The sequence below is a fragment of the Mesoplodon densirostris genome, chromosome 4, assembly GCF_025265405.1.
Source record: "Mesoplodon densirostris isolate mMesDen1 chromosome 4, mMesDen1 primary haplotype, whole genome shotgun sequence".
In the NCBI taxonomy this organism is placed as follows: Eukaryota; Metazoa; Chordata; class Mammalia; order Artiodactyla; family Ziphiidae; genus Mesoplodon; species Mesoplodon densirostris.
In genome coordinates, this window is record NC_082664.1 from 42,890,131 (window position 1) to 43,034,309 (window position 144,179).

Here is a 144,179-nt window from a genome sequence, read left to right on the forward strand (position 1 = left end):
TTGAGAATCCGCCTGCCAATGCAGGGGACACGGGTTCAATCCCTGGTCTGGGAAGATCCCATATGCCGCGGAGCAACTAAGCCTGTGCACCACAACTACTGAACCTTCACTCTAGAGCCCATGAGCCACAACTACTGAAGCCCACGTGCCTAGAGCCCATGCTCCGCAACAAGAGAAGCCAACGCAGTGAGAAGCCCACGCACCATGACGAAGAGTAGCCCCTGCTCACCGCAACTAGAGAAAGCCCACGCACAGCAACGAAGACCCAACACAGCCAAAAATAAATAAATAAGTAAATTTATTAAAAAAAAAAAAAGTTTGGCTTTTATTATCTTTAATAGCTGTTCATGATGATTTCTCTTCTAAATATTGAAGTGACTGAAATACTCATGTGGTAAATACATACATTTCTACTCTTATCTTCTTACAATGTATTGGAAAAAAGTCTGGAAATAGCACTATATTAAAACAGTTCCATGGTAATAGGAAATCTTCACTCTTTCTGAAGTCTGTTGTAGCTGTTTAAATTCTTGATAATGTCAATATTAGTTAAAAGTAAGTCTTAAAAAGAATAGGTATTTAAAACTTTCAATAATGAACTATTAAAGGATGACATTATATGGCTGATGTTTTCATATTCTTTTTGAGAGTTAACAATGGCCCAACTTGTTAACATTGACAGATATTTGGGCTTTAGTTTTATTTAGTTTCTATCTACAGAGGTTTTAGATCTATTTCCATAAATATAATTAATACCTTCATACAAAATTTAATAATATAGTAATGCTTAAGTTTACTATACATGAAAAATATTAGAACTTTCACCTAACTTGAAAAATTATTTAAGCATCTTAGTCATTGAAGGAACACACACAAAATGCAAGCCAGAAGACAAAAGCAAAAATCATGAATCTTGGTCTTAAGCAACTTCCAAGGTTATATTGTCAATTCATTGTCACATTCTACACAGTTTTCTTAGCAACATTTTCTTTAAAATTGTAAATCATGCACAACTATCACCTGAGACACTATAAATCATTGAAAATAAAATTTTATTTCATTTATTCTGCTTACTAAAACAGGAAAGTATGTCAATACATTTAATAAAAGTTTTCCCAAAATGTAGAAAACAAATGTTCTGATTGACTTCCAGCTAATTAAAAAACTTAAGCCATCTGATTATTCCAAAGTATCCTATTCTGTGAGTTGCATGTGTTATCTAGATGAGCTTTCTTTTTCAAGTTTTTGTAATAGTACACTTGCACCTTTGCCATTAACTCTAAATTAGCCTTTTTTGTTTTTGATTTTGGAGGATAGGAAGTTTGATATAAATAGTGTACTGGTTGCTATAGACCATAATATTAAATTGTTACAATTATATGAGACCTATATGTTGTATTTTTACTTGTATGTATCTGTGTATGTTTATGTGGTGTTAGGACCCCCCCAAAATATGCCTCAATGGCATATTGATTATTTTGAATTAAAGTTACTTAAAACACGACTGATGCAAGAGGGACATATTGACCCCTCCTCTCTGTCTCTCTGAAGGTAGGAAATAAATCTCCCATGTGAAATGTTCCCTCGCTGTACCTGGAGGCAAAAAGACATAGGGAATTCAGGGCCTAGAAGCTTGTATTAACAAACCTTGTTACTTCTTTACTAATTTACTACCCAAGCCTAAACTTTGCATAAATTCCTTACTAACTAAGAACCCAAACCTGAGTTTATTTATCCTGTCAAATCCTCACAAATTTATTTTTCTTCATGTAAAAAGATATAAAAGCTGCCTGCTTTTGGTCAGTCTCTGAACATCATTTTATGATCTTCTGTGTGCACAAAATTCAGCTGTTTTTTCTGCTGTTATCTGTCGTGTGTAAATTTTATTATTATTCCAGCTATAAGAACTCAAGAGGGGTAGAGGGGGAAATTTCGCCCCCTGTCCCGACTGATAGTTGCATGTATTCAGTAAATTCACGGATGTACACTATGTTGTTGCTTAAAAACTCCAATGGTGGCAATTTAAAGACTATTTTGTTGCTAATAATGGCTTAATACCTAAAACTGAACAGAGTTGGTCACAAGGTAAATTAACCAGGGAAATATGCCAATTTTGACTTCATTTCAGTCCTATTGAATGACTGCATTCATTCTCTTTAGATTTAAAGCTCCTCATTCTACTGTTCCTCAACACTCTTTACAGAATTCCATCTTGCTTTTCACCTATATTTTAACAGTTTAACATAGATGGCTGGATCAAGTCCATTGTTCCAATTGTATGTAGCTTAAAAAGCTCTGCAGTATTTTCCTCTTTCCATTGTATCTGGCTTCTCTGAGTGCTCTGCTCACTGCATTTTACTCCTGTTCTCTCTGTTTTCTAAACCCATTTATGCCTATTCTTTCTGAAGACACTTGTTCATCTGAGGGCTCAAATTGACTTCTCCTCATTCTATTTTCTTAACTAAAAATGCACCATTAAGGTTGACTGAAATCATTTAAAGAACTGCATTAAAAAATGAAAGGCTATAAGAAAGTAGGCTACAGTGTTTGTAAATACCTGTTTTCAGCCAAATTGGTAGGATGAAATAAGAAATAATTGAAAACTTAAAAATGTTATTGATATATTTTTTACAGATTAGTCTTTTTTGGTTGTTCTTTAAGAAACATACTTGTAAAACATTTGGGGGCAGGGAGGGAAGGGAAGGTGTTATGTTGTAATTAAAGATGAAACAAACAGTCAAAGAGTAGACCCAAACTACTAAAATTATTTAAAACATTTTAATGTTTTACAGTAAGCAATATGTAAAACATGCAGGTCCATGATTAAAATCTACAGCTTTTAAACCACATGGTCTTAATTTTTTTCTGTTTAAAATACAGATATTGTTGTTTAAAAATAAATGTAATCATAATGGTTTACAAAACTATAAACTGTAAATGATTTATTTAATGCCATCACTAACCTTTTTTCCTATTTGTAATGTTTAAAAATGGAACTCTCGGGGCTTCCCTGGTGGCGCAGTGGTTGAGAGTCCGCCTGCCGATGCAGGGGATACGGGTTCGTGCCCCGGTCTGGGAGGATCCCACATGCCGCGGAGAGGCTGGGCCCGTGAGCCATGGCCGCTGAGCCTGCGCGTCCGGAGCCTGTGCTCCGCAACGGGAGGGGGCCACGGCAGTGGGAGGCCCGCGTACCATAAAAAATAAAATAAAAAAATATAAATGGAACTCTGTTGGTATGAAATACTTTTAAGCATTTGGAAGTTCATTAGAATTATAAAATTAAAAACTAGAAGAAAATGTAGAATACTATTTGTGAAAAATACTTCACATCCATTTTCATTTTATTGTTTGATCAAAATGAAATGATTTTTTTTTTTTTTTTTTTTGCGGTACGCGGGCCTCTCACTGTTGTGGCCTCTTCCGTTGCGGAGCACAGGCTCCGGACGCGCAGGCTCAGCGGCCATGGCTCACGGGCCCAGCCGCTCCACGGCATGTGGGATCTTCCCGGAGCAGGGCACGAACGTGTGTCCCCTGCATCGGCAGCCGGACTCTCAACCACTGCACCACCAGGGAAGCCCCTGAAGTGAATTTTTAAAAGGTACTGAAATATGTTATCCCAATGGATTTTTATTCAGAGCATATGGAAATACTCTTATTTTTAATGATACAATATAAGGAAAAATATTCTAATTTTAAAATTAGCATTTCAGAATCACAGGGACAGGTGATTACAAGACTTAGAGTGGCGATCATGTCAAATCACTATGTAGTACATCTAAAATGAACAATATTGTACATCAACTATATTTCAAATTAAAAAAAGAAAAAAAATTCAGTAATAGAGGAAAGTACAGAGAGATGAACAAGAGAAGTAGTTAAGCACTTGCAGGTTGTTCAAAAGTTCTAAGTTTTATAGCAGAGGAATTTTTTAAAAACAGCCAGTTTCTATACCAAAGCAAACTGATAATAGATTCATTGAATAACCAACAGAACTCAAGACGTAAGTGCTTGCTTCTACTCTTATAGAACTATAAATAATTTACTTCTTTTTATGTAACATTTAATCAAAGCTAAGCACCTATAGCATGACTAACAGTAAGATCTAATGTTTTAAAACATTAAACACTTCTCATAATATAGGATAGCTTATGAATAAATAATGAAATGACACGTTACTTAAACATAAGGACTATTTTAAAACTAGTCATGAGTGCCTGCAAACACACACACACAGATCCACACTAAATATTCTATGCAAAAATATGTTCACAACCATAGTTAATTTTGTGTCAGTAGTAGAGAAATCAAGCAAATAATAAAGTTCTAATAAACAGTTATAGTCAATCTTCATAAATAGAAATCAGAAGATCACTTTGACATCATCTATATGCAGTTCAGCAAGGTAGGCTCCTTGTCTATAGTTAAAGTGCCCTAAATTTTAGCTTTCCAGGTTGTTTGTGGAATTGTCCTTTAATTTAAAACAAGTCATACAATTACGCATATGACTGCATGCAAAATAAATTTATCATGACATTTGCTGGGGGGCAAAGAACTAATTTTACTGCAGAAATTATGCATTTTCCCTAAGTTAAATACACTGAAAGAGAATGAATATATAGTTTACAGTTTTTACACACATTAGGGCACAACAACAGCTGATTAAACAGCACATTAGGAATAATTAAATGTCAGTTCATTTGTAGTAATCAAAAAAGCAATGAATTTAGAGTTGAAAACTTATCTAGGATTTGGTGTGATATCTTTTCCTTTTAAGGCCAGTTTTTTTTTTTTTTTTTTTTTTTTTTTTTTTGTGGTACGCGGGCCTCACTGCTGTGGCCTCTCCCGTTGCGGAGCACAGGCTCCGGATGCGCAGGCTCAGCAGCCATGGCTCGCGGGCTTAGCCGCTTCGCGGCATGTGGGATCTTTCCGGACCGGGGCACGAACCCACGTCCCCTGCATCGGCAGGCGGACTCTCAACCACTGCGCCACCAGGGAAGCCCAAGGCCAGTTCTTTTAAATCTATAAATGTCACATCTACTTCATAAGTTTGTTATTAGGATAAACCATGTAAAATATGGACTAGTGGTTTATAGTAATAAGCACTACCTGCTTGTTTTGTTACAATCGGTTGTGAAATGTATTATGAATAATTTAAAATTTCACACTTGGTGAATGATCTACTTAAAAAAAATTTTAGAGTAGATCTAAAGCAGACCCGTAAAAACATCTCTCATATTAAATTACATTTTCATTTGTTTTGTTGAATAGGAAGGGGATGAAGTTATAGCTACTGCTTTAAGAACTGCAGATAACCAACAGCTTAACCTGTCCAGGAGAGTATGTATCATCATCTGCTTTCATGGCAGAAAAACTTCAGAACTACTGTGCCAAATTATCTTAGTAATCATCCCCCTCATTGCTTTTATATGGAATTATTGATTGTATATTTATATTTTAAATGTTCTTAAGGTTGAGTCAGTGTCTGTTTCTGTACAGCACCTAGCAATGCCTGTATACGTTTCGTATTTATTTATTTATTTATTTGCGGTACGCGGGCCTCCCACTGTTGTGGCCTCTCCCGTTGCGGAGCACAACTTCCGGACGCGCAGGCCCAGTGGCCATGGCTCACGGGCCTAGCCACTCCGCGGCATGTGGGATCTTCCCGGACCGGGGCTGAACCCGTGTCCCCTGCATCGGCAGGTGGACTCTCAACCACTGCACCACCAGGGAAGCCCTATACGTTTATTCTTCTTCTTAGTGTTTGTTGCTATTAAATTACGTATCACAAATTTACTTTCTAGAACAAATTCGAATTAAATTAAAATTTTATTAAAAAAATATCTCAAAATTGAACAATGTGTTCAAAAAAATCAAGTGATATCAAATATATTAGAAATGCATAGAAGAAAATAGAATAGAAGAAAATACATAGAAGAAATGGCTACAAGAAAAAAATGTCAAATGTTAAGTGGATGCTGGATAATAAGTTATGGTTTTCGTGCTTTATACTTTTCTGCTCTTGTAAATTTTTCTCCAGTGAAAACCTGTTACTTTATTTTTCCCATCCAGTTTATTATTTACAAAGACACTTTTTACTATAAAAGTAGCATATATTGAGCATTTCATTTATACATAATCATAAGAGAAAGAAAAGGCAAATGATGTCAAGTTAGTAACAAATAGTGAAGAGCAGCTGCTTATCACAACACTGTAATGAAAACAGTTGTCAGAACTAAAGGGCAACAAAGACATCTTCTGGACATCTTAAGAACTGCATGGTTCCTTTTTAAACAAAGGATCTTATTTCTACCTTAGAGTAATAGTTGTTTAAAAACCACACATTAAGAAGGGTAAAATCAATCTATTAGGTTTGAAATTTTAAATATTACATCATTAAATTACAAACATACAGTATTTAAAGAAGACACAAAATTGTTGCATACATATTGGCATTAGTTTCCAAAATATCCTTAAAACTATTTCCAGATTATAAAATACAAATATTTTAGTAAAAATAATTTATTCTCATGTAAGGAACACATAAAATAATATGAAAATTACATGTAGCTTTGAACCACTACTTGAAAAATTTAAACAGAATACTTCATGAATCTTGGAGCCCATTGATAAAAAAATATGATTGGCAATTTAATCATTAATTTAAAGAACTGTGTTTAATAAATAATCAAATTCAAAGCCACATTTGATTTGTGATTTGTCCTAGTACTATACAATGTAATTATCAATATTTTAGAAAACTTATTTCCAGTAAAATATAATTGAGTCCAAATTTTAAATGTGTCCACTTATTTTGAACATGGGTTTATTTAGCCTAAAACTCATTTGTAAAATTATATCACTATGGGCACATTCAATGAATTGTGTATATGAAATACTATTCTTTTATTCTTAGAGCATGAATGGCTGGTTGCACTCATAGCCACCTTCAGGAAGTACTATTGATGCCTGTGATTTCCATCTCTAAACAATTCTTAAGGTGGACTCAGTTTGAGGCTATTTTTTTGAAATATAGTCCTAAAAAACTAATCTGTATTTCAACTAGCAAAACTCAACTTGCTTTAGTAATAGTTGTGTTTGGTAAGAAATGTGTGCTTTAGCTTTAGGTAAGCCTAAATGAACAGATACTCTACAAATGAAAGTATGCTTATTTCCTAAAATTACCTTTTCTTAGTATCTTTATATGAGAAGCCAAAATGAGATTTTACAACTAAATGCTTCCAGTACCCCAGGACTAAACATTTGATTCTTTGAACTTTGTTTTATGTCACTTGTATCTTTTCAAATTGTTGTATGATATATTTCATGATTTTTCTAACATAGAAAATCAAATGAATAATTAAGATAACCATAAAGAAAGTTTAAGAAAGATGATATTAAATAAAATTCACCAAGGGTGATAGAGATTATCTTCATATGGAACTGAAGTGCTTCAGTAACATAAGTAACGTGATTATCTTATATTTTTTATTACCAACACTGTCTGCTAGTTTTTGCACAACTACTAAACAGAAATAGGTTTCTTGGTATATATTCATTTCTCTTTAGGCAGTTACATTCGATTTGATCTTGGAAGGTGTCTGCCAGGAATTCTGTCAGAAACAAAATATTTATGAGTCAAGTAATGGTGACAATTTCTTAATGGATCAGCTCACTTAAGGTAATTCTGCAGTAAATAATTTTTGTCTTTCATATGTGTACAATTTCAAAAAGACAACACAAGAGAGAATAATATCCTATTTTTGGCTGTCTATAAATCAGGTTATCATGAGGATAAACCATTGATATCAAAATATGGTATCAATATATTACACTCACTAAATATATTCTCAGTGGGACACGACTGATTATAGCAGGGAAGTCAGTACAGCAAGAACCAGGCTTAAGCTAGATCTGCTGCTAGGTCACTCTAATACATGCTCCCGAGATTGGCTACAAAGAAGCTAGAGGACAGGTATTAACTGGAAATCTGGGTGGACAGGTGTTGAGCAGCAGAGTGAATTCTTAATGAGAAGTAGCATGTTCTTAGGCCTTCAGCTGGCCTCTAGGGCTAGGATCCAAACTAGAGGAAGGGCAACTGGGAATTACAAGAAGCTTGAATAATTTACATAATTCTCAGCCTTTGTGATTTCAGAGTTGAACTTATCTGTTGTTCAAAATATAAGTGAACTGCTTTGCATATTCAGTGATTAGAAGTGACTTGGGAGAGAATACAATTAAAAGTAGTTCCCATAATAGTAGTTCCCAATTAATAGTTTCCTATTTCTATAGATGACAAGCAAATTTGGGAAGTTTTTTTTTTAATGATGACAAGTGATATTAAAACACAGAATAGCTTTACCTTCCCTCATCTTGGTTGCTCTGGTATATTTGTGCACTTGGAGATGCCATATTCTGATGTGATAAAAGAGATGGACAGAGATTTATCCCTCTGAGTTGCCGAAAAGCTATTTCTGCATGGATGCTCCGAGGATTACTTGTTAGAATCCCTGCATTCTTGTCTTTTTTGTCTGAAATTAGGAATTATGAAACAATGAAAAGCATTAATAATTAATAAGGTTTGGTTGTCCTTCAGTTGACTGTGTGCTATACATATTTCATAACATGAATTAAAAATTTTAAATAAAAATAAAAATTGGACTATATTTCTAGCACTTAATGCTGCTTAAATTTTTCTGAGCTAGTGGATCAATTTGATACCTTCTTGGTAATTTTTAAAAATATAAATATCCAGAGCTGTGTGCTATAATAAATGTATCGATAAAACGACCATACTTCTCAAAACAAAAATTGGGGCAACACAGTCAGAAAATAGGAAAGAAATAGGACTTTTCCAGAAAATCCTAAAAAAGTAGTTGCATAATGAATCTTAAAGAAAGATATCTGAGGGCCTCCCTGGTGGCGCAAGTGGTTGAGAGTCCGCCTGCCGATGCAGGGGATACGGGTTCGTGCCCCGGTCTGGGAGGATCCCATATGCCGCGGAGCGGCTGGGCCCGTGAGCCATGGCCGCTGAGCCTGCGCGTCCGGAGCCTGTGCTCCGCAACGGGGGAGGCCACGGCAGTGAGAGGCCCGCATACTGCAAAAAAAAAAAAAAAAAAAAAAAAAAGAAAGATATCTGAGAAGAATGTTATGGAAATGAATCCAGGGTTGAACTAATGCCCTCCCCCAGAGATATTGAAGACATTCCTGAGGATGACAGTGATGACACTGTACTATTAAGGAGGCTAATAACAATTTGGTTTGTCTAGTTTTACTGATAGTTCTATCTACTGGACAGAAGCATTAAATTTCTCACTATGATTAAAATCTTGAAGCCCTAAGTATGTAGAAGTATGAAAAATAAGTTAAACAAAAAATAACATCTTAGAGTAAATCATGTTGGATTTCTTTTAACTGAGTTTCCTTTAAAAATAATTGCATATTCTTAGTAGGCTTTTAGATCATTTTATTATTATTGTGATGTTCAGTTTTATTGTCTAACAGTAGTCTGAGGCAAAGTGGGATGTTAAAAAGAATGGAAGAGGTGAGCCCTCAGGGAAAGAGTAGCTACCCCCAATTTCACCAAAATGGTAGCCAGTGAAGATCTGGAATTAGAGAAAAGTCACGATCTAAGTCTGAATGAAAATGTATATAATAGAATGAAACATTTCCATGCCTTGTCCTTTTAATATACTCCCTTCCTTTAGAGAGCTACCTCTTGAAACACTTCCCTACTAATAGCTTCATGAATATATAAAATAATATTGTGGTTTGAAGGATGAAGTTTGATCTTCTTTCTGTAAGATACCCTTTGAACCCCAAGAGTCTGTTGTTACCAATATTTTTAAACCTCTGATTTCTACTTTTAGCAGGATGTACTACAGGTTTTAGTAGTCATTTGCTATGAAATACACAAAATGTAATAAAAGCTTTGAAAAGAAATGTCAAGAACAATTGTGCAAGTATCACAAAGTTCAAATTGCAAGCAAATGTGTAGTTACAACATATTAGTAGTTGAGTAGAACCAAAAAATACTATATAGGGCTTCCCTGGTGGCACAGTGGTTGAGAGTCTGCCTGCCGATGCAGGGCACACAGGTTGGTGCCCCGGTCCGGGAAGATCCCACATGCCGCGGAGCGGCTGGGCCCGTGAGCCATGGCCGCTGAGCCTGCGCATCCGGAGCCTGTGCTCCGCTACGGGAGAGGCCACAATAGTGAGAGGCCCGCGTACCGCAAAAAAAAAAAAAAAAAAAAAAAAAAAATACTATAGATTCTTTGAACTCAGAATGGTCACATGAAACTTGAACAAACATTCAATTTTAGGAAATGTAAATGTAAAATATGCAATTTTAAGTAGTATTAGAAATCAAAGTGAGATTTTGTTTCAAATGAAGTGTTTTTGTTTTTTTACATTCACTCAGAAACTGTCAAAATACCTTCAACTTCAGGAGTTAAAGTGAAGTCAGATCCCAAGTAATGGCTAAATCCACCAGGCAGAATTACATTTGTTATCTTTATGGGAGGAGCTTTCACTTGGCCAAACGATCCACCATCCACAGGAGAGTTGGTAACAGGAATAAACTACATAATAAAAGAAAAGTTAAGAACGCCTTATCTCTAAAACTCAGATCAGTCGCCTTAGCCTTACCACAAGCCCCACCTGATAATCACCTTAAAATTTTTTAGGTCAGAAATTATATGCTTCCCTAAACTCAGAGTTTGTATGAGGCAAAAACTGTGAAACAGACAGATTTTTGGGCCCTTAACCCCCCTCATAACCTTATGTTCTGTTTTTTTCAGGCTGCATTGTACTCATTACAACAGTCTAGGGTGATGGCACCTCCCCATTCCAAAGAGTCTTAACAAGGTAAGTGTAGAATTAAGAAAATGAGAATTAAGCCTTTACCCCTTTGTGATATGTTTTCTTTTTTTCGGAACAGGAATTTCTAGGTGGTAAGAGTTGTATCTTCTACATCTCTGTGTTCCTCACATTACCTCACCAGGTGTCTTGCAGTTAATTAGTTTTTCAAAAACAAGTAAATAAAATGAGGACTAAGAAAAGCATCTTATAACAATCACTTTTAATGAGTGTGCTAACTCTCTAAACAGTGTTTACATTTTATGTTAGTTGAGAATTATGTTAGTTGAGGCTTTTAAAAGATTTTCAGGAATCAGCAAATGGAGGAGAGAAGTATTTTAGGCTGGAGACTCTTGGTCTAGAAATTTATGCCTGCTCTGTCTTCAGTAAGACTGACCTTGTTTATACTTTAAAAAATATGAATTCTGAATATATGATTCAATTTATTTAGAGACACAGGCTTTTGCCATTTGTGTAAAATTACCCATTTCACTCATATTTCAGTAAATGTAACCAAAATGCAGCTTCGTAATGAGCACTAAGGTATCAGGCCTTTTACTAAAGCTGATCCCAAATTCCCTAATTCCTTCATGGGAGTTTCTTCCCATCATTAAACTAGAATATTGACAAATTTTCTTCTGAAACCAGAACACCAAAATGTTCTGGTTTAAAGGACAACTTTAGATTTCATTTATTTCCTCTTTATTTGCTGTTAAAAAGAAAAAACAGCAGCAACTAAAACAAAGAAAAATACATTAGACTGAACTGATAAAACTTGAAAAGTATTCTGTTCTTGTGTCTTCTGAACAGCTAAATGAATAGCTCAATTTTTTTCTAGCCAGGAAAATAAAAATTATTATTGCATCTTAAAATGATTTCTCTGAAATACAGACTGCAAATACCCCCTTTATTTTACTAACCATATATAGATGAATTCTTTAAAACCCAATTTTTAAATAAAATATTTACATATAGACTAAATGGAAAGATAATTAAATTCTTATGTACGGCACCGATTTGAATGGCAAGAATAGGTATCTAGAATCACTGAAGACAACATGGTAGTATAGAAGGGGAAAAAATCTTAGTTCACTATATGAGAAATAGAAAAGAATAACCAACAAGCAAAACCTTTAGTGAAATAATCATCCATCACTGACTACAATTTGAGTTTATGTATTTTTTTTGCTATATGAAACTAATTAAAAAAAATATGGAAATTGGGATCTTTAAAGTTGCTCTAAGTGATTTCTTTATATGGAATTTAGTGAGTATTTATGAAGTTACATGGAATTTTTAAAATGTAGCCAACATTACCTTAAAATAGAATTTATAAAATATAATGTTACAATTTGTATAGGTCTCTCACTGGAGGCCTCACATATGTGGTATGATAGACAGAATAATGCCGCCCCCACAGGATGTCCACATCCTAATCTCTAAAACCTGTGAATGCTTTACGTGGCAAAAAAAAGGACTTTACGGGCATAATTAAATTAAGGATTTTGAGATGGGGAGAATATCCTGGATTATCTAGGTGGGCCCAATACAATCACAAGGGTCCTTATAAGAGGGAGGCAGGGAGGGTCAGTGTGAGAGAAGATGTGATGATGGAAGCAGAGGTCAAAGTGATGCCATTGCTGGAAAAGGGCCATGAGCCAAGGAACGCAGATAGCCTCTAGAAGTTTGAAAGGCAAAGAACAAATTCTCTCCTAGAGCTTCCAGAAGGTATGCAGCCCTGCCGATACTTGTGATTTTAGCTCTGTAAGACTGATTTTTTGGACTTACGACCTCCAGAATTGTAAGATAATAAATTTGTGTTGTTTCAAGACACCAAATTTGAGGTAATTTGTTACAACAGCAATAAGAGACTAAAGTTTCCTTTAGTTTTCCACTTCTGGAAGCAAGAAGTGACTTGCACATGGAATATAAGAGAGAAAGGGAAAGGAGGTGTAAATCATTGAACTAAATTTTAATTATTCTCTTTTTAAAGACTAGAGACGGTGACAATAATTCGGTAGATGACATTAGATGGTGCTGTCTCTTAGTTATACAGATTAGTAGTTAAGGTTTTTTTCACAAAGCATAGTTTTTAGAAAAACATTTGTAAATATAACCCATAAATGAACCAATTTCCTCTGCCTAATCTAGATAATCTTTATTAACATTGTACAGCTCTAAGTTTCACAGGTCTCTATAGCTATTTTGACCCATAATAGAATCCCCTTGGTTAATTTTTAAAAGTCAGGGAATAATAAGAATTAGATCTATAATTCTTAAAAAAAATTTTAAAACATAAAAGTACATGTGCCCACACATCTTTTGATGAAGGGTCAAGGCCTTTTCTTTAAGAAAGAGTCCATTGACTGGTATTTTATCTGATTGATAAATCCACCCTGAAGGGTTTTTTTGTGTGTGTGTGTGTGGTACGCAGGCCTCTCACCGTTGTGGCCTCTCCCGCTGTGGAGCACAGGCTCCAGACGCGCAGGCTCAGCGGCCATGGCTCACGGGCCCAGCCGCTCCACGGCATGTGGGATCTTCCCAGACCGGGGCACGAACCCGTGTCCCCTGCATCATCGGCAGGCAGACTCTCAACCACTGCGCCACCAGGGAAGCCCCGACCCTTAAGGGTTTTACCTACAATTTCCAGTTTTGGTTTCATTAAAGTAGCAAGATTTCAACCACATGTGGAGAAAATTTGAACACAAGAAACTGTCTAGATTTAAAGAAATTTTCCCACATATTTGTCTGAATTTTTATAATTTTCTTCCTTATTTTGCAGGGTTTTTTCCTCCCAACCTAATTTGATATTATTTGCGTATGTGTAATCAATTACTTGTGATTTGTGTAATTGATCTTTTTCCAGACTTTACAGAGAATCCCATTTGGCTTTCATAGAAACATAGAAATAATAATTTAAAATTTGTACTTGTGTACCTGTTTATTTAAAATAAAAGTTACAAGTTTTTGAAAAAACACAGCCGACTCAATAAATATTTGAATCTATTGCTGAAGGCAAAGGTGAGCTTAGAGAGTAGCCTACTAGTATCAAACGTTCCGTGTGCTCTGGGAACTCGTTAGTTTGTTTTACAAAGGGAGTGGAGAGTGTTGGGTAAGCCAGTGAGATAAATGAAAGCATCTACAGTAGTCTTATCTCTTTCCTCTTCAATTTAAATTATAAAAGTTCACTGACTAATGCCCTTGCTCTCTGGCTTTCACTGACAGTAGAGGTTCACTTACATTCTCACTGCCCCACCTTAGTCCAGGTCTTCATAATCTCTCTCTTGGATTATTCTAAAAGCCTCTTAGCTGGTTTCTCTGCCTCCAGCTCCTTCTTCCTTAAACCTTGCAAAGGCACAGCTCTAATAGTATTACTTCTTTGTTCAAAAACCATGGCTTTTCTGTGTTAAATTTAGTCTTTTAAGATAGTTATGAAAAATCCTGGTGGTCAATGATAGAATTTCCAAATGATATGCTTTTGTGGCTTCTCTCTCTAACCTCTTCCCTGTCATGCTCAGATACCCTACTAGGGTTCATAAGCAAAAGGCCCAATTATTCTGCCAATATACAAGAAAAGAGGCACACACCTCCCTTGTTAGATGAACTACAGTCCAGAGAGTTTGAGGTCATTATTCCTTCCTTCCCTTTCTATCTCGTAAGTGGAGAGAGTTTTATTGTTAGTCACTGTTTATAAGAGTGATACGTTACAGTTTCTTACCTTCTAGCATTATCTGACATATGGAGCAAGAGGCACACAGTTTAAAATAATTTGCTTTATGTCAAAGTATGTTTTTTGAATAAGGAGCTTTCCTAGCTTCTATGTGTATGTGCTCTATTCACCAGATCAAGCTGCTTTTGACAGTAATCACCAAATACATACTAAAATTATCTAGAAAAACATCATACATCAGGTTTAAACATTTAAGTAAAAACTCAAGACAGAATGTTCATCTACTAATAATTTATGTATTTAAAAAGAAAAAGTGTAAATAATAGAATTATTACCGAATTTTTCTTTGCTTGTGGTTCAGAGAAGTGAAATTCAGCTTTTGCCCTATCGTCTGAATTCACAGGGATTCCATCTAACATCTGTAAGTTAGGCAGTCGAAATATAAGCACGTGGCGATGTAGCATTTTTCTACAAATCTGAATAAAGTTAAAAATAACAATTCATTCCTTAAAAAAACTCTTTATTTCAAAGATTAACCTTTATAGAGAAGCATAGACAGCAGAGATGACAGGTAACAGCTAATTTGTAGTATTAAATGATATAAATACAAACTCCCTTTTTGAAAGATTTCTCAATTCCCTGTTATGCCAAATGAAGATGAGAAGTTTTGGTTTTTTTTTTTAAACAAGGCTACCACTTGGAGATTTAGTCTCTTTTTAGAGTATATGATATTGTTCATTAACTACAGGCAATCCCAACTCATGAATAGGATTATATTATAAAAGTTCACTTATAAGTAATTAGTTTGAAACTTGTATGATAATTTCCCATAGGCACTATGCAGTTTAATTCAATACACATCTATTGAACTGTATGATCCATCACTTCATAGTATTAACCTACTGTAAAAATACTTGCATATGTACGTAAGAAAGTGTGTAGAAAGTGTTAACGTAGTAGGCTTGAGGCTGTTATCTTTAGAAGGATCTGTTTGCAAGGAGCTCTTGACAAGTGTTTGGTACTTGGATTTTGGAAGCTCTCCCACCATTCCTTAACTGATAAGGGTAGTTCACTATGCCTGGACTGCTTATACAAACAATAGGATTCATGTTCAACCTGCTCTCCCTCTGGGAGTCTGGAATTTTGGTATGTGATTGGCACAGGGTACCTACATGACCAGCTTCCAAAAAAACCCTTGAATATTAAGTCTAATGGGATTTCCTGGGCAGAAATATAACACATTTGTTGCTACATTTTTGTTGGTGTGTGAAGAGTGCACGCTGTGTGATCCCCTCATGTGAGGGAAAGAGCGTAAGGAAGCCTGCACATGGATTCCTCCAGACTCTGCCCATGTGTTTTTCCTTCATCACCTGGCTGTGTATCCTCATTACATCACAGTAATAAATCTTAGCCATGAGTATAGCTATATGCTAAGTCCCTTGACTTTTAGCAAATCTTCTAGCAAATCTCTGAATATAGGGATGATCTGGGGTACTGACAACACAGAAGAAATATGCAGCACTGTTTGTGATAACAAAAGAAAGAAAGAAAGATTATCATCAGAAGGGAATAAACTATTTTTTTAAAATGTAGTAGATACATATACATTAATAGAGAGAGATCTCTAAGCTGTAAATTGAGCTAAAAAAATGAGCACATTCAAGGCCACAAAGCCAGTTTCATAAAACCAAAGAATGTATAAATAGACTGTCTCTTCTGATTAAAATGTAATAACACTAGAAATAAATAATAAGATAACTAAAAATACCTAATAGGTTTGAAATTAACACACATACTCCTCAATAATTCACAGATTAAAGAAGAAATCTTTTGTAAAGTAGATTCTAAGATTTTTTTTTGATGTGGACCATTTTTTAAAAAGTCTATTGAATTTGTTATAATATTGCTTCTGTTTCATGTTTTGGTTTTTTGGCTGCAAGGCATGTGGGATCCTAGCTCCTTGACCAGGGATCAAATCCACACCCGCTGCATTGGAGGGCAAAATCTTAACCACTGGACCACCAGGGAAGTCCCTGTAAAGTAGATTCTAAGATATAGCAGGAAAAACACGACATATCAAAACTTTTAGGCTGTTGCTAAAGCAGTATTTTGTAACCTAAAATTTATTCATTTAGAAGAAATATTAAAAATTAATGAGCTAGGCATTCTACTCCAGAATATTTTTAAAAAGTAAATTCCAAGAAACTAAAGATAAAGGGTAGAAATTAATGAACAAAAAAGAAAAATTACACTTGATAAAACCAAAATATGGTTATTTGAAGATTAATATGATAGACAAACCTTTAGTAAGACTCATCAAGAATAAAAGAGAAAAAACAAAAACCAACAAATTTAGATATAAAAAAGGTGACAAAACACAGATATAGTAGAGATTTTTAAAATTCATGAAAGTATTATGATGGAAGTACATTTAAAATTTAGATAAAAGAACAATTTTATTGAAAAATATAAGATCTCAATATTGACTTTTGAATAAATAGAAATTCCTTCTTGCCTTTTTGTTAAGAACAAGTGTAGTATCTGTTCTTATCAGTTTAATAGAAAATGGCTAGATAATATATATCAATTAAAGAGTTTGAATAAGTAGTTTAAAATCTAACTTCAAAAAATATTAAGTTCACATGGTTTTAGAGACAGGATCTAATTATCCTTCAAGGAACACACAAGTCTTCTTTTATATAAATTAATTCATAGACTAGAAAAAGAGGGAGAACTCCCCAATTAATTTTATGAGGCAAGAACAGCCTTGATGAACTTGAGTAGTATAATAAAGTAAAATTACAGAATAATTTTACTTATTTCCATAGAGATATGCTACATGAAATTTTAGCAAATTGAATCCAATAAAGTATAAAAGATGATGAAGTAGTATTCATCCCAGGAATTTAAGGATGGTTTAGCACCAGAATCTATTAATGTAATTTGCATATTAACAGATTAAAGAGAAATACTATATTACCAATTAGTTAAAATCCAGTGTCCATTCCTGATAAAAACGAGTAGTAAACTGGAATTAGAAAGGAACTGCCTTAAAATGTTGAAGGTTATCTACCCATAACCTACAGCAAACATATTTAATAGTGACAATTTAGAAGCATTCTTTTGAGGTCAGTAACTATCAGTGTGTTTATTCAGCACTGTACTAGAAGTCCTAGTCAGCATACTGACAGAAGTAAAGGAAATAAAACCATAAGGATTGGAAAGAAAGAGTCATTATTTGTAGATACTATGATTGTCTACAGAGAAAATCCAACAAAATTTACAATCCATTAGAATTTAAAAGAGAGTTCAGCAAGCTTCCTGGATAAAGAGTAATATGCAAAAATCAGAATTTCTATACTTTAGCAACAAACAACTAGAAAAATATAAAAAGATATTGTTTAAAACAGCTATTAAAACAACAGAATAAATCTTACCAAAGATGATTAAAACCTTTAGGAGAAAATTACAGACCTTTGTTGAAGGACATAAAATAAACACAGGGATATTTGTGTTTGTGAGAGAGAAGGCTGAATGCTATAAATATTAGGGGAGACTGCTTATTGTATTGCTTTCTTGGTGGAAATAGCTCTATGATGTGGCACTACCGGCTCTCTCAGTCCCTTCACTCCTTCACTCGGGGAAGTAGAGCGACTTAACTGATAAATCTGGGAAGATTTTTTTTTAAATAAATTTATTTATTTTATTTATTTATTTTTGACTGCATTGGGTTTTTGCTGCTGCACACGGGCTTTCTCTAGTTGTGGCGAGCGGGGGCTTCTCATTGCAGTGGCTTCTCTTGTGGAGCACAGGCTCTAGGTGCGTGGGCTTCAGTAGTTGTGGCGCATGGGCTTACTTGCTCTGCGGCATGTAGGATCTTCCTGGACCAGGGCTCGAACCTGTGTCCCCTGCATTGGCAGGTGGATTCTTAACCACTGCGCCACCAGGGACGTCCCAATGTGGGAAGATTAAACTGGGTATGTTTAGCTCCTGTCTTTCCTCTTGAGAAGGAGCTTATTGCTGGGAGAATGCCTCTGCTCCTCCAGGAGAAGCTCTCCTCCCATGTGGAAAGGCCTCAGTGAAGTATTTCCTGCTACTTGGTCATCATGACTTACTTTTGGCATCTGTTAGCAGGCCCCTTTGGCTTTCTCACTAAGCTAAGCAAAATATTCTCAGCTCTCTATCTGCCACTGTCATATTTCTCAATTCGTTCAAATGTTAGGTGAGTAAGGATGCTACTTATTTGATCCCTTCAAAGACTCCGACGGGAAAGGTGGCAAATTTTTCCCAAAATTAATGTATAAATTCAGTGCAATTCCAATTAAAATATCAACAAGATTCTCATATAACTTGAGAAGCTGTTTACTGAAACTCATAGGAAGTGTAAAGGGCCAAGGATAGCCAAGACAGTGAAGAAAAAAAAAGAGAAGGTGGAAGACAAGGAAAATTAGAGGTGCTTACTCTACTCGACATCAAGACTTAATGTAAAACTTTAGTGATTAACACAGTGTAATGTTATAGGGATTGACAAATAGGCCAATGAATACAAAGTAGAACCAAGAAGTAGACCCTCTTGTATATGACAATGACAGTTTATTTTGTAATCAGTTGGAAGAAGACACTAGTCAATAAATTGTGCTTGGATAACTGTTTATGCATATGGAAACAGATAAAATTAAATCTTTTCTCACATTATATAAAAATAAATTATATATAACTATAAATTATATTTAAAATAAATTAATAATTTAGAAAAATAACACACTCACTGGATTGCCATAAACTGTAAGCTCTCTGAGGGAAGAGATACCATCAAGTTTTTCCAGTTCTGCCATATCCTATTAAAAAATTAAGCAGTAAGTTATTATTTGGTTAGACCCAACATCTTTAAATATATGCTGATTTGAAGTAATTATATGTAAATGTTGGATTGCAACGAGTTCATGATTGAATCTTCTGAAGTGAGCTTGATTGACAATATTCTGTATTGTTGATTAAAGACAGATCTGTGTACTATTGACTCCAAATACATGACTGGGTAAAGATGACATGCTAACATGGGAAATACGCCATACAGCAGCCCTTACTAAGAAAGACCATATTTTTTTCAGAAGACTTATGATCTATTCTAAAACTCTGATTATATTTGGTTAATTCCCAAGAGGATTGACCTAGATGTGTAGAAAAGGAGGTGAATCTAGTCTAAACAATTTCAAAGGTGCATATCAAACACAACCTTAACCATGAAGGAGCATGTCGTATTGAATGGACTTAATACTGATATGTCTGATGGTAATGTATATAGTTGAAAAACTTTCTCTAGTTGAATGACTTGCCTTTGATACTGGATGGGATTATTTATTATTATCTATTTAACATTGGTGAAAGTTTGCAAATATATTTAGTTTCTGCAAAGTTATTTCTAAAATGCTATTGCTGACAAAATTTAGGCAACAAGATCAGCTTCAGGTCGTTGCTAGTTCATAGTAATAAAACAAAGTTATTGATATGCTCCTCTTCTTATTTGGGATGACTAGTGGGTTTAGCCAATTCATCTAGTAACTATAAAAATTTTTAGACCTATTTTAGATCACTTGGAAGTGGAATTTGAGAAGCCACAGGAATGCCCCAGACCCTGTGTATCCTTGAAATTATTAGTAAAGCTTGATACTGGGTAAGGTCTCAGATTCATATAAGTTGATTTGACATATTCTTTGTGTTAGCTCAGTTGCTATCACTGGAAAGAGTTCCTATAGGATAGCAATTATTCTAATTTAGATTTCTTCTGGATAAAGCTTTGGAAGAACCATTGCCAGTTTTGGCAGGCTTTTTCTCAGATGAATGTTGTTTGACCCTTGATGTGTGAGTTGTATGTAATTTTCTCTGTATATATATTTCCTAGTTGCTGTGTAGAAAGGGGCACTGCTCATGATTTCCTTGTAGCCTTGAACAGGATTTTATATCACTCCAGAAAAGACTTCCTGAACTCCAGCAAGAAGAGCCACTAACAAATATTGATCATGTATCTACTATGTACCAGACGCTTTGCTATATACTAATACAAATGTGGGCAAGAAAGACTGGTCCCTGCCCTTGCAGGGCAGTATACAGTTCAGTTTGTCTTCAAGATTGTCTTAGAGGTATGGGCAGAAATATCAAAATTGGTAAAAGGAGGGCTAACCGATCATCAGCAAAACACTGAGAGAAATGTTAGGAGAAATACCTTCAACCCTCTTATCTGCATACTACCTCAGAAGAGAGTTTGGGCAGGCTCAGTTGGGGCAGTGGCCTAATGGAAATTGGCTGAATTATGAGCAGGTGAAACAAATGCAGGATGCTAGCTTAGGAAGCCTTGAGTGGGGAAAGATGGATTATTAAAGCCAAGTCGAAGTCCATTATCAGGAGTTGATTCAAATGTCAGGTAGACCAAGTACATATGTTAAGTTTAAAGGGGAAGAGGGCATCTGAGATTGAGATGCACAAATAGCTTGGACCAAGAGAAGTCAGGAACAAAAAATATCTCTTAGAGGATCTGCAGGTAGATGCATGTGGGTTGGTTGGGTTTTTAAGTCTAGCAGCAGGGTGAGCATTTCTGCATCCCATATAAATGATAAATAACACACTAGCACAATTTTCATTGGTGTGCTTGGAAGCTTTATATTCAAAGGAGTTAAGTCTTGTAAATCTCATAAATAATGTTACCTGGATTTTATTATATCCTAGGAAGAGTTTCTCTAGTTTTACCAAAGGTTGTAATTTGCTCAGCTCTCGTAGTCTGTTTTCCTCTAGGTGAAGTGCCAACAGAGAGCTTGGTTTGGCAAAGGCACTATCATTAAAGGCTCTGATGCGGTTATGGTCCACTACCAATTCCTGAAGGACTTCTAAGTTGTCAAGCCCTTCAACTTGACTGATTTCATTACCTGAAAAAGATAACTCATGATATGTCAAGTGAGCCCAAACTGAATAAAAGTTATCTATCTTCATTTAAATATTTTTTTATCAAATGATTCTTTAAGAAGTGAAGTATTAAAAAGAACATATTTCCAAGGAGAAACAGAAATGTAATTTACAGGAAGGTACCATCATCATCAAATAATATTTGGCAAAATTTCTCCTTTAAGATATGATGTACAAAATGTACTGAATTGACCCAATCTGTCTGTTCAACAGTTAAGTGCTAAAATAGTTGATACTGATAAAAGTAGATGTATAAAAGTGCTGCAGAAGATATGCTTCCTATCTCATACAGCTCAATAACAAAAAAACAACCCAATCAAAAAATGGGCAGAGGACCTAAATAGACATTTCTCCAAAGAAGACATACAGATGGCTGAAGCATATGAAAAGATGCTCAACATTGCTAATTATTAGAGAAATGCAAATCAAAACTACAATGAGGTACCACCTCACACTGGTCAGAATGGCCGTCATTAAAAAGCCTATAGACACTTAGGTTGCTTCTATGTCCTGGCTATTATAAATAGTGCTGCAATGAACATTGTGGTACATGACTCTTTTTGAGTTATGGTTTTCTCAGGGTATATGCCCAGTAGTGGGATTGCTGGGTCGTATGGTAGTTCTATTTGTAGTTTTTCAAGGAACCTCCATAGTGGCTGTATCAATTTACATTCCCATCAGATGAATGGATAAAGAAGATATGGCACATATATACAATGGAATATTACTCAGCCATAAAAAGAAACGAAATTGAGTTATTTGTAGTGAGGTGGATGGACCTAGAATCTTTCATACAGAGTGAAGTAAGTCAGAAAGAGAAAAACAATTACAGTATGCTCACACATATATATGGAATCTAAAAAAAATGGTTCTGAAGAACCTAGGGGCAGGACAGGAATAAAGATGCAGAAGTAGAGAGTGGACTTAACGACTTGGGGAGGGGGAAGCGAAAGCTGGGATGAAGTGAGAGAGTGGTATGGACATATATACACTACCAACTGTAAAATAGATAGCTCGTGGGAAGCAGCCGCATAGCACAGGGAGATCAGCTCGGTGCTTTGTGACCACCTAGGGGGTGGATAGGAAGGGTGGGAGGGAGACGCAAGAGGGAGGAGATATGGGGATATATGTATACATATAGCTGATTCACTTTGTTATACAGCAGCAACTAACACAACAATGTAAAGCAATTATACTCCAATAAAGATGTTTAAAAAAAGTCTATAAATAATAGATGCTAGAAAGGTTGCAGAGAAAAGGGAACCCTCCTACACTGTTGGTGGGAATGTAAATTGGTGCAGCCACTATGCAAAACAATATGGAGGTGCCTGAAAAAGCTAAAAATAGAGATGCCATATGATCCAGCAATCCCACTCCTGGGCATATATCTGGAGAAAACCATACTTCAAAAAGATGCATGCACCCCAATGTTCATTGCAGCACTATTTACAATATCCAAGACATGGAAGCAACCTAAATGTCCATCAACAGATGAATGGATAAAGAAGATATGGTACATAGATACAATGGAATGTTACTCAGCCATAAAAAAGAATGAGATAATGCCATTTCAGCTACACGGATGGACCTAGAGATTATCATACTAACTGAAGTAAGTCAGAAAGAGAAAGACAAATACCATATGATATCACTTAAATGTGGAATCTAAAATATGACACAAATGAACCCATCCACAAAACAGAAACAGACTCACAGACATAGAGAACAGACTGTGGTTGCCAAGAGGGAGAGGGGGTGGGGGAAATATGTACTGGAGTTTGGGACTAGCAGATGCAAACTATTATATATAGAATGGATAAACAACAAGAGCCTACTGTGTAGCACAGGGAACTATATTCAATATCCTGTAATAAGTCATAATGGAAAAGAATATGAAAAAGACTATATATATATATATATGTATAACTGAATCACTTTGATGTACACCAGGAACTAACACAGCATTGTAAATCAACTATAATTTAATTTTAAAAACAAACAAACAAAAACAACTTTAAAAAAAAGACCAAAATGCACCAGGAAGTAGTTAGAAAAGCAAAAAAAAAAAAAAAGATACACTTCCTGAGTATACTGGGTTATTCTAATAGGTATTCAAATAGGTATATCTAATTATTTATTATAATAAACTAATTTGTTGTCATGTTAGGTTGGAAGAATATACCTTAATTATGCTGTTATTTCTTTCTCAACATATTTTTGCCCTGCAACTACATTAAAAAATTAAGAATTTATTACATTCATTAAAACCTCAATCCTTTCATTATAACCTATGATTTCTCTCAGCTGTAGCAATCAATAGTTTTATACGTATGAATGATAACTTATATAAGAAGAGAACCCTTGTGTTGACCAAATGCTTTTATGTGTGTTTTCTATTAGATTCTTAAAATAGGACAGGGAAAATTTTATCCTTTTTTTTTTTTTTTTTTTTTTTTTTTTTTTTTTTTTTTTTTTTTTTCTTTTTGCGGTATGTGGGCCTCTCACTGCTGTGGCCTCTCCCGTTGCGGAGCACAGGCTCCGGATGCGCAGGCCCAGCGGCCATGGCTCACGGGCCCAGCCGCTCCGCGGCATATGGGATCCTCCCAGACCGGGGCACGAACCCGCATCCCCTGCATCGGCAGGCGGACTCTCAACCACTTGCGCCACCAGGGAGGCCCTATCCTTTTTTAATGATCAGAAACCTGAGGGTCAGAGAAACTGTCTTGCTCGATGACATAAAAGTGGCAATACCAGGCCTACCCTAGACCTTTTACAATGCTGCTTCTGTGCCATTCTATCTTTCATCCATTATTTATCCTCTTTGTTACTGGACTGAATTGTGTCCCCCCCCAATTAATATGTGGAAGTCTTAACCCCTAGCCCCTCAGAACATTGCTGTATTTCGGTCTTTAAAGAGGTAACTAACGTTAAATGAGGTCATTGGGTGATCACTAATCCAATATCACTGGTGTCCTTATGTGAAGAGGAGATTAGGACACAGAGGGAAGGCCATGTGAAGATACAGAGTACAATTATAAGCCAAGAAGAGAGGCCCTCAGAAGTGACCAACCCTGCTGATATCTTGATCTTGGACTTCTGGCCTCCAGAACTGTGAGGAAATAAATTTTTGTTTAAGCCACCCAGGCTGTGGTACTTTGTTATTGCAGTCCTAGCAAACTAATATATTACTGAACATGTGATCCCACTTTCTTGGAGTTCTTCTCTTTGTAATTTAACATATTTAATTGAACTTAAGACGCCAACAATTGTTAAGATATGTCAATATTTTATGTATACTAAGAAAGGAAAAAAACATGGCTAGATAAACTATGTTATGCCATCAATTAAGATACAACCTGATTTCAAGACATGTTAAAATATAAAAAGTAGGTGTCTCAGAATTGATGAAATATGAGAAAGTTACCTTATTTTGTTTTATTCCTTAGAGAAATTGATAACATCATGACCTTCAATAAAATTGCTCACAGAATTAAATCACAGACTTTGAAACATTACCAGTGCCTTACTTAAGAATGAAAAAAAGACTGTTCAAGTCAGACTGAGAAAAATGACTCAGTTGTGTTAATATATTACTTTCATGAAATTATGTATTTGGACGGTCACTTTTAATAAAGTCCAGTGGTATAAAAATCACGTGAAATAGCTTTAAGTGCTGAATAATGTCTACAGTAGCATATTTTTGGCTATTTTTCATTTTAGAATGCTCACTAAACATATTTAAGAGAGAAAACTCCAAAACAAGAGTGCTAAATGTGATTTCAGGGATCTTATATTTAACTAGCAGAATTTGCCATTGTTAGAAAACTCCCACTTATTTATTTACTTTTAAATCTTTAAAAATTTTACTTCTGAGATATTATTTATTTCCTTCTTAACAGTTCATTTTTCTTTAATATCTTTATTGGAGTATAATTGCTTTACAATATTGTGTTAGTTGCAGCTGTATAACAAAGTGAATCAGATATATGTATACATATATCCCCATATCCCCTCCCTCTTGCAACTCCCTCCCACCCTCCTTATCCCACCCCTCTAAGTGGTCACAAAGCACCAAGCTGATCACCCTGTGTGATGCAGCTGCTTCCCACTAGCTAGCTATTTTACATTTGGTAGTGTATATATGTCAGTGCTACTCTCTAACTTGGTCCCAGCTTACCCTTCCCCCTCCCCACATCCTCAAGTCCATTCTCTACATCTGCGTCATCTACATCTTTATTGCTGTCCTGCCCCTATGTTCATCAGAACCATTTTTTCTTTTTTTTTTTTAGATTCCATATTTATGTGTTAGCATACGGTATTAGCTTTTCTCTTTCTGACTTACTACACTCTGTATGACAGAGTCTAGGTCCACCCACCTCACTACAAATAGCCCAATTTTGTTTCCTTTTATGGCTGAGTAATAGTCCATTGTATATATGTGCCACATCTTCTTTATCCATTCATCTGTTGATGGATACTTAGGTTACTTCCATATTCTGGCTATTGTAAATGTGTTGCAATGAACATTCTGGTATATGACTCTTTCTGAATTATGGTTTTCTAGGGTATATGCCCATAGTGGGATTGCTGGGTCATATGGTAGCTCTATTTTTAGTTTTTTAAGGAACCTCCATACTGTTCTCCATAGTGGCTGTATCAATTTACATTCCCACGAACAGTGCAAAAGGGTTCCCTTTTCTCCACACGCTCTCCAGCATTTATTGTTTGTAGATTTTTTGATGATGGCCATTCTGAACGGTGTGAGGTGATACCTCATTGTAGTTTTTGTTTGTTTGTTTGTTTGTTTGCGGTATGCAGGCCTCTCATCTCTGTGGCCTCTCCCATTGTGGAGCACAGGCTCCGGACATGCAGGCTCAGCGGCCAAGGCTCACGGGCCCAGCCGCTCCGTGGCATGTGGGATCCTCCCACACCGGGGCACGAACCCGTGCCCCCTGCATCAGCAGGCGGACTCGCAACCACTGCGCCACCAGGGGAGCCCCTCATTGTACTTTTGATTTGTATTTCTCTAATGATTAGTGATGGTGAGCATCCTTTCATGTGTTTGTTGGCAATCTGTATATCTTCTTTGGAGAAACGTCTATTTAGATCTTCTGCCCATTTTTGGATTGGGTTGTTTGTTCTTTTGATATTGAGCTGCATGAGCTGTTTATATATTTTGGAGATTAATCCTTTGTCCCTTGATTCGTTTGCAGATATTTTCTCCCATTCTGAGGGTTGTCTTTTCGTCTTGTTTATGGTTTCCTTTGCTGTGCAAAAGCTTTGAAGTTTCATTAGGTCCCATTTGTTTATTTTTGTTTTTATTTCAAAACAAAAAGGGTGGGTCAAAAAGGATCTTGCTGTGGTTTATGTCAAAGAGTGTTCTTCCTATGATTTCCTCTAAGAGTTTTATAGTGTCTAGCCTTACATTTAGGTCTCTAATCCATTTTGATTTTACTTTTGTGTATGGTGTTAGGAAGTGTTCTAATTTCATTCTTTTACTTATAGCTGTCCAGTTTTCCCAGCACCACTTATTGAACAGGCTGTCTTTTCTGCATTGTATATTCTTGCCTCCTTTATCAAAGATAAGGTGACCATATGTGCATGGGTTTATCTCTGGGCTTTCTATCCTGTTCCATTGATCTATATTTCTGTTTTTGTGCCAGTACCATACTGTCTTGATTACTGTAGCTTTGTAGTATAGGCTGAAGTCAAGGAGCCTGATTCCTCCAGATCCATTTTTCTTTTTCAAGATTGCTTTGGTTATTTGGGGTCTTTCCACACAAATTGTGAAATTTTTTGTTCTAGTACTATGAAAAATGCCCTTGGTAGTTTGATAGGGATTGCAATGAATCTGTAAATAGCTTTGGGTACTATAGTCATTTTCACAATGTTGATTCTTCCAATCCAAAACATGGTATATCTCTCCATCTGTTGGTATCATCTTTAATATCTTTCATCAGTGTCTTATACTGTTCTGCATACAGGTCTTTTGTCTCCTTAGGTAGGTTTATTCCTAGGCATTTTATTCTTTTTGTTGCAGTGGTAAATGGGAGTGTTTCCTTAATTTCTCTTTCAGATTTTTCAACATTAGTGTATAGGAATGCAAGAGATTTCTGTGCATTAATTTTGTATGCTGCTACTGGTAGCATCTTTAGGATTCTCTATGTAAAGTATCATGCCATCTGCAAACAGTGCCAGCTTTACTTCTTCTTTTCTGATTTGTATTCCTTTTATTTCTTTTTCTTCTCTAATTGCTGTGGCTAAAACTTCCAAAGCTACGTTGAATAATAGTGGTGAGAGTGGGATCCTTGTCTTGTTCCTGATTTTAGAGGAAATGGTTTCAGTTTTTCACCATTGATAATGATGTTGGTTGTGGGTTTGTCATATATGGCCTTTATTATGTTGAGGTAAGTTCCCTCTATGCCTACTTTCTGGAGAGTTTTTTATCATAAATGCATGTTGAATTTTGTTGAAAGCTTTTTCTACAGCTATAGAGATGATCATATGGTTTTTATCCTTCAGTTTGTTAATATGGGGTATCACATTGATTGATTTGCATATATTGAAGAATCCTTGCATCCCTGGGATACACCCCCACTTGATCATGGTGTATGGTCCTTTTAATGTGCTGTTGGATTCTGTTTGCTAGTATTTTGTTGAGGATTTTTGCATCTATGTTCATGAGTAACATTGGTCTTTAGTTTTCTTTTTTGTGACATCTTTGGTTTTGGCATCAGGGTGATGGTGGCCTTGTAGAATGAGTTCGGGAGTGTTCCTCCCTCTGCTATATTTTGGAAGAGTTTGAGAAGGATAGGTGTTAGCTTTTCTCCAAAAGTTTGATAGAATTCGCCTGTGAAGCAATCTGGTCCTGAACTTTATGTTTGTTGGAAGATTTTTAATCACACTTTCAACTTCAGGGCTTGTGGTTGGTCTGCTTATATTTTCTATTTCTTCCTGGTTCAGTCTCAGAAGGTTGTGCTTTTCTAAGAATTTGTCCCTTTCTTCCAGGTTGTCCATTTTTTTGGCATACAGTTGCATGTAGTAATCCCTCATGATTCTTTGTATTTCTGTAGTGTCAGTTGTTACTTCTCCTTTTTCATTTCTAATTCTGTTGATTTGAGTCTTCTCCCTTTTTTTCTTGAAAAGTCTGGCTAATGGTTGGTCAATTCAGTTTATCTTCTCAAAGAACCAGCTTTTAGTTTTATTGTTCTTTGCTATTGTGTCCTTCACTTCTTTTTCATTCATTTCTGACCTTATCTTTATGATTTCTTTCCTTCTGCTAACTTTGGGGCTTTTCTGTTCTTCTTCCTCTAATTGCTTTAGGTGTAAGGTTAGGTTGTTTATTTGAGATTTTTCTTGTTTCTTGATGTAGGGTTGTATTGCTATAAACTTCCCTCTTAGACCTGCTTTTGATGCATCCCATAGGTTTTGGGTTGTTGTGTTTTCATTGCCGTTTGTTTCTAGGTATTTTTTGATTTCCTCTTTGATTTCTTCCGTGATCTCTTCGTTATTTGGTAGCATATTGTTTAGCCTCCATGTGTTTGTATTTTTTACATTTTCTTTCCTGTAATTGATATCTAGTCTCATAGCATTGTGGTTGGAAAAGATACTTGATACAATTTCAATTTTCTTAAATTTACCAAGGCTTGATTTGTGACCCAAGATATGATCTATCCTGGAGAATGTTCCATGAGCACTTGAGAAGAAAGTGTATTCAGTCATTTTTGGATGGAATGTCCTATAAATATCAATTAAGTCCATCTTGTTTAATGTATCATTTAAAGCTTGTGTTTCCTTATTTATTTTCATTTTGAATGATCTGTCCATTGGTGAAAGTGGGGTGTTAAAGTCCCCTACTATGATTTTGTTACTGTCGATTTCCCCTTTTATGGCTGTTAGCATTTGCCTTATGTATTGAGGTGCTCCTATGTTGGGTGCATAAATATTTACAATTGTTATATCTTCTTCTTGGATTGATCCTTAGCTCATTATGTAGTGTCCTTGTCTCTTGTAATAGTCTTTATTTTAAAGTCTATTTTATCTGATATGAGAATTGCTACTCCAGCTTTCTTTTGATTTCCATTTGCGTGGAATATCTTTTTCCATCACCTCACTTTCAGTCTGTATGTGTCTCTAGGTCTGAAGTGGTTCTCTTGTAGACAGCATATATATGGGTCTTGTTTTTGTATCCATTCAGCCAGTCTATGTCTTTTGGTTGGAGCATTCAATCCATTTACATTTAAGATAATTATCAATATGTATGTTCCTATTACCATTTGCTTAATTGTTTTGGGTTTGTTATTGTAGGTCTTTTCCTTCTCTTGTGTCTCCTGGCTATAGAAGTTCCTTAGGCATTTGTTGTAAAGCTGGTTTGGTAGTGTTGTATTCTCTTCACTTTTGCTTGTCTGTAAAGATTTTAATTTCTCCATCGAATCTGAATGAGATCCTTGCTGGGTAGAGTAATCTTGGTTGTAGGTTTTTCCCTTTCATCACTTTAAACATGTCCCTTCTGGCTTGCATAGTTTCTGCTGAAAGATCAGCTGTTAACCTTATGGGGATTCCCTTGTATGTTATTTGTTGTTTTTCCCTTGCTGCTTTTAATATTTTTTCTTTGTATTTAATTTTTGATAGTTTGATTAATATGTGTCTTGGTGTGTTTCCCCTTGGATTTATCCTGTATGGGACTCTCTGCACTTCCTGGACTTGATTGACTATTTCCTTTCCCATGTTAGGGAAGTTTTCAACTATAATCTCTTCAAATATTTTCTCAGATCCTTTTTTCTCTTCTTCTTCTGGGACCCCTATAATTCGAATGTTGGTGTGTTTAATGTTGTCCCTGAGGTCTCTGAGGCTGTCCTCAATTCTTCTCATTCTTTTTTGTTTATTCTGCTCTTTGGTAGTTTTTTCCACTATTTTATCTTCCAGGTCACTTATCCGTTCTTCTGCCTCAGTTATTCTGCTATTGATCCCTTCTAGAGAATATTAAATTTCATTTCTTGTGTTCTTCATCATTGTTTGTTTGCTCTTTAATTTTTCTAGGTCCTTGTTAAACGTTTCTTGTATTTTCTCCATTCTGTTTCCAAGATTTTGGAGCATCTTTACTGTCATTTCTCTGAGTTCTGTTTTATGTAGCTGCCTATTTCCCCTTCATTTGTTTGGTCTGGTGGGTTTTTACCATACTCCTTCATCTGCTGCATATTTCTGTCTTCCCATTTAGCTTAACTTACTGTGTTTGGGGTCTCTTTTTCACAGCATGCAGGTTCGTAATTCCTGTTGTTTTTGGTGTCTGCCCCCTGTGAGTAAGGTTGGTTCAATGGCTTGTGTAGGCTTCCTGGTGGAGGGCACTGGTGCCTGTGTTCTGGTGGGTTGGGCTGGCTGTTGTCTTTCTGGTGAGCAGGGCTGCATCCGGTGGTGTGTTTTGGGGGTGTCTGTGCATTTAGTATGATTTTAGGTAGCCTCTCTGCTAATCCGTGGGATTGTGTTCCTGTCTTGCTAGTTGTTTGGCATGGGGTGTCCAGTACTGGAGCTTGCTAGCCATTGAGTGGAGCTGGGTCTTAGTGTTGAGACAGAGATCTCTGGGAGAGCTCTTGCCAATTGTTATTACTTGGGGCTGGGAGGTCTCTGGTGGTCCAATGTCCTTAACTTGGCTCTCCCACCCCAGACACTCAGGCCTGCTATCAGGCCAGAGCATCAAGACCCTGTCAGCCACATGGCTCAGAAGAAAAGGGAGAAAAAAAGAAAGAAAAAATAAATTAATTAAATTAAATTAAAATTTAAAAAATTAATTATTAAAATAAAAAAATTAAAACGTAATTAAAAAAAGAAGAGAGCAACCAAACCAATAAACAAATCCACCAATGATAACAAGCGCTAAAAACTATACTAAGATAAACATAAAAATCAGAAACAAGTCAGTCTCAGACAGCAAACCTGAAGTCTACAATTTACCGTCTCCACCAGTGAAGGGGCTTCCTATTGTGTAGAAACTTTTCCTCCTTCACAGCTCCCTCCCAGAGGTGGAAGTCCCGTCCCTATTCTTTTGTCTCTGTTTTTCCTTTTTTTTGTTGTTCCACCCAGGTACGTAGGGATTTCTTGCCCTTGGGAAGTCTGAGGTCTTCTGCCAACGTTTAGTAGGTGTTCTGTAGGAGTGTTCCACATGCAGATGTATTTTTGATGTATTTGTGAGGAGGAAGGTGATCTCCACGTCCTACTCCTCCACCATCTTGATGGTCTCCCAACTCCCACTTATTTAACTAGATAGTTACATTTTAGATAAATTTGACTCTTAACCCTTAAGATTCTAACTTGCTTCCCTACAGCCCCACCCTGCCCTTTCCCTAAAGACTGTACCTTTCCCACCATCTTGCAAACTTAACACAACATGTGAAATGTAATTTCATTAACTCTATGGTAGACCATGGCATGGCCTCATCTTATCACTGCCTACATTTGTGTACTCCTCTACAACTTTTGCCCTCTTCCCTCTTTAGACTGACCTTAGAATTATCTCCTCCTGTTCAGTATCTTTAACCTAACTCACCTCTTTACAAACCTTTAAAATATGCTTTTAATTTCACTAGCTACCATCTGATCTCTTACCTTCTTTTCAGGGACAAGTTCCTTGAGCATGCAACCTCTGTTTGTTGTCTTTACTGCCTATCCAACCACTTCCCTCTATATTGCTTTCACTTTGGTTTTTGCTCTTCCCACACTTCCAAATCTGATACTCTGAAGGTTACTAGTGGTCTCCTTTTTTGTTGAATCCAATTGTGTACATCCAGTATTTTTTTCATAGGCCTCATTCTTTTTGTCATTTGACTTTAGGTCAATCACCCTCATTTCTCCTGACATTTAGTGTTTGTATTTCTTGGTTTTCTTTCAAAATTTTGTGAATGTCTCCTTTACTGGTGGTTATTCCACCCTTCTTAATACTGGGTGTGGGATGTGGAAGGGAATTGCTGAGAGGTAGTGGGTTTGTCTCCACATCTCTTTTTGGCTTTTCATTCTTCCTCTATACTTATTTCCTAAGTAAGCACATATGCTATGACTTTACCTGTTACCTCCACTGGGATAATTCTAAAATATACATCTCCAGTTCTGACCTGTGGTGCAGTACTACAACTTGAAAAAGTTTCCATTTTAATGTCTCAAATTTGTCACAACACTAACTAATCTTTCCCTAGCTTTAGTACCTCATTTTGCCCAATCTCTTAATGAAAGCATGCAAACATCTTGAACTATTTTTCTTTCCTTGTATATCTAGTCATTAAGTACTAATATTTACTTCTTTTAAACTGCATTTTGGACTCACCCTTTCCACTGACACCACTCTAGCCCCATTATATCATTTATGCTGCATAGAAAATGCCATGTGTTTTGGTGTCAGAGCTAGAATGCAATATTCTATAGCTCTAGAATATCACATTTACATTATTTATATAAATAACCCAAGATAAACCCATTAGTGATTACTAAAATATTTTTGTCAATGAATCTGTTTTAATGTTGATGCTTATATTTTCTTTCAAAACAGGATGATAATCAAATCAGTTTTTAATAATAAAGACTTACACATGAACAGGTTGCTACTCACCCTGAAGAAAGAGGAATTTTAAATTTCTTAGTCTGTTAAGTTGTAGCTGAATCAGATTACAAATTCCATTGTAGCCCAAATGAAGAACTTCTAAACTGTGCATTATTGGAGGCAAATTTTCACTGCTCATTGTATCTCTGAAACACACATGTAAGTTTGAGCCCATAAACTTAATTTCAAACCAGCTGTTTGTATAAACATGAAAAGACAGTTTAGTATGTACTTACTATAAATTGAAGTTTAAAAAGAAAAAGAATGTATTTACTAATAAATCAAACTATAATATTCTGTCTTCATAATTTATATAATAATCATGTTTTCTTCTTTAAAAACAGTTTTATATGCTAAAGAACAAAGAAATACAGAAAGAGTTACTTGAAATAAAAAAGCAAGAGCCAGTGCAATCAGGCAAGGAAAAGAAAAATACAAATGTATTCAGATTGGAAAGGAATTAGTAAAACTGTCTTTACTCTCAGATGACAGGATCTTATATTTAGAAAATCCTTAGGAATCCACCAAAAAACTATTATTGCACCAATAAATGAGTTCAGCAAGATTACAGGGTAAAAGATTAATATACAGAAATTAACTGAATTTCTATACATCTTCAATAAACTGAGAATGAAATTAAGACTTCTATTCACAATAGTATAAAAAAGGATAAAATACTTCACAAAAAATTAACAAAAGGAGTACAAAATGTCTACACAGAAGACTACAAAATATTGCTGAGATAAATTAAATATCTAAATAAATGGAGAAATATTCCGTGTTCACAGATTAGAAGACTTACTATTACTACTAAGATGGTAGTTGTTCCAAAATTGATCAGTAGTTTCAATGCAATCTCTATCAAAATTCCAGCAGGTTTTCGTTCTTTCTCCAGAAAATAACCATCTCATCGTAACAGTTATAAGGAAATGCAAATAACCCAGAATATCCAAAACAATCTTTAAAAGGAACAAAGTTGGAGGGCTTACATGTCCTGATTTCAAAACTTATAAAGCTGCAGTAATCAAACCAGTCTGGAACTGGCAAAAGGACAGACACCTAGATCAATGGAATAGAATTAAGAGTCCAGAAACAAACTTTTATATTTGTGGTCAATTGATTTTCAACAAAGGTGCCAAGGAAACTCAGTGGGGGAAAGGATAGTATATTAAACAAATGGTGCTGGAACAAATGAATATACACGTGCAAAAAGATGAATTTAGCCCTCACATTTTACCTCACAACATGTACAAAAATAAACTCAAAATGGATCATAGTCCTAAATGTAAGAGGAAAAAAGTTTTTTTTGAAGAAAACATGTGAGAAAATCTTTGTGAACTTAGGTTAGGCAAAGAGTTCTTAGGTACAACAACAAAATCATAATCTGTAAGAGAAAAAGTTAATAAATTGGACTTTATCAAAATTAAAATTCTTTTAAAAGACACCGTTTAAGAAAATTAAAAGACAAGCCACACATTGAGAGAAAATACTTGTAAATCATTTATTTGATAAAGGGCTTGTATCCAGAATATTTAAAGAACTCAATAATAAAAATCCAAACAACATAATTGAAAAATAAGCAAAAGATTTAAACAGTCACAAATAAGATATAATAATGACTGATAAGCATATGAAAAACTGCTCAACATTAGTCATGAGGGAAATGCAAGTTAATACCACAGGGCTTCCCTGGTGGCGCAGTGGTTGAGAGTTCACCTCCCAATACAGGGGACACGGGTTCGTGCCCCGGCCCAGAAAGCTCCCACGTGCCACGGAGCGGCTGGGCTCCGTGAGTCATGGCTACTGAGCCTGCGTGTCCGGAACCTGTGCTCCGCAACGGGAGAGGCCACAGCAGTGAAAGCAAAAAGCCAGCGAATTAAAACCACAATAAAATACTTCTTCTTTTTTTTTTTTTTTTTACGGTACGCAGACCTCTCACTGACGTGGCCCCTCCCGCCGCAGAGCACAGGCTCCGGACGCGCAAGCTCAGCAGCCATGGCCCACGGGCCCAGCCGCTCCACGGCACGTGGGGTCCTCCTGGACAGTGGCACAAACCCGCGTCCCCTGCATCGGCAGGCGGACTCTCAACCATTGCACCACCAGGGAAGCCCAAGATACTTCTTTAACTCCACTAGAATGGCTGTAATCAAAAACACAGACAACAAGTGTTGGTGTGGATGTGGGGAAGTTAGAACCTTCAAAAATTTTTGGTAATGTAAAGTGGTGCAACCACTTTGGAAAACAGTGTGGCAGTTTCTTAAAAAGTTAAACATTAAATTACCATACGACTCAGGAATTTCACTCTTATTTGTCTACTCAAGAGAAATGTGAACATGAGCACATACAAATACTTATACACAAATCTTTATAGCATCATTATTCATACCAACCCCAAAGTGGGAACAATCCAAATGTCTATCAACTGGTGAATAGATAAACATGATGTGGCATATATCCAGACAATGGAATGCCCAACATATTCAGCAATAAAAAAAGAATGAACTACTAATAGATGCTATAACATGGATGAATCTCAAAAACATTATTCTAAGTGTAAGAAGTCAAATGCAAAAGACCACATATTATATGATTCCATTTATATAAAATGTCTAGAAAACATAACTCTATAGAAAGTAGATTAGTGGTTTCTTGGACCTAGAGGTGCAAAAGGGAATTGACTCCAAATAGACACAAGGCATCTCTCTTGTGTGATGGAAATGTTCTAAAAATGTACTGCAGTAGGTAGTAGTTGCACAACTCTATAAATTTAGTAAAAATTATACACCTAAAATGAGTGAATATGGTAAGTAAGCTGTACTTCAGTAAAGCTGTTAAAAAACAAATCTGAGTAGTCTCCAATATAAAGGATGTGTATAAATTTTCATAGCATCTTTAATCAAAATAGCTTCAAACTAGAAATAACCCAAATGTTCATCAATGATAAATAGATAAACAACTTGTCATATAATGGAATACTACTCAGCAATAAAATGAAATTTATTTATCATACAATATAAGTATGAAATGGAGATGGCTGGGAAAAAACAATAACAAAGGAGTATTTTGGTATCTTTTATTTGTGAAGTTTATTTTTGGCATGTAGCTATTAAATTAAGTATTAAAATAAGCTAAATGTATGTACTGCTGTCATTAATGTGACTAACTGCTTTTTAAATTCCCAACCAAAATTATTTATAGTTGTAAAAAAAAAGAATAATACCTGTTTATTTTTGAAGTTCCTTGCTGCCCATAGCCACTTGAAGGCACTTTCTGGTAGAGTAGTTGTCTCTTGGTCAAGTGAGTCTGAGGCTTTAGTTGGGGCATGATTGATTCAATATGATTATGGTTGAGGCATAAGACCTACAGAAGGAATCCATTATTAATCAGATATTAACATATGAATGATGCTGTAAATATATCTTTGACTATACAACATAATTTAATATATTAGTGTTAAAAATGACAAATTTTTATGTCCCAAATTGTTTGGATTTGGCTTTGAATGTGTTTTTTATTATCTGACATGCTGAAAAATACACCATTTCAAACAAAATAATGGAGACCCTAGAAAGCTGCTCAACTTTCTCAATCTGTACTCCTGACTTCTCCAAGCCTTATTTAGATGAAATAACTCTAGGTGGAGAGACCATTATTTCCCTAAGTTTAAAAGGCATTAGTAGATGGCTCAAAGCTATAGGACAGGAGGCAATGAGGCTGCTTTGAGAACCACAGTGTCCTCCAACTTCACTCACTACAAAAATGCAGCCTTCCATCCCATCTCCTACTAGAGAGGAAGATTCACTGCTTATAAGACAATCACATAAAATTGAGATCAACCGAAATAACTCTGGGAAGTAATGCTTTTTTTTCTTGGTGAAAAAATACTTTCGGAAAATTAATTTCTCTTCTTTAATGACATGAATATACATTTTAGCCCAAAGTAAAGAAGATTACAACTTGCACTGAAAACCTTGAAAGAAAAAAAAATTTGTGAGTGACTCACCTTCACGTTAGGCAGATAGATTAATCCACTGAATGAGGTAAGATTATTGTTCTGTAGATTCACATTACACACATTTCTAAATTGGTCAACTGGAATCAAATCCACAGTTCTGAATTTAGACAGAGTAAATGCAGTTATAATTTTAACAGGCAAATTATATTGGTGAATCTCTCATGTGTAACCCCAAAGGCATTTTTAAAAAAATCTCATCTCGGGCTTCCCTGGTGGCGCAGTGGTTGGGAGTCCGCCTGCCGATGAAGGGGACACAGGTTCGTGCCCCGGTCCAGGAAGATCCCACATGCCACGGAGCGGCTGGGCCCGTGAGCCATGGCCACTGAGCCTGTGCGTCCGTAGCCTGTGCTCCACAGTGGGAGAGGCCACAATGGTGAGAGGCCCGCGCACCACAAAAAAAAAAAAAAAAAAAAATCTCATCTGACAAATTCTATGGAAAAGAATTGCCTTAATATAAAATATATGCGTCAGGGCTTCCCTGGTGGCGCAGTGGTTGAGAATCCACCTGCCAATGCTGGGGACACAGGTTCGAGCCCTGGTCCAGGAAGATCCCACATGCTACAGAGCAACTAAGCCTGTACACCACAACTACTGAGCCCCGAGCCCGCAAGCCACAACTACTGAGCCCGCGAGCCACACCTGCTGAGCCCACATGCCACAACTACTGAAGCCCACGCACCTAAAGCCCTTGCCCCACAGCAAGAGAAGCCACCGCAATGAGAAGCCCGCGCACTGCAACCAAGAGTAGCCCCTGCTCGCCGCAAATAGAGAAAGCCACGCACAGCAACGAAGAACCAAAGCAGCCAAAAATAAATAAATAAATAAATAAATAAATTTATTTTAAAAAATAAACAAAACGTAAAGTTAGTTTAAAAAAATAAAATATATGGGCCAAATGATCAGATAAATACATTTTTGTCGGATACCTGTGTAAGAAAATGACATACGATTTCACTGACTTAAAAAAACATGTCTAGGGCCTCCCTGGTGGCGCAGTGGTTGGGAGTCCGCCTGCCGATGCAGGGGATGCGGGTTCGTGCCCCGGTCTGGGAGGATCCCATGTGCCGCGGAGCGGCTGGGCCCGTGAGCCATGGCCGCTGGGCCTGCGCGTCCGGAGCCTGTGCTCCGCAACGGGAGAGGCCACAGCAGTGAGAGGCCCGCATACCACAAAAAAAAAAAAAAAAAAAAAAAACATGTCTATTATCACATAAATATAGAACTGTCATAAAAGAAATGTTAAAAATAAACATTTCCAATTTCTTTATAATTCCATACATGTTCATGAAGTCATAGTGAAGTTGATATGGTAAACCATAAGATTTTCAGGTTGTAAACTGCAGAGGATATATGTGCAATAGGTTATTTCTGAAATGCCAGGAAGGGGTTTGGGATAGGAAAGAAAAGGAGAAAGTAGGTAATTTCTTTGAAAACAGAGTTTTCTGTGGAATCTCCTGAAAACTTTTATGGCATTCCACCTTGTAAGGATGTTTTGTTAATTGGTCAGAATGCTTGATTCCTAGTCCACAGCTTTAAAAGTGTTTTACCTTCCTTTGAGCTATGAGGGAGAATAGCATAAAGCTAAATCACCTTCTTCTAAACACTTCTTTTTTTCATATATCCCAATTTATTTCATTTATATATTCTTTTAATTGAGGTATAGTTGATATACAATATTATGTAAGTTTCAGGTGTACAACATACTGATTCACAATTTTTAAAGATTATATTCCATTTATATTTATTATAAAATATTGGCTATATTCCCTGTGTTGTACAGTATATCCTTGTAGCTTATTTATTTTATACATAGTAGTTTGTACCTCTTAATCTCCTACCCTTATCTTGTCCCACCCCCTTCCTTCTCCCTACTGGTAACCACTAGTTTGTTCTCTATATCTGTGTCTTTTTTGTTATATTCATAGTTTATTTTTTACATATAAGTAATATCATACAGTATTTGTCTATCTCTGTCTGATGTATTTCACTTAGCATGATACCCTCCACGTCCATCCATGTTGTTGCAAATAGCAGAAACAAAATGTCATGTTTTTTTGTGGCTGAGTACTATTCCATTTTATATGTATATACCACATCTTCTTTATTCATCTGTTTATGGTCACTTAGGTTTCTTCCATGTCTTGGCAATTGTAAATAATGTTGCTATGAACATTGGGGGTGCATGTATCTTTTTTGAATTAGTGTTTTCATTTTTTCCCAGGAGTGGAATTGCTGGGTCACATGGTAGTTCTATTTTTAGTTTTTTTGAGAAACCATACTGTTTTTCATAGTGGCTGTACCAATTTACATTCCTACCAACAGTATATGAGAGTTCCTTTTTCTCCACATCCTCGCCAACATTTGTTATTTGTGCTCTTTTCGATGATAGCCATTCTGACAAGTGTGAGATGATATGTCATTGTGGGTTTTGTTTGTTTGTTTGTTTGTTTTTTGCTGTACGCGGGCCTCTCACTTTTGTGGCCTCTCCCGTTGCAGAGCACAGGCTCCGGACGCACAGGCTCAGCAGCCGTGGCTCACGGGCCCAGCCGCTCCGTGGCATGTGGGATTTTCCCAGACCGGGGCACGAACCCATGTCCCCTGCATTGACAGGCAGACTCTCAACCACTGCACCACCAGGGAAGCCCTCATTGTGGTTTTAATTTGCATTTGTCTGATGATAAACGATGTTGAGCATCTTTTCATGTGCCTGTTGGCTATCTGTATGTCTTCTTTGGAAAATGTCAATTCAGCTCTCTTCTGCCAATTTTTAATCAGGTTGGTTTTTGTTTTGTCTTGTTTTTGATGTTGAATTGTATGGTCTGTTTATATATTTTGGATATTAACCTCTTGTTGGTCATATATTTAATTTGCAAATACTTTTTCACATTCAGTAGGTTGTCTTTTCATTTTGTTGATGGTTTCCTTGGCTGTGCAAAAGCCTACCACACCTTTAAACAAATCCTCAACCTTGAAGTTATAATTATGACACACTTTATACATTAAAAGTCATTTATTCTTTTGATATGTTTTCATTAGTTATTTCCTAAGTGCAGACAATATGTTTGGAAAGGCTACAACAAATATGAAAGTCACTGTCTGTGTCCTCAAGAAATGGGATTCAGAAAAACTATAATAAAAAAGAGAGGGCCTTCTATGTCGTACAAAGAGATTTAAAATTTTATTCTGTAGACAGTGGAAAGACACTGAACAATGTTGAGAAGGGAAGTGATCTGATAAAACTTGCATCTTAGAAGGTGGTATGGATAATAGATGGATTTGCAGGTAAGGTTGTATAAGACAAAAAACACAATAGTTTCTAAATTAGTTAATTCCCCAACCTAGGACAAGGGCAATGACTATGGAAAGAAGGGGGGAACTATGACACATACTTAAGACACAGACTCTATAGAATGTAGTGATTAATTAAAAATGGAGGACAAAGGAGAGAGAGAGTGGACTCTAGATTTTTGGCTTGGGTGACAACAGGTGAATGTTGTTTCTGAGATGCTATCTAGAGAGCAATCCAATATTCAAATTAGGAGCCTAGGTTTGGGGTAAATTAGGGGGTCATCGTCATAAATTAAAACTATGGCTAAAGATGTCTGCCTGTGAAGAGTGCAGAATAGAAAAAGAAAGAAGAGAAATGGATTTATAAACAGGAGGACAATGATAACATTCATGAGAACAGCATCAGAGGAATGGTGGCAGTGGTAGCCAGAGAGCATTGGATTAGAGTGATACAATGTGAGGAGCAAACCTAGTATGTTCTAATTTTAAAAGCTTGGTTGTAAAAGAAAAGGGAAATATAAGGTCTTAGAAAGAGATTGATGACATTTTTAATCATAGTGTGTGATAATAAAAGTTATTAATGCAATTCAAAGATGGTAAAGTTAGTATGAGATTGTGAAGTAGTGTAGATGATTCTCAGAATTACTGGTTATATTTGGATAAGATGTATAAATTATAAACCTTAGAAAAATAATAATAACTATATATTATAATATCAAATAGCATAGAATAAAATGATTGTACCTGATAGATGATGAAGTCCAATTTAGTTCTTGCATTTGGGTGAAGTTTGAATGTCCTTGTCGTTCAGCAATCGTGTCAGAAGTAAGTCTGCCACCAAACAAATCTTTTGCACACTCAGTCTCTGGTGGTTCCTGTATATGAGGATATTTAGAAAGTGAGGCTCTCTCTTACAGATGACTAAATGACATTAATTCTTTGGTTCCAGGTCAAAATGGAATAGCCTCATTTCTCCCTATTTCCTACTAAGTACAGCTAAACCCCTGGATATTATATATAAAACAAATATAGGAGACTGAAAGGTGCAGAGAAGAAGGCAGACCACCTAGGGACCTTGGGACCTGAGGAATGACACTGTGGTGAGTCCTCTGGTGTGTTACTGAGATAATAATAAGAAATCTTCATCTACTGTTCCTGGCCTGGCCATATGGTCAGGCAGAAGGGCAATGGAAACCTGACCTATTAAAAGGATGCCCATATGGGGCACAGCCCTATGGAAATTTGAGGTGTACATTAAAGTAGGACACATTGATGCCCATCTGAACTCTCTTCCCATTTTAGAAGGTGATTGGAATCGACAAGCAGATATGCCCATATGCTCACTTAAGGTGGCCACCTGGGTCTATAAAATAGGTGGACATTAGGGGTCTACAGCAGTGCAGAAATGGGCCGAATCTAGACATATTCCTCTTGCACCCTCTGAGGCACTAAATGCCAATAAGAACTGTTCTGTCTGCCAGCAAAAGAGACAGAGACTGCAGATGGCTATGTGGCAGATTTCCCTGTGGGAAGGCCCTGAATATAGCTGGCAAGTCAGACTGAGGCTGGTAGCCCTGGGGGACTACAAATGGGTCTTGACAGGAATAGATACTGACTCTGGACTGGGATTTGCTTACCCAGTGTAAATGCAAATGCACATAATGCTATAAAAGAACTGAAACAGAAGATATTGCACCAATCTGGACAGTTGACTTATTTCTTCAGACCAAGGAACACACTTAACAGTCCATAATGTCTAACAGTGGGCAGAAAGATATCCTCCTCAGAGTAGTAGTTCGATAGAGAACTAGAATGGGCAATTAAAACATTGGTTGTCTAAAATGGGGGGGGGGAGATAAAAGCATGATGGGCTGGCTTACACACCTTCCTAAGAGTGCTCATACTCAGTGTGAACATGAATGGGGCTAAAGGAGGGTCCCCGCTCGATAGACTTATGTTTTTCTGGTGCATCTGGGGGATGGGGCAAGGATGCTGAAACGACTATGCAATTCTTGCAAAAAAGGATGATGCTGGTATAACCATTATATTTTTTCTTTCCTTCTTCCTCACATCACCTCAAATTTTTTTCTACCTGATGCAGTGGCCACAGGACCACAGCTACAACTACAAATACTGGAAACAGGGATAATTCCTAAGCGAGAAACTATGTTTTTAAGCCTTTTGTCAGGATTCCTAAAGGCCTGATGGGGGTAGGTTTTACCTTCACCCCATCCGGCAAAACTGGGGTTAACAGTGAATGTATCTGTATTTCCTGGTGGCAAAAATAGCCCACTAGTTTTTCACCTATATAACCTTGTCCTATCTGAAGGGGGGTGGACTGAGGGGAGGTATATGCTAGACTAGACCAGCACAGTAGCCGAACCTAATATCCCTTCCAAAGGTGGAAAAGTATGGGTGTAAATGGAGAGAACAGGAAAGGGCACTTATGGGTAAAGGAATTAATAAATAGGTTATGTAATGAGGAAATCCAATATTATATTACCTCAAAAGAGGTTCAGAGCAAGAGATGATATTGTCTCAGTTCAATTATATCAGATGCCTGAAGAAAGGATTAAGCTATGTGTTTTGAGACCACTCCTGCTTTTGGAACCTGACAAAGTCTCCAATGGAAACCTGCAAATCTGAGTGGCCTCACTGTGAGAGACATTTCTATATGATTATGGACTGGATAATTACTGAATGGGATTACAGTAATATTCCAATATATTTTGAATTTTCTTATCATTTTGCTGTAAAGGATCTGTGTTCAAAGGCCAGAGCATGAGCTGTGATATTGTGATTTATAATAAGAAACCTATATTTGGTCTTTGTCTACTGTTCCTGGCACATAGCTCCTCAAACCCTCATAATTTCCTATATAAGAGCCGTAGGGGCATCTTTTATTATAATATTTGGTTTTTTGTTTCTGGTTCCTGAAATAGGTCCAGAGCCATAAAGGTGAAAGGACTGTGTTGCTATTTATGACAAGCTCCTTTCAACCAACCTGAGTTTATCTTAACAAGATGACTTTTGGAAAGTCCTTAAGAATGGAGGCTGGTTGCCAGGGGAATCAACCATGATTAGAGGGTTGGAACTTCCAGTACCACTCCCTTACTTCCCAGTATGATTATATATCCATGGAGCCTTGGGCACAGAGTGAGGCTCAGCTGTCCATGCTTTACCATTAAAAAGTCATGTCACTTGGAATGTCATTTAAATTCTCTGGAGTTCTTTGTGCTCATTCATAAAATAAAGGATTTGGACTATGTCACTTCTAAAGTCCAGGTCCATTTACCTCTCAAACACTCTAGGATTATATTGCTCTTCTACTTCCCTCTGTGTCTACTTTTGGTGGCTTCTTTTCCTCTTTACATTTCCTAAATGGAAGTATTAAAGCCTCACTTGGATTTATTTACTCACTTTCCTTAGTCAATGTTATATGCTTTTGGTTTTAATCATCAGCTTTCTTCATGTGTCTAACACTAATCATCTTATTCCTGAAACTGCTTTTCTTCCTCTAATCATACTTCTGTTATGATATCTCTTAGTGGAATAGACTCAAGTCTTGTAGACATCTTTTATTCTTCCATTTCCTTGTCCTTCAAATTTAATTGGTTGCCAAGTTCTGTCAATTCTTCCCAGTATTTCTCCTACCTTTTGGCTCTCCATTTTTAAAAGCACTTCCCCTTGGTTTATTTCAGTTTCTCATTACCTCACATGTAGACTACACTAATAGCCTCCTATTGGTTTTTCATCGATCACTCTAAACACTGCTGTTAAATTTCCTAATATATAGTTTTCAATATTTTATTCCCCAACTCAAAAATCTTCAATGCCTTCCCATTACCTCTCAATTAAAGTCTAAATTATTCAATCTAGTCTTCATGTCCATTATTAATTCATATATTTATATTCTACCTCATTCCACAAAGAATTTGTGGCAGCTTACAGGAGGAACATATAATCAAATAGTAAAATGCAAATAATAAATAGTGAAGATCAAGACTGAGAATGATGTAAGTTAGAATAGATCAAAACTGGGGATAGGGACAGATAGACCATAAGTCCTACAGGGTTTCTGTCATTGAACCATAAATGTGGCCCTGAGCTTTTAGGTAGTCAAAGTGAAAAGGAAAATAGTTAAAAAATACTCATTGTCAGTGAGGAGAGCATAACTTTTCCTCAGGGGGAAAAGTTTTTCCTACACTGACTTCTAAAAGCACTTTCTCAGGTGGCCCTTCAAATGAGGGCACAGAGAGATAGGAAGGATACTCAACACCACCATTGGAGCACATATAGTACTAGTTTCATGAGACTGTTTTTAAAATGTCCCTCAATGAAAGCCAACACCTAAATAAAACCCAGTATACAAGATTCTAGAGAATTGTTTGTGTTTGGGGGACAATGTTTTTGATTCTTCATTCTGAGGAGAGCCCTGAAAAAATCAGGGTTAGAATTAGTAATCTCAGAGCACCTCAAAGTCCCAAATAATCATGAACTATCTCTCAATTTCCTAGAAATTTGATGAGTTTTATTGTCTGACAGGGGCTAGGCAATGTTACACAGGGAACCTTTTTATTCTTCACCCATTTGTTGTGCACTTATCCTATTACATGGAAATCAGGGGCCCTGTATGAACTTACTAGTTATAGAATCCAAGTTTCCAAATATTGCTTTCATATTCAGTCGTATGTTCTGTGTTATTTTTTACACAGTATAAAAAGTTATTTTTTACTAGTATACTTTACTAGTAATGTTGACATATCATTTTTTGGTTCAAATATGTTTTTCTTAAATCTTAACAACTGTATTTTTCCAGGTAACAGGAAGCTATTTTTAGGCCCAAGAGGACGGTAGGGGTCCAGGGCAGTTTCTCCTATCCTGTCTCATAAATTTGTTAGGCACTGAATTCAGTGGGTGCAAATGTAAGCAGCATCTTCCCTCCCCGACTACCTCAATTTAAACAATTAAAAACTGGCCAGAGGAGAAACATTTAAAACCCAGATCTAAAATGTGCTTTGGAGACCTAGATTTTAATAAGCATAATAAGTTTGGGTAACATACTAGTGATAAAGCAACATTCAAAATGATTATGGCCTACGGATATATTAATATGAAGCCTGGACCAAATGCTATGAGTCAATAAAACAACTTACAATTGAGATTCCATCCAGAGCTTTCAGTTCTGGAAGATGAAATATTACAAACAACCGGTAGTTTTCTTGATTCCATACAATAATGTTTCCATACATGTCTAGAATGACCAGGTTGCATAAACCCTGGTAATAAAAATACATACATTTAAAGTGATATACATATATATCTCGCTCTAACAAGTTTTTTTCCCCTTAAGAGTTTAATCATCCTTGAATTTTAATATTAAATTACTCTATCATTTCATAGTGATTTGAGTGTTTTTAAGTATGCTGCTGTTTAGTGCAAGCATTATACTTTCATACTATTAAGGTCTAGTTTTGTGCAGTATTTCAGTGGTCTATATTATATGATCAGAATCCCTTTTTGGATGCTGGTGCTAAATGTATTACCCATGATAAAGACTTGTAAAGAAATTTAGCAAAGTTTAAAACATATACTTTGTTTATGGAATAACGATCTGTTAAATAGTATGTGTGTATACAGATACAACAGTGAAATGAAACAATGAAAAACACAGTCTTCTGATGAGGGATAAAACTGAAGTGCTTCTGCCTTGTAAGAGAGTAGCAGAATTCACCTTAAGGGAAAATGTGCTTCCTTATTAGATAAGACCTTTGTTGTGAAGAAAGGGCCCTGAGTAGATATGGATGGGAGAGGTTAAGACAAGAGGAAGTAAAACTAATCCGCATCTATAATGTATAATGGTTTGTTTTGTTGCTGTTGTTGATTAGGTTGACTCTGAAGCTCTAGAAGTAGTTGTATTGGGGGAATACAATGAGGATAAGGCTGCAAGTAAGGAAAGATGGGAAATGGACATAAGTTTTTGGTAGGAGATAAAGCCCTAGCAATACGGTATCAGCAAAAGGAAAGAGGCCACTGCAAGTCCCAATGGTAGGAAATGGCCATCAAATACATTTTTCTTGATTTTTATTTTCTTCCTTACATTTTTCTATATTTTCCAAATTCTGTACAGTGAACATGCATTACTTTCATAGTATAAAGAAATAAGAAAATATTTAGAAAACCAAAAACATTAGTACCCCAGATAGTCACCTTTAAATTGTAGATCTCCTGATTGAGAGCAATATAGTTATTGCCTATGTATAATTCAATTAGTGTAAAAGCTTTTTGTAAACCACTCAATGAAGTGATTTTGTTGTTTTCAAGAGAAAGGGAATGAAGATGAAGCATGTTATCAAAAGTATGCTTTTCCAAACCAGTGAGGAGATTATTATTTATGCTGAGGCGGGTTAATTTAGTCAGCTTGGAAATGCCTAGAAAAATAAGCAAATTCAAGAAAAGATTCAGACAGCACTGAAAAAGTTAATTTAAAAAATAACTGGCTGGTTGTTTTACTGTTTCTCTTTTTCTAAGTTCAAATGGCTTTACAGATTTTATAGTATTAACCATCATTGTTTTTCCTTTTGTTAAAGAAGAATAGAATGTGTACTAAGTCCTAGATAATATATTAAATTCCAATTTTGGATTTCCAAGTAGACTCATTTTTTTTAGGTGTTAAGGGAAGGTATTGTATAGGAAATACTGAATTAAGCTTTCAAATAACCTTTAAATTATGTAATTAATTAAGGTTTTCACCATCACAATAATATAAAGCTCTACTTTACAAAGCTCAAAATAATCACCAACCCCCATTGTAAAACATTAAGGGTAAGGAACTAGAATACAACACTCTGGAAAGTATTCCTTACTGTGCCATCACTTGTATTAAAAAGAACCTAATTCTACCTTTGTATGCTTGAAAGTACTCTAAGACAGAACTTTAGAAAATGCTTCCTTTCACCACAATCTAGCCCCCTATGTACATTACGTGCTGTAGACACTTTATAATTGTAGGTAGGACGGTACAGTTGACAGATAAGAACTCTGGAGTCAGAGCTGGTTTCAAATGTTGGTTTCACACTAGATTTGGGACCATAGGTAAATTATGTAAAATTATGTAACCTCTGAGACTAATTTTCTTCATCCATGAAATGGATATACTGAAGTCTGCTTCTAATGGTTATGGAATTAAATGGAGTGGCATTTGAAAAGTATCAGTTATAGCTTTTGGCAAATAAATAATCAGTCCTCAATAAATTTTATTCATGCACCCCTTTCACACCAGCCTTTATCATGGGACTATGAAATGCTGAAAGCAAATCAATCTAGGGCAAGTTAGGATGTACTATCAAAGCAAAAATCCTTAAATGCATATTAAGCCTATCTATGTTTGGAAAAAAGATATCTGTTAAAGTTTAGTGGGGTAGCTATGTTTGAAAAGTGGGTATAGGGAAAATGCAGGTTGAAGGAGTCTCCCCTTCAGTGGGCTTATGGAGGGGAATAAAAAGGAAATAGGTTCTCAATTGTTATATACATAGCAAAATTAACACCCTATTGTATGGGAATGGAGACTAGTGATAGTTGTAAACACAGATGCCTGACCTACACCCCCCAACACTGTTTACTTAGCTGAAATCTACAGAGGAGAGGCCTGGGGATCTATATACTCAATAAGTATCCTAAGTGATTCTTATGATCAAGCAATTTTTAGAAACTATTGTTAACACCCATTAAAATGAAGTATAACAAATGTTATACATACTGTTTTTAATACTTGCTTTTGCATAGTAATTCTTTAAAGTAAAATTTTCTATTTTATGAAAAAGGTAGTACACACATGCTAAAAACAATTCAAAAGCTAATAAAGTATAAATTAAGTCTCTTTCCCAGGCATGATTTTCAATTCCTACCTTCTCTCCTTGACAAGGACAGACTTGTTACCAAAATGCACATCCAGAAATGTATTATACCTAGATAAGCATGCATAATATGTGTGTGTGTACACTTAGGCAGGCATTAATAAAGCTGCTTAATTTGTACTTGTATGTGGATCCCAGTAAAAGGTTACATAGTACATCTGATTTTCAACCTCTAGTGAATAAAATGTTCATTTTGTTGAAAGTCTTCAAATTTCCAAATGTAACCTTAATTCCATATTTTGAAAAATGAACTGAGCTCCTTTATCTTTTTCAAAAGCACACCTCATTCTTTCATTTATTTACTCAATGGTACAGATTTTGAATACTGACTAGTTTGTCATGTGCTAAGTTTGGTAATAGATGGTAAACACTGGTTAAGAGAGGGGAGGGAAGGCAGCTAGTTGGGCTCATTGTATATAGCAGCCAGTCACAGATCCCACTGAAGAGGTGTTTAGAATACTCTACTCCAAACCTTCTTGGAAGTTCTCTGGAGACCTTCCTCTTCAGAAATTCTATCCTCAGTGTTATTCACTGTTTGCTCTTGTTAATTAGACATTCATATTTTAAGAATTTAGAATTCTCTAATACCTTACCTTCTATCTTTGAGATGCAGTTTCCATCTAATGTGAGCTCTTCCAGGTTAACACAAGATTCCAAGCCTTCCATTTTAGTGAGATTATTGTTGCTGAATGATGCCCACTTCAAATTTTCCAATTTTTCTAAATTTATGATTTCAAAAAGATGTTGCCCATCTAAATTTAAGGCAGTTATCTGTAGAATAATTCACATTATATGTTGCTTCTGGATGACATCAATAACTTCAACGTTATAAGATAAAAAGGCTAATGAAATAATTCAAATGTGGTAAGTAACATAAAAAAGTCCTCTGGGAACTAAAGATATTGCAAAGCTTTTAGTTTACAGAAAAGTAAAATTTGACAAGATTATAACTCAGAGAGGGACTTATATGGTATTATAGACACTGAGCTGTGCCAGTCAGATTCCCAGCAGTGAAGGACTTGTCCCAGTTGCTGCAAGTGCTGTTGGCAGAAAGCCTTCTACTGTCAGTCCCTTCAGGGACAGCATCAGCAGCAGAGAGCTGCCTTGCCCAAGGTCATGCTCCTTCCCAGGTTGGCCCACATCCAATGATGAAAGGAAAGAAAGGCCTGGCCATCTCAGCCCAACTTGGGACAGATTTAAAGGGCCATTCTAATTTCACAACTCCCTGTGGGGTCAGCTAAGACTATCACGGAGCCGGCATCACAACTAAATATCTATGTATATTCTGTAATAAAAAGAATGCCACTAATATCTTCCATTTTCAAGGGTCAGATTCTCTTCGCCCAGTTTCTATCTTTGGCAAGAGGTAAAAGGGTGCTTCTTGAGCAAGAAGCTGCTAGCGCTCCATAACTTTTCCCTTAGCCTTGGCTGAATTCTGACCAGTTCCCCCATTCTCTTGCCAGGATTCTTGATCCCTTTTACCTTGCCACCCAAACTTTTGGCTTGGTCTCTGGCTCTGAGCTTTAAAGTTTTCTTGCTTATTTTGATATATTATCAGAATCTACCCTTTGGTTTTGTAGTGTACCTTTATCCTAAATTTCCTGTTCTGTAGTGACCACTGCTGAGTTCTAGCCCCTGTGACATAACTACTCATGACTTGACTTCTCTTTTACTTTTAATTTGGCTCTTCCAGTTTTCTGCCCGTTACCTATCTATGCCCTCGTTATGATACAAAGGCCAAAGCTGACTAAAATATCAATTGAAATTAAATTTTTATATTAGGTTTAATAGATTGTCTTTACCTTCAAGTACCAGTTTCCACTCAGATGTGAATGTGGTCCTAACTTTGAAATCTGTGTCAGAATTTTGGCAGAAGGCCATATACTAAGAATCCGTGATCTCTCCTCTTTAGTACTAGAATGCCGTAAGAGAGATAACTAATAAAACAAAAAACACATAAAGGAAAGAGCACAGAGAGGTCCATATACATATAGTTAAAAGAATTGTTTCCTAGATGAGTGGCCCAATGAATACTTTTAAAATATGACATTTTCTTTGCCTTAAAATGTTTTCAGTATCTGGATATACTTTATATATCTCACTCATTTTTTTGTTTTAGCAGACATTTAACCACAAAATAATATTTATAAAACTGTGAAAGGATTATTATAAAACAAACACCATATAATCCATCATGAAACCAGTTTAAGAACCAGGATATTCCTACCACCCTAGAAGCTCCCTGGGTGCCCCATCCTAATCTTTTTTTCTCTCCTTCTCCTTGGAAGCCATCACTCATCTCAAGTGAATCAATCCCCTAAGAAGCAATCAAATGATCTCAAATTTTGTATCTACCATACTTGCTTTCTTAATAGACTTATGTTTATATCCATAAATAAAATATTAGTCTTATACATATTCAAACTTTATGTAAATTGAATAATATGTTTATATTCTTCTATGACTTGCTTTTTTGCTCAGCATTATATCCATGAGATTCTTCTATGCTTCTTCCTGTAGCTGTAGTTTATTCACATGTCATTGCTATATAATATTTCCTTATCAATTCTCTAATCAATGAACATTGAGCTGATTTCAGTTTTTTGCTATTATAAGCATTGCTGTCATAAATATTCTTGTGCATGATGCTTGGTATATATATGCAAGAGTTTCTTTAGAGTATATAACTTGCTAGGTTTAGGGTATGTATATATTCAGCTTTACTAGATAGGGCCAATTTGTTATCCAAAATGGTTGTACCAATTGTAACCTTTACTTCAAACCTTTGCTAAAACTTGATATTGTCAAGGGTTTTTTTCCCCCCCAATAGTGGCCATAAATTGGTAGATCATTTAAGTTTTAATGTTTATTTTCTTGAGTATTAATATGGTAGAGCATCTTTTCCTAAGTTGTTTGGCTGTTCTGATTTCCTCTCCAGTGAAGTGTCTGTTTAAATCTTTTGCTCAGTTTTCTGTTTGATTGGTTGTCTTTTTCCTGATATATTTTGGATATATAAAGAATATTTTTTGTCAGATGTGTTTCAAATTTCTTTTCCCAGTATATAGCTTGTCTTTTCACTTTCTGCCCTTTGAGGAATAGATGTATTAATTTTAACATAGACAAATCCAATCTTTTATAGTATATGCTCTTTGTTTCTTGTATAATAAATTCTTCCCTCATTCAAGGTTATAATGATAATCTCTGATCTTTCCTTCTAAAACATTTTTGGTTTTGCTTTTTGTAGTGAAAGCCTTAATGCACTTGTTCCAGTGCCTTTTATTGACTAGCTCCCTGATCTGTACAGGCAGCTCTGTTATTTATCAAGTTTCCAGGTATGTGTGGGTCTACACTGGGTCTTTATACTCTGTTGTATTGGTCTATTTGTCTAACTCTGCCAATTCCACATTGTCTTACAGGATTTTAGTAAGTTTTGATTTCTGGTAGGATAAATCCCCAACTCTTCTTCAGGAGTTAATTATATTTTTATCAACAAAGGAGTTTCTTTCCTTCACTTTGAACAGATACAAAATTAAATGTTACATTAAGGAATTAATATTCAAATATTCCACAAAAAGTAAATAGCTAGATAACTAGAATGGAGATATTTAGGATGTTGAAGCTACTTTGGCCAAAGTAGCATTCTTAATCTGGATAATATAGGTATTTCCCCTTCCCCAAGTTAATAGGTGTTGTTTTCTTTCAGCCAGACACATATAATATCAATACTAGGTAAATAATTTACTAAATGCTTTCTCAAGGCCTCGAAGCTTACCTTATCCACAGAAAGTTGCTTATTTTCATATAGGTTCTAAAGGACTCTGGTGAGTTCAGGTTGACTAGGAAAAAAACAGTTACCCTAGAGGTATTTTTGGGGTAGTGTGCAGGATGAGAATCCATACAACCAGTTGGTATTTAAATGGAATACATTTAAACAGAAAAAAAAATTCAAGTGATATGATTGTTATAGACTGATTTTTTTATTAGCATGCTAAGAGAGAATATAAAATCTCAATAACAAAATAAGAGTATGGGAAATATTATTTGTATATTCTAAACAGAACAAGAAATATTAAACAGTAAAATCCAACCTGAGTAATCTTTGTCCCAGAAATAAATTTCATAGCCGCTGTTGCTTCTTCTTCAGAAATAAGGACTCCATCTAACTGAGTAAGAGTCTTTAATCTGCCAATAACACTCAGCCTTAATGTGGCTGGCTTGGGAAAAATACCAAAAGTTAATATTTACAAAATATTACATGTGCTATGACATGGAAAGGAGTTCTTTGTTCCTTCCCACATAATTCAAATTATGCATCTCCTACTTTATTATATTTGTCTAAAAATAAAGGCTTAACTTAATTCTTTAAATAATAGTTGAAATTAAATTATATTGAAGAATCAATCTTTTTTGTTTGAAGGTGGATAGTTCTACTCTTGTGAAGAGAGGAAATCCCACAAGCTGTTGAAAAGTGACTGCAGTGAAAAGTGTTCACAGAACAACTGCAGTGCCTCCTGTTTATCTAGATAAGCATTTAGCTAGTCAGCTCCATGGGTGATCCAATACAGATCTTCAGCTCTTGACATTTAATTTGGCAACAGGGCTATAGCTGTACTGTGATCATTCAGGAAGTCTGATTTGGCAAAAGAAAAATATCCTTCAATTTTACTGAGCTAAAAATGAGAAATACAATAGTATAAACATAGTAATATGGCCAATTTAATAGAACCAATCATGCTTTAGTCCCTTTTAAAAATGTTGAACACAGTCTATATACATTTTTGAAAAACAAGGAAAGGAATAGTCTTGAAATTATAAACTTGGGGCTTATTTTAAATACTTGGAGATACTCTTCAGTATAATCATTGAATATTGAAATTTCTTAGCATGAATCTACATATTTTTGTGATGAGAAAGAATAGCATTCAATCAAATTTCCTTTTATAACAGAACATAAATAAGACTTTATAATTCAGGTTTATCAGGGAATTTGAGGCATAGGAACCAAGAATAATAGAATACAGTGAGAGAAACACACTATTGTTAATTTAAAAGTAAACATGCTTTTGTTAATTTTCCCCCTTTAATAATATGTTTCTCTCACTGTATTCTATTATTCTTGGTTCCTATGCCTCATTACAGTAGGGTTCTAGCATGCTGAGCTATACTGCACTATGAAAATTCTCTGAAGGTGTGCAAATGGCAGTGACATCTAACACTTTTAAAACCACAATACTCTTAAACTATTAAAGGTTGCAAAAAAAGTCTGATGTGAAATTAAAGACTTTTCTTATACTAACATTTTATTCACTTGATCACTACACTAAATTCAACTTATGAATAACTTAAGGGAATTCTAGCGAGACAAAGATAGTTTGCCTGTTTCTGGCTATTCTTGAATAGTAGTGAGAAAACAGCTTTGAAATAAAAATGATTGTTTGCTTTTTTATAAACATTTCTGTTTCATACCTTTTGCCATGGATTATGTCGAATATCCAGAGTGAGAAGGCTTGTGGTGTGTTTGCATAACATATTTATTTCATCGCCAGATTTTTTCAGTTGATTCCAGCTCAAGTCTAAGTGCTTAAGTTTCATCAGACCTCTAAATCCCTCAAGAGTTATCACATGGTTATGGCTTGCATCCAAATATTCAAGGTTATACTGCAACACATACAAAAAGAAGTGATGCTAGAAGGATCACAGTTTGTATTTACATAGTTCTTTTCTCTCTGATTCTCTAAGTATTTTACGTGCTTTTTTGGTAATCCTCACAGAAAACCTAAACAGTAGTTATACTGCAGCAGTGGTATCAATGTATATATTTTCCTAGTCATTTGCTCTTAATTCTCACTTCATCCTTTTAACATAGAGTGGCAATGTTTGTTTTCATGGAGGAGAAGGCAAAGAGAAACTGGCAAGATAATTGTCTCCAACAAACAAAGAATTACATTTCTTATATCTAGGCTTCTAGTTTATACCATTGAACTCATGGCCTGGTTAAAAAAGGTTCATCTTCAGAGGCAGAAACTAAAACTATTCCATTCTATAATTTCCTTTTTTAGAAGTACATGATTTTTAATAATAATTTTTAAAAATTATTAAAGTAACACATGTTCTTGTTGGAGATCTGAGAAATACAGTAAATAAATAAAAAGAAAAGATAGAAAGCATATATAATTCTATTGTTCAGAAAGAACCATTGAAAACATTTTTTATTATATGCCAATTTTTTTATATAAAACATATTATTCTGTTATATAGAATTTTGTACCCTTCTAACATGTTCACACACCGTTAAATATTCTTCAAAATGAATTTTCATGGGGCTTCCCTGGTGGCACAGTGGTTTAGAGTCCGCCTGCCAATGTGGGGGACATGGGTTCCAGCCCTGATCTGGGAAGATCCCACATGCCGAGGAACAACTAAGCCCGTGTGTCACAACTACTGAGCCTTCACTCTAGAGCCCACGAGCCACAACTACTGAGCCCACGTGCCACAACTACGGAAGCCCATGCACCTAGAGCCCATGCTCCACGACAAGAGAGGCCACTGCAGTGAGAAGCCCATGCACTGCAATGAAGAGTAGGCCCTGCTCGCCGCAACTAGAGAAAGCCCGCGCGCAGCAACGAAGGCCCAATGCCACCAAAACTAAATAAATAAAATAAATAAATTTATTTTTAAAAATGATTTTTCATGATTGCATAGTATTCTAATATGTGAATTATTAGTATTGTTTTAAACATTTCATTATGGACATTTATGTGGCTTCTAATTGTTGTCAACACTGCAACAAATGTCCATGGTCATAATACTTTAACCGAGACGCCAATATTTTTTCAGAAAAGGTTTTTAGGAATAAGATTACTGGTTTTAAGGATTTCTGTATTGTTAAGACTCTTGATAAACGTTGCCAAATAGTTTTAAGGAAGTTTGTGCCATTTTTTTCTTCCAGCAATGGAATTTGAGAATGCTCATTTCCTTAAATACCCACCAACCCACCCCCCTTATTTTAATTTACATTATTATCAGTGAAGTTGCACATCTTTTCCATGTGTTTTTTTTTTTTTTTTTTTTTTGCGGTATGCAGGCCTCTCACCATTGTGGCCTCTCCCGTTGTGGAGCACAGGCTCAGCTGCCATGGCTCATGGGCCCAGCCGCTCCGCGGCATGTGGGATCTTCCCGGACCGGGGCACGAACCTGTGTCCCCTGCATCGGCAGGTGGACTCTCAACCACTGCGCCACCAGGGAAGCCCTTCCATGTGTTTATATTAGACATTTAAAAATGTTTTTTGCTTGTTTGTTGTGTTTCTCATCTTTGGCCATTTATATATTCAGATCTTTATTTTACATATTTGTAAGAAGTCTTTAAGACTTTAATTTGTTACTTCTATTTGTTGCAAACAAAATTTTCTTTTAAAGTATATACGAACTAAGGGCTTCCCTGGTGGTGCAGTGGTTGAGAGTCTGCCTGCTGATGCAGGGGACGTGGGTTCGTCCCCCGGTCCAGGAGGATCCCACAGGCCGCGGAGCGGCTGGGCCCATGAGCCATGGCCGCTGAGCCTGTGTGTCCAGAGCCTGTGCTCCACAACAGGAGAGGCCACAACAGTGAGAGGCCCGTGTACCACACACACACACACAAAAAAGTATATACGAACTCAGACCAAGAACAAGAAAGAGATAAAGAGTACTTGAAGAAAATATTTTGCAACATATTTTTTAAAATAAAAATAATATTACTATAAATTAAAAATAAACTTGATTTCTTTACAGGTTAAAACAAACAATTGTTTGAATTCACCATAGAATTAGTCACTGCTATATAATGCATAGTTCGTATTGTTGGAATAGCGTCTATTATAGTGACTTAGGTTTCAAGAGTTGAGTGTTCAGATCATTAAAATCTAAAAAATTTCTGGAAATCAAATAGTGTTACTGACTTTTTAATCTCATTAGTAAGCATAGTAAAAAAAATCCTATAATTTACTATGATTATAATTTCTTGAACAAAAGGATATTTGGCAGTAAAAAAGTATTAAGGATATAATCTTAGAACAGTCTTTTAAATTAATTTAGATTTATAAAAATTTACTATATGGCCCATGTTCTCCCATTTTTCATCAAAAAGTGGTTAAAAACTTGTCCCAAATTCCAGCACTTGCATGCAGACTAGCATTTGTGAATCATGCATCATATAAAGAGAACTGCCTTCTTTCCTTGAAAGCAGGGGTGGGATCTTCACTTTTTTATGTTCCCAGAATATAAAACAGACTCCATACACTCCATAAATATTCAAGGAATAATATTTTCAGTTTTGTAGCAGAGTTTTGTGTTTTAACATTTCTTGTGCTTCAGTTTAAATCTTTTGTAAGTTACAGTACAATGTAGCCCAACTTACAAATATTAAAACCCACAAGACCTCTTTAAAATATTTTAGGGGTAATAGTTCAATCTCTAAATGTAGATTAGCTGTCTCAAGCCATTAGAAGCACTTTAACAATAAATTTCTCATTGGAAAAGATAAGACAGAAGTACTATTTCCATAAATTATACTATTTCCATAAAAAATAATCTATTAAAGTTGCAAATAGCCATACATATTTGTCTTTCCTTGGCCAATTCTGACTATGGTGTAACTATTTTCAGAGAAAAAAAAATCTGTTCCTATTCCTTTTGCTTGGACACTCTCCTTTTCTGATAGTTCAGGTGAGTGAATGACAGGCATACAGCTTATGCCATTTCAATTTACCTTATGTGGATGTCTTATTTAGATTTTTTAAAACTCTACAAAAACTATATAGTATATTTCCACCATTTATGAAGCCCAGGTCTTCCATTATGTAAGCAGTCACAGATTGGGTATTTTGACTCACAAGGCAAGGCCAGGGTGATGAACACATAGTAACAATATGTTTACTTTCTGCAACTTAGTAGAACTAATGCCTAGCATGCAAGATGGGTATGGAAACTCTCCATGTTAGAGACACACTTAAGGAAAATGATAGTAAAAATGAGAGGCAAATTAAAAAACTTAGAAGACAATAGGAATAACAGGTGAGTGATTAAATTAGATCATAGCCTTTTATGATGCTGAGGTAAATATAATTAATATTAAACACACATACAAAGTTGATTACTGTAGAATATAGAGGCTAGGCAGCATAGGTGTTCAATCTCTCTGAATCCCCACATAAAAAGAGAGTTAAAAATAAAACCAAAATTCTATGGACAACATTTATAACAAAGCTACATAACAAGGTAGCCCCATAAGTCTCAAAGAAGTTGGTGGGGATAAACCACCAACAACCACAAGACCTACATGGTGTCCAGGTCTATGTGAGAGGAAGAAGGAAGCATCATGGCAGCATCTGATGGACCTGAGAATAAGAGAGCCCCAAAATAGCCAACCAATATTCAATGGAAGGTATGAGGGCCAACTAATACAGCAGTTGAAAGTGGGAGGAGTTTTACCCTCTTTGATACCAGGTGAGTGTATGGGACCTACAGTAAAAAGGTCTGAAGGGGATGGAGCAGTCTAGCCCCTATGAATCTTCAAACTGCCCCACCAGGGCTCCCTTACAGAACTGAATCTTTCTTGGAGAAGAAACTGCTGGGCTAAATAAAAATTAAACAGGATAAGGACAAAAAAGGCAAATAAAAGAGAAAGTTCAAACTGAAGTGGAGGAAGGGAATAGAGCCAGGAAATTCCAGAAAGTAAGTGCTACAGTTTTTAAACAGTACATATAAACAGCAGAAGAGGGAGATCTGTGAAATTAGAAAAGCTTTCCCAAACCCCACTTTTGTTTTAAAAGTTAAGAACTAATTTCACTGGAAAATGAGCAGCAAAAAAGTATTAAGGTCAAATCCCAGATAAAGCTGTGTGTGTGTGTGTGTGTGTGTGTGTGTGTGTGTGTGTGTGTGTAAGACAGAGAGAGAGAGAGAGAGAAATATTGTTATACTGCTGCAGGCAATAAAAGTATACCAGAAATATATGCCCAAGAAACATATCATAACCATAAACCTATTATTTCAGAACAAGCAAAAAGATTTAAGAATGATACAAGATACAAAATAACAACATAAATCTGGATTAGAAAAACTCAGCAATGAGATGAAAGAACCCAGAAAAGAATTCAAAATAAAATAATAAAAGCATTTCAGAAATGAAGATTAAACTAGTCAAAGACAAAAGAAGTAAACACAACAAATAATGCCTTAAGATAAATAGAAGGTGAAAAAGATGAAAATTTAAAAAATCATATCAATTTAAAATCTAAATGGAGAGATAAAAAGGACTCAAGAGAAAGTGACAAATAGTGAAGATAGGTAAAGATTCAACATATGGATAATGGGAGTTCCTAAAGAAGAGAACCAAAGAAAGGAAATAGAAAAATTGCTAAAAACCTCCAGTTCAAAAAAATAAAAGAAAAAATGATTTTAATCTACATTTTGGAAAAGCATACTGTGAATCCGAAATATTGACCCAGAACAACCAAGCCTGTGACTTACAAGGGAAAAAATTATACATTCTCATCAGACTTTTCTTTATGCCAGAAGAAAATGAAATAACGTTTAAGATGCCCAAGAAAAGAAATTGTGAGCCAAGGATTTTATATCTAACAAAACTGCCTTTCAAGTATAAAGGACATAGATAAATTATTATCAACATTCAGTAACTGAAGGGATACTGTTTCCGTAAGCCCTTCCTGAGGAATCTATAATAGAATATTTTTCAGACAATCAAAATGTTTGATACCACCCTAAGAACTGGTGATAAGAATTAAATACACAATTACCAATGAACTAAAAGGGAGAGTGTACAGAATGTAAGGGCTACATGCTCTAACAACGTAGACATAGTATGATAATTTTAATTATTTTTTAAAATAGAGAAGAATGAAAAGAACATACACAAAATTTTAAAAAAATCTTTCCCGGGGCTTCCCTAGTGGCGCAGTGGTTGAGAGTCCGCCTGCCGATGCAGGGGACGTGGGTTCATGCCCCGGTCCGGGGGGATCCCACATGCTGCGGAGCGGCTGGACCCGTGAGCCATGGCCACTGGGCCTGCGCGTCCGGGGCCTGTGCTCTGCAGAGGGAGAGGCCACGGCAGTGAGAGGCCCACGTACTGCAAAAAAAAAAAAAATCTTTCCAGTAACGTGATGAGAGTATTAGTGCTATCATTCTGAGACTGTTGTGTGTGTAATAGGGGATAAAACAAATGAGTGATTATTAAATATCCTAATTCTATCACCTTGTATCCTTGAGAATCAGGATTATTGGTGTGGGAAAAAAGATATAGATGTAAGTAACAGAGAAAGGTTAAGTTAAATGATTTGCAGTCTTAAATTCGAATTGGAAGTATCAATATAAATTCATGAGGTTAGTTTTAGTTGCACATACACTCCCCCCACACACACACCTCCCCCACAACAAATTCTGTCCAATGGAAAGACCTAGAAACAATGACCAACCCAGATTGTGGCCCTTAAATACCACTTCTCTAAAAGAAACCAGGGCTCCTTGAAGAAATAGTTGATCCCCTGTCTGCAACAGAAAAATACATAAAATGTGTATGGAACATCTTTCATACCAGGTGGCAAAGAAGCTATCACAGACTACTAGGGTCATGGCAAAAGGAGCTAACCTTATGATGCTTCCACTGGCTAAGGATGAGAAAATTTGAGCTTCAATCATGATAGTAATTGCAGTAAATTGAATATCATCAAATATGTTTAAGTCCTTGCATTCCTAATGATATTAAAACTAAAAAAGTATGCTTGTCTTTGGGAATTCATAAGGAACTAATTCATTATCTTCAAAGTTGGTAAATAAAGGCAAATAATCAAACATCTATTCTGCATTTTCTATATGAATGGTCCTACTGGGTATACAAATAATAGATAAGGGGAAACGTCTTTATGTAAAAGTATTCCAATTAATAAATGAAAAAGAAATTCTAGAATAAGAATGTTGCTATTTTGTAATCTCCAATGAATTAATAGATACAGGCATTAATAATGGCTCCTAGAGTCAGAAAAGTGAGACAACTAGACATTATGTGTCCCTTGTAGTCTCGCCAGAGGAATGGAACCTGAGTCTGATCCAATCTCTGGATCCAGTTGCCAATTTGTAGAAAATCTGGAGGGTGGAGGGCATGTAGGGTGTATCATAGGTAAGCAAATTGGCAGGGTCGGGACTGTGAGAAACTCTGGTTTTGAAGGTCCAAATATTTCTACAGATAAACAGTGGGGAGCAGAAGGGGATAGAAGGGAAACTTAAAAGAGACTTAAAAAATACAGTACATTAAAAAAAAAAGGGAAAACCAAATTTCTGTGCTAGGGATACACATTTGTGTGATGGAACTATAGGGGAAAAAGAGCAGGAAGAGGATAACTATTAGCAGTCAGGATAATGATTTCTTTTTTTTTTTTTTTTTTTTTTTTTTTTTTTGCGGTATGCGGACCTCTCACTGTTGTGGCCTCCCCCGTTGCGGAGCACAGGCTCCGGACACGCAGGCTCAGCGGCTATGGCTCACGGGCCTAGCCACTCCGCGGCATATGGGATCCTCCCAGACCGGGGCACGAACCCGTATCCCCTGCATCGGCAGGCGGACTCTCAACCACTTGCGCCACCAGGGAGGCCCAGGATAATGATTTCTTGAAGGAATGGGGCATATAGAAGGGGTTTATGCTGTAGGTGGCAAAGTTTTATTTCTTGACCTGGACGCTAGTTAACAAGCATGTTCACCTTATAATAATTTACTAAACCACTTGTTTGTAGTATGTAGTTTTCAGTATCTGTGTTTTATTTTACATGTACAGTATCTCCTCTCTCTGAACATCCGAAGATCCTTACAATCATTTTTTTTTTTTTTTTTTTTTTTTCTTTTTGCGGTATGCGGGCCTCTCACTGTTGTGGCCTCTCCCGTTGCGGAGCACAGGCTCCGGATGCGCAGGCCCAGCGGCCATGGCTCACGGGCCCAGCCGCTCCGCGGCATATGGGATCCTCCCAGACCGGGGCACGAACCCGTATCCCCTGCATCGGCAGGCGGACTCTTAACCACTGCGCCACCAGGGAGGCCCTACAATCATTTTTAGAGACATGTTTATACACTGGATTCTTAATGTCTGAGGGGTCTATATCTAGCTACCTTTACTAGTTCTAAAATTTGAAAATACCACTTGGGCATAAAATGTGTCCAGTCCCCTTACCTGTAAAATAACTGTGGTAATAGTCATCCAATAAGCAGGCTGTGAGGCTATGATGATGAAAGAAATTCTTGTATTAAAGAACAACAAAGCTACATTGCAAATACATGCTGGGCAGCTGGCTAAGCTCACTCATCTTGCATGACTTAAGAGTTTAGTCTTTAAATCTGCACCTAAGCAAAATTATAATGCCTGTTATAACCTTTGGAACTGCAAGCAAATCATTAGAAGAAAATTAAACAAAAATGCCCCAAATTTATATATAGTCCTGGGACCTCTATTAAACTACCTTCTTTCCTCAGTTGCATACCAAACCCAAGGGGAATTCTATTAAAAAGGACTTTGGCCTTGCTGTTAAGTCTTTAATCCATTTTGCATGTGGCCGTCCAGTTTCCCAACACCATTAAAATTCCTAGAAGAAATATAGGCAGTATGCTCTTTTACGTTGGTCTTAGCAATGTCTTTCTAGATATGTCTCCTAAACAAAAGCAAAAATAAACAAATGGGACTACACCAAACTATAAAGCTTCTGTACAGCAAAGGAAACCATCAACAAAATGAAAAGGCAACCTACTGAATTGGAGAAGATATTTGCAAATCATATATCTGATAAGGGGCTGATATCAAAAATATATTAAAAAACTCATTCAACTCAACAACAACAAAAAAACCAAACAACCCAATTTTAAAAATGGGCACAGGAGCTTTTTCCAAAGAAGACATACAGATGGCCAACAGGTGCATGTTCATCACTAATTATTAGGGGAACACAAATCAAAACCACAATGAGATATCACCTCATGCCTATTAGAATAGCTATTATCAAAAAGGCAAGAATTAAAAAGAGGATGTGGAGAAAAGTAAACCCTCATACACTGTTGGTGAGAATGTAAATTGGTGCAGCCACTATGAAAAACAGTAAGGAGATGCCTCAAAAATTAGGAATAGAACCACCATTTGATCCAGCTTTTCTATTTCTATTTATCTGAAGAGTACAAAAACACTAATTCAAAATATGCACTCCTATGTTCATAGCATCATTATTTACAATTGCCAAGATATGGAAGCAACCCAATTGTCCATCAACAGATGAATGGATAAAGAAGATGTGGTACATATATACAATGGAATATTACTCAGACATAAAAAAGATGAAATCTTGCCATTTGAAACAACATAGATGGACTTGGAGGGTATTATGCTAAGTGAAATAAGTCAGACAAAGACAAATACTGTATGATATCACTTGTATGTGGAGTAAAAAAAACTGAAATGAACAAACCAAATAAAAATAAACATATAGATAAAAGGAACACAGTAGTGATTACCAGGGGGGAAGTAGAGTGGAGGGAGGGCAAAATGGGTAAAGGTGGTCAACTGTAGGTGATGCATAGAAACTAAACTTTTGGTGGTGAGTGCACTGTAGTGTATACAGAAGTAGAAATATAATATTGTACACACTTTTATAAACTTATATAATGTCATAAACCAATGTTACCTCAATTAAAAAGAAAGGACTTTGGCTTGGTAAAAGAAAAAAGGAAGAGGGTTTAATACTAAAATCTAAGGCCAATAAGCAAAGCAGCAACTCTCACCACAGTCGCAGAAGTAGCAGTACAAGAGCCTTGACATGGTTGCAAGGAGATAGAGTAGAGAATGAGGAAGAGGTGAGAATGATGATATATTCTGAAAAGGTATGTCAGTGACTTGGGACCTATGGAAACAGGGGATGCTGGGTTGGAGTTCTGGAACCCATATGTAATTATTTTTGTTATATGACATTGACAGGGAAAACAAAAGCCAGATAAGATCCATACCTGGTGTACATGTGTATTACTGTATTTGTCCTTGATTTATAAGAAGGCAAACACAAATCAAACAAGATCTATGTGTGTAATGCGGGTAGAAAGGACAAGGCAGAGAGAAAGAGAACTAACCATATGGATAATGAACAGATGGGAAGACTTGACAAAATTAGCTGTGAAGTGGTAAACTAGCAAGTGAAGAAGTAAAAACTCACAATAAGGAGAAAAAAAAGTGAGAAAGAGCAGAAGAAATTGGAAATGACACTTTATAAATGACATTTTAAAAACAGGTCTGGAGTAGTTTTACATTTATTTTCAAGTAGCTAGAAATAAGATATGACCACAGGTGTATATTTGGTTTGTAAACAGAATCTAAATCTAAGGCCTATTTTAGAGAAAGTAACATACTATATATATAGTTTATGTATGTTTTGATCCTGAATTGGGCTGTTAATATGGTATATATGAGGTCTAAATTACAAAAATAATTTATTCATTAAATTAATAATTTTGGGCCTCCCTGGTGGCGCAAATGGTTGAGAGTCCGCCTGCCGATGCAGGGGATACGGGTTCGTGCCCCGGTCTGGGAGGATCCCATATGCCGCGGAGCGGCTGGGCCCGTGAGCCATGGCCGCTGAGCCTGCGCGTCCGGAGCCTGCGCGTCCGGAGCCTGTGCTCCGCAACGGGGGAGGCCACAACAGTGAGAGGCCCGCATACCGCAAAAAAAAAAAAAAAAAAAAAAAAAAAAATTAATAATTTTATTTTACTTAAATAATTTCAAAAAGACAGTTCTTACCAGGTGGTATACATCATCTAAACAAGTAAATTCATTAAAGCTGATATTAAGTTTTCGAAGTCCTGTTAACTTGGAGAGATCTCTCAATTTACTCAGGCTGTTTCCATGTAGATTCAGACTCTGAAGTAAAATAAAATGTAAATAAAAAATAAGACAGATTATATCCTAATTATAGCTATTTAAATAACATTAAGAGAGAGCCAATGAGAAAAAATATAATTTTGAAAGTATAGTCTGATTTTATAATCTGATTTTAAAAGGTATAGTTTCTAATAGCAGCATTACATCTGGTTCTTGATTAATTTGATCTTCCACTTGCTCTAAGTTTATCAATAATCGGCATGAAATTTTAGAAAATTGTTAAATATTTTGTTGTGATATTCATTAGGGCAGACCTATCTCTCAGGCTAGTGAACAGTGTAGGCCCTAAAGATTTTGGATATTAGCTAGGTTGCCTTGCAAGAGAAAGGATGGCAAGGATACACCCTGATTACAGGAAACCATATGAGGGCACTGGACTAAGGAAGAAAGGCTGAGGGTGTTAAAGTGGGAGACACAACATCAAAGAAGGAATTGGGAGAGTGTCTAAGACAGTTTCTACATCAGAATCTGGCCCAGATTTTCCCTGCCCATTTGCTCCTGGGCTGTATAAAAATGAATGTTATTATATTTTTATATTTAGAGGAGACCCTGATGTCCACATAATTTTTCTCTTTAAACTATACCATTGTGAATGGTATCAAATGAAGATTTATGTATAGTCTACAAAATAAATAGTGGCACAAGAAAATGTCAATATAATTGACCACACTATTCACAACAAATGGGTATCATGATAAAATCAGGTATCTACCTCCCAACCCTCTTCACTTACCACCACCATCTTATCTTATACCCTATTATACTGTGGACATAACTAAATTCCTGGAAGGGAGAAACAATTGAATGTCAAATAGTTATCAAAACTTTGCTAAAATGAAGAAGGGCCAATTTATGCAGACTAGTTTACAGGTCACATATGACAAGATTCTACAGATACCTTACCTTTAACATGTTCACAATTGAATTCATCATCTTCTCTTATCTGCTTAGCAGTCCATATTTTCAATTCTGATTAAGAGTTTCACTAACAGATATTGTTGATCATCCGTTTCCCCTCTTTTCTATATACATTTGATTCTAGAAATGTTTCTTAAACCAACTGCTCCATACCATCACCACTACAGTGCCTTAGTTCAGACTATTATTTGTCCTTTGGACTACTATAATAGTTTCTACTGGATTTCTATACCACCAGTCTGACCACAGTTAAATCTAAACACAAGCTATCAAAGTTAGGGTCTTTAAAAACAGTGAGCCTATTCCCTAAACAAAAGAATGTAAACTTATAAATTTGCCTTCTGAAATCCATCCTGATGTGGCTATAACCTCTTACTCTTCCAGCCACAGCCTCATGTATCTTCTTTGTATTCCAACCTACACCTATACTTCCACTGTCACACACCCTATGTTCTAGTCACACTGAATTCCTCAGTGTTCCCTGAAGACACCAGGATCTTTCAAAACCATGTGCTTACAGATAAAGTATTTCCTCTGCTTGGAAGACAAAAACAATGAAATCTCTCATATCCTTCAAAAATCCACAAAAAACCCACCTCTTTCTGTGGACCTCTCCCAGCAACTCCAAATTTCCTGTATTTGTTTCCATATCTGTCTCCTCCACTGAAATAATATCCTTGGGGCAGGGAAAATAACTTATTCATTGAACCCCCAATACTTACTTCATTGCCTAAAATACAGCAAATCTCAGTAAATGCTAAATGAATAAATCAGTGCAAAAGCCAGACATAACTGACAACTCTAATTTTCAGTATTTAATTGTGCTGTAAGAGAATATAAAATTATGTTACTCTGGATTTTTTATTTCTACATATGTTATTTTTTTTATAGATGTCCTCATAAAACTCGACCTAGTGGGGATAACTGAAAAGAAAATAAGAGGTATGTACCCTCCCCTCAGTTTCTCTTACAGTAACGGCACAAAGAAGGGAGAACAAAGGGTGTGATATCTAAATATCCTTCTTCTAATATCTAGTATTCTTACTGGAAACCCTAGAAAACTTGCTGGCTTTTAAGCAATATAGGCAAATCTAATATGAAAAAGCCCCTCCATTCTTATGTTATGCGTGTTGACCAAATTAATACAGTGAGGTGGAGGTCACAAGCTGGCCAAGGTATTCTGAGGTCTTAACTCTCCTCTCTGTTTCTTATCACAAACCAAAGATAATAAAAAAGACCTACCTTCTGGTGCTGTTTTTTTTTTAACTTTTTTTATTTAATCCCTTTAAATCTATAGGAATACAAGTTCTAGAAGCTCAGTCCAATCAGAGCACATTCATTTATTAAACCTTTCATTACTGAAGCTTTATTATCAAGAATTCATTACTCAAATATGAAATCTTGACAATATAGTTCAGAAACAATTTTTCCATGCTGTCAGCTGGAAGATTGCTCCTGTAATAAGTATACTGCACACTTATGATAAAGGTGGTGATATTGCCATCATGTTATGAAGTTTTCCTTCCTCTCTAATAATAATCCTCTAAGATAATGACAATTTCCTAGACTTGAAGATTTGTTGGCTGATGCTAACACAGTTTTACTAAAGCAATCCCATAAACTTTCTTAAAAAAGTGTTTCAAATATTATTAGAAGCAGGCTGAAAACTGTTGACCTCACTTATTATTTTAAAAAATATTTTTTACTTTCTGTTTCACACAATTACTTGAGAAAAAACTGTCATCATAAACAATGGATTTAGAAATGTAACGATGGAGCAAAGTAATTGACTTTCAAGATAAAAATCATTTCTGAATTTTTATCTGTACCTTAGCTTTCAGTGCATGCATAGAAAGATAGCGTCATGTAAGAATAATTTGTCTTCTTAAGTATTCTATCAATTTATCAGTTAATATCAATTTGTTTACTACTTCTGCCGGTTCAAACAAACAACCCACTTTCTTTGTTAAGAACCACTCAAGACATTCTGTTTTAAAACAAGTAACTAATGAGTATCTCATGTGTGCTAGGTATTGTGCTAGATAATGGCAGAGTTGATGCTAGTCCACTCAGTGTATATGAGTAAATTAGAAAAAGGCATCCTTACCTCAAGACACCTTTATTTTCCAGCTTTTAGAAAATTGTTGCAATAGGCTGATTTTGTTAGTAAAAGAAATTTTACCAACAGTCATCAAAAAATTGTTGTAGTAAATATACTACTCTTATTTGAAAGTTGCCCCTTAGGTGTGGCCCTTTTGTTCAATGTACACTGTACAATCTTATATTGTTGCCCTCATGCTGGGAATATAAATGACTAAGAACAGCCTAATCTCTGCCCTTGTGGAATTTATAGTTTAGGAAGGATACAAAGCATATGACAAAGGAGTCTTACTTAGATTCTTATCTAGACCTAGAGGTAAGAGAAGGATTTAATGCTTAAGTATAGATCAAAAATATGTGTGGGAGTTAACTAGGAGAAACGGGGTCAGGGGAGAACATTCCATGCAGGAGTACAGTGCAGGAGTACAGTACAAGTGCAGAGGCTCTGTGTGGCTGCAAACAGGGTACATTAAAGAAACAAGAAGGAGGCTGAGCACAGATTGCTAAAGGGAGGGTAATATGAGAAGAGTGTGGAAAGACAGGCCAGGGACCAGGTCATGCAAAACCCTATAGGCCATTTTAAGGACTCTGGTTTTATTTTTAAAACAATGGAAAATCATTTGAGCATTTCAAATAGGAGTAGTGAGGGGTGACAAATCAGACTTGCATTTTGAAAAGACTCCTCTCGCTTCAACATGGAGAATGGGTTGTGGCCTTAAAGCGGAAGCAGGACAATGCCTCTTTTGCATAGCTCTAGTAGGCATGTACCTCCCCACCCCCCAACACACAGACACACACACCTTGTATTGAGTTATAGTCAAGTTATATAGTGAATGGCATCCAAAGAGCACATTAACAGAATACAATGTGCATGGTGCCTCCTGGAGTTGTGTAGTAGCCCTATGGAAGTAGTCTAGGTCGGAGATAAGGGGAGTTTGGACAGAATGGTAGCAGATTTGAAATGGACAGATTGAGAGTCAAGATATCGAGGGAGGCTTAATATCTCAATAGAATTTCCTCAGTGTAAAGTAAGTTGCTTCAATAAGTTATTCAAATTCTGTTGATTAATTTTGTAAAGATAAAACTCCTGTATTCTATGTTGATTGGTCCTGGAAACTGTTTTGAAACTTACTATCTTAATCAGTTAAAGAGAGTTTATTTGTTATTCAGGAATGAAATTCCTTGCAAATTACAAGGCTACCTCTAGACCTCCACTGTCCTCTATGATAGCCCCTAGTCACATGGGGCTATTGAGCACTTGAACTGTGAACTGAGATGTACTGTGAGTGTAAAATATACTCCAGGTTTCAGAGACTTAGCATGAAACTATCTGTTAATGAATCTTCATATTGCCTGTATGTTGAAATGATAATATTTGGGATATATTGAGTTAACTATAATATATTATTAAAATTAATCTTACCTTTTAATTTTAAAAATCTTTAAAAATGTGGCTAATAGAAAATTCAAAATTACATATGTGGTTCATATTATATTACTACTGGACAACACTGATCTGTAGAAGAAAAGGGCTGGGCACTTTTAAGCATGCCCAGCATGGACAGCATGCTGCCTGGCATCATCAGATAGGTGGTTTAATATGTTTAGATTTCATGCGATAGATTCTGACCAAATTCAAGGTTCGTGTCCCCAAATTTTATTCCTCATAATACTCACCACAATATGACTGTAAATGCTAGTCTTGGCAAGGGAAAGTATTGTTTTATCATCCAAGCTAATAAGTTTTGGTCTGGGCTTGATCCTGGGATCCATTTTTATAACTTCATCATCAAATTTCAAATCCTGGGACAATACTGATCCTTCTGAATTTGTTTTGCTTTCTTCTAGGATAACATTGTTGAATGCAGAAAATAAAGAGTGAGGCTTGACCTAAAAAATTTATTAAAAATGTTGAAAATTTGGTTGCTGTATTTATCATTTTGAAAAAGAAATAGGCTATGTAGGAAAGATGAATTAACTTTTTTTCCTGTTATATAGTAATATCTATGATGAGTATCACATTAGGAAATCTGTGAGAGTAGATTAAAATTGTGGGCTAAGAATGGGTGTGTCCTCCTGCTGAAAATTCCGTAAAACTAGCAAAAGACAATTTAAAAATATTTTATAACAGTGGAGAGGGTACCAACAAAAGACTAAAAATTGTGAGATATAAATCAGAAGGGACTGAACTGACAGACAAATAGGAGCAGAAATGTAACCTGCAGCCAAAATATGTGCAGGAGATAACCACTTCAAAGAGCAGATTCCAAGAAACTTGATGTTCAGAGTGAACAAGTAAAATAGCAGGAGGATGCTCTAGGTAATTATCAGGCAACTGAGTAATTATCATAAGAACTGTGGATGAGTGGGCAAAAACAACATGAACAAACAGAAATGGGTCTAGAAAAAACCAAAATGGTCCCTAAGAGAATTTTTTTTTTACTTTTTCATTTTATATTTATTTATTTATTTTGGCTGCATCGGTCCTAGTTGCAGCATGCGGGATCTTCGTTGCAGCATGAGGGATCTTTAGTTGCGGCACATGAACTCTCAGTTGCAGCATGCGTGGGGGATCTAGTTACCCAACCAGGGATCAAACCCGGGCTTCCTGCATTGGGAGCATGGAGTCTTACTCACTGGATCACCAGGGAAGTCCCCATAAGATAATTTTTTAAAATTTGGGAGAACAAAGCATCTATAAAAGAATAGGCTGCTATAGAAAAGAATAGGGTAAATGCTTTGAAGTCAAAATAAAAACAATTAGTGAAATAGAAAATATTCAATAAACGTTCTGAGAAACCAAATGGATATGACAGCAAATCAAATTAGCAAGTGGAAGCTAATATTGAGGACATCTTCCAGAACACAGAATTTAAAAATGGAAATGTAAATACAAGAGAAAAAAATTAAAATACATGCAGGATCAGTTCAGGATGTCCAATGTTTAACAAACAGAGGTTCCAGAGGGCTTAACAGAGAATGGAAGAGAAGAAATGATCAAGGAATTAAGAGAAAGAAACTTCCCAGAGGTGACGAAAGAACTGAATATTCCGATTAAAAGAGCTCATGAAGTGGCAAGCAGAAGGATGATGGAGCTCTTTGCCGACATCACTGAAGTCAGTCACAACAGCCAGGGACTTGGCCTCACTACTTCTTGTTATTTCAGTTATTCTGTTTTCTGTTTGTTTGGATTTCTGTGTCTTTTGCTGAAAGCATATTTGACCGATTCAATCCGCTTCATAACAATATAAAATATAAATGCCCAGAACTATACTTAACAAGAAATGTTTAAGACGTATATAAAGGAAAATGTTGGAGAACACTTGAGTAAATGGAATAACTTATCATGTTCCTGGATGAGAGGCCCAATACTACAAAGTAGTCAGTTTGCCCCAAATTAAATTTAAATTCAATACAATCACAATCAAATCCTAGTAGGACTTTTAAATAGAACTTAACAGACTGTTTCTAAATTTTATTTGGAAAGGAAAATGTTCAAGAATAGCCAAGAATTTTAAAAAATATATAAGTGGGGACAGGGGAAGAGAATTTGCCCTATCACATATCAAAACATATCATCAGGTTGTAATAACCAAAATAATGTGGTAGGTGTCCAAGATTAGACAGAGAGATCAATGGAACAGAAATAGAAGGATCTATAAATAGACCACTTATATATGAAAATAATTTTAATGATAGCTAATATTTCAAAATAGAGTAAAAAAGATGATGCTTGGTCCATTTTTAAGGATAAACTTATTTGACCTCCCCTACCTCACACAGAATAAAACAATTTCTAGATAGAATTAAAAAACTAAAGGTTTTAGGTACTTCCCTGGTGGTCCAGTGGTAAAGAATCCGCCTTCCAATGCAGGGGACGTGGATTTGATCCCTGGTCGGGGAACTAAGATCCCACATGCCACGGGGCCAGCTAAGTCCATGTGCCACAACTACTGAGCCTGGGCACCTCAACTAGAGAGCCACCTGCCACAACTACAGAGCCCATGAGCCCTGGAGCCCACGTACCACAACTAGAGAAGAGAAAACCCACGTGCCACAACTAGAGAAGAGAAAACCTGCACACCACAACTAGAGAAGAGAAAACCCACACGCCACAACTAGTGAGAAGCCCGCACACCGCAACGAAAGAAGAGCCTGTGCGCCGCGACAAAAGATCCCACATGCCTCAACGAAGATCCCGTGTACTGCAACTAAGACCCGACACAGCCAAAAAAAAAAAGCTAAAAATTTTAGAACAACCTATATTAGAATTGGAAGAAAATAAAGGAGAATATTTATATAAGCCTTATGAAATGAGACATAAAATTCAGAATCCATAATGTAAAAGATGGAGAGATCTGATCTCTTAAAAATTAACTTGTAAATTACAAATGAAAATGACAAATACTTTTTTCGCTACAAATAAAATGAAAATACAAGTGACAGAAAACATTTGCAGTATATATAAAAGATAAAGGATTAACATCTAGAATGCATATAAAGATTTTTCCAATCAATATGAAAAAGATAGAGTCCAACAGAAAATGGTCAAAGGATATAACAGGTGATTCATAAAACTGTAAATAATCTATAAGCACATGAAAGGATAAAATATCCTTTCTTTGGCCATCAGATATAAACAAAAAGATTGATAATACCTGTGTTGGTAAAGATGTAAAGAAACAAGCACTGTCGCACACTGTTGGAAATTTATAAAATGGTTCAACTTCTGTAAAGAGTACTGGCAAAATCTATCAAAATTAAAACACATATATCCATATATCCTTTGACTAGCCAATTCTTATACAAATATGTGCTGCAGAAAAACTTCCATACTTGTATGGAAGATGCATCTGCAATGATACTCACTGAAATATTGTTTTAAATAGTAATAAAATTGGAGACAACCTGTGTTTCATCACCAGGGGAACAGTCAAATAAGTCAGATTATTACTGAATAGTATGAAGTCACCAAAAGACTGAAGTATAGACCTATGTGTACTGAAGTGAAATTTGTCCAAACCATATTGTTAAAGGCAAAAAATTTACAGAACACTTAGAACTTGACTCTACTACGTAAAATGGTATAAGTTGTTATATGTGTAAATGCACAGAAAAAAAGATTGAAAGCAAACCCACAAAGCTATTAATGGTGGATGCCTTCAGGAAAGGGAGTGGTGGTGAGATTGAGGTGAAAGCAGATTTTCATGTTTATTCTATATTCTTCAATACAGTTTGAATCTTTTCCAGTGAGACTACAGTTATATATTACTCATGTAATATATTTGCATGATAAAATATTTAGGTGTCATAATGATTTGTTTTGAAACTTAAGTCCTTTAAAGAATAATCATTTTATATTTATATATAGGCATACCTTGTTTTATTGTGTTTTGGTTTATTGCCATTTTTTACAAATTGAAGACATCAAGCAAGTCTATCGGTGCTATTTTTCCAACAGCCTTTGCTCACTTCATGTCTCTGTGTCACATTTGGTAATTCTCATAATATTTCAAACTTTTTCATTATTATTATGTTTGTTATGGTGATCTGTGATCTGTGATGTTACTATTGTAATTATTTTGGGGTGCCACAAACCATGCTCATATATGATGGTGAACTTAATAAATGTTGTGTGTGTTCTGACTACTCCACTGACCAGCCATTTCCCTGTCTCTCTCCCTCTCTTTGGGCCTCTCTATTACCTGAGACAAGACAGTCTTAAAATAAGCCCAGTTAGGGGCTTCCCTGGTGGTGCAGTGGTTGAGAGTCCTCCTGCTGATGCAGGGGACACGGGTTCCTGCCCCGTTCCGGGAAGATCCTACATGCCATGGAGTGGCTGGGCCCGTGAGCCATGGCCGCTGAGCCTGCACGTCCGGAGCCTGTGCTCAGCAACGGGAGAGGCCACAACAGCGAGAGGCCCGTGTACCGCAAATATAAATAAATAAATAAATAAATAAATAAATAAATAAGGCCAGTTAGTAAGCTTACAATGGCCTCTAAGTGTTCAAGTGAAAGGACGAGTCACATACCTCTCATTTTAAATCAAAAGCTAGAAATGACTAAGTCTAGTGAGGAAGGCATGCTGAACGCTGAGATAGGCTGAGAGCTAGGCTTCCTGCTCCAAATAGTTAGCCAAGCTGTGGATACAAAGGAAAAGTTCTTGAAGAAAATTAAAAGTACTATCCAGTGAACACATGAATGATAAGAAAGTGAAACAGCCTTATTACTAATATGGAAAAAGATTTAGTGCTCTGGATAGAAGATCAGACCAGCCACAACATCCCCTTAAGTCAAAGCCTAATCCAGAGCAAGGCCCTAACTCTCTTCAATTCTATGAAGGCTGAGAGAGGTGAGGAAACTGCAGAAGAAAAGTCTGAAACTAGCAGAGGTTGGTTCAATGCGGTTCAAGGAAAGAAGCCGTCTCCATAACATAGAAGTGCAAGGTGAAGTAGCAAGTGCTCATGTAGAAGCTGCAGCAAGTTATCCAGAAGATCCAGCTAAGATCATTAATGAAGGTCACTACACTAAAAAGTAGATTTTCAATGTAGATGAAAACAGCTTTATATTAGAAGATGCCATCTAGGACTTCCATAGCCAAAAAGGAGAAGTCAGTGTCTGGCTTCAGAGCTTCAAAGGACAGGCTGAGTCACTTGTTAGGGGCTCTTTTAGTTGAAGCCAATGCTCATTTACCATTTTGAAAATCTTGGGGCCCTTAAATGCTAAATCTACTCTGCCTGTGCTCTATAAATGGGACAACAAAACCTGGATGACAGCACATTTGTTTACAACATGGTTTGCTGAATATTTTAAGCCTACTGTCTAGACCTACTGCTCAGAAAAAAAAGATTTCTTTAAAAATACTACTTACTGCTCATTGACAATGCACCTGGTCACCCAAGAGCTCTGATGGAGACGTACAATGAGATTTATGTTGTTTTTGTGCTTGCTAACATAACGTCCTTTCTGCAGCCCATGGATTAAGGACTAATTTCAAATTTCAAGTCTTATTATTTAAGAAATACATTTCATAACGCTATAGCTGCCATAGATAGAGATTCTTCTGACGGATCTGGGAAAAGGAAATTGAAAACTGTTTGGAAAGGATTTACCATTCTAGATCTCATTAAGAACATTCTTGATTCAGAAAGAGGTCAAAATATCAATGTTAACAGGAGTTTGGAAGAAGTTGATTCCAACCCTCATGGATGACTTTGAGGGGTTCAAGACTTCAGTAGAGGAAGTATTGGCAGATATGGTGGAAATAGCAAGAGAACTAGATGTAAAGCCTGAAGATATGACTGAATTACTGCAATCTCATGAGAAAACCTTACAGATGAGGAGTTGCTTCTTATGGATGAGCAAAGAAAGTGGTTTCTTGAGATGGAATCCACTCCTGGTGAAGATGCTGTGAAGACTGTTGAAGTGACAGCAAAGGATTTAGAATATTACATAAACTTAGTTGATAAAGCAGTGGCAGGATTTGAGAGGACTAACTTCAATTCTGAAATAAGTTCTGTGGGTAAAATGCTATCAAACAGCACTGCAATGCTACAGAGAAGTCAATCATGAAAGAAAAAGTCAATTGATGCGGCAAACTTCATTGTTGTCTTATTTTAAGGAATTGTCATGGCCACCCGTTACCTTCAGCAACCACCACCCTCATCAGTCAGCAGCCATCCCTGTGGAGGTAAGATCCTCCACCAGCAGAAAGATTATGACTCACTGAAGGCTCAGATGACGAGTAACATTTTTTAGCAATGAAGTATACTTTTTTTTAATTAAGGTATGTATATATTTTTTAGACATAACGCTGTTTCACACTTAATAGACTACAGTATAGTGTAAAAATAATTTTATATGCACTGGGAAACCAAATAATTAGTGTGACTAACCTTACTGCAATATTCACTTTATTGTAGTGGTCTGGAACTGAACCCACAATATTTCCGAGGTATGCCTGTATATATATATTATAAACATAACATTATGAGGCTTCAAATTACTGTTCTGTTCTCATTAAAGGAATTCCAGTTTTTAAAATGCATTCATGGGATTTCCCTGGTGGTCCAGTGGTAAAGAATCCGCCTTCCAATGCAGGGGATGTGGGTTCGATCCCTGGTCGGGGAACTGAGATCCCACATGCCTAGGGCAACTAAGCCCATGCGCCACAGCTACAGAGCCCTCGCGCCCTGGAGCCCATGTGCCACACAGAGAGAAGCCTGTGTGTCACAACGAAAGATCCTGCATGCCTCAACGAAGATCCCGCGTGCCGCAACTAAGACCCGCCACAGCCAAAAAAATAAAGAAAATTTTTAAAAAATGCATTCATACCACTGTAATATACTCAAATTCTACGATGTATTCAGGCAAAACAAGGTCATGATCAAAGACAAACCACTTGTACTGCCGAATGCTGCAATCACAGTTTCTTTGTCCCATGATAGAATCTAGGGTAAAATAAAAAACAAAAACAAGCAAAACAAACAAACACTCTTCAAAATGATATTTAATATACTTTTTTCACCCTTACATAGATTAATAAACAACAAACTCAGTAAGTTCCAAATATTATGTCATTGAGGTATTTTCTCTTATATCTTCCCACCACTGTAGACAATTTCTTAATTCTATAAATACTAGTCACCCTTTCACTACACAGACTAGTAGGGTTTAGTTTTATTCATCTCCTTTTCCTTTTCATACTTTTTCACTTTTCAATGTTTAGCCATATAGTTTTTAACAAATATATTACTTTTTTGTTGTTAAAAGTTGGGTGGGTTCTATTTTTTGAAATACATATAATATATTATACATATATATATCTGTGTATATAAAACATAAAACAAACTTTTACAAAATAAAATATCTACATGCATACATATATAAATGTCACTGAAGTAGGAAATAGAAATATAGAAGTTCATTAGTAGCTAGGAACAGGTTTTTATTAAGTTTATAAGTTTTGTTAGGTAGAGGTTAAGCTGTAAGCATCTGTATTAAATGGAAACATTTTGTATTCAGAAAGATGAAAAAAGGTTTATCTCATGGCAGACATACTTAGTAAATATTTTTGAGGAATGAACACTGAATTAATCATTGGGTAGTTGGCTTGACTGATGGAGTCCTGATCACGAGCCTGAACACTCTGGCCAAGGAAAACCTTTGTAATCAGGAGGATACCTAGTGTGAAAAAACAAAATGTTTTAACACTAATTCATTTGAATAATTTTCCAATATCATCTTCCTTATTGGCCCCAGACTTGACTATATATTTTGTAAAGGTAGAGATCCTGGCTATCTTGTCTGCCACCGTAAAGCACACAGCACACTGCTTGATCCAAAATAGAAGCTCAATAAATATTTGTTGCATAAATAAAATGTTTATAAAAGAGAATTCCTGTGATTATAGCAAGCAAAGCTTTACAGAGAAGGAAGAAGGAAAGAAGACAATATTTATCAATATTTTTATGAATTAATTTAAGGAATTTTTTGTTCTTGTTAACTAGGTAAAAATTCATCTCTGTATCATCAGCACATAGCTTAGATCATAAGAGGCACTCAATATATGTCTACTGAATGGATGAACATTTCTTTTCCCTTTAGATATTAAGGAACCTTGAAATTCACTAAATCCTAAGGATCTCTAGGAGTCACTGAATCCTATGAAACAACTTCTAATTACTATGCATAAAGTATTCAGATGATTTTTAAAACTATGTACAAGTTATGAAATGTAAATTGGGAGAATCTAATTGTTTTAGAAAGTATATTCCAGAAGGATCAAGAAAAACATCATGGATATTTCTTTTAATTTTAAAGATTTTTTTTGATGTGGACTATTGTTAAAGTCTTTATTGAATTTGTTACAATATTGTTTCTATTTTATGCTTTGGTTTTTTGGCCACAAGGCATGTGGGATCTCAGCTCCCTGACCAGGGATCGAACCAGCACCCCCTGCAATGGAAGGTGAAGTATTAACAACTGGACTGCCAGGGAAGTCCCTATCATGGATATTTCTTAAATGAGAATGGAGAAGGATGAGGAAAAAAGCAAATGGTTTTTTCAAATAGTAGTTCTTTCTAGATTCAGTAATCTGCTTAATTTTCTGACTATTATTAACTGAATGAAAGACTGCAAAACACACATAATTCAGTTCAGCATGCATCATCTTAACAGAGCTAGAGTCTGGAACCTAGAATATTACTTTTATAGAATTCAGTTAACCAAATTTCTGACTACCCAGTCTTCAGAAGGTTGGATAGTTGAAACCAAAGAATAGATGTCCCTTACTCCCTGACCTGATCGGTTCTCTTTATTTTACATTCTTTGGTACTATGCATTAGTACTTCATCTTTGTAGCTCTTATTATAATTGTAATTTTACATTTATTTGGATATTATTGTTTGTAAGCACCATAAAGGAGAAACTGTCTAGTCTGTATTGACTAAATCCCTATCACCAACCAAGTGCCTAATACCCAGTAAGCATTCAATAAATACTGGTGGAACTGAAGAATGAAAAGTGGAAGAGGGTGGGGCAAGAGAGGACATGATGAGCTGGTCTTTGTCTTCAGTCTGTGGGTACCTGAGAACCTCTCCCAGAAGTGTCCTACAAACTGACTCATGTACTTTTATTTACATATATTCAAGGTGCACATAAAGTACTAATAACTGTGACTAAATTAAGATACCAAATATTTATCTTCTATAAGGCAACTTTAAAGCAATCCACACACTTCACAATTTGTCTTTAGCCAACTTTAGATTAATAACCAGGTTTTCTTATCATCTTATATTTTGATAATTAAGGACAAATAAGGCCTGCCTTCCCAAGTGCTTTATATAATGATTATCATATAAATAGGCCAAGTTCTCTTTTCTCTTTCCTATGAATTTGGGGTTTGTATGGTGATTGTGTGTGTGTGTGTGTGTGTATAACATGTACATAAATATGGTAAGTTTATTTTTAGGACACAACTTAATGAACAGAAGCAGATTATGAAAAGTGTTTATTTCATATAAGATGGATTAAATATGATTAACGAATTAGTCTCACCCTATTGATGTTGCTGATAATAATCACTCAGTAAATATTTGTTGACAACCTGACTAAAGTAATAGATCAGAAAGTCATGTATCACTACACTGGTAAACACTAACTAAAATGGGTTTCAGAAAACCACCCAGGTTGATAAAACCAAGTATCAAAAATATTATGCAAATAATTAATGAATTTGAATACTTAGAACTTAAAAGTTCAGAAACACCGCATACTTGTATTACCATGTCTGCAGAGCTCATGCTCAAGAGAGTTTTTCTTCTCCTCCTTGTACTTTTGCTGTAGAAATTCAATTCTGGGACACTCACATATACTTAGGCTGTTAGCAAGAATAACAGCTTCTTTTCTGAGAGGGAACTGTAAAGAAAAAACAAAGTATGAGTATTTTTACAAGATTGACAATACTTCAACTTTAGTAAGATGGTTTATCATTTTATGTTTATGTGTCTGTGCAAGGAAACTGCAGGTCAGACTCACTGAAAAGAAGTAGATAACCTTCAGGTGCAACTTCATTCTATAAAACCATTTATATATTTTAACTTTATATGCAAATAGATTTATGAAAAGTAATACAGAACAACATTTATTCCTGTAAAACCAGCCAGAGTCAAAACTGACCACTCAGCTCCTGGTGCAGGAGCTATAGTTTTGCATGTTTTCAAGGATACTCCACTAGCAACTGTGCAAATTCCAAAAAGAACATTCTGTGAGAAATTACACTGAAGATTCTTATTTAAATAAATAAATAGTCTAATAATTGGTCTAATAATCTACATTATTTTCCAGATACATCTCATTGTGCTAATGCATGGAAATTTTAGTTTGTCTTGTGATTAGAGTTATTTCTTTAAAAGTGTTTTATCAGAAATATTCATATTACTTGCTGTGAAAGCAGCTCTAAAAAACAAACAAAAATCTCTATTTTTAGCAGTAAAAAAAAAAAAAAAAAACTAGACCTAAGAGAGATTATATGATCTATCCAAGGACTGAAGCAGAAATTGCCAAAGTCATGACTTGGACTCAGGTCTACTCCTCCTTGTCACTATCTTGGAGTTTTGAAATTATTACTAGCTTAATATTAGTAGCCAAATTATCTAAAATATATCTTTTATATAAATGCTGAATTGCCTGTTTTCTTATTGAAACCTGTTATTCAAAGAGATTTAGAAAAAAAATACTAAAATGTGGCTCATCTGATCACAAATTCCACATTCTAGTAATTATAATCTCAGATTTCCCATGAACATCACTAAATATCCATGAGATAGAGGCTATGTGCATGGCTCTCTGCCTGGACCAGACACTGCCACACTAAGCCAAATCCTCCTTCTCAGCTGCTTACACAGCATATCTTTTTAATCAGATCCCATCTCTTAAATGATGCAGAACATAAATATCAATCTTTACTCATTGTGTGCACAACATAACATAGAAATTTAGCTTATCTGATCTTTGTGCTACCCAGTGATTTTTCTAGCCAATTATGTTCCCCCATTTCTAAGATCTTAACAATGAGAGTAATTGATGGTGTGTGGAGAAAGAAGGGCAGAATAGTAAACTTTAACCTTCTGGTATTTTCTTGTTTAGAGGCAAGACGGGGAAAGACAATAGTGTATGGATGCTAAAGGAGAGTTTCAAAATGGAAAGAGCAATCAAAAGTATCAAATGTTTCAGCAATAACCTGCCTCCTTAGCACAGAAGGCTGCGTGTCAGTCTCATAATCAAATGTTTCAGCAATAATGGTGAATTTAATAAAAAATTTTCTGTGTGCCAGGAACTGGTCTAAGAACTTTTTTGGTAAATTTTAATAATATATTTTATTTAATCTAATATTTCACAAATATTATCATTTTAATATGTAATCAATATAAGAAATTATAGTCTTTTTTTCTGTACTAAGTCTTCAAAAACTGGTATTATATGTCTTAAACTTTTAGCACACCTTAATTCTGACCAGTCACATTTCAAATGCTCAGTAGCCACATGTGGGTGGTGGCTACCATATTGGACAGAGCAGTGTAGAACACTACTGGAAGGATTAGAGATATTGTATCTCCTTTAGGAGATGCAGGGGATAAAGTGCTAGCACAGTGTCTGGCAGGCAGAAAACACACAGAAATAGCCCCATCCTTCCTCTACCCTTTGTGCCATGATGGTTCAGAGTTCTCTGATCTGACCCTGAGCACTTCACTCGCCTTCCTCAATTCTTCACCTACTTCCTACTTCTCTTCCAGAAAGTACATTGAGGGCACTCTTACTATACCACCCTGCTGAAGCCACCATCATCTCTGGCCTGAGCTGCTGTAGGACCTCCCCCGTATAGTGCCCCTGTCCTTGCTTCTACTCCCTCCAATTTATTCTCCACCAAGAGGTTGGAAAGCTTTATTGGTGATTTTTTTTATTGTGGTAAAAAAAAACACATAAGATTAAAAGCTACCATTTTTTAGCCATTTTAAAGTGTACAATTCATTGGCATTAAGTACATTCACGATGTTGTACAACCATCACCGCTATCCATTTCCAGAACGTCATCCCAAATTGAACCTGTATACTCATTAAACAATAACTCTCTGTCCCTCTATCCTCCCCATCCCCTGGTAACCTCTTTTCTACTTTCTGTCTCTACCAATTTGCCTATTCTAGATATCTTATGTAAGTGGAATCATACAGTATTTGTCCCTTTGTGTCTGGCTTCTTTTACTTAACATAATGTTTTCAAGGTTCATCCATGTTGTAGCATGTATCAGAATTTGATTTCTTCTTATGACTGAATAATATTCTCTTGTATGTATATACCACATTTTATTTATCCATTCATTTGTAAATGGACATTTGGGTTGCTTCTACTTTTTGGCTATTGTGAATAATGATGCTATGAACAAGTATCCAAGAACCTTTTTGCACATATCTCACTAAATCCTAACCATTCTGTTAAGAAGATACTATTATTAACTTCACTTTACAGAATGGATGAAACAGGCAGAGAGGTGAAGTCACCCAGCTGGTGAGTAGGAAAGCCAGGATTCAAATGCAGCAATACTTTGATTTTATGCGTGCCATGATGAGAAAAGGATTAGGAAACACTGCTCTATACCAGTGTGCTACAGCTGCCTCGTCAAATGGGTGGAGGACCGAGAAAGGTTGATTGGATATTTTGGAGCTCAGGAGTGACCAAGGATATAGCAATATCAGTATCAAGGTGGGGAAAATGAAGTAGAGAATAAAGAAATGGTGGCAGTAAAAGTAAAGAGAAAAATAGGATGATAGAAAGCACAGCAGTGTTAACTGAATGCATTTTTTCAAGATGGAGAAGACCTTGGAGAGTTTAAAACAGATTAAAGAAGTGGATTTCAAAATCATCCACAAAAGGATCACAATATAAAATATAAGATGCCTAGAAAGATTAAATAGATAATCATGAAGATAAAGTAATTCATGATTCAACCAACTGTAGATTGAAAATATTTTAAAAAAAGAATTCTGGAAAGTTCCCAAAAGCAAAACTTTAATTTGCCCTGCTTCCACAAATATTTACATAGAATTTACATTGTACTTACAACTATTTACACAGCATTTACATTGTATTAGGTATTACAAGTAATCTAGAGATGATTTAAAGTATACAGAAGGATATGCATAGGTTATATGCCAATAGTATGCCATTTAATATAAAGGACTTGAGCATCCTTGGATTTCGGTATTTGTGGGAGGTCCTGGAACCAATCCCCCTCGGATACTGAGGGATTGTACTTTCCATGATGGCACTAAGCTTTTTGTGAAACAGTATAAGTTTGCTCTAACATGAATGAAAGCACTGAGAATCAAACCACGCTTAATCAGTGGCAAAGTTTTATTCATTAGGAAGAAAGCATTATTCTGAATGATATTTTATGCTACCTTGCTCGTTTCACTGTCTTTGAATCCTTTTTCAAGTATTTGTAGCAGATGCTTTTTCTTCACTGTAACTTCAGGATCAAAAACATAAAAAAGGCATTCCAGCATCTGTCGATAGCTCCTTAAGAATAATTAAGACAAAAAAAGTTTTAGAATTGATTTCAGAAAAGCCTAGCTGTAGATAAGTGACCATATGCCTTGCCCAGGATATTTCCCATTTACGCTGGATGTTCCAGTGTCATTATTAAACTTCCACTCCTCCTCAGTCTCAAAAAGAGCTCCAATGTGGATAAACTATGAGGTCATCCTAGTCAAGGAAGATGCATGAAAAGGAACTATTTACTGACAAGGATATTTTCAATATTGTAAACTTTTAAAACAGAAAGACTTTCTTTTACAAAATAAAATCAGACTTGTAAAAATGTTCCTTATGGAAGTTAACTTCTTACTCTGAATCATGCATATCTTCATTGTCCAAAAACTTTTGGAATTTCTCCTCAAATTTTAGTCTCAAAATACGATTGTTAACCTTGATGACACGTTTTACTTTCACTCCTGTAATACCATATGTTCTGAAGTCCCATGTACAAAAACGTGATAGAATTAATTCATAGCAGGAATTAAACCTATATGGGAATACAAAATATATGCAAAGAAAAGAGATTTTCCTTAAAAGGTTGAGAGCACAAAGTTACATATGAAGAAAGTAATAGCTAATATTTTCTTTTTGGGCTAAAGATAAATGGTCATACAGTATAGTTCTGATTTGGTTCTTATTCAATCAGTAAAAGAGGCACTAAACTTTGAAACATAAAATAAGAGCTCTTTTATTAATTATTATATATTTGTTCTGACTAAAAGATATGGAGCAATCCTCCTTTATTGAAACACTTCCTTTTTTGGCTTCAGTGAAACTACATGCTTCTGGCTTTCATCTTACTGGCTGCTCTTTCATGTTTTTCTTTACTGCTTCTCTTTCCTCTGACAGACTTCTAAATGTTGGATTGCCCCAGGAATCAGTCTTTGGCTCTCCTCTTGTTTCCATAAACTCTATCCCTAGGTCATTTCACCTGGTCCTTTGGGAATACATATTTTAAATATATTATTTATATATATATAAATACATATATATTTATTATACTAGTAAATTCCAACATTTTATTTTCAGGCTTTACCCTTACCCCACTTAGCTGGATATACCCACACTTGAACATCCAACTACCTGCTTGCTATGTTCACTTGTATATGTAATAGGCCTCTCAAATTTAACACACCTGCCTTTAAACCTGCTCCTCCTGAGTGTTTTCCACCTCAGTATATGGCAACATCACCTAACTGGTAGCTTAGGTTAAAATCCTGGAATAAACCTTGCCTCCTCTCTTCCTCACCAATATCCAAGTCTTCAGCAAGTCTGTTTGACTCTACATCTAAAATACATCCTGAATATGACCCTATTTAATCATTACCACTGCTATTTTCCTAGTTAAAATCACCATCATCTCTTAGTTGGGCTATTGCAATAACTTCATAACTAGGGATATAGAAGTGAAAGAGGCAGGGTCCCTGCTCTCATGGATCCTATCTTCCAAGAGAGTTGGACAAAAAAATAAACAAGACATTAAAAAAATCTAAACTGGTAAGTGCTCTGAAGAAAGAGGCTTGGGGTAAGGCTTGGGGTAAGAGAGGCTTGGAGAGGCAGGGGATACTTAAGACAGGTCTTGGGTAAGACGTTCAGAGAAGATATTTGAGCTAAGAATTGAAGGAGAAGTAGGGGCCTGCTGTGTGAAGATCTCAGGAAAATGTACACAATGCTCATTGGCTCTCTGCTGCCCTTGCCTGGCCATGCTCACAGTAATAATTCTGGCACTGTCTTAAAGTAGCACAGAATTTAGATTAATTTGAAATTTAAGGGAGGGGGTCAACTGTATGGTGACAGATGGAAACTAAATATTTGGTGGTGAGCACACTGTAATGTATACAAAAGTAGAAGTATAATGTTGTACACATGAAACATATAACGTTATAAACCAATGTTACCTTAAAAATAAAAAATAAATTTGAAAAAAATGGATCAGTTTGAAAAGGAAGTTAAGTGCTCCTATATGGGGTACATCTGCCTTTGAATGAGATGACTGGTCCTCACTGGGATAATCAACCAGGGCCTGAGCATGGGTGTGGGCTAAGATCACAAAGGTAAGCTTCCTGATGGGTTGTCTCTTCCTAAGACTAACATCTGAGCTCCTAATTTAGAGCATTCGCCTTTCTCACTAGCAAAGACTGAACCAGTGCAGCTAGGAACTGCCCAGTTACTCTTCCCCGAGAGTTGAAAAGTGAGCTGCCCAAACCAAACTAATCCCAGAGGAGCTTGCAGTCTGGTACAGGAGACAGATAGAAATAGTGCTGCAATCCAGCATAATGCTGCTAACTAGTTCAGAGGGAAATAGGGATTTCAGAGGGAATGCAGTGGGAAACCTACAGTATCATATACAGGGGGATCATTTCCTGGGTGGGCCTAAATTAGTCCAAGTCACCCCTAAACAACATGTCCTGGAACCACTGAAACTCATTATTACTTGCACTCTAATTGTTATTATTATCATTATTATTGTGCTCTGATAGAAACTAGTGCTATAGGCGTTTTATGTAGATAAGGTTTTTGTTATAAAGTAACAAAAGGGTAATCGAGAATTGCCCTTGAGAGTAATCAAGAATAGATGGAAGTGATGAATGGACAGTTCCCTGCTTCTAGCCTGGTCTCCCAGGAATGCAAGAACCAGGAATGGCACAGGAAACTCCAAGTAGTATGATCCTTTCATAGAGCTTTTCTTTGGGAATTAAGCAGCTGATCCCTTCCTCATATGGAATTCCTAGAGCCCTGGAGATAGGGAACCCTGGTGCTGAGAGGACAAGGGCTCTGTGCTACCTGGGGTCACAGAAGTAAAGCAATTAATTCAATCACCTGGCCACACCGTAGATGAGAAAACATCATTCAGAGGCTGCAGTACTGCTGGAGGAGGGAGAACAGACCTATGCTGATAGAGAAGTACTGAGACTTACAATATTATCAGTATGTCACGGAGGATGATAACTTCTCACAGCATTGCTGAATATGTGCTACATGCAACTGGGTAGCATGTCGTTACTGGTCTGATGTATACACATTTTAGTCTGAACCTGAAATAATGACTCTCTAGGACTTTGTATAAAATAATATTGAAATCTGCTACACCTTTCTTTCAAAGAGTCTGATAGATTTAAGGGCAAAATTCAAACTACCCAACCCAGCCTGCAAGACCCTTAATGATCAGGCCCTTGTCATGTGGAACTACTGAGTTCTCCGAACATATTATACTATTTCCACACCCTTTCACATGCTGTTTCCTCTGCCTGCAAAGTCCTTCCTCTAATTCTTCGTATAGTTAACTTCTATCGGTCCTTCAAAACTCAGATCAAAGCATCTCCCTCAAGTGCCCCCACTTCCAGAATACTTTCTCTAACTCACCACTCTGCTTTGATCTTCACACAGTTGCCCCCTCCTACATTCTCCATGTGTACAGTCATCCCAGAACTTATTACTATTTCATTACCATAGTCTTCTACAGCAGATTGTAGGCTTGATTAGAGAGGGAACTATATCTTATTTGACTTTTATCACTACCACCTAGCATAGAATGTGACTTATGGTAGAAGCTCAGTGGATGAATGCTGAGCAAGTGAACAAAGTAGAAAAGACTCAAAGATTAAAAAGATGCAGTCTCTATCTTCACCGAGTTTATAAACCAATAAAGTGAAGAAGTAATAGGACAAGTACAAGCAAAATTATAATAGAGTATAAGATAGGAGAGATAAAACTCAGTGCTATGAAGATTCAAAAAGAAGAAGAAGAAATGACTATAGCTCATGGAGATGACAAGAAAATTCCTCACAAAGGAATGGCTTTTGATGTCATCCTTGAAGATAAAGTAAGTTTTGACAGGCAATGATAGAGCCAGGGCCTGGGATGCGAGGCATTCTAGGTGAAGGACGTAGAACAAAGAAAACCACTTATGTGATGGTGTACCAGGTATATTCTAAGAGCAGTGAGGCATGCACAGTTCAGCTGACTCTGAAAGGGTTTGAAAAGGGGTTAGGGTAGTTTGGAGACTATACAGTGAAGGACATTGAATGTCAGGGTGAAGAGTTAGAATGTAATTTGGAAGATAACAGGTTGCTACAGGAGGCTTTTGTTTTGTTTTTAACAGAGTGCTCTTGGCATAGGAAGGGACTGGCTGTATGTAGCAATAGTCTAAGAGGAAGGTTATGACGGCCCATGTGCGGGAGATTTTGGTTACAAAGAAGGAGAGAACGAATGCAAGAGACATTATGGAGAGAACCTGTGGGTCTTAGGCTGATTGGATATGGAGACTGAGGAAGAGAATGGAGTCAAGTATGGCTTCAGTGTTTGTTGTGCCTCTATGACTAAGAGGGTGGTAGTGCTACAAACAGGAATGGAGGAGTCAGAAGGAAGGGGTGGTTTGTGGGCAGGAAGAGGAAAACAAAAGCAAAAAGATTAATAACTAAATATTTCTACATCACCTTGTCTAATCCTAACAGTAACCTTTTGTGATAGTTTTTTATTTTCTCATTTTACAGATGACATTCAGATGAGTTAAATAACTGTTTTAAGACTATGCAGATAGAGTTTGAACCTAGGCTTTCTGACTCTAACCCCACTGTCTACTTTTTGCTTTACAGCTGAGTTCCCTTTTAAATGTGTTGAGTTTGCCTTGCCAGTTGGACATTTGGCTAGAAATGTCTAATAGGTAGAAATTCAGGACTGTAGTAAAGGAGAGAGATTGTAACTTGAAGTAATTTTTGAAGGTGCAGGAGTAGAAGAGACTGTCAAGGGAGAGTGTAAAAAGAAAATAGGAAATGTCTAATTACAGGAAAAAAAAGAGAGAGAGGTGAAGTCACACAGAAGGAATGGCTAACAGCAACAAGATCTGCAGAGGTTAGGAGAGTGAGGGCCCCTCATGTCACTGGGTGCCCTCACTCATTCAGTAAGACCTGAATGTGTGAGCATCCACAGTGGTGATATACACATTGACTAAGATATTCAGTTACACAGAGAGATGCCTACAAACATTCATAAATAACCAAATGATGCACCCACTTAGCAAATGTAGAATGTACATGGTTTTAAATGGCTGGAGCTTAATAAAATCTATTAAAATCACTTCAAAATCCTAAACAAGCATTTAATAAATACTGTTAACTGACTTGCTGACTTAAACCATATCAAAAACAAATATAAAACAGTATAAAACAAAAAGTCTGAGTTTCTGTAGCTCCCTAAAACAGTACAGCATGAAATGTTTATATATAAAAAGCTAGATAAATTACTGAAAGTTATTTTATAGACAAAAGTGAACCTACTGAGTATCTATATATTGATAGGGAGACTTCAATTAGTTATCTATTGAGTTATGAATCCAGCCAGCCCTATGCTAGATGTAATGACTTATAAGGCACATCCTATCTGTCCCCAAGGAGCCCACAGAGCCACTTATGTATTGTTTTGTGGTACTTTGAAGTTATTTCTTTAAATTGTAAATGCCATGTATCTATAAGCAGGTTAAAAAAGCTTCTCAAGCACAAGGACAGCATCTTTGATGCATTGGAGTCCCCATCTGATAAATGTTGATAAATGTTGTCTGATGTCAATAGATAACTCAGTTGGCAATACAGAGGTAAATAATATGATCTATAATGAAAATGCTGTAGTGGCAACAATCTACTCAACAGGCAAGTCTCTGTAAAATCAGGACTTTTTTAAACTGAAAAATAAATCTCTTCAATTTCGTAAAAGAAATGAAGCTAAGAAATATACAACGATATACAATTAGAAATCTGCAATGCTCTTTTACTATAAACATAGGCTTTTCTGGTAGAAAACCTTTATGTTTTAGTTCTAGCTCTACTCCAGTACTTTTTATTTAAATGCTAAATATTGGCCTTAAAAATATTAAAGAAAAGTCAGTGTTTAAATTATAAAATGACCAGATATGTACCACACAGAGCAATTTAAAACACTTTAATAGTTATTTCTTAATATACATAAATGATCAGAGCTAAGGTAGCCAAGCTTGTAGTATGCTAAAAGTAACAAACAGTCCTTGAAATTCTGCCAACATGTATTTGATTTTCTCCTTAAAATGGATCAAGGTTATTTTTATTAAAACCAAGTAAACAATTATTAATGCTTATTAAAATCCACCAAAGCTATCTAAATTACTATCAGGCTGACACGGTTACCTAAATGGCTTTTCAGTTATTTTGCTTTTACATTTTTTTCCCACTAATGTACTTGTTTTATAAAGAGCTTACTTTGCGATAAGTTAAAAAGAAACAAATAGTAAAAAACAATTCTGCTTAGGTTGAGTGAATACAAATGAAAGACTGAAGAATTATGCATACATCCTGCAGAGAGACACCATTCAATTCTTAACACTTGAAAAATCAAGGCCTCTACTTGTTTACATGGGAACTGGGATGAATACCTTTTATATCTTTGTACATAAAAATCAAATATTGTGGTTAAGCAACAGTGATAACTGTTGGGCAAATGGATCTACTGATACAAAAGAAAGTATTGTAAAAGATCCTTTTGTCCCTTGGGCAGAGTGTCTTAGACTTTTCCACCAAGGGTACACCCAAGGCCCTTCAGAAGCTTTTACTCACAGAGGTGAGTTAGAGCCACATCTAATAGAATCAGGGGGCTTGGCTTAAAGTAATGGATAATAGTCACACATTTTTCTGTCTAAAAGGTTATTGTAAGTTTTGTATTTTACTTCACAAAAATCAGTGTTTGTTTCAACACTGACTGTGAGTAAAACCATCCTCTGGGGTGATATATCAAGTCCATTCTATAGCTTTACATGTTTCCTTGTTCACGGGCTTCTCAATTTTGAGAAAGTAACTGCAGAAATATGAAAGTTATGATATTTTTGTGCCAAGGCTCTCTTTTTTTAGGATCATTTTTTGGGTTGTACCCTCTAGTTGAAGCAACACAACCACTTCCTTGTGTCTACCAGTAGGCCTTGATTCTGAAGTGTGGATGCCTTTTTCCTGTTTCCATTTTGGGTGGCTTTGCCATTTTTGTCCAAATGGGCTTTTCTCCCGAATTCCTGGTTTTTAAGTGTCTGCCTTATTTTAACTCATAAAGTCTATGTGCACCCTGGCTCTATCTAGCTCTAGACAACTGGTTTCACTTTGATCATGGACCCCCAGGAAATTTACTAGGCAGCCTCCTCCAGTGTTTGCAACTTGCTGTTGCCAATCCTGCTTTGCCACGCCTTCCCTTTTCTAGCCTCTCACCCAGTATTCAGAATCCAGGGCTATATTCAGTCCAGAAATAAACCGTATAAACATACATAAAATTTATTCTTGACCATAAGCTTTTCTAAATTATATTCTGCTCTTGGGCTAAGGAAAATTAAGTAAAGAGCAAAGAAATACTATTAGGATGTTTTCAAGTTAGCTCATGGCAATAGTATAAACAGAGAAATGTATATATGGTAAAGTAGGTAACTGCCAGTTTTCAGTGGATGAATACTCTATATGGAAAGTGTTTTGAAATGGGACATTTTAAGATTTTTCTAAGTTGATATTTTGGTTGATGATCCTAAGCACTTAAAATTAGTTTTAAAGCTATAACTAAATATCAAAAGATTTACCAGTCATCAGATCGAGTGCCTTCTTCAAAGTGGATGTTTCCCACAGTCTCCAACTCAATTAACAAAAATGGGATTAATAAACTATGACTTTTCTTCTTTTGTTTTACTTCAGTACGATAAATTCCTTCAATTCTATTTAAGAAAAAAATAAAGTTATTAAAATGATCTAAAAATCACAACATTAAAATTCATGATAGTTTCTTCTAAGCTGATGTTAAAATATAAGGCTTTCATCAATGAATAAAGAAAGCTTGGTGCTAACAGTTAAACCAAGTAAAAGACATTCTGTTTTTGGCAATTAAAATCACCTCAAATTTTGTTAACCTCAGAGTAAGTGAAGGTTAGAAGACTCTCCTGGCTCCACCATTTATGATTCTCAGATCTTAGACAAGTCACAACATTTTTCTGCTGCAACTTCTTAGAAAATGACAAGATTGATAGTACCTACACCTGAATAGGCTTTTTTGAGGATTATACGCAAAATATATGCAAATATGCATATATGCAAATATACGCAAAATATATGTAAAGCTCTTAGCCAAGAGCTTGGCACAGAGTAAGAACTCAATAAATATTTGTTATTATTTTGTTACTATTTATTATTACAGGGCAAACTAACTTATCCACTTAGCGCCTTAGTAAATTTTAAAAAAATTCACAGTACTTACTAAGTCTTCTTGCTTTATGTTTATGCTTTATCAACCTGAGTTTCTTTCTACATGATTCCAGACAACTTTTGTATGTGCTTTCTGCACCAGTAGCAGCTAACATTAAAAAAAGTAATGTTTTTAATTTGCAGACACTAAAGTCATGATGTGACAAGAAGCCACTCAGGGGAAGTCCAGTGTTCCTAGTAAAGTATTGCTTCTGTAAAAAACTATATGCTAACTTTGAACCAATGATGCCTACCTCTACTAAGAACTGGACTGGAAAAACACGTCATGTTTTACTTCATACTTCATACTCTCCTGAAGGAGAGAATTGAGCTCGACCAGTGGCCCAGAACATTCTTTTCCCTCATGTTTCAAATTTGAACAACTAGATAATTCATTCAACATACTCATCTAGTTTTTTGTTCCAGAATGTTACCCTTCCATTCAAGGCATTTAGTTTGGTCACTATCTTCTGCTGAAGACTTGGTTCTTCTGTGACAGTTTCACAGTTTTTTGATTTTTCAAGCTCAGTTACTTTATTGTTACTGGATCTATCATTGTGCCCTTTGCCAGATCCTCTGAGTTCAGTCAGTTCCTGTTCCAACTGTTGAAATCAATGTGCCGGAGAGCAAAATCGTTCAGTGGAATCTATTAAATATTTAGTTAACTTAAATTAACAAAGTAGCAATCTAGATAATAAATAAGCCAAACTTCATAAAAACATGGCAAGCATGTGATTATAACTTTAGTACAAGTTTGGTCAACCAATTTCTCTTGACCAAGTGAAAGCCAATATTAAATACTTCAGACATGGCAGTTCTCTCAATTGAAAATAAGAAAAGCAAAGAAATAAATTTTAAAATATTATTGATGAGTTAGCTTCTAATAAAGCCAAAGTAAAATGATAAGAAATGCTGGTTTTGGAACAAAGAGAATAAACTTGAAATAATGTGACTTTTATCACTCCTACTTTTCAATTTTTCAACTACTTCGGTATTCTGGGAAACAACATAAAAATACACACAAGCATGGATATAGGGGTGCACATTTTTCTCTTTGCCTCAGTCTCCTGTACGGCTCAGCACAGCAATGTCTTTATTTAAAATTTTGATATTTGTGATTTTTTCTTGTTGTTCATAATGGACTTTTTTTGCATTCATTTGTATTTTAAAGAAATATTATAATAGGGACTTCCCTGGTGGTGCATTGGTTAAGACTCCATGCTCCCAATGCAGGGGGCCTGGGTTTAATCCCTGGTCAGGGAACTAGATCCCACATGCATGCCGCAACTAAGAGTTCACATGCCACAAATAAGGAGCCCACATGCCACAACGAAGACCGGTGCAACCAAATAAATTTAAATAAATAAATAAATATTTTAAAAATATATATTATAATAAAGTGTATGATTTATCTTTTTTTTTTTTTTTTTTTTTTTTTTTTGCGGTATGCGGGCCTCTCACTGTTGTGGCCTCCCCCGTTGCGGAGCACAGGCTCCGGACGCGCAGGCTCCGGACGCGCAGGCTCAGCGGCCATGGCTCACGGGCCCAGCCGCTCCGCGGCATATGGGATCCTCCCAGACCGGGGCACGAACCCGTATCCCCTGCATCGGCAGGCGGACTCCCAACCACTTGCGCCACCAGGGAGGCCCTGATTTATCTTAATTATGGAGGTTTTAGACCTTCCCTTAAACTTTGGGCTCAGGGTGAGTGCCTCATTTGCCTTACCCTAACCCCAGCACCATAAAATGGATTTCAAGATAAATTGTACTGTACACAGAGAAGTGCATACAAACAGAAATTTGCTAAGTATCTGTACTCCTTTCTCTATAATGGCTACATACAGCTGTTAAAAAAAATGAAGTAAGCGTATTTTATAAAAATACCTATAGTTTATATAATCTATAACTATTATTTTTCACATATTAATACATCCATTTGCACATAAAAATGGCAGATATAAAATGATTTCCATATACTGGTTCTCCTGTGATTTTTTAATTCAAATAAATAAATTATGTTAATGTTTTAAGAATACCTTTCTGATTATAATATGAATTTAAACCTGTTCATTTCAGAAAGAGTACTAAATATATTTTTAAAACTTGATTTTTAATGGCTACATACCATTCAATCTTAAGCATGAGTAATTCTGCCTTTCTTTTTAAACATTTAGTTAGTTTCCAATTTTTTGTTGTTATTAATAGTACAGTGATGAATATTCTCATATAAATATTTATCCAAATCTTCAAATAGAGTGCTAGAAGTAGATTTACTGGGTCAAAGGCTATGAGCATTTTTAGGCTGTTAGTAATATACATGACCCAATTACACTCTCATCAGTGGTGTAATAGTGTCACACCTATCTTCACCAGGCAGGCTATGACAAAGTTATAGGTGAAAATGGTTGCTTGTTGTCTTATTTCATATTAGGAAATTAATAATCAGATTGAGGTCCTCTTTCAAATGTTTTATTAGTTTTTATTTCTTCTTTTGTAAAATCATAGTTTATGGAATTTGCTTAATTTTTCTACTTGGATATATACTTCTTTGTCTTCTTTAAAATTTTTTAATTAATTAATTTATTTTTGGCGGCATTGGGTCTTCGTTGGTGCACATGGGCTTTCTCTAGTTGCGGTGAGTGGGGGCTACTGTTTGTTGTGGTGCACAGGCTTCTCATTACAGTGGCTTCTCTTGTTGCGGAGCACAGGCTCTAGGCACGCGGGCTTCATGAGCTTAGTTGCTCCGTGGCATGTGGGATCTTCCCAGACCAGGGATTGAACCCGTGTTCCCTGCATTGGCAGGTGGATTCTTAACCACTGTGCCACCAAGGAAGTCCCTACCTTTTTGTCTTGTTTTATTTATGAGTACTTTTATACTAAGGATATTATGTTTGTCCTTCATGTTTGTTGAAAACAATTTTTCAGACTGTCGTTTATTGTTTATTTTCATTAATGTGCTTTTTAGTACAAAAGGGTTTTACTTTTTTTTTTTTTCAATCAAATCTAAATTCTGTTCCCTGTGATTTCTAGTATTTTTCTTATTTGGCAGGCTGAGATCAGTTAAATATATTAATCCATACATTCTTCTGCTTTTTTATGTTTTCATTTTTACATTTAATTCTATTTTCCCCACTGTATTTACTTCTAGTAAAGTATAAACTAAGGATCCAAGTCCCCTATTCCCAAGTAGTTTGACTATTTTTGTAACACCATTTTTTGAATAAATCATTATTTTCTTATACCTTTTTTTTTTAATACAATAAGCTCTTATATATACAAAGTTCTGCTTTGAGGTAAGTAATCCTTCTTCTTCTTTTTTTTTTTTTTTTGTGATACGCGGGCCTCTCACTGTTGTGGCCTCTCCCATTGTGGAGCACAGGCTCCGGATGCACAGGCTCAGCGGCCATGGCTCACGGGCCCAGCCGCTCCGCGGCATGTGGGATCTTCCCGGACCAGGGCACGAACCCATGTCCCCTGCATTGGCAGGCGGACTCTCAACCACTGCGCCACCAGGGAAGCCCAGTAATCCTTCATTTTTCAGAGTCTACTTTTAGTAAAGGAAATCCAATTTATTCTAAATAAAAAAAGCACATATAACTACTAAAGCACAAACTATTAAAGTATACAACATTATGGGAACTTTATAACAAGCTATACTTTAATAGTATACAACATACAATAGTAAAGTAGTACTTTAGCATTTTAGATAAGGAAATGAATTTTGAGCACAGCCTGCTGGTATCTAATAAAAATGTAGTGAAATAAGTCTAACAGATCTCTATAACTCACTGAATCATATTGAATTACACAGCATTTTAAAAATTTTATAAATTAATATGCCTATACCTTTTTAAAATTGCAGATTTCTAAGCACAGAATGAAGCTCAGTTAAGTACCTAGAATCAAAACATTTTCAGGGCAAACTTACTTGAAACTTAGTATTAATTTTAAAAGGTATGCATATTTATAAATGTATACATACATATAAAATTTAAAAGATAATCGTATCTTATCTGCCAGTTTTCTTAAGACAAGGCTATTGAAATTTTACAATATTAAATCTCACATTTTTTTTCAAAAAGCTGAATAATTTTATTCGTTCTTCTGGCACCTTCTGTAATTTACATTTTTGATCATTCAGTTTTTTAAGGTCTTCATTAAGATGCCTCTGAACAGTTTTTATACGCATATTGTAATACATTATTTTTTTCATTGCTGTGGTCTAAAAGTGAGAAAAAAGGTTAGCTGAAACAAAAAACATTATAGGTAATTATTAGTGGTATTATATGAGTGTGGTATGTTCTATATAATTATTTTTAAGTTTTACATGCTCAGTTACTAATAATGATATTAGTTGAAATGATAATGGCTACAGAGAATTCTCTATTTAAATTTAATAAGCAAAATATAAAACTTCAAAGATGTTCTTTGTGTATAATATTTTAAGTATGAGGCATATTTACATTTACTTTCAGTGACAACATAGAGACTATAGAAAGAACTCAATTTACAAAATAGTGTCATTTAGCTAGTGTGGCAGTACTACTGAAGCTAACATATTATTCCTATTTGATTAATTTAGAGAAAAATAAATTTAAAAGAATAAAAGCAAATGTAACATTATTCAATTCATTTTTTAAATGCATGGCTAAGAAACAGGATTTCATGGGGTTTTTTTTCCCAAATCTATAAAAGAATGCTCTAAATGAACTTGTTTTAGATTGAGCAAATTACTAAATTGTCAATCTAATCTAGTTATCTTGAATTCCTTAATATCAATGGATCATGCAGTTACTAAAGTTTATCATGATAAATTGATTAAATCCACCATTAAGAAATATACCAGGTAAATGGTGCTCAAGAGTTATATTAGTCAAAAAGAACTAGCTGAGAAGAAAATAAACAAATCAGGTGCATATTATAATGTGACCTAGTTTTAACTGTTTACCTGAAATAATGAAGGCATTTCTTTTTATCAGGAAATCTGTACCTCAAGGAAGTTGGAAGGCTTGTACACTGTTGTGTGATTTATTTAGTAGAGAGTGGATAGTCAAGATCCCAACAGAATTATGGATAGTCAAGATCCCAACAGAATTATTTGGCATAACAGATAAAATGGAAACAAATATAAGGCTTGATGAACAGACAAAAGAATTCCCTCTCCACACATAATATGAAATTCTGAAACTGAAATCACTAAATTCTTCTGCAAAAAAATCAGGCATTCATAACATAGAAGAGTTAAGGGAATAAAGGCTGTTTTAGGGTGATGATTAGCAGATAAAAATTCCTGATCAAGAAGAGCTTGTTTCTCAGGTGCAACTGAGTAGAAAAAACTGTAACTAAGGAAATGGCAGATGGTGTTTCTTGATTTTTTTTTTTTTTTTTTTTTTTTTTTGCCTACAAGTGGCAAGTAAAGTCAGAACTTACCTACCCAAGTGACACACTTCCCCATCCACAACATTCCCTTGGTGATTCATCCAGTCCTCGGCTTGGTATCATCCTTCTGCTTTCAATTCCCATATCTTTATCTCCAATCCAGGCAACTCTCTTAAATAACAGTCTCATATATCCATCTTGGATATTCAAAAGATTGTTCAAACTTTATATGCTTAACATTAAGCTGTGATTCTTCCTTCTAAATGTACTCCTCCCATACTCTTCCTCATCTCATCAAATAGCAACTCCTTCCCTCCTTCAGTTGCTTGGGTTAGTTGCTTGGAATTATTCTCTACCCTTTCCTCTACACTTCAGATTCAATCTATCAGCAAATCCAGATGGGTTCTACTTCTAACTACTGCTACAATTACTTTTTATTTATTTATTTATTTATTTATTTATTTATTTTTGCTGTATGCGGTCCTCTCACTGCTGTGGCCTCTCCCGCTGCGGACCACAGGCTCTGGACGCGCAGGCCCAGCGGCCATGGCTCACGGGCCCAGCCGCTCCGCGGCACGTGGGATCCTCCCGGACCGGGGCACGAACCCGCATCCCCTGCATCGGCAGGCGGACTCTCAACCACTGTGCCACCAGGGAAGCCCCTACAATTACTTTTGATTACTTTTTACTCATCCAAATGAGAGGAGGTTACTTGTTTCATTTCTACTTTATTTAGGCTTTATTAATTTTCGTATATATAGCATTAGTTTAATTATTCTTAACACTGATAATTTTTCAGATTTTCTTCAAGTTATACATACGTTTAAACGTTTTTCTATTATTTTACCTTCAATACTGTCATCAAAATTGAGATTCTAGTACTAATGTTGTTATCTGTATGCATCTATGTGAAATATCCAGCTCACTGGGCAAAAGTAGAATTGGTGACAACACTGAGAAGATAATACTACCTACCACATGTTGACACAGCCAGAAAGAAGTAGTTAATTAAACTTAAGACACAGACACCTGATTAGGTATGCACTTACATCTGCCAGTTCCTTGATTTGCTTTGCTGACACATCAAACGTGTCAAGTCTTTGAAGGCAAGGCAAATGATATAACACATGTGTGGAATAATTACACAGCAGACAAACTGGATTGGTTTTATACTGAGGATCATTGAGACATAAATCCTTTAAGTGACGCAGCCTGGTTAAATTAGTGAGGTCCTAAAACAACAGCAACAATAATGGTCAATTGATTAATTGCAACTCTCCATTTCTAAAGGAGGCATTTTAGCTCTTAAGATCACCCATAATTTAATGTAATGCATTCTAATTATGTGCTTTAATATGTTAAAGTTATTTAGATGCATAAAGTGTTATTCTCTATTGAAAAATATGTTAAATACATGAAAAATGGATCCACAATAATTAAGCAGCAGACTCTATATAACTATACTTTTTTTTTTTTTTTTTTTGCGGTATGTGGGCCTCTCACTGTTGTGGCCTCTCCCATTGCGGAGCACAGGCTCCGGATGCGCAGGCTCATTGGCCATGGCTCACGGGCCCAGCTGCTCCGTGGCATGTGGGATCTTCCCGGACCGGGGCACAAACCCGTGTCCCCTGCATAGGCAGGCGGACTCTCAACCACTGCGCCACCAGGGAAGCCCATAACTATACATTTTAAATGTAAAATGACAAAGAGTATTTACTAAATCATGTATTCCACATGAAACCTTGAAGCCCATTTATTCCTTAAGACACCATTCCCTCTCTGCACAGCCCCTTTGCTAACACATGCCCCAGGAGAAACAAGGATGTAGGTCTCCTACGTCCTTCACCATACTCCCCACAACGACCACCCAGGAACACAGCTCACTGTTTTCCTCAGCCTCCAGGCCTGCTCTTCTCACCAAAGGCTATGGCACCTATGTTTTAGTATAATTAACACTGAACTCCTGATTTTTAGGGTTTTTTGGTTTGAGGTTTTTGTTGTTGTTGTTTGTTTCTATAAATGCCCTTTCTGCCTATTAAGGACAACTGAAAGCTAGCTTTCTCCTGAGGGCCTCATTTTCCTCACAGCCTCTGGAGGGGTAGGGGTTGACCATGCACTTCCAGACCAATGTGATTCTTTAACATCTTTTATCTTGAAGTTCAAGTCACTGTTTACACCTTCCTTTATTTGGCATCTGGCCCTTGCTTAACTCTTCAGTTTTGTCTCTTCTATTTAAACCCTGACATTTTAGGTTTTAGCCATACTGAACAACTTTCAGAATGTCCCAGACCCTTTAGACATTCACTCATGCTTCTGCCTTTGAATGGACTGAACTTCACCCCAATTTTACCTTTTAATCTGTCAAGACTCAACCTAGGTATCATCTTCTTTGAGAGCCTTGTTTCATCCCCCAGGCTTGGGGTAGATGCTCCTCCTACGAACTCTCTTAGCCACTGGGCTTACCTTTGTTATAGAATTTATCACACCCTATTGTCAATTATCCACAAGTCTATAAGCCAAGGGTCTGTATGTGCTTTGGCCCTCAGTCCACAAGCTAAGAATGGTGATTGCATTTTTAAAGTGTTGGGAAAAAATAAAGAAGAATGTGTGACAGAGGCCATATATGGTCCACAAAGCCTGAAATATTTTCTTTCTGGCCTTTTATAGAAAAAGTTTGCCAATTCCTGAGATAAACTCTTTGAGAACAGGGTTTGTTTCCTGTTAACACTGCATTCCCAGCACTCAGCATTTAGAACACAGCAGGCACTAAATAATGTGAATTGAATTGAATGCTTATTACTTTCTATCAACCTCTAAGACACCCTCACATTTTTCTCAATAATAGTATTACTAGGGTGGTGCCTGGGATAAGAAGGTACTATGGTAGAGTTGGACTTAAATGAATGCAATGCTAGTTAAGAGAGTCAATCAGAATTAAAGGAAATCCAAAGCAAGGACCAGGAGGCACTAATTTAGAAGATAAAGTATCAATACAAATGGAATTGGGAAGCAAGTAGTGAAATCAGGCTGCTAGAATTAAGAGTAAGACAGGGTGAGGTGGATAATGTGTGTCCAAACTCTCTCTGGACAAGTGAGAACTTGGCTTACTGGCTGGACCTAAGGCTATGGCTAGGCCCATGGCATGAGTGGGACTAACTAATCAGGGTGACTCTAAAAAGGAGATTTCTGAATAGAGTTGTGCAGAGAATTATTTGGTCAAATTCTGCAGGGCAAGGAAGGTAAACCATTGACTATGCTGAAGAGTAAAGATACTGTTTGATTTCTGGGTGGCTGTGTTGCATTTGACCATCAGTCTGGGCTATGGCGGGTGTGAACTTTGAAGTCTTACGCAGGAATCCTCCACCTACACTCAGAAGTTAGATGATGCTGGAGTCTATGAAAGCGCATCTCACTTTCATCAGGATAGTATCTTTTTAGGGTGACTGGAAAGGTTAGACATAAAAATTCAGAATAATAATATTTCAGGAATATTCCTAATATGTGGATAATAAAGGTTGCTCTGAGTCATGTTCAATGTTTTTATGAGAAGAAGCCATAATTATTATAGAGAGCTTTTTTAATTTTATGCCATACAATGAATCTTCACAGTAATCCTATTTTTATCCCCATTCTTTTGATGAGGAGATTGAAATAGGTTAACATAATTAAAGTGATAGTAATAATAATAAAATAGCATATCTACTGAGTGCTTACTGTGTTTAGTCATTATTCTAGGAGCTTTATATTATTATTTCACTTCAACTTCATGTTACCATTGTATTATGCTGCCTTTAGTTTGTGGTAGGGCTAGAAGTGACAGATTTTTCTGCCTGTGCAGCCTCTGCTCTTTACCACAAGGCTGCCATGGCTGGCCAGGGTGAGATAAACTTCCATATGGCTTCTTGGCAGGGTGATACCTTATCCTCCCAGCCTTCTGCACTTACCTTCTTCAGCCTCAACTCATGATTCTCTCCCTCATTCCGTTCCAGGCACAGAGGATTTCTAGTTTTCTATATTTGCCACACTCTTTCCACCACTTAGGTCCTTCACACCTTTGCTTGGATTGCTCTTTCCCTAGGTAACTCCTGCTTATGTCTCATTTGTTAGCTTAAACATTACCTGCCACAGCATTCTGAATTTATCTTTCACAGCTCCCTCTGATCTCTGCTGCTGATGTTACTCAAATAACATTGATTTCTTACCTCCACACCTTTTTGCATATTGTTCTTCTCATCCTTGGAATGCCTACTTCCCACTGCGTTGTAGAAAATCCTCCCTACAATGCTTGTTGAAATTCTGTCAACCCTTCAATGTTCACATCAGATATTTCCTCTTGAATTTGACCAATAAAATTAAATTTTATTGAAATTTCTTTTAAAGGTGTTTATAACATTCTGCCTCATTCTATAGATTTTTGGTGTCTTATATTCTTCTCTGAGTAAAAGAATGTCTACTTTAATATTGATCAATTCAAAATTATTTCTATGGCTAATTTGCTCACTTATTGTCTAGAGGAAGTGTTTGAAAATGTACCTTCAGTCTGACACTGTCAAAATTATGAATGCCATATGCTTTCACCCACGTTATATACCATAAACATTGTCTTCTTATTTGTTTTTTCTCTCTCATGTATGTGCTTGACAAATGGTTATTGAGATTCATTACAAGTCAAGTACTGTTTTAAGTATTGTGGATATAGCAGCGAACAAAACAAGCCAAATTCCTGTACTCATGGAGCTTGTATTCTAGTAAGGGTTGTGGGTAAGTGCCAATAGGAAAAATAAAACAGGGAAAAAGTAATGGAATGCTTCCAGTTGAGGAAGGTAGTAGGGGTCATTGCTATTTTACTTAAATTAGGCAGGAAAGGTGTCACTAAGAACATAACATTTGAATAACATCCAGAAAGAAATGAGATGAGCCATGAAGATATATGGGGGAAGAATACTCCAGCAAGTGCAAAGGCCCTAAGGTGAATGTGTCCTAGATATATTTAAGGAACAGTGAGGAGACCAGAGTGGCTAGAATGATGAAAACAAAGGGGAGAGTGGTAGAAGCTGCGGTCAGAGAGACAGTGGGGAGACTAGATTATATAGAGTCTGGTGGGCCATTGTAAGAACTGACTTTTACTCTGAAAGAGATGAGAAGCCAAGGGAGGGTTTTGAGCAGAAATGATTTGATCTGACATATTTTTTAAAGGAGTGGGCTTCTATGTGGAGAACAGACTGAGTGCAGTGAAAGGGTAAACACAGGGAGAACTGTTAGGAGGCTTTTTTTTTTTTCCAATGATGCAGGAAAGAGATGATGGTGTCTTCAACCAGGTTGATAGTGATGCAGGTGGTACAAAATGGTCAGACTTTGGATATATTCTGAAGGTAGATAGAGCCAACAGAATTTGCTGAGGGACTGGATATGATGTATGAATGAATAAGAGGAGTCAAAAATGACTCAAGGACTTTGGCTTAAGTTATTAGAAGAATTGAGATGACATTTAGAGAAATGGAGAAGCCTGCAGGAGACGAAGGTTCGGTAGAGGGGAAATCGGTTTGAGTTAGGATAGGAGATGTCTATCATTTGGAGTAGTTGTTAGGGAAAGTAGAGATACCAATTTAGGAGTAATAAGTGGATAAAGGTATTTAAAGTTATAAGATGATTAGATTAGAGAATGAATGCAGATAGAAATGAGAAAAGATCTTGGACTAACTTGGGGCAACCCATTTTTTAGATGCTAGGAGAGGATGAAAAACCAGAAAACCAAAGAGGTGTAGCCAGAAAGGTGGGAGAAAAACTAAGAGAAAGTGGTATCCTAAGAGCCAAGTAAATAGTTATTTGTTTGGTTTTAATAGTGTCAGATCATTAGGGCCAATTTAATCAGGTGACTCTCAAATTTCTGGGAGTATTGGGTAGTCCAAAACAAATTACTCTTTAAGTGGGGACTATTTAGTCCATTTTCTGCAAAAAGATGGTTCATGATACAGGTTGATGAATAAAATAAATTATTCCACTTAAACATACCTTGAAAGAACATATTTGGTTACCAGAAAGGTTTAATCTTTCTAGTTGTTCATTGGGATCAAGACATCGACCTTTAATTAAGAAAAACAAGATGAGAAAAAAGTTAAATTTCTCATTTTACCTCCTGTTCATATCTTGTCATATTTCTGAGTTGTATGTGACCATCTTTTCTTGCATATAAATGAGACTAACAGTAACGTTGTATAATTAATAACCACTGACCAATGGGTAGTATTTTCACATCCTGTAATTATAGATTTAGAAATGCTTTTCAAAGATATTATAAGACTGTACTTTTCATATTGACAAAAAATTATTGTAACATTATCTCATATTCCAAATGAAACTGTACATACCAATGCTGCTTATTAGATTTCCAGCAAGGTTGAGATCACTTAAACTCTTCAAAGTTTGCAAGCCCTAAAATTTTAGACAATATATAATTTAGAAGAAATCATTAAAATCTATGTTTGTAAATCATCTAAGCAATCTGGTTAGTTCTCCAGGTGTTCCAAGCACCAGGTGCTGTTTACTTTACAAGCTTAGAAGTAAGTCGGTGCCTCAGTGAAGTCTACTTTGCTCTCTGGAACCTGGAAAGAATTTTTGAAGGAGAAGGGAACAGGGAGGGAAGTAGAGAGGAAAAGAGGAGGAGTAGCAAAAAGAACACATCACACAGAGTGTGTTTAAAATCTTAGGCAAGTTATATACAAAACTTCTCTAAACCTCCTTTTTTTTTTTAAATCTTCAGAGAAGAAATAACACCTTACCTCCCAGACATGGTGGGAGGAGTAAAGAAAATGATGCATACGAACTTCTCTATATGTTACAATATGCTACATACACATTAGTTCTTCTTAACTAAGTAAGCTAGTCATGAATATTTCTTGGACATTGTGGTTATACTCTACAGGAGTTGACTTTAAATATAAATCACTGAAATTATCTTACCTCAATATTTTTAATTGCATTGTGGTTCAGCCAAAGAACCTCCAATCTGGATAATTTCTCTAAATTTTCTATTTTAGAAATTTTATTAAAATATAAGTACAGTTTTTCTAAATTTCTACATTCTTGAATACCTTCAATTTTCTGTTAAAAAAAAAAAGAGGAGCCTGAATAGTGTTAACTTGCGTTTTTCTATTAATCCTTCAATAAAGTAGATTTTAAGTACATTTTCCTTAAAAATCACATTTTCAGAATAGATTGCAAAATCAACACCCAGCAAAATGAACTAAAATATAAAAAATCATACAATCCCTCTGCCTAAATACTATTTTCAATTTTCATATTCTTTTTAGATCAACTTGATACCTATTTTTATATGGTTATAATCATAACCACATACATTTTGCAATATTGCTTTTCAATATAGATGTTATAATTTTCACACAACCAATAGGGTCAAAGTAAACCAATTTCACTACAAAGCAGTACTGGGTATTATTTGATCTGATTTGATTACTAAAAAGTAGAATGTGTCTATGTTTTGGCTCTTTATTTCTATTTTCTCCTTTGTATAAATCTATTTTTATATTTTGTCCATTTATCTGTTTTTGTTTTGTTTTGTTTTACTGGGCAAAGGGTTTAATTGCAATTCATCATGTATGAATATATCTGTTTTGATCCATGCCTCAAAAATATACTTCAATGAATTATTTTTCCAAAGCCAAAGAACTCAGCATAACCTCATGTAAGGTTATGTTTAGACTTACCTCTATGCAGCATTCGGCAATCCAAAGTTCTTTAAGCCATAAACAAGTTTCTAGTCCTGAAATTTCTTTTATATCTTGAGCAACAATTGTGAGACTTGTTAAATTAGGAAATAATGATAATCCAACTATACGAGGATACCCTGAGAAAAACATTTCCAGTTTTGAAGTATCTGATCCTTCTTGTCCAATCATTTCATAAGATAAACCATTGCATAAACACTGTTTTCAAAAAAGAAATTGGATTATTACCTGTTTAAGATAATAAAAAATTATTTTTGCTATTAGAAATTATAAACTGTCAGTTTCACTGATGTCATTTTTCACTCACAAGAAGAAAAGTTGTGTCATATATATGATTTTTCTCTACTTCCAAAGATCATGGTGTAGAAGAAACCTCTAGATAAGCTCCAGAAAGCAGTGTAGAAATGTTCCATTTAATATTCTTACAAATGTAGTTGAAAAGAAACCTGGCTTTGACTCACCAGTTCTTTAATTATGTCTTCTTGGTTTAGGTTTTCACATTCAATCATCTTCCATTAAAAATAAAGGTTATAATAATGTATCTGTTAAGGAAAAGAAAAAGTTGAAATAAGTACTAGAGTCATGCCGTATCATTTAAAGGAACCTTAAAGTTACTTAGGTGGAATTACTCACCCGTGGCTTGACATTTTCCAACAGTACATTACCAAGTATGTCTGGACCCCAAGAAAGTCCATTCCATCTCTGAAGTTTTCTCTTAGACAGTTATTTTTTATTCTGAATTTAATTCTCTCTCTCCATAACTCCTCCCCATTCACTGTCATTTTACCTCCTGGGTTCAAATAAAACAAGCATAATTTTTCTTTCACACTATGACCCTTTAATACTTGAAGAGCATAGATAGTCATCTCTCATCTATACCTTCACCTTGCCCTCAGTTCATGTCTTTTAGTTCTCTCACTAGAAAGAGCCCTGGTTTTCTCCCTTGAATCAGTTCCAGTTCATTCATCCTATTATACTATGGTGTTGCAAACTGAATACAGTTCTCTAAGTATAGTTAGCAAAGAAAAGAATCTTCAGGGCTTAGTGACATACCATAGGCATGGTAATAAATGTTTATTAAAATGAATTAGTCAACTTCCTCATTTTAGATGGTATGAACTACTAAATACCTAAGTAGCTTCAATAAAATTTAACCTAATTTTTCATAATTTTTAATATATTCATTATATTATTCCAGACATATACTATTTAAAAAATATCGGAATCCTGGTTTTAATATGAAGACATGACAAAGCAAGATGTAGAAACTGTATTTATTTGTTTATTGTGATTCTACCTTTTACAATAACTCCTCCACAGATATGTGTGTCCATACATGTGTGTATAGATATAGAATAGAGATAAGTATGTGTGTTTATGATTATGCATACATAAGGAGAAAATATGTAAAGATACATACTAAGTTGTTAACATGAGTTACCTTGGATATAGGTGAAAGCTTGTGTGGTTATAATAGGCATGAGAGGTTGGATGGAGATGGATCTAGGTAAAAAGAAAAAAAAACCCTACACTTTAAAAAAGCATGTTTAGTATTGTATAATATGAATATATAACCATTTACTTATTCATTCTACTGTTAGTAGACATTTGGACTGTCTCCAGTTTGGAGCTGAATAGTGTTTCCCTGGACATTTTTATTATGCAGGACATAGGTACAGTTTTCTTTGGGGTTTATACCTAGGAGTAGAATGAGAAAGAAACTATTGGTGCATAACATGGATGATTCTCACAAACACAATATTGAACAAAGGAAGACACAAACACAATGAGTACATACTGCATGACTCCATTCATATAAAATCTGGAAACTAATCTATGGTATTAGAAGTCAAGATAGTCATTACCTTCCAGGGCTGATTGACTAGGAGGAGGCAAAAGATAGGTTCTGGAGTGCTGATGAAGATAAATTTTTTGATCTAGGTGCTAAAGGAATGCATTTACTTCGAGAGAATAAAATTAGATACCTAAGATTTGTGTGGTTTCTACATACATGTTATGAAATTTTACGTAAATGTTTATTTTTTAAAGTATTTATATGCTCACTTTTAATCATTTATGCAAAATTTTATACATGTACAGGTGTACATGTAAATTAAAACTTTAAGAAAAAAAAGATGGTGACTTGAGGCCATGTATTTACCTATCTTCTCTGCTCAAATCTCGCTGGAATGACTATGGAACTAGGAAAGTAAGAAAGGAATGTGTGGCAGTGCTAGCAAAAGAGCACTGATGGCCAGAGATATTGAGAAAGGTCTTTTGAATAAAGATAAAGCAGATGGCATCAGACTGAGAGAAAAAGCCCATCAGTACAGACCAGCCCAAAATTCAAGGTACCAGAGGAAGAAATTTTACAAAACTATCCTAAAAAATTCCCCAGGGCTTCCCTGGTAGCGCAGTGGTTGAGAGTCTGCCTGCCGATGCAGGGGACACGGGTTCATGCCCCGGTCTGGGAAGATCCCACATGCCGTGGAGCGGCTGGGCCCGTGAGCCATGGCCGCTGAGCCTGCGCGTCCGGAGCCTGTGCTCTGCAACGGGAGAGGCCACAACAGTGAGAGGCCCGCGTACCGCAAAAAAAAAAAAAAAAAAATTCCCCAAACTCAGAGCAGCAGTGATTGGGAAGAAAGTGGCTGTGGGCCATCCAAAGAGTCCAAATCAAAGGATTTTGAGATCTGTATCATGGTAATGTGCACAGCCTATATTTGTACTCAGGCTTTGTAAACTGGAGACATTGCTCCACTATGCTGAGGAAGGGATCCCAGCTAGCACCACAAAGAAAAGTACACCCATCAAGTTATCCTCATACATGGAATCTCTGTTCATTCACTCATTCATTCATTTATGCATTGAGGACTGATATCTACCAGTTAGAGAATAATAGATATGGGAGAAAAGAGAAGACCTCTTTGATAATGTGGAATCTGGGCAAAGAACTGTGGAAAATGAGGCAGTACAGGCTATGAGGAATCTTGGGGAAAAGCATCAAAGCCTGGGGAAAAGAAAATGCTTTCTACAAACTTGACATGTTTGTAGAATAGCAAGTGAGATGATGTAGCTAGAGCACAGTGAGGGAGATGGAGACCGGTAGGATGTGGGGTCAGAGAAGTTCTGTGGGGTCAGATCATGTGCTATCCTATAGGCTTTTATGAGGATTTTGGATTTCATTATGAGTAAGATGGAAAGCTGTATGAGGATTTTGAATGAAAGAATAACACAAGCTGTCTTAGGTTTCAGAAAGGATCGCCCTAGCTATTCTGTTGAAAATGGACTGTAGGGGTTGAGGGGAGAAGCAAGGAGATCAGTCAAGGGGCAGTTGTAATAACGTGAGAGAGGATGGCAGCTGGAATAGGGTGGTAGTAGTGAGGATGGTGAGCAGTGATTAGATGATGGATCTATATTAAAAGTAATATTGATCATTCCTTCCCTGCTTCCAATTGGCAACTGTCTCTTTACCCCATTCTTGGACAACCCCCAGATATTACAGCATAGGAGTGGCCAGGCAAGGGAGCACGTAGCAAGGAACAACCTGAAGGAATTTAGATACTCCATCAGAGGCCCATACAGAGATGCAGGCCACAGTCTTCCCTCCTTAGGTTTACTTGGATGGCACCCCAAGTAAAGGAGGGCTTTGTAGCACCTCTTCTTATCAGAAGAGAAGCCCCTACATTCTGGTTTAATGTCTGTGAGCACCGAAGGAAAAGTCTGTCTGCCCACCACCACACGAGGGATAAAACCTGCCTTTAACACCCCCAAAGTGGACAAACAGCCATCCAAGTTTTCTAGTCCAGGTCCAAGATACCTATTACAGAAGAAATTAACTGCTCCCTTCGTTATTCACTAAATTATCACGTATACTTGAGCCTAATTTTGGACTTTCTAATCTGCTTTCCCTTAGCTCTATCTATTCCTACAGTATTATCCTGTATTAATTACTGTGATTCATGTTGTAAATTTCTATCTCATTTTCTTTTTTGGAAATTTCCAGTTATTCTTTCATATTTATTTTTCCAAATAAGATTTATGATTATTTTGCATTTAGTTTTTAAAAATTCACTTGGGATTTTGACTGAGATTCGATTGTAAAGATTAATTTAGGGTGAACTTCCATCTTTACAGTATTGAGTCTTCCTCTAGAACAAGATATAACTCTCCATTTATTCAAGAAGACTACTATGCATACTTGGGGTACCAACCTTTTCTTTCACTTCACCTTATCTTCCCTTCACCAATGCCCTCATTTAGGAAAAACCTTGTTGTAATTCAGTAGTTAATTAGCAAAACAAAATTTAACTTAAAACCCCCAAATTCTATAATTTGCATAACTACATCTGAATTATGTGATTGTGCATAGTTAATTATGCATAATTATGGGCCTTCCTGGTATTTACAAGTCTTGTATGTTTTCTCCAATTACAAGTGGTCCCAAGGCTTCCAGTTTCTGATTCCATCAAGAGGTGAGTGTCCTGATGCCCAGCTTGTACCCACTCTTGTGCGCCTTGGGAAAGCTCTTTTCAGGGCCTGCCCATCTAAGAAACTACGGATCTTCTCTAGTTTCTCCAGGGAGCCAGGAGCCACCAGGAGCTTCTATACCTTTCACGCTTCCAATCTCAAACCTTGGGTTGATCTAGTCACCTCTGCTCTCTGCTTTGGAGTGCTGCTGGAAGATTTCACATGGCCAGTTGGTCATGTGAGTTGAAATCACTGCAAATGTATGGTCTCTAACTTGAGTTGAATCCAACAAAAGACATTTTATATTTTCCTCTTCAACTTCCTCTCCTAGGGAGTAGGACTAGAGATACAGATCTGGGATTCACAACGTCTGGAATATTCTAAACTTTTACCACTCTTCTCAAGTCCTCTCTCTCTCAGCAGATGATCTTGTCCCCATTTTCACAGAGAACAGTGACACCATCAGATATACACTCCTTAAATTCCCATACCTCTTAAAATATACAGTTGACTCTTGAACAATGCAGGTTTGAACTGCACAGACCCACTTATATGCAGATATTTTTCCACAGTAAACACTGCAATACTACATGGTCCATGCCTTATTGAATCCGAGGATAAGGAGGAACGAAGGATAAGAGGGCGACTATAAGTTATACATGGATTAACCCCCAGTTAATCAGTTCAAGGGTCAACTGTATTTCTTTCACTTTCTGATTCCTGTCTTAGTAAAAGTATTCTTTCTCTTGCCCAAAATGAATCCCTTTTCCTGTGTACTCATCCCATCCTCTTCAGTCTCTTTCAGAACTTTGGTCTGTCAAATTTTCCTTCTTTTCATTTATTCCCCTCTTTCTTTCTCTAGGGTCTCTTTTCTCTCCATATATGAACGTTAGGTCATTACTATCTTTAAAAAAAAAAGCTCTCCCATCCTGTATTCAATGAACAGCTGATTTTAGATCCCTTTACAGGAAAACTTTTAGATATAAGTCATTAGTACCATATTATAGCATTAGGAAACATTACAAAAGATATGTAGTCGTTAGCAATACTTCAGTACCTGTATTCAATTCTCAGTTTACTGCAGTCTCAGTGAGGACACCTCAGGCCACTGCAGTTTCTTTTTCCAGGTCAACAATAATCTAATTGCCAAAGACACTAGACATGTTTCAGCTCTCAATTTGACCCTGTCATCGAATCTGATGATGCTGATGGCTCTTTTTCTTCTTTGGTGTGACTTTTTCTCCTTGGCTTCTCTCTATTTGTTATGTAAAACTTATTTTCTGATTAATAGTTTCCTTCTTGGTGAAGAATTACTGATTTTTATCTTCCTCTTTTCTGTGCAACACCCAACTACACACATGGAAAGCTCCACCTGAATGTGTCTCAAACTCAGTATGTTCAAAACTGAACTCTATATTTTCCAGCCAGCCTGCTTCTCCTAATGCATGTTTTCTTTTGGTAAGTGACACCATTCTTTTAATCATCCAAGTCAGAAGCCTGGAACTTATGCTCAACCACTCTTTTATTCTTTCCCCCACTTTTGCTCACTCATTAAATCTTTCTGCATGTACCTCTTAAATGTCTATCATGTTGTTGTTGTTTTTTCCTCCCCTCTATCCAATTGCCTCTGCTTTGATTCAGGCTCTCATCACTTCAACTTAACCAGTGCTTTCCCTATAGTCCCACTTCCTGCCAATCGATCCTCTACTCGACTGTGACAGCAACCTCCTGAAAGGGAAATCCACTCACGCTGCTCCTCTTGGAAGGTATTCATGGTCTCCAAACTCTAACTCCTGTCTACCTCTCAAGCTCATCAACCACAAACTCCCAGGAACAACCCAGGCTCTGGCCACAACTATAGTTCTCTGAATGGCATGGGGTATTTCTGTTCTTTGGCACGTGCTGTTTCCCCTCCCTAACTGTCCCTTGACTTTACGGCATACTCCATATACCCTTAAAGATTTAAATCAAGGGTCTTCTCTGTGAAGACTTTAATTCTCTCTGATAGTATTATAATCATTCTTTTCCTCGTGACTCCAATTAAAGCCAGCATATGCCCTATATACAACACCTGTTCCACTGTATTGTGATGCTTCCAGGTCTTTCCTCCTTGACAGGTTACATGTTCACTGAAGGCAGGGACAAAGAACCTACCACAGTGCCTGACACATGCGTGGTGTTTGATTAAAATTTGTTAAATGGTTTGAATTAATTGTCATGCCACAGGGTCCTATATGGTATAACTTAAATACTTTCTGTACATGACCAATCAGAGTAGAACAATAATTAGAGTACAAAGGGCAATGTTTCTGTCTGCCATGAGAGCTGGGGAGGGTGTCATTGTGAGAAAATCAAATTTCTTTTCTACAAACTAGAAGCCCTGTATGGTCAAGTAGTTTCCTCCCTTGGGTACAAATGGATCAGAATCCATCCATTATTACTGATGGGCCAAAAAACGCCCTTCCAGCTCTAGGTGAGCAATATCAAGCGTGTCAAGGAGCACTTCGTTCCCTCAGTAAAGGCTGCACAGGTGGCTGTGGGCCACCCTCCCTCTCCTCCTCCTCCTCCTCTTCAGCTTTGCTCTGGCAACCATGATGGCCTCAGATAAAGTCATGTCACTGTCTCTCATTATCATCATCGCCACTGCACCGTTACAGGGGTCTTTTGACCTCAGCGCTGCTTCTCTCGTCTTCCTCCCAGCGTGGCCAGAGAGAGGTAGGGGAGCAGAGACTCCTGGGGCCTGCCTACAGGTGAGGTACTCCCAAAGGCCACCAGGGGATAGTCACTCACCTTATCCCAGAGAGAGGATGGATTCCGGGGCAATCCGAGACAGAACAGAGTCCACTCCCATTTCTTAATCCCTGTCTTGCAGCAGCAGGCACTACATCCTCTCTACCGTGGGACCTGGTGTGTACACACTACCCCGCTGCGGTTGCCTAGGAAACCCGCCCTCCGCCTCCTGCGACCTCTGGGTGGGGAGGGGGGAAAGGGGCGGGGAAAGCGGTGGCCGACTCGTTCTGGATCACGTGGTGGCAAGCTCCAACCAATCAGCAGAGGTCGGGGTCCACCCGGAAGACCCTGCTGGTGATCCTGGGAAAGGGTGGGGAGCTTCCCTGCAGGTAGCTTTTCACCCACCTTCGCCGGATCAGAGGCCCGGACGGGAAGCGACGACTTATGGCGGGGATCTAGCCGTTTCCTCTTCCAGTCTCGGCTCTTTCCTACTGAAAATTTTTGACCTTCATTGGAAGCCCGGAGCCTCGCTGGACTTGAACCCCAAAGACACGACGCTGTGATGTCAAGGCGGCCAGACGGCCGGAACAGGCCCTGATGCCCCCCGCGCGCCCTTGGTCCTTTGGCCCGCTACCACCACCCTCCAGGAGTGTAGCTGACTGCAGCCCGAAGCCGCTGAGCGCAGAGCGAGCCGAGTGGAAGGACAGCGCAGGCCTACGTAACGCCCTGGTGCCCTTCAGAGAAGACATAGGACCTCCAAGGGTCTTCTTGTAGTCCGTCGACAGGCTTTTGAGGGCCGTTTAAGTATTCCAAAGTGTACAGGAGACCAGAAAATTTTACAAGGTAAAATTTAAAGAGGGAAAGGAAAGAACTTTTAAAAGAGTGGGCAAAGGGGCTGAGAAATGAATGAACTTAGGCAAATCAAAGTAACTGCAGGTCTCGTTTCATTTTCTAGATCTGCGCTGTCCCACATGGCAACCACTAGCCACAGGCACGTGAAATGTGGCTAGTCCGAATTGAGTTGTGCTGTGAAACACACATGGTATTTTGAAGACCTAGCATAAAAAATATATATTTATTACATGTTGAAATGATAATGTTTTGATATATTGGTTTAAATAAAAATTCCTAATTAAAATGACTGTTTCTTTTTACTTTTTAAAAGCGGCGATTAGGAAAATTTAAATTACATATGTGATTTCTATTATATTTCTGTTGGAGAGCACTACTATATTTTTTGAGGTTAAGTTGATTTGTGTAGAATATTTATGACGTTCAGTTCATGCAAAATAGTGTCTGTAGTACTCTTTTCCGTCACCAGATGGCTGCCTCATTCAATAGACTATAGTTTAAAACTGCTTTCTCATGAAAAATATGAGTGCAGATTTTTAAATACATTTTCATTTCAAATATTTTATCTGTAATATTGACTGTTTATAAACATACATAAACATATAAAAAGAAAAAGTAATTTTACCTGTACATATTTTATTTCACAGAAATTTCAGTTTCTGTCATTAATTAGTTAAAAATTAATTAAAATATTTATGGTTTAAGGGTTTTAAAAAAGGACCAGAAAAATCTGATTCATATTTGTATTTTTAGTATTAACTTCTCTGAAAATCTAGTTGAACAAGATGAACTGTCTGGGTAAATTTTCATCTTAGAGTGTAAAAGCTAGATAACAATAGTTTAGAAATTTAAACTTTTAAATTAAATTAAGGAATTGGATCAGAAATCACTTAGGTGAATTATCTACATTAAGCTTCTCATTTTGGGAGATGCAACTCTTGCATAAAAGTATAGAGATTATCTACTTTGATATTGTTAGAAATTTTTATTGTGACTTTCCTAACCAGTAAAGGACTAGGAGAAAGCTAACACAGTTTTCGTTATATTATATAAATGAGTAATTTTAAGAATGTTATTTCTAGGTAAAGCTCAAGGATTTGGTCAACTGAGTCAGCGTTCCTGTATAGCTGTAGACTGATAACCATTGGTGAGTTGCCAAACTAAAGCCCTTGTCCTAGTAATTCTTAAAGGAAGAATTGCCTGTTAGCATGTTCTAGATGGTATTTGGAGCAAAAGGTGATTACAGTTAAAACTAGAGAAAGCATACAGAATCAGTGACCATTCTTGTTAATCTCCTTTTCTTATTTTAAAGCTTCTTTATGATATGGCTTTATGTGTCTGTACCAGAAACAATAGAAGTAGAAGCCACTAAAAGTCAAACAAAGTAAAACATTCTAAGTGAAATAAGACTTCATTTCATTCATCAGTCTGTTCATACTCCTAGACAAAGGCCAAAACATAAATTTAAATCTACTTTATTTATGGATAAAGGTATCTTGAACCTGAAAACAATTGGGAAGCTATCTTACCACTGATTATGGCACACTTACCATGTTACCATCTGAATTAAAGAGGAATTACTTAAACAAAATAGAGGTAACTATAGATCTAAATAAGAAAATCTTTCTTTATTAAAATCTTTTGAATAGATGGTTAAATTGATTTTCCCCAAAGCCCTATTCTTATTGGTAGACAACAGTGGAGACATCTAATTACAATTTGGCTTTGTAATGTCTTCAAGTTTAATTCCAAAGAACCAAAAGTCTGGAGATTTCAAATGCTAATTTAATTTTTATATTCTTGTTGACATTTGATCCTTATGTAAATGAGTACTTTCCAGTTAATGATTTTATTAGATTATCTGTGAAAATTTGCTGTCACATGTTTAAATTTGATATATCATGAAAACATGAAGGCAGCACAACTTAGGGTTTACTTTGGCAGCGGAAGAGATAATTTTGTGGTGCATATAAAGTCATCAGCAGGGGCCCTCTTATTACTCATGTCTGGCAATGAATATATATTATTCAATTAAAAGGTAGGAATTATCCTGAAATAAAACTTTAATTAGACCAACAGAATGCTATTTCTAATGAGTCCATCTAAAAATGTTAAATAATCTTTGTCCATGATTTGTTGACATATAGTTAATGCACAAGCTTTTCTTAAAAGGCAGCCAGAACGGAACTGTAAAAAGATACTCCACTTCAGACAACATAACCTCCTTATTTTACCTTCCTAATTCTATTTGTATTTAGCTTTATGGTAGCAAATTGAAGGGTAGTGAATTTAAGAAGGGATGGTAGTCTTAATTTGCTAGAGAGCTGACCAGTTCTTTGTGTGGGAGAATTCTTTCCTCTACCTCCTTTCTTTTGTGTCTTTTATTTATTTATTATACCTGAGGCTCAGAAAGTTGATTGTATTCCTCAGATCACAGCACATTATCGTCATTTGTCTATATAAGGCCCTTGTTTTATTTTATATCCAGTCCCGCCCCCATCCCAATAATAGGCATACATTTGATGTTTCTTATAAACCTTGAGTCGTGCATCTATCTTTGAAAAACAGGCAGTACTGTTTTGTGTGTCTGTATTTTTTATTTATAAAAAGTTATTGTGGATTTTTGCCGGAACCTGCGACTGAGTGGAAGTGGAGTGGAGCGGCTATTGTTGCCGACTCTTTCCTCCTCCCCACGGTCCAGTCAGCTGGTTGATTAGGCTATCAGCCCTCAAGCCAAGACCTGTCTCTTATTTAGTTCTGGGGAGTGCCTGGCTGACATGAGTGATGTAGAGGAGAACAACTTCGAGGGCAGAGAGCCTCGCTCTCAGTCAAAATCTCCAACGGGAACTCCTGCTCATGTAAAATCAGAGAGCAGGTCAGGATCTCGTAGTCCATCAAGAGTTTCCAAACACTCTGAATCCCATTCTCGATCAAGATTAAAATCCAGGTCGAGGTCAAGGAGGCATTCTCATAGACGTTACACTCGATCCAGATCCCATTGTCACTCTCATAGGAGACGATCTCGAAGTAGGTCCTATACACCAGAATACCGGCGTTGCAGGAGCCGAAGTCATTCTCGAATGTCTAACCAGAGAAGACATACAGGCGGCAGGGCAAATCTAGATCCCAACACTTGTCTAGGAGTGTTTGGCCTCAGTTTGTACACAACAGAGAGAAATCTTCGCGAAGTATTTTCTCGATATGGACCATTGAGTGGTGTCAATGTGGTTTATGACCAGTGAACTGGACGATCACAAGGATTTGCTTTTGTTTATTTTGAGAGAATAGATGACTCAAAGGAGGCTATGGAAAGGGCAAATGGAATGGAGCTGGATGGTAGAAGAATTCGTGTAGATTATTCTATCACCAAGAGAGCGCACACACCTACACCAGGCATATACATGGGCAGACCAACTCATAGTGGTGGTGGAGGCGGTGGAGGTGGAGGTGGAGGAGGTGGCAGACATCGAGATTCTTACTATGATAGAGGATATGATCGTGGGTACGACAGATACGAAGATGATGATTACCGGTACAGAAGAAGATCGCCTTCTCCTTACTATAGTCAATACAAATCACAATCAAGATCTCGTTCCTACAACCCAAGACGCTATTGATAAACAGAGTGGTTGCTGTTGAGAACATCTTTTTCTTTCTTTTTTTTTCCCTTTCTCTTTTTTTTTAAATTCTAGATTTCCCCAAGCTTCTAATCCTTCCTACTCCTTAAAAAGAATCCTTAAAAACATCTTTGATTTATTTAGTTATCTACACTTTGTCAATTGTATTGCTGTTTTCACCCCTTTTATTATATTCTTAAAGATGTAATTGTTGTCATTTTGAGTAGTTAAACATCTTGAGTAAAACAGGAACCCCCAGTGTGCTTTTGTAAATGGTTTTTTGTTTGTTTGTTGCTTTTACAGAAAATTAACTCCTGCCTAATTGAATGAAGAAAGAAATCTTTTTAAAGCTTCTTTTGTGTTAGATATTGTATTAGACATGGTATTAGAGAACTGCATTTACTACAAACTCCTTTTTTAACTTTCTTTTGGGGAAGTTAGTAACATAAAGTAGTTCCGTCATGTCAGGTTTGTCTGGGGTGGCATGGAGCAATCAAATAATTGAGTGTAGAAAGTTTGAAGCTATAGAAGAAAACACTTGGTCATTTCTTTTGAAGAACGGAATTTTTGAACCCTAAAAATTATGTCTTTTTTTAGAGATGAAAAGCTTGTGGACTCCTACAAAACATGTTGTATTTAAAATACATTTGTTAAAACTTAAAAACGTAAAGTTTGATTTTTGTGTTGAAATTTTTGAAGTTTAATCAGTGAAGGACAAGCCTTATTATTTAGAGCAGTTGTATGCTTTGCTGTTAGAAATTTTGGTATTGGGGAAATGGTTTAAGTAGGCTATTGTATAGAGTCCTTAGAAATAGTGAGGGGAAGGGTAGTCTCCTTTCAAATAAAAGTTAATTTCTTTGAAAAAAAAAGTTATTGTGCTATAAATTGTATTTTGATTCTCTTTCATTCCGTGCTATTTTAGGATCTATCCTTGTTTCTGTATGTTCATGTAGTTCATTGTTTCTGTATTATGCACATTATTCCATAATATATATCTACCATGTTTTATCTTTCATTTGTTCCCTTAGTGATGGGCACCTATTTTGACTACAACAAACAATAGAGTATTGAACAGCCTTGAAATTGTTTTCTTAAGGACATTTTCTCTGGGGTATATGCCAGTAATAAAATTATTGGGCAAAAGGCAAACATATACTTCACTAGATATCATCTGATAACTTTCCAGAATGGCTGTCCCAGATTTCCCTCCCACCAGTAGTGCTTGAGAATTCTCATTCCCCTTTTTGGGGAAATATAAGTAAAACCAAAATCTCCTGGCTACCCAGAAAACCTCTCCGCAAAAGTAGAAGGAGAACAGTTTTATTACTGAATAAACATTAAACCAGAATATGATTCATATCACAGGCAATCCCCTGAAGAGATGGAAGACAGAAAGAAACCTAACCCTTTTATATAGCCAAGCAGATACAACCCATCCCATACATGTTCTCAAATGATAACTAGGCCTTAAACAAGAGGACGTGACATACAGAATGGACTTGAGGACACGGGGACGGGGAAGGGTAATCTGGGATGAAGTGAGAGAGTAGCATGGACATATATACACTACCAACTGTAAAATAGATAGCTAGTGGGAAGCAGCTACATAGTGGGAAGCAGCTACAGCACAGGGAGATCAGCTCTGTGCTTTATGACCACCTAGAGGGGTGGGATAGGGAGGGTGGGAGGGAGATGCAAGAGGGAGGGGATATGGGGGTATATGTATACATATAGCTGATTCACTTTGTTATATAGCAGGAATGAACACAGCATTATAAAACAATTATACTCCAATAAAGATGTTAAAAAAATAATATACTACAAAGGCAAAGGTGGGGGAGGACCAGAAACACAGGCCATATTAAATAGAAGGTCAGGGGGCAGCCAGCACATTCACTAACCCGAGTTCTCATTTGTAATTGGGGGAAAATCTCCCAACCATGATTATCTGATCAAATTCCTCCCTCCACACTTCCCCTCCCCCCAATACCTTACCATCCTGCCTTCCTTAATAATTCTATCAAGTTCTTTTAGCCAGAAACCCCCTTATCCTTGATGTTTCCTCTTGGCAATTTTTTTTTTTATCCACTGACCCCTCTTTACCTTGCTCCTTGGCTATAAGTCCCCACTTGTCCTTGTTGTATTCAGAAAGGAGCTCTAGACTCATGTCTCTCTTCCCCTATTACAATAGTTCCTGCATGAAATTTACCTTCACCACTTTAATTTCTGTCTGGCTCTGGTTTTCTCTGACACTATCTTCCTTGATGATTCCATTTCAAAAAGATGGCTCCCAGGTCCTTGAGAAAGACATTCCTGGGTTATAAAGTTGGCAAGAGGCTTAGGTTTTTAAAAGGGACAAAGAAAGAATTCACAATTACAAGTATTCTAAAGAAATGCTCTGAAAGAAAAGGAGGAGAGAAGAGTCTCTTTACCATTTTTATACCAGGGGAAATTATTTTTTTTTCTTTTTGGATTTGTATTTACTCTTACACCTATATCTTTGCTGAATGTTTAAGGTCTGCCTCCACCACTACGCTTTGAGCTCTGTGAGGGCAGGAATCACATCTCTCTCATTTTCCGTTGTGTTCCCAGCATCTACTTTAGTGGCTGTCACATAGCAAGTGCTCAAGAAAGATTTGTGGAATGTATGAATACCAAGTAATATGCCAAGGGCTTTATATGAACAGTCTCTTATTTTGATCACTTTGGTGTATTAGGCCTCTAGAACACACCCAGAGAATCCTAACCCTCCTTCACTTTCTTTGGGAAAGCAAGAGTTAGCAAATAATTTTTTTGTCTGCAAACTTACAGGAAATTCCAAGATGAAGATTGTGATTTATAAAACCCAAATTTATAATGATAGTTTACCCTAAATGTCCAGCTCCTTTCTCTGGAAGATAGTAGTGTCTCTCCAAAATTCAAGTCCATGTGGAACCTCACAATATGACCTTATTTAGATTTAGGTTCTTCACAGATGTAATTAATTAAGATGCGGTCATACTGGATTAGAGTAGCCCCTAAATCCAGTGACTGTGTCCTTATAATGATGCCATGTGAAGACACAGACGCAGAGAGAAAATCATGTGAAGACAGAAGCAGAGATTACGGTCATGCACCTGCAAGCGAAGGAATGCCAAGGATAGCTGGCAAACACCAGAACCCAGGAAGAGGCAAAGAAGGACTCTTCCTGAGAACCTTCAGAGAGAGCATGACCTTGCCCACACCTTGATTTCAGACTTCTAGCCTTCCGAGCTGTGAGAGAATATGTTTCTGCATTAAACCACCCAGTTTGTGGTAATTTGTTACAGCAGCTCTAGGAAATAATTGCAGGTACTGTTAGGAAGGGGAAAGTATCTTGCCCAAAGTTATACATACAGGAAGGGATCCAAAGCAGAACTTGATCAAAGAGCCAGAAATAAGATTAGAGTTGAGAGCAGAGCCCAGTTTGAGCCAGGCAGAGACAAGAAGAGTGTAGCCAGAGTTTTCTGCCCCATCTCTGGTATGAGGCAGGTTAAATCATACTAACATCCCTATATACACTTTGACCATCACGTTGTCTTTCCTAATTCCTGCCCCAGTTGGTCCAGCTCATCTCCTTCTCTCTATTTCTAACATGACTGCCTTAGTTCAGGGTGCAATTTTTTTTTTTTTTTTTACCAATAGCCTCTAAATTATTTTCCAGCCACTAATCTTTGTCCACTAGCCTATCTTCCTCATTACCTCCATGGTTATGGTCTTAAAAAACAGACCTGATAAAGTCATGCTTTAATAGACCTCCCATGCATCATCCTTTACATGTGTGTTCATTTGTGCATTCATTAAGTCAGAAAATATTTATTGAACTTCCACTGTGAGCCAAGCACTCTTCTAGACACTAGAGATACAGTTAGTGAACAAAATAGGTTAAAATATCTATCTTTATGTAGCTTGCATTCTAATGGAGAAAAGACAAATAAATAAAATATATAGCAGGTTAGCTAGAGATAAGTGCTAAGAAGAAAAGTAAAGAAGAGAAAGGAGATAAGAAGTGTATGTGTGTGTGTGTGTGTGTGTGTGTGTGTGTTTATGCAATTTCAAATTGGATTTCCAGTAGATGATATCTGAGTAATGACTGGAAGGAGGCGAGGCATGGGTCATGATGATGTCTGGGGAAGACTATACAGGATTGGATGTGGGGTGTGAAAAAACGAGAGGATGATTCCAAGGCTTTGACCTGAGCAGTTGTAGAAAAGACATGGCGTTTTCTGAAAAGGGAAAGCTGCAAATGAAACAGGTTTTAGGGGTGGGAGGATATTAAAGCATAGACTTGGATATTTTAGGTTGAAGATTCCTATTAGAAATGCAAGTAGAGAAGCTAAGTAAGAAGTTGGACTTATGAGTTTGGAGTCCAGGAGAGAGATCCAGACTGAAAATACAAATTTCATCAGCCTAAAGATTGTATTTAAAGTCATTAAACTGGATTAAATTTCCAAAAAGTAGGTATGGGTAGAAAAGAGAAGAGGTTGAAAGATTAAGCTGTGGGACACTTGAATACTTAAGTTAAGAGAGATGAGAAAGAACCACCAAAGACTAAGAATCTTAGCCAAGAAAGTGGGAGGAAAACCAGGAAAGTATGGTGTTCTAGAGCCAAATGAAGAAAATTGAGTAATGATAGGTCAAGGAAGATGAAGCCTGAGAATTGAGGTCATTGATGCTACAAAAAATGACAGTTTCTAAGGAGTGGGTTCAAGAAGAATGGAAGGAGAGAAATTGGAGAACATGAGTATTACAGAAAACTCTTTCAAGGAGTTTTGCTATAAAAGGAAGAAGAGAAATGGGGGCATAAGCTAGAGGAGAGGTAGGGTCAATGAAGATATTTTTCTAGTTGGGAGAATAGCAGCATGCTTTTATGCTAATTAGAATGATCCAGTGGGGACCAAAAAGTATCCAGGAGATAGAGGGAGAATTGTTGCAGCAACATCCTTGAGGAGTTGAGAGAAGGTGGGTGCACACAGGTCACAGGGTTAGCCCTAGCTAAGAGCTTGGACAGGAGATTAGGTACAGTGGATTTGTACAGAAGCAGGTGGGTAGGTATATGTGGTGGTAGAGGTGTGTAGAAGCCTTCTTTTCATGGTTTCAGTTTTCTCGGTGAAGTAGAAAGAAGGTCATCCGAGAGTAAGAATTTGGAAAGATGTTGAGGTTTGATGAGAGATGAAAAAGTATGATGTAAGGATCCAGGTGAGTGAGTGGACTAGGGCAACAGTGTATGATTGCCTAACAGCATTACTTTCTTATGAGTTTAGTGATCAGGAGTGTAAGTGATACTTGTCAGTATGGTTGTGATTTTCCTCCATCCACAGTCAGCTGTGTGGCTGCTAGCATGGAAGATAAGAAGAGTTGAATTTGGCCAGATATATGCAGCAAAATGAAAGAGGGTGGATAGCTTGAGAGTGTATTCACAGGAAGGTTAATAGTGATTGACTTTGGAATTTAAGCTGGATGTGGAAGGAAGTGACTTCATGAGGAAGGTAAGGGGATAAGAGTGGTAGGATCTATGGATTATGAATACCAGTGGGGCCACATAAGAAAATCCCAAATTTTTAGCACTTCATAAAATACAAGCTCAAATTACCTCTTGCTTCCTCAACCCCACACCTCACTTGACAGCAATTCCTCCATCCACACCAAACTTATTTCCAGAGTATTGCAAGGCCTTGCACCACATTACCCTTTTGTACCTACTAGTTCCTAGGCCTCAAATGCTTTTTTCCACTTCCTGCCTACCTTATCCTACAAATCCCTTTCAACACCTTCACTCAATACCCCAGCAGAGTAAGCTGTTCTCTCTTCCCAACTTGCACCCAGGTCTTGGTTCATGCTTCCATTACAGATATAGCACATTTATCTATGGTGAATCTCTTCAACCGGACTGTGATCTTTATGAGTCAGGGCTACATCTCATTCATCCTTGCATTTCTGTAGATAATAACAAAGTAGAAACCTAAAAATAATGCCTGAATGAATAAATGAATGAATGAATACCACTAGGCTAAAGGACCACCACCTTAGTCTAAACCAAAATAGACTGCAAACCTATTGTTTGCAAACCTATCTGATTATTAGAATCACTTGTAGAATGTTTTTAAAATTCTAAGGACATATCCCAGAGAATACCATTCAGTAGGTTTAGAGTAAGGTTCACAAATTTATGTTTTAAAAAGTTTTCCAGATGCTGGTAGTAATCAGTCATGTTGAGATACCCTAGCTAATTATCAAGCTCTAACTAGAAACTGATTCGATGATGAAGAAATTAGCTTCTTTATCTCTTTATTTTCCTTAGAAAAAATACAAGCATCCTTGATAAAAATGTCCATTATCCCACTGTCCTTTCTCCAAAAAACTGGTAAAAAAATTAACACTAAGATGATAGTTAACACTAAGAATTATTAGTATAATACTTCTCCCAGGAAAAGATTCCTCTTGTGGCACAATTTTAGGTTTCTGGAAAAAAATTTTTTTTGGCAAGGAAGTTTATTAACCTGGAATCTTTTTGATGTTAAGTGAAGAAAATTCAATTCAAATGTTTAAGAAAATTGAAAAAAATTGACCTTCACAAGTAACAGGTCAAATGTCCAGGGGTAGGAATAGGTTTAGGCAAAGCTACACATCCAGGATTCATTCAAATGAAAATATCAGGACTCAGTTTCTCCATGACTCTGATCTATTTTAATCAGCTTCATTTTCAGAGAGGAGCATCTCCACATAGTGCCATCTGCCAGCTTAAGGACCCTAATGGAAAGAGGGGGTCTTTTTCCTACGAGTTTCAACACAGGTTCTGGTATTCAAGCCTGATTGGCCTAACTTGGGTCATATGCTCAACTGGAATGCTCTGATTGGCCTGGGCTGAGGGGTGGGGTCAGGTCCACCAGAATCTCAGGTATACTGTAAGAAGAGAGTTGATACTTGAAGGAAAATTGAGGTGTTCTTACCAGAATGTTGAATGCTGGGAAGGCAAAACCAGCAGATGTGCACTGTAGAGAGAGTGGCTGTCCCCACAACATTTATAGCACAATGTGTAGGTAAGCATTACACCCACATACACCAAACCGGGGCTGCTTTGACTTTGTATAGATTTATCCTAATTTCTTTTCCATCTGTAGTATTTTACAGTAAAATATTTGAGAAGTTAAGAGAGCAAATGTGAGACCCCACCCCCCTTCCCCACTCCCAATCTACTACAGGAGATTTGCTCCTGATTTCAAATGTTGGTGCCCCCAGATTAGTGGGAGGCAGCAATTTTTGCCTAAGTGAATCGCCTGAATAGACCCAAATTTTCCCTCGAGTGCACTCTAGCAAGATCTAGTGGGAATAAGGGATGTTAGTGAGCCTTTCTCTACAGATACACAACGATTCTCCCAATGACTTTTCCAGTATTAAAGCTGATATTTTAATCTCCAGTTATCTGTCTCATGTCTATTTCCCAGTTGGTTCCAAGCTTGGGAAGGAAAGAAAGAGGTATTATTTATTTGCTTTTTAAAGCCTAATTCTATAGTTTGGGTTAAGTGTACTTTTGTATAATCCGAATGTTTGTAAATTAAAATGAATATTGACACTGAAAAAAACAGAGTATTCCATTAGTCAGAATAAGGAACTCTTTTTTCACTTTGGGAAAGTGAAAGTTTGCTATACTGTTACTACAGGCTTACCTCTTAGCCACATGTACACAAAGATGACAGTATCTGTAGAAATTAGAGCCAGCCTACATAGAAACACTTGGTTTGCTTTACAAACCATGGTTAAAGTACACATCTGTTCACTTGACAAGAGATCTTGGAAAAAGATGTAACACTGTTATTAAATACAGAGAACTCTGAGACAATTACTAGTTGTGGCCAGCACCATTTTGCTAGCTATGCCAGAATGATCATTATATGAGCCAACCTGCAAACACAACACCTGAATAGAAGCAGAATTTTAATTGTGCAAATACAAGATGAATACCAGCTGAACATTAGATTATAATTAACTTTAAATGACCCTCTTAAATCAAATCCAGGACCTCAAAAATAAGCCATTCATGCCCTTGAAAACATTAGTAACATACAGTAAAAGCTAATACATATATAATGTTAATGTCTTATATGTATTTTCATTTGTATATATGTATTTATACATATACTGAAGAATTTTACCTAAGATAGTGCATTTTGTATCATAGTTATCAGAGTTTTAAAATGTTTGTGCTTATGAGGCCTTGGCCATTTAATTCACCTTTTGTCTTAAAACAGAGTCACATTAAAAATCGTCCCAGATACTCTTTATTTAAAAGATATGTTAGCAATCTTTCAGTTTAATTTTAAAAATCCCTATTGACAGAATGTTTATCTCCAAGCCTGACCTAAATCTGAAATTCTATAGACTCTACCTTTTTTTGTCTGTTTTCATCTTCAGTGAAGACAGCTACTGACCCCCATATTAAAAAGTTTGTATTCTAGCTCAACCCTGTTCAGTAGAAATAAAATGTGGGCCATATATGTAATTTTATTTTAAAAATATTGATTGATTGATTGATTTAATGATTTACTTATTTATTTATTATTGAAGTATAGTTGACTTACAATATTATATTAGTTTTTGCACAACACAGTGATTCAATATTTTTATAGATTATACTCCATTTATAGTTATTACAAAATAATGGCTATATTTCCCTGTGCTGTGCAATATATCCTTTTTGCTTATCTATTTCATACATAGTACTTTGTATCTCTTAATCTCATATGCATATATGTAATTTTAAATGTTCTATTAGCCATAGTAAAAAAGTAAAACAAACAGGTAAAATTAACGTTTTTGCAATATTTAAAATATCACATATATTATCATCAGAAAAGTCTTTTTTTTAAATTGAGGTATAATTGACATACATTATATTAGTCTCAGGTGTACAATGTAATGATTTGATATTTGTATGTATTGTGAAATGATCACCACAGTAAGTCTAGTTGATATCCATCACCATATTTACAGAATTTTTTTCTTTTGATGAGAACTTTTAAGATTTACTCTTTTAGCAACTTTCAAATATGCAATACAGCACTATTAACTATAGTTGCCATGCTGCACATTACTTCCTCATAAATTATTTATTTTATAACTGGAAGTTTGTATCTTTTGATTCCATTTATCCTTTCATCACACCTCCCTGCAACCTCCACCTCTGGCAACCACCAATCTGTTCTGTGTATCTGTGAGCTTGGTTTTCTTTTGTTGTTGTTTGTTTTTGATTCCATATGTAAGTGAGATCATACAGTATTTGTCTCTCTCTGTCTGACTTATTTCACTCTGCATAATGCCTCAAGGTCAATCCATGTTGCCACAAATGGTAAGATTTTATTCTTTTTCGTGGCTGAGTTTTACATATGTATTTATATATATATATATATATATATATATATAATATATATATATATATATATATCTCACATTTTTCTTTATCCATTCATCTATCGGTGGACACTTTGGTTGTTTCCATATCTTGGCTCTTGTAAATAATGCTACAATGAATCTGGCGGTCCATGTATCTTTTCAAGCTAGTGTTTTTGTTCTCTTCAGACAAATACCCGGGAGTGGAACTGCTGGATCAAATGGTAGTTCTATTTTTAATTTTTTGAGGAACCTCTATACTATTTTCCACAGTGGCTGCATCAATTTACATTCCCATCAACAGTGCTCAAGAGTTCCCTTTTTGCCATATCCTTGACAACACATATTTCTTGTCTTTTTGATGATAGCCATTCTGATAGGTGTGAGGTGGTATCTCATTGTGGTTTTGATTTGCATTTCCCTGATGGTTAGTGATGTTAAGCATCTTTTCATGTGTCTGTTGGCCATCTCTATGTCTTCTTTGGGAAAATGTCTATTCAGATCCTCTGCCCATATTTTAATTGAATTATTTGGTTTCTTTGCTATTCAGCTGTATGTGTCCTTTATGTATTTTGAGTATTAACCCCTTATCATACATAGGATTTCCAAATATTTTCTCCCATTTAGAATGTTCCCTTTTCATTTTGTTGATGGTTCCCTTTACTGTGCAGATGAAATTAATTTTAATGATATTTTTTTAACCCAACATATCAAAATATTTTCATTTCAACATCTAATCAATATAAAACATCATTAATGAGTGATTTTACATTCTTTCTCTCATATGAAGTTTTCAAAATCCAGTGTATATTTTATTCTTGCAGTATATCTAAATTCAGACTAGCCACATTTCAAGTGCTCATAGACACACCTGTGAATAGTGGCTACTATATTAAAATGTGCAATTCTAAATGATTGTTTTTAATTTTTTAATTTAGAATTTAGATGGATATTAAACTTAGGTTTGGCTGCAGTGAAAGAAGACACAAAATAATGGCTTTATAAATATAGTAGTTTATTTCTCTCTTATACAATGTTGGGAAATAGTGGTCTGGGATTAGTAAGGTGTCAGGGACCCAGCTTTTTTATCTTGTTGCTTTGCTTTGTACGGCCTCTATTAATAAGATCACCTCATGGTCTAAGATGCTTGCAGCAGAGAGGAGGAAAGAGAAGGCGGAAATTTCATATGATAGTCATATACCATCAGCCAGAACTTAGTCACAAGTCCACAGATAGCTGCAAGAGAGGATGAAAATTTTAATGTTAATTTAAGGTAGCCCTATATCCATCTTAAAATTGGAGATTTTACTACTGTAGAAGAAAAGGAAATGGATAATGAGGGGAAACCAGTAGTCTTTATTTCAAGAGGGTCTTTGAAAACTCAATAGATTTTTGAGGAGATTGTCTTGAATATACTCATCACTGTTTGGAAGTGTAACAAGACATCTTTAGGGTTATATCTACTTCAATAGAATTAATCAACAAATTTGTTAATTTACTGGCAAATCTACTGACATTTAACATTCCAGAAGATAGAGATGCAAATGGGTTGTGTGACCTTAGAACTATAATAGTACGGTGTGTAACATTCAGAGAGGCTTCTGCTACAGTAAAAAGGCCCCCTCGGTCTTGGCTTATAACCAGATCACTTGAGATGCCTTTTCTTACTCCAGCTTCCCAATCTTATACTCATACATGCACATATTTAAATGCCTAGTTATTAAATTTGAGTTGTCATGTGTTCAAGAAATGTATTAAATCTAGAAGTTCTCTAAATGTGGAATCGTTTCTGGAGAAAAAAATGGGCTAAGTGGAGGATGGACTCCATTTCTCCTTTTTTGGCAGGTTTGCTTTTTTACCATTTAATCATTTTGTTAGGTGTTTTTTTTTTTCTTCCTAAATACCTCTAAATATCCAGAAGGCAAGGGCCTATATTTTATTGTTTTTGTGTTTCCTAGACACAATTTTAGTAGAGTATTTGAATAAGCAGATATTTGATATTTTTAATTAACATGCACCACTACTCTAAGGCTATGAAATCTAGGGCAAATATCCAAGGATCAAGGTTACAGATAGTACAAAAAACTCAAAGCCATGCTTTTCCTACTCTTCTTCAAAAACAGTTTGCCTACTTTCTCAAGATATATCCTAACAGTTGAAATAAAAATTCTCTCATTCTCCATCCCTCAATCAATACTCTTAACTTCTGTTCCAACAAAAGGTATCACTGTTTCTGGAAAATTATTTAAATTGTGTGGAGACTTGAAGCCTGGTGATAAATAAATGGGTTTCCAGCTAAGTTTTTATGGCAACTTAGAGTGACTTCAATAATCTAAACGGCTGCAGCAAAATTCTCAAAATGAATTCACTTTTATTTAAGTTAGTAAATGAGTAGACAGTTTAGGTTTGTCTGAGAAAGGGAAGGAGAGAGGAACCAACCAGGGGAAGTAAAATGTCATACAATAAAATAAATGGGAAAGAAACATCAATTCAGCTTGAGCCTCACTGTAAGTTTCTCCACTAGACTGGGCAGCTCTCAGAGGACAGGGTCCCTCTCTCAGGTTTCTCCTGCCTTCAGGCCTCAGGAGCATACTTGCCACTGAGTGGTTACTCAACACGTGTGTTATGAAATGACAGAACAGTTAAGACTCCTTCTTATTACAGTGGCCTCAAGAAATAACCCCTGAAATGCTGCCAATATACTTTTACTAACCAAAGTCGGTGAGCTAAAAAGATATCTGAGTAAAAATGATGACTTTAAAGGGATCACATTTGCCTTTCCCACATCAAATCTTTTTAGTAAGTGTAATCATGGTTGCTATTCTCATTTAAAACTATTTCAGCAGCCGCTTGATCGGATTCAAAGGGAAAGTAAATGAGAAAAGATTTAAGCCTCTTCTAAAGTTGTAGATCAGAGAATGGAGAAGAAAGGATAAATGAGATGATTGCAGACGAGATCTTTGTGTTCTTCAGTTGTAGACGTTTCTCCCTCCCCTGAATGCACTTTATATCTTTAATTCTTCACTTTTACTTCTTCCTAATTCAACTGAAGTGATTATTGAATTCATCTGCAAACCTTGTTTTGAATGCCTCAATTCTTTAAGTTGCTGTTAAGAATTTTCCTACTGGATATCCCATTTAAAGAAAAAAAATCAAGGCTTATTTTTTCAAGGCTTTTAAAAATATTCTTAGATTTTGTCACTAATTTTCTTCCCTTAGGTTTTATTTCTTAGTTCAATTTAAATGAATTGCTAATCATTAGGAATATTATTAAAGCCATAAATACAATGACTCAAATGAGTGCTATGCCAGACATTGATGAACAGCTGTAATGAGTGACTGACAGGTATTTCAAATCACAAGTTTATTGTGTTTCTCTTTTTTTTGTAATAATAATACACTGACTAATTTGTAAAATATCCCTATCTTTCCCTGCTTTCTAGAATATCAAAGCTTATTTATACTACAGAGAGCTTTTAATTTAGAATTTCACCACAAAAAACCTCTTAATTAGAACAGGAATACTCAACATTTTGGTCTCCTTTATGCTGTTAAAAATTATTGAGGACCACAAAGAACTTTTGTTTATGTGAGTTATGCCAATTGATATTTACCATTTAATTCAAAATTACAACTCAGAAATTTAAAACATGTTTATTAATTTATTTTAAAAACATTTCATGCTAACATAAACAACATATGTTTGTGAAAAATAACTGTACTTTCTGAAAGAAAAGCTTTGGTGAGAAACAAAGCAATGTTTTACATGTTTTAAAAATTCTTTAGTGTCTGATGTAAGGGAAGATATTTGAATTCTCATACCTGATTTTGCAGTCAGTCTGTTACAGAATCTCAGATCATGTAGCTTCATGCACCCATGAGAGAATGAGAGTGAAAGGCAAATAATAACTTAATATTGTTATGAAATCAGTTTTGACCTCACAAACCCCAAGAGTCACTGGCCACACATTGAGAACCACTGGTTTAGAACAATATTTGGCCCATGAAAAGAAAAGGTGCAATGTACATAATGGAAAGTAAATAAATTTAGAATTCTAAGCCTAGATGCTACTCCATCAGTTACTGGAAAACAATCTTAAAATACATTTTAAAATAATCTCTTTACTATTTAAGTTGTAGAGGTAGAGATTAGTTTTTAAATTCTGAAAAATTCCACGTGTTTGACCCTGCTGAGTGCCAGTAATATAAGGATAGATACACACATGGAGCAGAACTTTAAAAAATAGTCTTCAGAAGTTCTCATTTGTGATCTTTGTTTCAACTAGTTACCAGTATCATATTGCCTAATAGAGTCAGCTCAAGGTTTTGAATTCTAACTTCAGAACTGACTGGCTTTGTGAATGTGGGCCAGTTACTTCACTCCTCTAAGCCTCTAAGCCTTAGTGTACTCATTTGTGAAATGGGAAAAAGTGGCTGCACTGCAGAATTGTAATGATCAGAGGGTGTGTGTGTGTGTGTGTGAAGTCAGAGAGCTAATAGCTGTGACTATAAGGATTAAACTTACAGTTTGGGACAGATTTTGATGGACAGCCACGTTGAATTCCACCTGAGAACAGGTGGGGGCAGTGGTGAACTGCATGAGTTGGGAGGCTTTGGCAAACCTTAGCTGCAGATGAACTGCTAAGACCCTACTGAAAGAACGTCAAGCCAAATGCAAGCAAGATGCAGTGATGGCATCAGAGTAGTGTGCAGATTAGTTACAACAAGTACAGAGACACAGAAGCCAGAAACCAGGGTTAACCCAGGGACGAAAACCGAAGAGCAAGGTGCCATGTTACTAGAGTGGAGAGTCAGATCAAGGCCAGGAACTAGGAACAAGGACCTAGAGAGGGTGCAAAGAATCTTGAGAGATAGAAGTCAGGTCCTGGTTGAGCTTAGTGAGGGATGAAACCCTTTGAGGCGATGGCCTGGGCCAGTCACACAGCCCCAGCCTGATCTGAAAGACAACCTGCCCCAGTGTTGCCGTAGAGAAGTGGGCAAATTGGGGGCTTTTACCATGCTTCCACCCAGGCACAAGATGGATCTGGCCTGGGTGAAGTGAATATTTTCCCTTGCTTCAGCCCCTCTCCCCCCTTTCTTTTGTAACAGAACTGCTTTTTCCTGTGGAGAACTCATTCCAAATAGAAAAATGGCTGACCCACCTAGGGTGATCAATCTTCCAGGTTTGCCTGGAACTGAGGGGATTCCATAGTATATAGACTCTCAGCTTTAAAACTGGAAGAATTCCAGGAAAACTGGGACAAGTTGGTCATCCTGCCCTACAGTATAACCAACCCTTTTTCTAAAGGACCTCACATATCACCCCAAATCAAGGTGATGGAAGTCCTCCCCAGGGCATTCTCCTCAGAGCTATCAGCAAAGATGGTTCTATTGCTCCTGGCTGGACTAAGTTAGTGGGATGGATGTTATGATCTGCCAATGGTCATTTCACCCACTACAGGGAGAATTTCTGTCCAAGAGATAAAGATGAATCCTGATCCCTGATGATCATCTCAGTCCAGCTGAGCCTGAACTTATAAATTCTGTCTTCTGCACCAGGAGAGATTTAGAACAAATGAATGGACCTTTGGCTTAATCTTTGGACAATTGGATGCAGTTCTCGGTTGTAACAACCTGTTTTTGTCCTTAATGGAAACATGGCCCTCTTCCAAATAATACTTTCAGGCTTTCTGTGCTTTGGTTCTTAAGGGCTTCTTCTCTCATATCATATAATTTTGGGTGGTTAGATGGGCAAGGGATAGGGAGTGGGAAATTTGTGTAATAATTTTGTGAAAATGCTGAGTCAGGGCTCAGTTAGGAAAGATGCTTCCACAGCTGTAATTTTCAAGTTTTAGTGGATATAAGAGTAATTTGATGTGCTTATTTCCAGTGAATCTAACTCAGTAGGTCTGGGGTAGGGCCCAGGAATAAGCATCTTAAGCAAGAATGTCAAGTGATTCTGATGTAGTTGGTCTCTAGAACATACTTTGAGAAATATTCCTCCATGGTATGTTCAGAACAATATGCTTGGGGGGAGGAAAGACCCTGATAGTCTGGGTATACTAGAATAGATGCAGAGTGGACCATCTTTGTGGTTTTTAAATGTCTTTTGGGCCCTTAGTGATGCTTGGCTTATTTTCCTTAAGCAGTTAGATAAGCTTGGAAGTCAGGATGAAGAAATATGGAAGAAGGTATATTTATATATCCCTCCCACATCTCTTCTGTAATATCCCACAAACCCCAAAAGTACTACCAACTGTTGGAGCTTGGTGGCCTGCCCCAATCATGCATGTCAGGGAATGTCTTGAGGGAAGATGATTCCAGAGAATTGACCTTTACAGTCTCATATTTGGGTTGATTCAGCTCATCAAAGAGCCAGTGTTGCCAGCAGCAATTCAGGGTCATATGAGAGAATGGGCCAGAATTCCCTGGAGTTGTGAAAACAATCATCCAGAATATGATTGCACCCCAATCCAACATGTAAAGAATGGTGTTCCTCAGCTGGGGCACTGTCAGACTTGTTGGAAGGAAGTCTCAGAATACTTGAATCTGTATTCTCAGAGGGATGAACATACCCCATCAGAAGTGGGACCCCCAGCACCAGGGTGGTAGCTTCCATGGTACTATAAGTGTACTGGAAGTTTTGATATTCTCTGCATATCTCAGGAACACTTTGCTTGGCTGCTGGTTTTTGGACAGAGTCCAGGAAAACCATAGACCTTGTTAGGGGAGCAAAATGCCAGCTCTGAGGCAGACCACAAATTTTGAAACCTAGGAAAAAGTGGGATACATATTACACTCAGGATTACAGTCTGTTAGAGAAACAGAGTAGTTATCATGAGCAGATAGTTCTCAAGGTTGGTCTCTCACTGCTTCAATTCCAGTGGGGCAATGAAGTCTGCTGAAGTGTTTGGCTCCTGGGAATGCCATTCACATAAAATGCTATGGGCATGGAGCTCTGTGGAATTTTTAAAGTATGGTAACATTTGGGGAAATATTGGGTAGAAGTAAATGTGGTCCTTAGTTATCAGTCAAAGTGTATAGTTCCCAAAACTTCTTAGGTTGGTAGAACTTGTTGAGGAACTGTAGAATGAACGATGAAGGTGCTGGGGTTGCTCTCTGATGAAATTCACCCTTTGGTAGGGGCCTCATTGCCCAGAGCTGGATTTTTCCACTCCCTCTCTCCAGTGGGGGCTTGTAAATGGCATAGTGTCTTGCCTGCCCAAATTCAAAGAGGAAGAGAAAGCTGGAGTGAGTGTAGCCTAAGTGTATCAGTTTAAGATGGTGCCCGAGAAGGCCACCAAGTTTGAAAAAAATTACAGACACATCTGAGCTGGTATTTAAGGGGCATTGAATCAGCTTCAATCAGTAGGCACAGTAATCTGGACAGAATCACAACTATATCCTCTTAGGTAGCCCAAATGGACTGACTATTCAGACCTTCCTTAAACTCATTATCTAGAGTGGCTTTATTCCAATCCAAACGGAGTGAGCTAATTGAAATGAGCATTTTAGGACAAAACTAAGCTATGGCTCTGCTAACTGCCACTGAAGCTTCCAGACTCAGCCATCATCTTTAGGCATCCTTCAAAATCCACCCCAATTAAGCTGTGTATTCTCCATAGCAGCAGAGAAGGAGACTGTATTTATTATCACTGGAGATTTGAATCTCTATCCTCCTGGTGATTTATGAGGAAGCCTAAATTTCAAGGTATGTGTGCTGAAGTCTACAGGTCAAAGATTTCAGCTAAAGCTAGAGCCATGCCAAGAGGTTGGACAGAGTCTTCTGTTTCTTTCAAATTTATTTGGAAGGCTTAGGGAGAAAATTATAGGAGAAACAAGGGAAAAGTGCGATGGACTTCAGTCTTTGAAATATTTAGGAATGCTGTGACCTTTTACATGGCTGTGGGGTGGGAGTAGTATTCCTCTATGTGTCTTAGGGGTTAATGGGCAGAATAGGCAAGGACTGACAGAACGCAAGAGGTTAATTTTAGAGCCTGCAGGGGCCACAGCTGCACAAAGGCCTCTATCCCATGGGTGACAGATATAGAGAACAGAAAGCCAAGGAGTGGGAAGCTAGTGACTCTGCTTCATCTGGGAAGTGAGTGGAGACTTGCAAGGTGAAAAGAGGCTGAAGTGAAACTAGGGAAGGCTGAGTTCTCAGAAGCGAAGCCATATGTGAGGGAAAGACCAGGACAAGCAGAGATGGAAGCTGAAGTCTCAGCTACTTAATCTCCAGAAGGAAAATGTGCATCAAAGCCAGAACCAGGAAATTATAGCATCTGGAGGTATCTGGTGGAGACCCTGGGTAGATATCTCAGGACTCATATGGAGTAGTGTCCCTTGGAGGTGATGGCCCTGCTTAGTCTAAAGGATCCCCAATGTCTCTTCTTCTAGTGGGACCCTTCATTCATTTATTTAGCCCAAATGTATTAAGTATCTACTGAATGCTAGTCACTTCTATAAAACGTGCGTATAAATCAATGAGCAAAAAGACATCCCAAGAACTCAATGATTCCCTGTTTAACACAACATATAGGAAGAAGTTCATCTTTACAGAACTGAAATAACTTTTGGTCAACATATATCAGTCTTTTTTTTTTTTTTTACTACTGATTTTATTTATTTATTTTTAAACATCTTTATTGGAGTATAATTGCTTTACAATGGTGTGTTAGTTTCTGCTTTTATAACAAAGTGAATCAGCTATACATATACATTTATCCCCATATCTCTTCCCTCTTGCATCTCCCTCCCTCCCACCCTCCGTATCCCAGCCCTCTAGGTGGTCACAAAGCACTGAGCTGATCTCCCTGTGCTATTCGGCTGCTTCCCACTAGCTATCTGTTTTATATTTGGTAGTGTATATATGTCCATGCCACTCTCTCACTTTGTCCCAGCTTACCCTTCCCCCTCCCCGTATCCTCAAGTCCATTCTCTAGTAGGTCTGCGTCTTTATTCCCATCTTGCCCCTAGGTTCTTCATGACCATTTTCTTTTTTGTTTTTTAGATTCCATATATATGTGTTAGCATACGGTATTTGTTTTTCTCTTTCTGACTTACTTCACTCTGTATAACAGGCTCTAGGTCCATCCACCTCACTACAAATAACTCAATTTCATTTCTTTTTATGGCTGAGTAATATCCCATTGTATATATGTGCCACATCTTCTTTATCCATTCATCTGTTGATGGACAGTTAGGTTGATTCCATGTCCTGACTATTGTAAATAGAGCTGCAATGAACATTGTGGTACATGACTCTTTTTGAATTATGGTTTTCTCAGGGTATATGCCCGGTAGTAGGACTGTTGGGTCATATGGTAGTTCTATTTTTAGCTTTTTAAGGAACTTCTATACTGTTCTCCATAGTAGCTGCACCAATTTACATTCCCACCAACAGTGCAAGAGGGTTCCCTTTTCTCCACACCCTCTCCAGCATTTATGGTTTGTAGATTTTTTGATGATGGCCATTCTGACTGGTGTGAGATGATGTCATAATGTAGTTTTGATTTGCATTTCTCTAATGATTAATGATGTTGAGCATTCTTTCATGTGTTTGTTGGCAATCTGTATATCTTCTTTGGAGAAATATCTATTTAGGTCTTCTGCCCATTTTTGGATTGTGCTGTTTGTTTTTTTGATATTGAGCTGCAGTCTTTTCTTTCTTTTTTTTTTTTTTGTGGTATGCGGGCCTCTCACTGTTGTGGCCTCTCCCGTTTCAGAGCACAGGCTCCGGACGCGCAGGCTCAGCAGCCATGGCTCACAGGCCTAGCCGCTCCACGGCATGTGGGATCTTCCTGGACTGGGGCACAAACCCGTGTCCCCTGAATCGGCAGGCGGACTCTCAACCACTGCGCCACCAGGAAAGCCCAAGCTGCAGTCTTTTCAATGTACTTTCACAGCAGCACTCCTGGCAGTGGGTCCAGCTGGTCAGCTCAGCACTGCTGTATCTTAGCAGTTTGTAACAAAACAGGGGCATCGTTTCCTGTGGCTCTGCATCCATTGATTTTTATGATGTTTCTTCAGCTTGCAATTATTTTGCTTTTTTGTTCACGTCGGAGCACCTACTTAATATCTTGCAGCTGTTTGTGCTTTACATGTGTCCTGCTCAGGTGCAGTGTTTAATGTACCCTTATTTCTAGGGTAATTTAGTTTTCAGAAGCCCAGCTTTCTACATTTTGTGAAAATGCATCCCATTAATGGTAATTGGTATGCTGGCATTGTCAATTAGGCTTTAGGTAAACCAGTATTTATTATGGGATCAAAGCGTCTTGAAGAGACACTAAGAGCTCTCCCTTTAGAATAATTTAGAACCATTTATTGAGTGCTGACTATATGTCAGTCATTGCGCTAAATACAAAATAATAAATAGTGTTTATTAAGAACTCACTATAGGGGCTTCCCTGGTAGCACAGTGGTTAAGAATCTGCCTGCCAACGCAGGGGACACGGGTTCGAGCCCTGGTCCCGGAAGATCCCACATTGCTGCGGAGCAACTAAACCTGTGCTCTGCAGCTACTGAGCCTGTGCTCTGGAGCCTGTGAGCCACAATTACTGAGTCCGTGTGCCACAACTACTAAAGCCTGCATGCCTAGAGCCCGTCCTCTGCAACAAGAGAAGCCACCACAATGAGAAGCCTGCGCACCACAACAAAGAGTAGCCCTGGCTCCCCACAACTAGAGAAAGCCTGCGCACAGCCACAAAGACCCAATGCAGCCAACAAATAAATAAATTAAAAAAAAAAAAAAGAACTCACTATACATCAGACACTATGCTAAGTCTTTTATGTTATCATGTCATTCAATCTTCACAACAGTCCTGTGGAGGACATATTATTATTCTGATTTTCCAGATGAGGAAGCTGAGACACAGAGAATAGCTTACCTAAGGTCTCACAGCTAGACCATGGCAGAGCTGGTATCCAAATTCAAGCCACATGACACAGAGCTCATGCTCTTAACCCTAAATGTATGACCCACCTTATGCAAACTTCACAGTCGTCTTATGAGGTCTACATTATGACTGTACTTCTATTATTATTACAGATATTAGAAGCTGAGGCTTTGGGGGAGTTAAGTTATTTCCCTGAGTTGAGTAGGTTGGATAGTCACAATTTGGACCCAGGAAGTCTGATACCACAATGCCCTTTTGTTCTTTCTTGCTATACTATACTGCTAGTAAGTGATGCAATAGATATTCAAATCCTGCCTGACTTCAGAATCCCTAATCAGTCCAATACTGTCCATCTGGAAAGTCAGTCTCAGATGGTTTTCTTTGTTTGTTTTTCTGTTTGTTTTGGATAATGATTTGTACTAAGTGGGATAACTATTGGAGTTACTGAAGAAATTTTAGAAATAAAATACCTTAAGCATACCTTAAAATGCTTTGATGAAAGTTCATTATTCATTTGACAATATTACCTTCCAGAGAAAGATCATATTAGAAAGCCTTTGATAAAGAGTAGTCAGAAAGCTCTTTGATAATTTTGGTATTCTCCATTTGAAGAATTAGGGTCTAGCAGATCTGAGAAAAAAATGTACTGTAAAATTATAATGGAAGTCAATTGGAAAAAACAATACAAATTACAAATACTAGGCTTACATGCAATTTTTCTTCTGCTGAAACCCTGCTGTTGCCACCTTCATGCTTTGCAGATGACTCTGCCTTACATGTAACCATCTGATGTGAATCTCTCTCATCACCAGCTTGAACTTTTTCTCAGTGTTCATCTGCCTTGTATTCTCTTTCTTCTATCTCTGAAAAAGAATTAAGTTTCCTACATTCTAAATTTAATCCTTGCCCTCAAGGGCTTGTACCAGGTGTGGGGTCCTATGGAGAGACTAGATTGGGTAGGTTTTTTTTCTAGGCTAGATGGGAGCTGACAAAAGTCTAGAAGTGATTGTGAGCTGTGGACAGAGAGGGAGGTCAATGTATCAGAGGTAAGCGTCAAGCATCTGCTGCAATGAGAGCCTTCAAGGCTCCAGGGAAGCGGTCAGGATCCAAGGAAAGCAGGAGCAGACCAGAAAGCGACGTTGTGGTGGCTCCATATGAAATGGTTTAATACATAGGCAAAGACAAAAAGAGGGGATGGGTACTTGCTTCTTTTGGAGCGATAGGTATGGCAGGCGAGGAGAATCAGGTGCTGATTCCATCTTAATCCATTGACTTCATCAATTATTTCCTGTCCTTGAATCTACAGTTTTCCCCTCTCCACTGTATCCTCCCCCTTAGCTTATATGTTTTCCTGTCCTTTTCTAAAAGCCCACACTTTCCTTTAATCCCTTTACTTCTTTAAGCAAGTATCACCTTTCTTCCCTGTCCCTCCTAGTGGCCAAATTCAGTGGCCAAATTCAATGGCCAATTCAGTCATCATCATCATCAGGCTGTCTGTGGGATTAAACATTGTTGAAGGTGCTCACACTTGAAACTCCTCCCTTGGGTGTGCTCCCCGCATCTCTGTGGATATTCTTTCTTCTTCTTTGAATTCAATAAATATGTATTTCTTAAGGATGTGCTCTTGGCTGCCTTCTCAGATCTCGATATACTGTCTCCCCTGGCAGACTCATCCAACCTTATGACTTGGATTATTCTCTCTACCTAGGTGACTCCTAATCTCAATCACCAGCTTTGACCTTGACCTCCTTTTCATATTCTAGGAGCCAGCTAGATACCTTCACCTAAGTGTCTTATCTGCACATTAAATTCTGCATGGCCAAACATTAACGAGTTATTCTACAACCAGCTTCTCTTCCTGTGTTTTTAAGTTTCCATTAATGACATTTATAAATTATCTGTCCCCCAAATTCTTTGGATCAATTTTTACTCTTCCTACATTCAGTCAGGTACCAAATTCAGTTGATTGAAATATTTCTAATATTTGTCCCTCCATTTATATTATTATTTCCTCTTTCTTAGTGCCCTTCATCAAAACAACTTTAATAGCCTGCTAGCCGGCCTCCCTATCATTAGTTTTCTTCCCCTAAAATCCATTTTAATTGCTGCTGTCTTTTCCTGAATGACCTCTATTTATGTCTCTTTAAAACTCTTATTTTAAAAACAAATCCAAACACCCTAACCTGGCTTTCTAGGTCCTTCACAATCTGATCCCAACCAATTTTTCTATTTTTATTTCCCACTTTATCTACCTTTTGCTCTAGAAAAATGTACTTAGTCACTCTTCTCTGTAAGTGCCCTATAATTGCTCTCTTCCATGCCCTTGCTGTTCCTTAGATCAGAATGATCTCTATTCATCAGCTCCTCATATACAGATCCTACAACTTCCAAAGCCTCGCTCAAATAGCTCTCATAAAGCTTTTCTTGATATCTCCAGATGGCAGTAATTTGCCATAACACTTTATCTGAGCCTTTTCCCTAGTGCTTATCAACTTCTACTTTGGATTTTGATTATTCACAGACACATTTTATTATCTCCATGGTTTGATTATAAACATCTTGAAAAGCTGATTCATCTTTGTATTCCCAAAGCGTCTGGTACAAATATTTGAACAAAGTTTATAAGACTCACCAAATATTTGACGTACAAATCAAATATTCCTTACATTTCCCAGTATCCTTTGCATTAGACTTGGGGCTTATGACCCGTTCTGACCAATATTCTATAAGAAGTGATATGTGAAACTTTCAGTATGAGGTATCTTGGAACAGATGAGAATTCTACACTCTTTCTTCCCTTTTCCCCTTCTATGATGATCTACAAGGCTGTGTGTCCCAAATGGTCTAATGGCAAGTTGATGGACCACTATAAACATTTTCACAATTGTAGAGATAATTTCTGCTACACTATTACAATCTGCAAGGATTGTTGGACATGTCCATAATTTGCTGAAATATATTCATCCCTGGGGAAGTTGAGCATCTTCCTCTGACTCCTACGGCCTACAGTTGCAGTCCTGCATGCTGTCCTACTTGGGCAGTGTGAAGTGCTGGCTCTTCTCTTTTTCTTACCAAAATCTAAGCTCAGCTTAGTAAAATTATCTGATAATCCACTATAAGATATTAATACTGAGTTACCTTATGGGGGGATGCTACCATTTACAGCAGTACTGACCTTCCAAAATTATAAAGTCAAAATGTTGAATTTCCAACACCATTGACAAGCTAGAGTAGGAGCAACATTTGGTACTAAGATCTTTCTAAAGTCTCCAAAGTAAAGTTGCACAGGAAGCCATGATTCTGTTGAAGAATAACATTATTCCAGAGTATCATCTAGATGTTTCTGCAGAGCAATTGTTTCTCTACATAAGGTGGTCGGCCTATTGCTTTTAAAACAGGAAGCTAACCCCTCGAGTGATGTTCTATGATGCTAAGCCTGTTTCAAAGAGACAGAGCCCAATGTTCTCTATTTTGCTTATTTATTCAAGTGAAATAAGTATTTCTCTTTACTGACTATGTGTAGGTTTCCTGCACCATCTTCATGTTAAGGACTTCTGTTTGGAACCTTCTACTATCATCAGGACCTTCACTTAGGTTATTTTCCCGGTTATTATAGGCTTATCTTGATTTATCACTGCTTTACACCTGTAACCAAATAGGGATCAGTGAGATAAATGACCAACGACAGGACAGTTCATAAGGCATACAAGCCACAGACTTTGTGTGGTCCTATCTGCTCTGTGACACCAGTGGTCAAACTTATATTATGGTGTATATGGAATTATAAATACAGCCTGGCTCTGAGCCCTTTTACCTCAGTATTCCCCTTAATTCCCTTGGCACTCTCACATAAACTTAAGCTTCTGCCAAGTTCTGTTTTAGGTCCCCACTTATAGTGGATTTCCTGCTTAGTCCCTACATTTGATGAAAAGGCGTCTTGATGGATAAAGAGCTGCAAGAAAGAAAAGAAAGAAAACATTTTCTCCTCAGACCAGGCTAACCCCAAAGAAGCCCCCGGGACCTAGGATTTTCTAACATATTTTTCAGGCCCAAAGATGAAGGTATGTCATCTGACAAGACTACAGACTCTTGGAAGATGGTATGACCCTCTTCACCAAGAGAGGTTGGGATCATATTAATAAGGCCAGAACCCCTTAAATTGGAACTAACCACATAAAGTATGAGTCAACGACTAATCTGGGGTTGCAGTGATTACAGTCTAAAGTTAGAAGAAAACTGGTTTTTGGCTAATGCTCATACTGAGCTGTCCAGGGTTCTGACTTTGGCACGGGACATTCCAACCCTTGGGCTTGATGCTGGTGATTTTGCTTTAAATTATGAGTACTTTGGATGTAGTTTGTGATCACTAATCTTGACTACCTCTGTAGTTTATCTTGAGCTCTATTGATCTAGGCTATTGTTAATGACATACTGTGTACAAACTGTAAAATTGATTATACTGTGTCAGGACTTTTAAGTTGGAGAGCATGAGGTATAGAATCAGAAGACTTAGACTTTAATAACAGCTGCATTAGCCATGTGATTTTGAAGAAGTCTCTGAAGATTTTTCAGAACCTTGGTTTTCTCATCATCCTTGAAAATAAAATGTGAAAAATATCTGTAATATAAATGACAAAAATATAATACAAAGAGCGTTTAAAAATATATGAGAAAAAAAAACTTGGAAAAGTAAACATGGGACACAAAAGGCAATTTACAAAGTAAGAAAGACAAATTTCCCACAAGATATGTAAAAATTAACTCAAAGTGGATCAAACACCAAATTTTAAGACCTGGAACTATAAAACTCTTAGAAAAAAACATAGCTGTAAATCTTTTGACCTTGGATTAGGCAATTGTTTCTTAGATATGACACCAAAATCACAAGTGACAAAAGATAAAATAGATGAATTGAACTTCATAAAAATTAAACAATTTTTTCCTGCAAAGGACACCATCAAGAAAGTAAAAAGACAATCCACAGAATGAAAGAAAAATATTTGCAAATCATATATCTGATAAAGGACTTGTATCCAGAATATTTAAAGAAATTTTACAACTCAATATTAAAAGAAAAATAACCCAATTTAAAAATGGGTACAGGATCTGAATAGACATTTCTCCAAAGAAGATATACAAATGGCCAATAAGCACATGAAAAAAATGCTGAAACCATTACCTATCAGGGAAATGCAAATCACAACCACAATGTGATTCTACTTCACACCCTCTAGGATGGCTGTAATGAAAAGACAGATAATAACAAGTATGGGCAAGGATGTGGAGAAGTTGAAGTCCTCATAAACTGCTGATGAGATTTTTAAATGGGCCAGTTGATTTGGAAAGCAGTATGACAGTTCCTCAAGTAATTAAACACAGAGTTCCCATATGATCCAGCAGTTCTAATGCTAGGTATATACCCAAGATAAAAGAAAACTTACCCCCAAAAACTTATACACAAATATTTATAGCTGCATCATTTATAATAATCAAAAAGTGGAAACAACCTAAATGTCTATCAACTGATGAATGGATGAACAAATTGTGTTATATCTATACAATGGAGTATTATTCATCAATAAAAAGAAATGGAGTACTGATACATACTATAATGCAGATGGACATTGAAAATCTTATGCTAAGGGAAAGGAGCCAGTCACAAAAGGGCACATATGGTATGATTCCATTCATATGAAGTATCCACAACAGGCAAATTTATGGAGTCAGAAAATATATTAGTGATTGCCAAGGACTGGATATGAGGTGGTAGGGATGGAGAGTGACTGCTAACGTGTATGAGGTTTCTTTTTGGAGTGATGAAAATGTTTTAAAATTGATTGTGGTGATGATTGCACAACCATGTGAAGATAGTTAAAATCATTGAATTATATACTTTAAATTGTACTATATGCAAATTATATCTCAATAAAGCTGTTATTTAAAAAAAGAAATACAACTTATCAAGAAGCACATGAAAAAACTCCAGATTCATTGGTCATCAAATACATAAAAAATTAATAATTACAGTGAGTTACCATTTTTCTTATCAAATTTTGGAAATTAAAGTCATGTATATGTGCATGTATTAAATGAGATCTGTTTGTAAACTTCAAAGAACCTATTCAGAGAAAATTTACCTTTATCATGTGTATATTTCAGTTTTCTTATCAAGCTCAGAATTTTTAAAAGAGGCTTTGTGAGTCCAAAGCATGGAGAATTCAAGTTTCAGATCTCCTAATTCATGTTTTTGCCCAAATAAATTTTAAAAGGTCTTTGTAGTTTTACTCAGATGTGCAAATTAAATAAGAAAAACGAAACTGGGTTCAATGAAAAGTGATCAACTCTCTTCTTTCCACCCCTACTGGAGTGGGAAGCATCTATGTTTTATGCATTAGAAGCATCTATGTTTTATCCCCTTGGATGGCAGATTAAGTAACAGCAGCCACTCCCTATGGACAGAAGGAGCCTGGTGTGTTCCAAATGTGCTGTGCGACATTTGTGAATGATGTAGTGGTCTCCTGGAGAAAACACAGCTGTCTCGGGCACCAGCCTGTAGCCTCTATAAATTAGTTTCAATATAAACATTCTTTCACTGCAGTAGGAATTGGAGAACTCTTCCTGATCAAATTCAAGAGCTTCTACATATTGTGGAAGGGTGAAAACCATGTTGCAAAATGAGCTGGATGCTCCATAGACAAATTAAGTCCTGAACCAACCCTGCACATAATGATTTCAGAGAAATCTGAGGCTCCAGTGTGAGTCTCATCTTGAGTCAAACACTTATCTTACTAAGTCGATGGGAGTGTTTCCACAGTTGCAGTCTCTCTTAAAAAGGTTCAAAAGTAGAGCCTTGGCTTGGATGCTAAAAGTTCTTAAATAAACCAGAGAAGGCAAATACTTGGCATGTGCTGCCACACCCCCTTCACTTGCCTGAATGTAGCTGTTGCTTACCTTTCTAGACGCTCTTTTTTACTGACTCTGAATGTGATCTAAGACTCTTTCTCAACACAGTGCCCCAAGCATTCATTACTAATCTATCAATGAGCTCTATTTGCCATTCCTGTTATAGGAATGGCAAGTTGAAATATGTATACATGCCTATGTGTGTTTTACACAACTACTTAGAAGAACCTTTGAAGTATATTTATCTTTATGTAAGGTTTGCCTTTCAGAATATAGAAACTACTAGTAGAAACAGATCAATAGCCACTCAATATCATTCCTTATCTAATTTGCTTTGAATGTCTGAAATGGTTACTGTTGACTCTCTGTTCTTTACCAATAGAAATATGCAGGCAGAGTGCTAACCATTATAAGCCATTTTCTGGAAGTAATTTGACATGTGCAATTAAATCTTAATAACATGTGTTACCTATGTCAACTCATTTAGTGCTCCCCCAAATCCTTTGCAGAGGTGCTATTAAAATATCCAGATTACAAATGAGGAAACTTAGGCACAGAACGATTAAATAACTTTCATATTGAGGCTGGAAAGGACTTCATCTTGGTTAAAGTGTTACTTGTGGTACTCTTTCTCCATGTCCCCACACTTCTTTCCCCATGATATAAGTTTTGATCTAAGTTAAGAAGCTAGTGTTAAATAAATGCTCCTTACCAGATTCCTTCTTTTGAAAAAGTGAACAAAACTTGTCTTCTAAAAAACAATAGCTTAAGACAAAACCTGACAGTTCTTTTGTCTCAACTATCCTTGCTATAACTCCTTTAAAAGTGCCAACCCCATTTTTCTTTGTCACAAAAGCATTTTAGAACAACTCATAACTTAGAGCAACTCTGCAAGCCCTGGAATCCCATTGTTAACTGTGTGTTATGCCCATACATCTTCCTATTAGTCAAGCTTTGTCAGTTCACAGAGGTGCAAATGTGAAATAAATGATAGTGATAGACATTGGTAATTTCAAACCGTAGTATAAAGTTGAAAATTCCTTCACCCAAATAGATAATTATTTGTCCACATCCAGTAGTAGAGCCTAAAGAATAAAGATAGTTGTGAAAATTGCTAAAACTAAACAGTGTGAACACCTCTTTTCAGCAGAGCAAAATAGAATAATTTATCAAAGTGGAATTTCAATTAAATGGGAAATAGAAATGAAAATTTTCAATCAAAATGGAAAATTTCAATTTTCTCTAACAAGTAAAATCTAAATATACTTTAACTGGCTATTTCTTTCACACATTCTCAATTAGAGTATCGATCAGTATCTGATGAACCATGAAAAAGAATTGGAACCATATCCCAAAACTCCTTATCATTTTAGGTGGAAGGAACTCGTGAGGCTTGCATAGTTACTCCAGTTTTTTAAAATGATGACTTTCATCAGTGTTTCTCAGAGAAACAAAATAACATTCTCCATATAATTCTGTATGTAATTCCCTTACCATAACAATTCTCAAATATTCAGTACCCATCGATAAGCACTTAGTGTTATATCATTAGTTTTCTATATTCTTGGCATGTTGTCAATAATGAAACTGTGAGAAGTTTCCATCTGGTATTTCTGATA

The 144,179-nt window shown here is 36.6% G+C and overlaps 1 protein-coding gene and 2 pseudogenes across 1 annotated transcript; 2 read left to right on the forward strand and 1 right to left on the reverse strand.

Annotated features, from left to right (window-relative positions):
* Positions 1-7,570: 7,570 nt before the first annotated feature.
* LRRC9 (leucine rich repeat containing 9) lies at positions 7,571-104,200 on the reverse strand. Its single transcript, XM_060098074.1, has 32 exons — positions 104,153-104,200; positions 103,671-103,889; positions 102,907-103,047; positions 102,315-102,378; positions 101,959-102,029; positions 96,996-97,178; positions 94,634-94,789; positions 90,974-91,170; positions 89,914-90,045; positions 82,648-82,824; positions 82,202-82,319; positions 78,529-78,661; positions 76,304-76,426; positions 75,578-75,693; positions 68,921-69,133; positions 64,085-64,204; positions 53,748-53,939; positions 52,370-52,495; positions 50,084-50,218; positions 48,875-49,052; positions 46,576-46,796; positions 45,522-45,644; positions 41,110-41,240; positions 37,069-37,177; positions 36,286-36,425; positions 33,075-33,211; positions 21,227-21,444; positions 19,294-19,362; positions 14,860-15,000; positions 10,433-10,577; positions 8,360-8,528; positions 7,571-7,610 (listed from the first exon to the last, which is right to left on the reverse strand). Exons 1-32 carry the CDS (start codon positions 104,198-104,200, stop codon positions 7,571-7,573), a joined length of 4,485 nt encoding a protein of 1,494 aa, XP_059954057.1.
* LOC132489788 (U2 spliceosomal RNA) lies at positions 17,028-17,124 on the forward strand (annotated as a pseudogene).
* A 10,249-nt stretch (positions 104,201-114,449) lies between the features above and the next one.
* On the forward strand, positions 114,450-115,368 carry LOC132489131 (transformer-2 protein homolog alpha-like; annotated as a pseudogene).
* The last annotated feature ends 28,811 nt before the right edge of the window (positions 115,369-144,179 follow it).

What these genes read in the sequence shown, in the direction of transcription:
- LRRC9 (XM_060098074.1), bottom strand. Translation starts at nt 104,200, where the DNA reads ATGATTGAATGTGAAAACCTAAACCAAGAAGACATAATTAAAGAACTG. An exon ending in GACATAATCCATGGCAAAAG is followed by an intron (nt 52,496 to 53,747) that starts GTATGAAACAGA and finishes ATTTTTCCCAAG; the next exon opens with CCAGCCACATTAAGGCTGAG. An exon ending in TTTAACTCCTGAAGTTGAAG is followed by an intron (nt 8,529 to 10,432) that starts GTATTTTGACAG and finishes TCCTAATTTCAG; the next exon opens with ACAAAAAAGACAAGAATGCA.